Source organism: Manacus candei, unplaced genomic scaffold, assembly GCF_025592945.1.
Source record: "Manacus candei isolate 608988 ecotype Guabito, Panama unplaced genomic scaffold, ASM2559294v1 h1tg000005l, whole genome shotgun sequence".
Lineage (NCBI taxonomy): Eukaryota > Metazoa > Chordata > Aves > Passeriformes > Pipridae > Manacus > Manacus candei.
In genome coordinates, this window is record NW_026138053.1 from 13,110,202 (window position 1) to 13,227,500 (window position 117,299).

A 117,299-nucleotide genomic window follows, 5' to 3' on the forward strand; every position below is an offset into this window, starting at 1 on the left:
CCATATGACCCTATTACACACAGTCTTTTGGACTGCAGTGATAAGTGGTGGGTTATTCTTTTATTGCTGAAAGAACTTATTAAGCATATGCAATATGCAAAAGGAGAAAAGCTGAGCCTTAGAGCATATTACCAGTGTGCACTTACAAGAAAATTATCCCATGAAAAACAAACCCCTCTACTTAAATGCTCCTCATAAACTATAAGGCAACTAATTCTACCTTAATGGGTGAAATTACTACTTGATGGAGAAATAAAACCAATACTATTAAAGTATTGAGCTAGTGCAAATGTTAACAGATTGGAATCTATTAAATGTGTGTTATTGTGGGAGCTAGAGAGGCTCAGTTTGTGTTGGTGGGGTTTTTTTAATTATGGTTTATGAGAATTTCCATTCTTTTTTTCTGAGTCGCTTTGTCAGTGCAGTTCTTTTCATCGATTGGTAAGAAGCAGAAACTTAAATTTTGTATAGGGCAGTGAAGCACAGGAGATAGCCCTTTCCTGAGAAAAAATGATATGAATCAAACATGGTGGTAGACATTTTTCACTACACACTTTGGGATTTTGATACAATGCCATTGAACTCTGTTATCTTGCAGGCTAATTTAAGGTTCAGAATTTAATTCCAAACAGGCTACTTGTATGAAGATGGAGAGTCTCAACAGTGGTGAAACATATCTTTAAAACTTGACATGCAAAATACAAATATCTGACGGAAAGATGCTGGAGATGCGAAGGATTCAGAATACATGGTAATGGCTAAATGCACTGAATTCAGATGCTTATAAAATAGTAGTGGGAAAAAATGGCTAGCAATAATATAACAATGTAAGAATTTCTACTAATGATTCAGACATCTCATTTGACTCCTTTGTCTCGATTGGTGTGCACTTCGGTTATTGAGTTTCTCATTTAGACCATACAAGTGTTTCAGTCTGTGTGTGTTCATTCTGGAAACCATCTGTTCACTAGAGGGCAGCATTTGATAAAATGTTTAAAAGCAGGCTTTTTTCCACAGAAGTGAGGAAAATACATGCAGATCACTTTAATAACACTTTTAACAGTGTTCTCTGACATAAGTTTTCAGATCTCTTTGTTGGGCTGGAACCTGGAACAATGTTGGCTCGATGAGAATTTTTGAAAGAAATTTAAGGATTTATTCCACTAATAAATATGAATTGGTTTGAGATGGTTATATTATTTCAGTTTCGCAGAAATTGCACTCTGTGTCTTCTGTCTTCTATCCTTAGCCTTTTAAATGTACATAAATTAATATTTTAAATTCTATATTATTGCAAAAGAATAAGACATGAATAGGTTCACTTGTCTATTAGCCCTTCCCTTTTATTATTTTTTTTTAATTACTACTGATTTTTAAGCAGTCATCTCAGCATTATTACTTTATTTGGCAAAAATCTCTTGTTACTGCAGAGTCTCAGCAGACCTGCATGGTTGGGCACCTGTGGAGTGCCATCATGGTACTAGAGGCAAAACCTTTTCTTGTGCTGGTGTTGGTTCCTCAATGGTAGGCAGTTTGCAAGGCTTTGCCAGGGCTTCCAGCCATCTAGAGCAGGCTAACAGCTCCATGCAGCCTCCTTGGGGCCAGGGATGCAGATGGCCAGGAGGCAGCCTACCTGGAGTGACTGATCAGACAGGAACCCTTAAAGAAGTGTGATTTGGCATTTAAGGTTAGATAAACAGATATTTTCTGATTCATCACTAGCCAAGAAGTGCCATTTTGCTTCTCTGAACTACGGGCATCAAATGAAAAGTGACTTCTGCCACCAAGCATTAGGGATCTATTTGAGGAGACTACATCACCCTTGGCTTTCTAGTTGTGGGGGAGGGAGAGATTGTTAAAAAGGGCAGTTTAACTGACCTAAGACTTGAAATGCCTTCTGGAGATGTGCATCCTCTAGAGAAAGAAATTGAGTGATAAGACATCTAATTTGTATGTGTCTAAAATGCAGTAGTGCAACCTGGACTCCACAGCCACATATGTGATGCCAATGCATTTCCCTGGTGAACAAGAAGCATTTATGACCAGAGTTTGTACTGGGACCATTATGTGTGCTGGCAAAAGCTCTGGTGGTTTGAGACTTCCCTTTCTTACCAGGTTAAATGGCCTTGGCTTAGGTGAACTCTTTGTAAATGACATCTTTGCTGGGATTCTGTCTGCATGGCCAAGGTGGAAACCTGATCCTGAGGATACATGTATGCAGCCTGCAACAAATGTGCCAAGGACGCTCGTGGCTCAGAAGCTGAGCTGTGGTTAATCACATTGCACCTCTTGTGGTTCAGACACTGGCTGCCAAGTGGGTGAAATTCTTGTTTCCTATTTTAAGCTGTTAGTCTCCAGTACTGACTGTAACTTTATCATTATAGATATTCCTGTGTAGTTAGCAAAACAGAAGAATTAATTTGAATGACAGGAGATATATAAATGGAATATCATTATCGTTATCTTTGGAATTATATCTTTCACATGACAGGTAAATCCAAGAGGCAGTTAAACATTTTTCCCCTATGACATTATCACAAATGTCATTTGATGCTTCAAGACTATTTCAGCAAAATAAATCCACCAGCCAAGCTGGACAGTGGTGTTTGTATCATCATATATATGTTATTTTTTGCTGGAATAGATTGTCAAAAGCTAGACTTTATTCAGCCCTCCAAGACAAACCAATCAGTATGTTTGGGGGTTTTTTTTGGTTGGGTTTTTTTGTTGTTTTTTTTTTTAACTGTTGTTGAATACCTCTCATTGTGTACCTGTTTGTCTTGATGCTTTACAGGTGTATGGGCTGACAACTGATTTAGAGATGTTTGGAGAACTTATTTACATGTAGTGTAACATATCTGCTTCTTCGGTCCTCGTTGCATGGTTCTATCTGGGTAAGTGATGCCTCTGCTCAAGACATGCCACAATAAAGGAAGAGGAAGGAACCATCCAACAGCCCTGATAACTGTAACTTCCTGAGACCATTCAACAGAATCTTCAGTCTACTTTTGTATATCTTGACTGGTTAAACTGTTGCTATCTGGCAAGTGAAACACTGTGTGCCACTGGAGAGTAATGTCAACTGATGCTTGAGTGGTCTTCATCCAGTAGTAGAAAGAAAACAATTTGCTTTACGTTTTAGTCATGGTAAGAGCATACAAGAGATGTCTGTCTCATGGTGCTAGGACAGGGTGCTAGGACAGCACATACACCACAGGTACAGGCACTCAACCCTTTGTCTTCATTTTGTTTTAAATACTTCATCTAGCCAGCTCACTCTGAAGCCTGCAGTTTAGCCTTCAGAAAGGTCATTGCTTACTGATGAGGTATGGGGCAGAGCTATTCCACTAGTAAAGACTGAAGTTTTATGCCATCTTATCATCAGTGGTTCCTGAAGAATACTATGCTTACTCTGTGAACTGTACTAAAATACAGCCAGCTCACAGTACTGATCCTAGTATGGTTGATTGGTGTAACTGAAAGGGGTAGCCAAAGAAAACTCTTCGCAGTGAAAAGAGCCAGAGCCAGATTTCTTGGTACCAAAGGTCACGTGAACTATATAGTAATACTTAGTGGTCCTTCTTGGGCAGAGATCTATTGTACAATAGCTGCATCTGACTAAGGAGAGAAAACACTTCATTTTATTCCCAATAGCATCATCCTGTTTCCAGACCTTTGGTGTCCTAGAAGGGTCTAAATGTAGTTTCTTCTTTCCAGAGCCAACAGAAAAGAGATTCTTCAGGACTGATGCTGTTCTTGTCTGTTCAAGAAAATTCAGCTAGTCCTTTGAGGTGCCTCTGGTGAAAGTAGCTTGTTATCAATTAATTCAGTCCAAGAGCTTCCCATCCTATTGTAAAGTACCCACAGTGATGCACAGTGCTGCAATATGGTCAGCCAGGCAATTGTATCTCATCAACGAAGCAAAGAGAATAGAGTCCTGGTCTGTTCACCAGGGTGAGATACCTGAAAGGAGGTGAGTGCAAGTGTCCTGCTTCTGCTGTATCTACCATTGTCCCTTTACACCAGCCTTGATTAGTGGTGATCCCTGTAACTGATTGCCTCTCTACACTATAAGGCAGGAAGCAGTAGCATTCCCTCAGTCTCAGCCTCATGTGGCATCCTTTATGCCTTTCTTTCACTCTCCTGAACTAAGGGGAAATGAGAGGCTAGGAGTGCAGATCGCCTTGACTTCTAACCAGCAAAACAGGAAGTGTGCAACAGCTCCCAAAAAGTAGAAGTCCCTGCTGTTGATATTCCCACTTGCTTGGATGGAGAGCCGATCTACGTCCCTTCCCATGTAGAGCACTGCTGACACAGCTGGCAAGGACTGGCAGCTTCTGGAGTTACTATCCATGGCATGACTCATGGCAAACTGCTCACTATTGTTATGGTGGAAACTGGAAATGATCTTAAAATGGAAATTGTGGTAGTCACATGCCTTCAGCACAGAGGTCTTTTTGTAGTGGCCCGTACTGTCCATGCCTTAATACATCCATACTGTTCAGTTAAAAAAACCCCAAAAAATGAAAAAAAAAGCTGAAAAAACCCCCAAACCCTTAAATATGAGTGCAGAGGAGCCCCCCAAAACATCAAGTTGAACATCCTGTTTGATGGTGTCTGGTTTTGTTTTTTAGTTTTTGGGCTGAGGTGTTCAGTCTTTTACTTAGATTGCAAACTCAGCTGTGCTAAGAATATATAAGTCATTTCTCTACTTTTTATTGCTTGTCACTCTGTTTTCTGCAATCATGTTCTTCTTGTTGCTGACAAGATGACAATAGGTTTAATAAACCCTCAAACACATGAAAAAGCTCATTTAAATAGATATTGTAATTCTATAATTTCACAGCTTTTTACAGCACATAACCAACTGCTGGGAAGAGATGTGTACAGAAGTAATGCTGTCAAACTTTGGCCTGTTACTGGGAAATTCTTGGTGAGTAAATCTGTGATTATACTGGTATGACAAGGCCTGAACACCTCTTCTGAGGCAGCCTTTTCACTACCAAAGCGGATTAACAAGAGAGGCAGATGCCAGTGACAAAGTGCCAATATTTGTTAACAGATGTGATCCTTGTAATGTAGCATGTGTTCTTAATTTGGCACTGCTTGACACCAGGAGGATCTCTGTAAATAAGGTGTCATTAGCTGCATCCAATAGGCTTTCCTCCTAAACTGATCTTTGGTTAGTATCCATACTCTGGTTGAAACTGGCATTCTACCTTGTGAATGGGCTGTATGCCACTCTGACAGATGGGCATGACAGTAGACCAGTCAGGGAAACATTAAAATCATCCAAGCTGAGTATTAGTGTCCAAATAGTCCATCCACAAATACAACATGGGCAGATTTGTCTTGCTGTAACTGGTGAAATGGATATGCTGTTGCTACCTGAGCTCCTAAATGATTCAATATTTTCATTCTTAGACTTTGCTTTGGTCAGTTCCATATTTTGGTTTTAGAATAATGAAGACTACTGCTTAAAAAAAAAAATCTAGGAAAGAATTTGTTTTTTTGAAAGAAGCTTCTATGTTTAGTGAAGAAAATATTGAGTAAGCCAGTCATGTTCCTTGTTAAGTAGGTTGATGCCAGTCTTCTATTTATGTTGACTTCCAATTAAGTATTTAGGTGAAAATGTTTTGCGCAGTATTTCCTTTCTCCAGTTTAAAAATTAAAAAATGTTGAATAAGATATTTTTCTGTCTCTGAATGTCTGGAGCAAAAATGTAGTCTGTTGCATCAGTGAGAAGTCAACTGAGTTACTTGAGGAATTGCTTGTGCTGATGTTTTTAGGAGAGGAAAACATGGATGCATAAGTAATGTATATTTAAAGATTTAAAAATCTAAAAAGGTAGATGTTATAAGAATGCAGGGGTTTGCTCTGTAAAAACATACTATCCTAATTGCTGCTCATATAATTCCACTTAACTGCTTACCTTTACTTGCTGATAAAATTGGTTTATTGTTTTACTTCAGAAAAAAAGACTGACTTTGACTTAAAACTGAGAAGAGTTCTGAAATATTTTTGGAGAAATTGTAATGCTTTCTATTTGGTGGAAATCATGGTGTGCATGACTGGGACCTTGAACATCTTTCTGCAGCCAAACAGACTTTCTTGTGTTTTGTAGCAGTGCATTATATGAAGAAATTTCCTGTAAATGAGAAGGAGAAGACTGTACTCTCTAACATGGTCAGTGTAGTTCTGATATTTTTGCAATGCTACAATATGGTTTTAGTGCATTTTTGCAATATCAGCAGAGATTGATCAGTCAGATCTGTTTAAGTAAAAAATGCTGAAAAATATCTCTACCTTATTAGAAAACACAGATGCTTGTGCTTACCCTCTGAGACATTAGGGGTGCAGCAGGAACAGTGGTCTATGAAGAACCCCTGGAGGGCTACCTTTGCTAGGTAGCAGAGGTTGTAAGAATAACACATATACAGACTTCTTTTGTCACCCAAACTCTGCAGTATGGGCACGTTTTCTTACCACTGGAGAATTCATGAGCTTCTGTAGCCTTTGATACAGATGCATACGGTAACTTGTTGCCAATTTTGTGCAATTAGGGCATACAAAATGGTTCCCTGTTAGGAATGTTGCATGTGCTACGACACTAATTAGGGGTTTCTCTCCTTTACATGCATGCCTGTCTGCCATTAATATTAATGGCAATTTTGCCCAAGCACAAGGAAAGACAAGACCTGTGTAACTGTGACTTAAACTTTTGTCTTGAAAATTCCCTGTATAGCTGTTCTTGGAACCTGCTGGCCTGCAATTAGCTAAACCTACCTGGTGAAAATGGTGGTGTGTACATGATACAGTTACCTTTTTAAGGGGTAGTTTTATTACCTCTTCTGTGGTCTTTCCCCTCTGAGTCTCTGGTTTGTACTGTGGTTACATTACAAGCATTTGAGCTATTAAAAAAGCCACATTTTATTCAGGTTTGGTTTTTTTTTCCCTATAATGAAGCTTCTATTATAAATTTTAAAAAGCTTCAGTGGTTATACAATTACTCCATGTTCTTGCAAGGAGGTGCATCATGCTATCTCCTAATAGAAAAAAAATCAAAGTAACAAATCTGCTAGTATTTTCAGAGGAGAGATAGACGCTATGGGATTTTAAAACTGCTGAAATCTTGGATTTAGGGCAGATTAAGGTGAAACCACTGCAGGCATGCAGGGCTCTGTGAAGGCACCCTAGCAAGCCAGCTCCAAGGAATGAAAACGAAGGAGAGCTTTGTGCCTCCAGCTCGCTGCCAGGTGATTGCAGTGGTGAGCAGAGTGAAGCAGTAAGGCAGAGGGCGGTGCAAAGCCATTCTTGGGAAGAGACCAGCTTCTCCAGAAAATGGGAAGGCACCCTAGACAGTGGTCACTTCTGCTCAAAAGCCACTTGGAATGGTCATTAAGATGCTGATTAATAGGATAAGTGATGTAGCCTGGGACAAGGTCAGTTTTTATGTCTTGGCAAAGACCACCAACAAAGACATGACATGTATATCAAGGACAGCAGATGAGGATGATTTGCAGCTTGTGCTTTCACCTCGTGAACCTACAGTAAAATAAGATATTTTTTGAACAAGCCATGCTTCTAGTTGCACATACATTCCAATAGCTAGAGCTGATTGTACAGATTTACTTTTAGACATGCTGAACTCCTTGTTTGAATTTATTTTTGAGGGTACTTGAGCAAAATTTTCAGTTCTGTGGATGGCTGAGGATATTGTTCCATCTTGACAAGTCCTTTTCATGTACAGATGATATAAAGGACCTGAGAGGAGAACAACCAATACAAACTAAAAACCAGGGCCATGGATGTCAATAACAGACTGAAGAAGCGAGTGCTGTCAAATCTTTGTTCAGGCGAAAGAGACTTTGCCTTTTATGAAACTTTATGTGAATTACTTTCCTGACTGAGCAAATCATGGATTGATGTATCTAAAAGAGTACACTTTTTTATTATATCAACAAAACTATTTTAAATTTTGGATAGTAAATCCTGCCCCTTCCCTCCCCCCAGTTTCTGGCATAAAGAGGGAGCGCAACTGTGCCAGTGGTTGGCTCTACCTGGATGACAAGATCTACTGCAACAAAATAACAGTAGAAATAATTGTCCTTGCAATTAAACCCTTGCAAGGGTTTAAAATTATTAACATTGAGATATTCTCTGAAATTTCTCAGTGCTTCATTAATTTTTGAGGCTGTGAAAGTTGAAAAATGAAAGAATATCTGCATTAAATGAGCGTTTGTATAAATTGCCTTCTAAAATGCACCAAATATGTACTTGAAGGCATAAATCCCAAGGCCAGTTTGCTTTCCTCTTAATTTCTCTTCAGTTATTTTTTCTCAGACCTGTGAAAAATTGAGTTGGACCACTAAATGTCTCTTATCAATATATTTGGGGCATAGGGGAACAGAACATGAAAAAAGTGTGTGTGAGTGCATACATATCTGAGCGTGACAGAGAGGAGTGTATGTGCTGTGGAACCCCAGAAAAGCAGCAGACAGAATAGTGGTGGTGTCCCAGAAATGCCATCAGAAAAGGGCACAGATGGGAGATTCTGAGGGAAGAGGTTTATAACAGTGTGAAATGGCTTGAGTGGCTTCTCATCACAAATCTCATGACCACAAATCTTAACTGTGGATCATTGCTATTTTTTTTCTTGTGAATGATGCGTGGAAATGACTCGGTTTTGGTCTTAGGCCAAAGACTCTGGTCAACTTGTGTCCCAGTGTAAAAGAAGAGATCAGGATATTTACATTTGCTCATTTGCCCCAAAGAAATGGTAGTTTTCAATGTATATAAGCCTTTCTTATACTGGTGTTTCTCATAAAGCTCTTACTGAACTATGTGTCATAACCTGTGGAGGAGTGAAGTTTTATGGGAAGTTTTGCAGGTGAAGTTGCAAGAAGCTTGAGTATCTTGCCTCAGCCACCCCCAGGGAGAATTTCAAAACCAAGACTGTTTTCTAACACTGCTGGCAGCAGTGCCAAGAAAGCAAGATAGATCTTTGTCCTGTTCCAAACATTAGTGAAAGTTCATTATCTGCTTCAGGCATTCATTTAGAAAATAAAAGCTTGATTCTGCATGCCTTTGGTCCTCGCATTTACACTAACATGAAGTGGGCTATGAAACTATGTGAAAAGCTTTCTCCTTACTTTTACTGTACTGACTTAGAGAAGATTCAGGACAGTATAGAACCAGGGATGCTGTGTGTCCCTCCACAAAAGCTGTTTCTTGTTAATTTTTTTCCCCACTGCACTGGGTGTGTCTACACAGTTGATGATGGCAGTGCAGTGGGTGGTTGGTGTGCCTAACAGCTGCAATGAAGATGAAGTGCCACTGTGTTTCAGTGTGAATCAGAAAAGCCCACAGGGATCCTGGATTGCTCTTGGTTTGCTCATTGAGGCTTGTGCCACAATTAAAAAGTGTAGCTTTTTTTCAGTTGGCAATTATCTTTGTCTTGGTTTGGGAGTGTTTTTGCTAACGATTGCTCTTCCCAGGGAAGGAGCAGAGCAGTTAGCAGGAAGAGAAGACTGAGGGCTTGGGATACTAAGAAGCAAGTCTCTTAATGGTGGTGTGAGTTTCTAAACAAATGCTATGGAGAAGATAAATTGAGCTCAACAAAACATTAGATTAAATTCATTAGTAATTAAAAACAACAACAGCTGCAGTCTAAAGAAAAATGCTGGAGATCTGTAAAGCTTTGCCATTAAAATGTATAGACACTGACCCTCTTTAAATTCACAGGGAATGCTCTTTACTTAGCTATAAAGGTTTAATGTAACTTAGCAGATCTGAGTTACTTCAGGAGAGCTTTAATGCTTGGCAGGTCTGTACATTTTATTTATGATATCAAAGCTGCAACTCGGATTTTTACTCAGTGGAAGACATAAAAGAGATTCAGAAGTCATCCAAATCATCTTGTAATTAATGTTACCATGCACGCCCAAGACATTAAAATGTTAACAGTGTTAGAATCGTGTGCTTTGGAATACAGAGTGAGGGCTTTATTAGAGAGAAATACACTGCAGATGTCATCCACCCTAATTGAGGACATTGGGTTGCCTGCTGCTTGTTCTTATCAGTGGTTCAGATTTTTTTTTTAATTAATTCATTTTCCTTACTGCTAGAATCTGCTCTCATTATTAGTCTATCTTGTCACTCATTTGCATTTCAAGTGCTGGGACTGTGGGGTACCAGCTAGCTGCCTTAGAAGAACACTTCAAGGGGTTACTCTATCAAATAGCAGCACAGTATCACAGTGAATTTGACATCTGGGTTATCTTATTCCCAGATGCTCCATGGTGTCATTAGCAGGATTAATCTTAGCTTTAATTTCATAATGATTCTTATTCTAATATATGTGAATGAACACAAAGTCTCTTGACTCATTATCACCAATTTACCCAAGATATGTAATCAGGCTCTTACATTCACCAACATTTATTTTTGCTAATACATCTAAAATTGTAGATTAAGCAAATACAGTTAGTTCCAGCTGACTGAATGCCTAGTGAGGTAGCAATGTAGTATTTATGTTTTAATTAAAGTATATTAATGATAGTGTCTTTTAAATACATACTGACCAATTCCTTCTGCTGAAAACAATGCATTTATCATTCAAGTGATACCAACTTGTAAATTTAATCACAGCACCTTTCTCTGACTATTTATTATTTGCAACCATTTAGAAATTACTCCAAATCTTATTTATAGTATAATTTTAATCTTTAAAGATCAGGGCAGAACACTTTATTCTTAAGAAAAATCCCTTGACTTCCCAAAGCAGACAGAATTAAATTTTTCAAGTTAAATTAAAAATTAAACCCAAATACATTATATGCTGAAATTTTGATTTTTAATTCCTGTTCTAGATTGAACTGTAATACAGAATGCAGTTTTTACAGCCAAGCAGACACACAAGATTCACCTCCACATCATACAGAGTTTCAAAATCTAGTGCATTTTTAAATTGCAAGGAGAAAGCAAAATGTGAAATTCCTGTGTACTTTCTTACAGTGTTGGACTAAGTTTTTCATTTACCAGCTGTTGTAGCACAGCAGTAAGTAGTGGTTCATTATTGATGGATAAAATGTTCAAACATTTAAAGAAATGAAAGTCAGCTTTGAATTTTTAATTAATTAATTAAAAGTACTGCAAATGCCAGCTTGTTAATTGCTTTGCACCTGCAAGCCAACACAGGTTTTATGCACTCTTTCTTTGAATATTAATTTTTTTGCATGTCTTCATAATGCTTGGAAAGTCTCCCCTGCAAACATATTAGTAAAGAGTAAATATTGAATCTAAGACAAAACTCACGGCTTCATCTTTCACTGTACACAGAATAGGATTTAAAGGAGGATTTAGATTTCCAAGGCTTCTAATTAAGTAGTGATAATCAGGCTTTCTGCTGAGGGTCACTTCCTGGGAGTAATTTGAGTTATTAAAATGCATGTTTTTATTTGTTCTGCTTTGCGAGCTAAAACTGATCCCTTTTAATATAGCAGCAAATATGCAAATTGGTGTTTCATTATATTATGCAATTTATGGCAATCTTCTCTAATTTACTGAAAGGGCAAGAGCCTGACCTTGTCATTCAACTTTTTTTTTTCCTGGTAAGCTAAACTAATTATGTGGATCTTTTTATGAAACTCTGGAAGTATGCAGCATGGTAAAAAATGTGACAAATTTACCTTGATTATTCATCAAGATGGCCTTCGATTTTGCTTGAATCCTCCTGTGGGTGATGGATAATTTAAACTTACATATAGGAGCCAATTTGTTTCAAGGTTTGAAAATGGCTTCTTTTTCTCACAGAAATCCTGGAAAGAGCATCTGAAAGCATTGAAATAATAAATGTCAGGATTTGAGCTATGGACTAAAAAAAGTTCATTAAAAATACTTTCATGATGTATTATGAGTTGATATCATGATTTTTCGTTGTGCTATCCTTCAATACAACTTTTCAGCTAGGTTTTTATTAGTGATAAGACGTTCTACATTTTCACTTTTCCTTTAATAACTTTTCTTTTTAGATTTAAAAAACTCACCATTCTTTAGGCTCCTTTTTGCCTCCTTTACCAAGAAGTATTAAGGAAGTTTTCTTCCATCCAAGCCAGGAAAGCATGGCTTAGTCTTCAGAGACTCTCTTGGGAAGGTTCTGCAATTGCTTCTACAGTGCAAAATTGAAGGCCTGTCACTAGTGGTGTCCCCCAGGGTTGAAAACTGGGCCCAGTATTGTTGAACTGATTCATGAATTACTTGGATGAAGGGGCAGAAGCCTCCTTAGCAAGTTCACTGATGACACAAAGCTGTAGGAGTGGCTGATACCCCAGAGGGCTGTGCAGCCCTTTGGAAGGACCTCGACATGTTGGAGACATGCACAGAGAAGAACTGTCTGAAAAAAAGGCAAATTCAGGGTCCTGCACATGGGGAAGAATAACCTCCTGCACCAGTACAGGCTGGGGGTGACCTGCTGGAAAGCAGCTCTGTGGAGAAGGACCTGGGTGTCTTGGTGTGCAAAAAGCTTTCCATGAGCCAGCAGGGTGTCCTTGTGGCCAAGAAGGCCAATAGTATCCTGGGGTGCATTAAGAAGAGCATTGCCAACAGGTTGAGGGAGGCGATCCTGCCCCTCTACTTCACCCCTAGTGAGGTCGCATCTGGAGTACTGTGTCCAGGTCTGGGCTCTTCAGGACAAGAGAGACATGGAGCTCCTGCAGCAGGTCTGGTGGAGGGCAACAAAGATGATGAGACCCTCTTATGGGGAGAGGATGAGAGAGTTGGGCCTGGTCAGTGTTGAGAAGAGACAATTGAGAGGGGACCCCATCAATGTCTATAAGTATTTGGAGGAAGGGTGTCAGGAGGATGGATCAGGTTCTTCTCAGTGGTTTCAAGCAATAAAGCAAGAGGCAACTGTCAGAAACTGATGCACAGGAATTCCACCTGAACACGAGGCAGAACTTCTTTACTGTGTGAGTGACTTTGCACTGGAACAGATTGCCCAGAGGGGTTGTGGAGTTTCCCTCCCTGGAGATATTCCAGACCTGTCTGAACAAAATCCTCTGCAATATGTTCTAGGACGACTCTGCCTGAGCAGGGAAGATGGACCAGATGACCCATTGTGGTCTCTTCCAGTCCTACCAGAATTCTGTGATTTTTTTTTTGGTAAATACACCTTCCTCACCACCCTGCAGGCTGCTCAGCCCTCTCAGTCCCAACAGTTTTCTTTTGGCTGTTTCTTCTGCTCTGTAATAACCTGGAGTCATGGGATCATTTTATAATGTTTTATACTTTGGCCGATGAGACTGGAGTGATGTAACTGGATCAGAAGGGATGCAGGAACAACTTTGCAAGTATTAAAATCCTGAAAATATCCTAGCTGGAGCAGTCTTGAGAGAACAGTTGATTAGTAACCCTGAACTGAGAAAGGAATTGCAATACCTTGATTATTTCCAACAGGTATTTATTCTTAAAAAATCTTCAGTAAAGGAGATTTGACATCTCTAATACACATTCTTTATTTCCTAATCTTAGTTGGATTTTTTTTCTTTTCTACATTGCAAATCTGGCTGATTCCTTCCTTCAGATTCTGCAAAGACTTCCTCTGTGCTGGAAGAAAAGACCTAGAGCACAGAAGAGAACAACAGAAAGTTGTTCTCCACTAGTGTTTAAACCATGAAGTTGAACACAATTTCCCCTTGACCATGATGACTACTATAACATTGTAGTCATCAGTTCCACTAATGTAACCTCTCCTACTTGTGTTTAAACACAACATGTATTTGTAATGCAGGTGAAGCCTTAATACTGTGTATCAGCTAGAAAACAGATTATAATTCTGTGCTTAAACACTCATCTCTTGGCTATGGCTTTCACTGTAAGCTAAAGCAGAAACGTTCATTGCCATCAGTAGTTAAAGGTTGTCCTTTATATCAATGACCTGGCTTCCATAGGCAAAATGTTCTAGGCCATGCCATGCAGTCCACACAATGGTTAAAAACAGTCATCCTTTACTTTGCAGAGTGAGGAACATCAATGTATCCACAACCTACTTGAATTATAGCTTTGGCTTCTCCAGGTCTTGTCAGTTTAGGACTCCCTTTATTTAAGCCATGTGTGTTTGTATTGGAGGACAGTACTCAAATTGTGACAGTGATTTCTTTTATGGTTTGGGTTGATTTTTTTATCAAAGCAAACTTGAGCTATGAAGCAATGTTTTCATAGATTTCTTTCTCTTCTGGAAATGAGTGAAGAATTGACATGTTCTGATGTGGTGGTGAATTCTGATGATGTCAAACCTGACTAGAGAGAGAAGTCCTTTATAGTGAACAATAAATTAGTCTGTTAATTACTTAATTCCCAGGCACATAAAAGAGTCCTGCAAGGGTTGGCAGAGCAACTGAATAACTCCCAGGTTCAGGCTTTTTAGTACCATTATCTTATAATTGCTGATTGGCACAGGGTTCTGCTCACTGTTCCCAAGGGAGGTCAGCAGTATGTGTGGCTGAGTGGTGAGGCAGCGATTTATGCAGTGGTTTTGATAGATAGGAAAAAGCAGTAAGAGTTTATTAGCAGAGTATCATTGTTGGGAGGAAGGAGGGGAGCTGAAGCATATGAATTCCCTTGCCGACAAATGAAAAGAATAAAACTGGAATAAGAAGAGTGGCAATTCAGAGGCAATCATTTACTCTAGGAAAAAGGTGAAAATATTTGCTCGTGTTTGGCAGGTTTCTCATTTTGCTCTTTTTTTGCTAGTGACTGTGTCAGGAGAAAGGCAAGTATCACTAACTGGAGTAGAAAATTAGCAATGTATTTAAATGTTTCATTGTAATATCCCTTCCTAAGTGAACCTCCATTTAATGTTTAAAAGGCTAAAAATGCTAAGTACACATCAATAAAACAACATAGTTTTAACTCCTAATTAAGTTTTAACTTTGAATACACACAGTTGTCTAAACCACTACTCTAATTACTCTAATTAGGTCTTTTTTTTTTTTTTGTTATTTAGCAATTAGCTAACTTATTTGTAATGACTAGTAAAGAGACTGAAAAAAATATACAATGTACTTCCAGTACGAATCTTCTTGCTGCCCTTCTACCATACTTTTTAAAAAAAAAATATATATTTATTTCAGTTTAATCTTGCTCCCCCAGTTCATTAGGATGCTCCCGGAGGTTACAGAGTACAATGTTTTGAGTGCTCAGTACTCTCAGGCAGGCATGTTAAATCAGATTAGTACAGAACTTGACTCCTACTCTGGGTAACCTGTATTAGGAAATTCAGGTTTATATTAAAACTGAACTCTCTATTGCCTAGTGTTTTTATAATTCTGAAACAGTCTGTTTTCCTGTTTGTGTTACTCTTTCTCGTCCTGAACTTATTTATTTTAATAATATTTTGGAAGCTACAAAAGTACTGGCAGAATTCATATTAATATGTTATTAAGAGACAGACCTTTAATTGCAGGCAGTTAACACAAAATCTGTTGGCAATGTCTTGAACAGAATGATAGCATTTAATCATTTTTATCGTCATAGTGATGATGTTTGCACTGTGTGTTCCGAGAGAGTTGTGTATTTTTATGATAAATTCTTAATTTAAAGGTTTATATCTTAATGGTAAAAATATGCTCCAGACTGAAACACGACATACAAATTCTGAATGTGGAACTGAATCTTGTTTCTAGTTTTAACATAAACAAACGATACACTCAGTTCCATGTGAGCATTTAATAAGTATGAACTGAAACTGCTGCCAGAAAATGACCTTTTCAGGAGAGGAACTTTTGTTATTTTCCTTGCTTAACAACCCTGCCCCAAAATGCACACTCCAGAACAAAAGAAAAAAAGTTTAACTTAATGTTATGCTTTCTCAGTGCTCTGCCTCTAAAACAGTGTTTTGGAACTTTGTGAAGAGAACTTTACAAAAGTTGAAGAATAGAGGTGTTGTTGCAAAGGAAGCCTCTTCTACTCTGAATATTCCTTTGCAAATCAAGGATTCTCTGTAGTATTAAAAAATTTAATGTAGACCCCTAGAAGATGGAGCTATTTTATGGAACTGTTGGGGGAAAAAAAAAGCAAAACAGTGTTTCTTGCCTTTAAATATAGTAGACTATCAGGAAAAGGAAATCCCATGAATCCCATTAAATCCATCAGACTGATCTGGTGCAACAGAGAAAAGAAGTTAGGCTTAGCAAGGAAGAAATTGTGACCTTAAAGCCAAGAGCCACATATTCATCTGAGACCCTGGCACTCTAATTTCACAGGGCAAAATGGCTGCTTAGTGAAATGACACATGTCATGTGGAACCTTTTAACGCACCAGTTACTAAGGACTAGAGAGTACTGATGTGTCTTCCAGCTAACTTCTGTTCTTTATCAGTTAGCTTTGGTGAAAGCACAATTACACACATGATCCTAGTACTATACTGATGGGTGTTCTGAGTGCCCACTCCGTGGTCATGCAAGACAGAATGCTGTTTTTCTGTTTAATTTTGAGAGTTTTCTCCGCTTGTTAGCCAGCAGATGAGAGGACAGGATCTGGCTACCTGTGTAATGTTAGAAGGTACAGGTGAAATGCAAAGAACCTCTTCACTGAAGAGTTTGATGCATTTCACAGAGCAACAAATAGCAGTGAGGAATGTGGGCTGACATGGCTGCAGTTGGTTCTCTACCCAGCCTTAGGGAAGCCTCAGCTGTGTTAGGCCATGGGGACAATCAGCATGATTTGCAAGGCCCACGGATCCTTCCTTCCCTCCCTGGGAAATTGCCAAGTTTCAATGTGGGAAGTGATACTCATCTTGTTGTGCAACCTCTGGTCTGAATGTAGACAGGCACAGACACGTGGTCACAACCACATCGCGTAACTATAGTGTGGTGTTCAAACAAGCTGATTATGTCTCCCATATTACCTTCCTCTTCCCTCTTGTGTGTAGGCATTTGATCCATACCTAGGTCCTCTTGGCAGTATTAGCCATGGTTATTAAAGTAAAAAAGTGTTTGGTTTTTTTTATTCTGTTTTTAATTTTTTTTAGCATGTATATCTTCAAGATTAAGTCATAGCCTTTCCTTGTTCCTGGGCATGCATGAACTCATACATGAGTTCTTCCATGTTGCAACCAGTTAGTAAGAAAGGTATAGAAACATGTTGAAATCATAGACCAAGAATTGCAAGATGCCACTTGTGCCATACTATGAAATGTATTCTTCTGTATTTTTTCCATCATGCTGAAGAAGTCTGGTAAAGTTGAATGTTGTAAAGTCACTGTTGTGTGTGCTTTAAGCACATGAATTCTGAAAGGGGGAACTGCTGAACTATTCTGCAGTTGAAGCTTATCATTCACACAAGGATAGCAAAGTAAAAGTGATAAATTTGAACTTTTTAATCCAGATGTGAGTTCACCGAGAAATGTGTCTTTTCCTTCCCTTGTTGATAGTTGCACTGTGCTCTTTGTTACTGCTTGTAGGCTGTTGGCCCTCTGTGGCAGGGACCACCAGCTTCTGTGTGTTTCATTAATCCAGACTGGGAAATTATGGCACTTAGAAACAGAAGGAGAAAGATCAAAGCCAAAAATGTATTTTTAAGTTCATGGGAACAATAGAGAAGACTGAGATCCAGTTCCAGGAACATAGACTTCAGATGGTGGAAACTAGTTTAGTTGCTTCCCTGGCATCAGCAGTGCTTGACAGACCTTGGATATATATGTTCTTAGGAAATTGCTTTTGTATTTGAACTAGCAGTATGTCCTGGATTGGTATATACTTTGACTTATTGTCTTAAAAAGAATTAAAAATACAGAACATAAACTTTGCTGTATATATTTGTGTTCACAACTTTGGACTATTTTCCCGCTAAGCAATGAGAAGAGGAAGCTTGTTTTTCTGGAGGAAAACAAGGACCTTTACCACAATTATAGCAAAAATTTCCCATGATCATTTAATTCTCTAACATTGTTCAGTACTTGTTTTGCCCGTTACCTCTCCCAGTTACTATCCTTATCTCAAAATCATCATGACTTCCCCATACAGGCCACCAAAAAGACTGTAGTGGGTTGACCTTAGCCAGATACCAGGTACGCACTAAAGCCACTCTCTCACTCTCCCTCTGCAACTGGACAGAGGAGAAAAAAAAAACAACTAAGGATTCATGAGTTAAGAGCTGGGAGAGGTCACTTACTGATTACCTTCATGGGCAAAACAGACTCAAAGTGGGGATATTACTTAAATTTATTACTAACAGGATAAGATCCAAAGAGTGAGAAATAAAACAATCTTAAAAACACCTTTCCCCCCCCTCCTTCCTTCCATGTTCTCCCTCTGCAGCGTGAGTCCATCCCTTGGGCAGCAGTTCTTCCCAAACTGCTGTCCTGTGGGTCACTCCTCCATGGGGTGCAGTCCTTCATGAATGAGCTGCTCCAGCGTGGGCTTCCCTCTCCATGGGCTGCAGGTCTCTGGCAGGACCCTGCTCCATCTTGGGCCTCCCACCCCTTTAATTCTTGCTTCCCTGATTTTATTTAGGTAATGAAAAAAGACCTGGGGGTCTGTTATGAAGTGACAAAGGCTTCAAAACACAAAGTACCTCAAATTAAAACAAATCTGGAAAGACTTTAAAAACAAAGGAATAAAAAATCAAGAAGGAAAAATGTAAGAAAGGACTCATCCTAATTACACTTAGGGTTCATATTCTTATTTTTCTCACTTTATATCTTGTTGTCTTGGGGTGTAGGGGGGGAAAGGTATATGACGTCTAGCATGCAAAGTGACAGTCCTGTAGCAAAGCAAATCAATACTGGAAAATTTGCAGACAGAATTCAATAGCACAAAGGTTTTTAGAAACTATTTTTCTTTCCCTTTTTTTTTCTACAGCAATGATTTCTAGCCATTCATCATAAAGCACTAAAAATCAAAGAGCAATATTCACGAGCCTCCTAGTACAGTATGTTAAACCCCGATAACTGTCAAGAAGAGCCTGTCTGAAAAGGAAGAGCCAGGTAGCAGCACAGAAAACAAAAAACATGTTGGGAGAAAAAGTTCTGAAGAATAAAAGGAGAGAAAATGTGCTAAGCAAAGGGGGTCTAGCAGTGCTCTTGTGTTATATTTGTCATGCTGCCATTTTGTTAACAAGAGAGATATATTTACAACAGTGAAAAATGTTGTGGGTTCTGGAGTTCTGTCTGCTTTCACAGAATCCTGGAGTGACCATGTATGCCAGTGGTAGATAATGTTCTTACAAATTGCTCTACTGGATCCAGAAATATGTTAGTTCGAATTTATTCAACTAATGTTTTATGCGAACATCTTTCAGCCTAGGGCTTGCCTATGAACAGTTTGCTGTGAAGATTTGATATTCAGAATATGAACTGTTTCCAGTAGATGCATATTAGGAAAAATTTCTTCAAAGAAGGGCTGTTGAGCATTGGAACAGGCTGCCCAGGGAAGTGGTGGAATCACCATCCTGGAAGGTATTTAAACGATGTGAACTTAGGGACATGTTTTAGTGGTGAACTTGGCAGTGCTGGGTTAATGGTTGGACTCAATGTCCTTGAAGGTCTTTTCCAACCTAAACAATGCTATGATTCTACAGGTAGTTCATAATATGTCTCTATTCTCTGTCTGGAATCTTGTAAATGTTGGCATTGGATATTGAGACACACTCTCAGTTCTAAAATTAAAACTCCTATTCAATGGATGTTCTATTGTATTCTTTCAACACTACCCTTTGGTGACATACTGTCATAATACAGGTCTAGAATATTTCTAAATATAATAATAAATAATATTTTCTCAGTATATTTCTCAGTTTAAGCAGGAAGTTGTCTTCTGCAGAATACTCCTGACTCCAACTTTGGTATTGTTGAGGCTTGATGGCTGCTAGCATGTTAATGAGAACAGGGCTTCCCCATAGACCTTCCAGAAGAGCACATTTCTGATCTACTTGATGGACTCCCAACATGTCTTCATGTAGAGGTAAGTCTCCCTATGCTTTTCCTTTTCGATGTCCATTCCAACCTGGAGCTATTTTTAGCCATTTTCTCTGTTTCAGGGGAATATTATGAACAAACAAAATGCATGCATGCAAGAAAAACAGAGCTATCTTGACAAGTGCAAAATAAAAAATGACCATAGCATAGTGCTTTGATAGCAAGCAGACATTTCTGTGAAAAATAAAAATTGCACCCATTGTTATAGACAGTAAGTTCTGCTGGTTTATTTTGGATGTTCAGTTAGTCACTAAAATTAGATAGCAAGGAACCATTTGATCTCTAGAATGCTTTCACCTTTACACCTCTCTCTCTAATTACAAACATGTTAGAGTATCCTCTGTATATCAGTATTACTTGTGGGAGTTGCTGTAATGGTGAAGAGTTGTAGCCATTCCAGAAATCTTGCTTGCCCCTTCAAAGAGGATGTTCAGAGAATTTGCAATAGTAAGCCAGTTTCGATACCCTCTTGTCAGTCTAGATTATTTCTAAGAGTCTAAGACAAATATTGTGTAGTGGTCATGTTTTTGACTTATGCCTGTTTTGATGCTTAGCTTCTCCTCCCATGTCTCCAGTCATTGTATGTGTTAATGTCTAGGTAGTTAAGAGAACACGTGAAAAGTTTCTTTCCAACCTAGGATCATTTTATTTCTTAAAACAGCTAGTAGGAATTATCCTCTGCTTTTCAGGGAGATAATATTGCTTTTAAAACAAGCTCATCATCCACTAATCCATTTTCAAACCCTGTTAGGCAATCTGGGTTAAGTAGAGTATAACAGTTATCCTGCTGGATTGATTGTGTAGAGTTAGATCTTTTACATGCAGGGAGCCCAAGACCCCAGGGTCTAATAGTAATATTGCCTTCTCCATGAATAATTTATTGAATCTGTAAAGGCTGTGTTCTATTATAAAATGTAGATTGGAGAGAGGGTGATGTGGTTTGTTTTGTTGGGTTTTTTTAAGGTTCTGCAAAACTTCCACAGCCAAACCTGAAACATAACTAAACAGATGTCAGGAATGATTCTATAAAAGTCTCTTTAAATCTGAAGTAAGCTGGGCTTAGCTTTTCCATGGTTATTGTTCTCCAGAAGCTTCATGTAGAGACCATTTATTCTGAAGCAAGCAAGTTTCTATTCTTTTGCAAAGTTGTGCTTACTTAGATTTTCTTGGTACCAAGCCTGTAATTTGAATACCTTTTCTGTTTGGTGACATATCTAATACTCAAACCTTGCCTAACCACTGTCCCCAGGACTTCCTGCATATACAGTTACTTGTAATTGTATGTGTCTGTTGTAGCTCTTAAAGAATATCTAGTGTTCTTGTTTCTAAGTAAAAAAATTCAGTTCATGTAGGTACTGACAGTGTTTGAAAAAACCATTCTGTAAATCTGTAGTAATTTTATATTGTGATAAAAATTATAAAAACAAACAAAATAGGATATACTTATAAACACCAAAATTATGTATATCACTCTAGTGTTCAGAAAGTCAATTTACATGGACTTCAGGCAAACCTCTCTGCTCTGGAAAGAAGCTAATATTGTTTCAGCAGTGTCCTCAGCAGTTCTGAGCATAACAGTGGTTATGCACAGTAATGCACAGTGATCAGGAAAAACAAGGGGCAGATATCCTCTCAAAAGAGCTGAGTTTTCTCAGCTCACACTGACAGTCATGCAAATAAGAATGAATGCTCATGTTTGGTTTGATTTTCCTCTCTATCTAAACAGTTGCAACTGGATAAATCAAAGAAAGAAAAGAACATTTCAATTTCTGTATTCAGAGTATTTTAAATAACACAGAAAACATGTTGTTACTCTTTATGTTGCTTTGCTTGTATTCCCCTGTTTCTGAGGGTGGGGGGGGTGAAAATTGTAAAATGAATGTAAGTATCCTTTCTTTTTTTCTCCAACCATTTTTCTCCAAAGGCTGTCTGCAGCTTTTTCCTTCTCTCCAAGGCACCTCCGTTAGGTGTTTCTACAGCTCTTGCTCTCTTAATCCTGGTAGTGTGAAGAGCTGAATAGCAAATGCATTTCCTGATTTCCCTTCAGATGTCCCAGAACCTTAAAAAATGAAGAGGAGGAAAAAAGCTATTTTACCAGATCAACATCAGGGCCTCTTCCATGTCTCATGTTAGTTTTTTAATCTCCAGTCTATTGGTTACTTTGGAATGAATCTCTCTGCCAGTCTTCATCACTGAGTTGCTTGGCTTTATGTAGTTAAATCTATATGAAAACACAAGCTTCAACTTTATTCTTGTGCTTTCTGAGCAACTTGGAAAGAGGGCATTCTCAGATGGCTGTTCTGTCTGGATTTATCCAGAATCTCCTTTTTTGCCTCTGGTCCTGATTAGTTTATTTCTAAGAGATCCTGTTATGACCAGTGTGTAAGTTTTAAGCAGGTGCAGATGTGCTTCTGAGCGTCAGATACGTGACCTCTTCAATTTCCTAACTTCTGGTGGTATATCCCAACTATGTCACAAAGAAATATTGACTTCTTGTTTTAAATTTAGGTTTCCACTTCTGCACTCTGAATAAGAGAACTGCTTAGTCTGAGTCTGGGTATGCGAACAGAAACAAGATTTGTCCCTCAAAAATGCTTTTCTTTATATGTCCTTTTTAAAATACAATCTGCAAATAGTCTTGCATGAGCATCATTAGATCAGTAAATGAAGCAGCTCTGCCTTTATCAAAGACAGAAATTTCAATGACTCCTGAAGAAAAAAAGAATTCCGAGACAACAGTAGAGCCTTCAAATCTCAACATTTTTATCCTTCTTTAATGAACCAATTCCTTAGTTTAGGAATTTCTTTTAAAATTTAATTGCAGATTTTATATATCAGAGCGTGTGCAAGTATTCCATCCGTGAGTAACGTTACAGCCACTTTAGCTGTAGCTTACCTCCATTTACACTTAGTTTTCTGTCTTTTCCTGGTAGCATTTCTTATTCATCTTATTCCTTCTCATTTTTGTTCTCAGAAGATGCAAGTGGTTTTTACTTAGGCTTTGCAATATACATGAAATGATAAAACCTCAGCATTATTTCTAGGACTGTGTAGATGAAAAAGTGAGGTTCTGGGCTTTTCTCCTTTGAACAAGTAGAGGATTATTTTCTCCTTAATTCAACAGTAACTTATAGGTATTTTCTTAAACTTCCCAAAAGAAACAGATGAAAAAATTAAAAAAAAAATCATGCCTGGGCAAGAATGTAAAAACAGAGCATTCTTAATGTGAATTGCTTTACAAACATAATAGTGGATGAGACATCCAGGAAACAAGTTTAATGTAACTGTCGTTTACCCAGGAGATTCAGAGCACAAAATATCTTTTACTCAGTTAACTGGTAAACTATTAGCAACAGGATTAAAAACCTGCACAGTGCAAATATCAACATACTGCAGTGCTAAAATTAAAATATGTTATAATCATGACTAGGGCCAGAGAAGATAATTCTTCATCCCGGGCTCGATGTCAGGAGGAGGCAGAAGCTGTGTCATGAATTCAAGACATGGCTGATTGTAATTCAAAAGAAGTTTAGGTCCTGTTTGCCTGCAAGGCACAGCTGATGATCTGACTTTGTGTCTTGCCTCTGGAGAAAGCAAGTTGCTCCAAATCCATCTGCACTTGTCCTAAAGTGAAAATGTAGACATTGATTCCTAAGCTCAGAAGGAGCTAGGAGCCAGTCTCCCTCAAATATTTAACTCAACTTGGGGAAAAATTAGTTTAATTTATCGCTAGTTAAAATAAACATTTAATAATTAACTTGGGTAGTGAGAAACAGAAAACCAAATGTTTAAACACCTTTCCTTCCCCCTTACCCAGGTTCAGTTTCACTCCAGGTTCCTCTACACCCACCCCGAATGGTGCAGCAGGGCTGGGGGTTGCTATCAGTCCATCACAGTTCTCTGCTTCTCCTTCTTCTATGCACCTTTCCTCTGCTTCAGAGCAGGCTCTAGGAGCTGCAACACTAGCAGGAGTGTCTGCGCTAGTGTGGGGTCCACCATGGGCTGCAGTGTCTACTCTGCTGTGGAACACCTCTTCCTCTGACCTTGCTGTTCCTTCCTCTTTTCTCCACCTGGCATTTTCTGCCCTTCCTTTTGATATGTTTTCCCAGAGTTGCCCCATGCATGTCTGAGGGGCTCAGCAGAGCGTTGATTGGTGCCAGCTGGGACCATCTCTGCCTGGCATGGGGCAGCCCTAGCCATTCCTCCCCGTGGCCACCCCAAAGTTCCACCGGCTCTGCAGGCCCAGGCTGGTTATGGGAGGCGGTTTCCACTGTTCATTTGTGACTAGCGAGCTTTGGTTTCTTCAGAAGAACCCCCTGCAAGCCAAATGTAAAGTCCTAATACCTTTTTCCAAAGAAGACCAAGATTCCTGCTGTAAGAACTGTTCCAGCAGAGGCAGGTAGCTCATGATAAATTTAACTGTAACCTCCTAAATATATGCTAATGCTTTACTTTCGATGGATGAGTATTCATGCCTCTTACCCATTGGTGCTAATTATCTAACATACATTACCATATAGCTGGAATTGTGTGAGGTATGTTAGTGCTTCCTGAACTTTATTTCAGACAACTTTCCAGCTTATTCATCAGTAGGTAATTTTATAGCTCCCAGACACGGCTCACACAGAGTAACGTGGCTCGTTCGGTTTTCTCTGCAAAAATGACAAGACACAGGCCAGCTGGTTCCCCACTGCTCACTCTGGTGAAATGATATTCCCATCACAACTCCCGCTGTAATCACTTCTACTAATCTTGTTCTCTTTCCTTCCCACATAGATTCTCCAAATCATTACACAGGTTAACTCTCCCCCACCTGCCCACCAGTCACAGAATTCAAACAATGAGCCTCAAATTATGCTAAGAATAAATGGAGATAAACAGCAAACCCAAGGAGACAAATAAGACGAACACCTTGAAAAGGAACCAGTAAGTGAAATAGGATGTGACAGGCTCAGGAAGATGAGAGGGAATGATTTCCTGGAATGCAGCAGCAATTTCGTGCCAGCAGCAATGCGCCAGCTGTACTTGACCTTCAGTAACCTTTATCCCTATCTCCTACTGCTGCTCCTACAGCTTCTCAGCCTAGTTCTCCTCCTTTGCTGCTGCTGTTGTGGTTTTCCTGGTCAGATGTCTAAGTGGTGCAGGTGCTGTTTTCTGAAATCGGGCTTTTCCTGTGAAGGTGCTGCAATCTGTGTGTTCCCTCACACCTTCCTGGGGTGGGATGCAGTCTGGGGGTTCCATGGTGGTGGTGTGTGGAGGGAAGTCAACTGTGTGTCTTCTTGATGGGTTTGACCTGACTTTGTCACACATGGAAATTAATGTCCACCATTAACAGCACAATCCCTCAGGGAAAACCACTCCAAACTTTTTCTTGAGACCTTGCAGAAGGATGTTCTTTGTTGGGTTTGGCTAGGAATTTTCTGGGAAAGTTTTTTTCCCCTGGAAGATGTCAGTTCCTTGAAACTAAAGCAGTTAATAGGAATAAATAAATGCCAGTAAATTCTTGGAAGATGCTTCCTGGGCGTTTTAAGCATACTGATTTGATGAGTCTGAAACAGAACACAATCACTTGTCTAGTTTTAAATATCTCATGAATAGGACTACAAAATGCCTTTTAAAAATTGAAATAAAAATGAAATATTTTGAAATTATCAAAGTGGAGAGTTTCTACTGACATAATTCACTTTGGTGTGCCTGACTCTTGTGTCCTTTTTTGCAGTTTTGCCTCTTTGTGTCAGGTCATACAAAGGAAGGGGGAAATCCTGAAAATATTGACAGGACATGGCTTTGGGGACGCGTCCCCGTTCTGGTCTTGTTCTTCCTCATTTGAAGAGAAATAGTCAAAAGCAAAGGATCTGCCATGTTATATGAAGCTATTGTCAAACAAAACTTGTAAGCAGAGACCACCAGCCACTTTGGAAGGAAGTGAGTATCCCCAGTCTGATGATGCTCAAAGTATTTTAAGAAAGAATGTTGCTTTTGTGTTTAAGCTGTGTATCAGGATACCAGTTGCTTTTGGCAACGCATAGAGGTCAACAGCAAGAACATCAAATATCTGTGTGAGTACTTAATTACATATTTCATTCAGTGTGGTACATCTCCTAATCCTATTTCTGAAATATCACTGTAGCTGTGTTGTTTGGTCTCAGTATGCTCTTGTGTACCCTCATGCAGTGTAATATCAAAATACTTTGTTACTAAGAGCAGTGTGTGTTTGTGTGTGTGTGTGAATGCATCTTTGTGTATGAAGCACTCCCCTCTGTCTCTTCTCAGCCTGTCAGGAAAAGAGTTTGATTATTCTATAGAATTTTGCTTTGTTTGAAGAAATTATTGAGGGATGTTCAGCTGGAAGAATGAGGTTTACAACGAAGTTTGCAAGTGAGTTTATTTTTCTCTCCTCAGGGAAGAAGGTCCATAGTCCACATCCAGCTCCTCCAAAAGTCATCTCCTCCTCTCAGGAGCATCTTGCCTGTTTGGCTGGCGGATTCACTGTCTGAAGGAACCCAGCTGTCATGGGAGGTCATGATCAGAGAAGGGGAAGGAGGTCTCACAGGTAGCTGGAGCCAGTCCTGCAGTGCACTTCAAATTTCAGGGTAGTAACCTTGAACTCATCTGCACTCTGCGGGGAGCCCGCACAGTAAGCTGAGCACTGGGGTGAAGTGTTTGCTGTGACCTGCATTGCTGATCAGATGAACTGCTATGTATAGCAACACTTGGTATGTTTTTCAGGATACATACTTCACTCCTAGATCTGAGTCAAAGTGATGTAAATGCCACGCAGGTCACTATTTCATCAGATCTATTCATTTACCAAAGGTAAGTGAATTTCGTGGCTTTTTTCCCCCCTAATTTATTTTGTCTTCACTTAGGCCCAAGAATTTTTTGTATGGCCTGTAATGGATTAATTTCCTAGAGCTGTTGGAAAATAGTTCATTTCCACCAGATAAGTCCAAAATACTTAAGTTTTTATGTATCTTACAGTTGAGTAAACCTATATTCTAGGGAAACATCATATTAGGAGTATACCAATGTCTGTCTCTCTTAAAATGAAATTATTTTAGAAATACTAATGGTGTGAAACTCTCTTTTTAGTTTTGTTGTGAAACTCCAGCATGCTCTATCCATAAAGTATTCTTTATTCTTTTGAGTTCAGATGAGGCCATGTGATACAGTTAGCTTCATGACTCCTGCGAAGGTCCCCAAAAAGCAGCAGCCTCATGATGCAAAGTGCTGATCTGATACAAACTCATTCTGCTGTTCCACTTCCTTCAAGCATCATTGGTGGGTTAACTTTACATTGGCAAGTTTTAGGCTAGAACAGATACCGTCTTTTGTCTCCCAGCTGATCTCAGCTCAAAAATGTGTTACCAACTCTGTATTGCAGGCTTTGGTGAGCTGCATAAGAAAGTTACTTACCTGCCCTAGTCTGGCTTGAATTTTTCCTGCTGGGGGATGTGATAGAGTGATGACATGACATTAATGACCAAGGGTGGCACAACAGCCTAAGTACTGATGTGAGACTCATCGGTTGTGAGTTTGTGGCTTGCCTTACAATATCAACATTTTCCTTAAAGTTTCAGCTGCAGAATTCATAGAAGTATGTCCAAATTCAGCTTCTGCTTAAACATTATAAAATAGCCTGTTCATCCCATGGACTGTGGATTTAGATTGAGAAGAAAATTTGTAATCCTCAGAAGGAGGATAAAAAGTCAAAAATCTCTTACATAGTTTTTTTTGATATCTTAACTAACCTGAATTTTGGATGCTTGGCTTGTGATTTTTGAATTCCTGAGTTTAGAAGTAGTGGGATAGAGAGTGAACAGGAATAAACAGTAGCAAAATTCCACAAAACCTACCAGAGTCACACTTTCACTGATGCCAAATATATTTTATAAAATATTTTTATAGGGAGTCAGCAGCTAATTACTTTACATTCATGTATGCTGCTGTAGAATTAAAAGAAATTTCAACTTTTAAAATTAAAAAAAAAGTATTTGAGAGAGCTCATCAACAACAGAGGAGTTATTTGCAGTATTCTTTGTGTAGAATATATGTATATTATCTTCACCTACTGTGGAACATCTTCTGCCATGCTTGTTATGTGGCTCTAGACTCCCATTAACTGAATCCCTGGTGAAAAGCCGTTTTCCTACATTATATTGTAATGCTCTTGTTAATGATAAATTGATGAAGAGCTGCTTTTTTAGATTAGGTGAGTGGTCCTTTGATAATGGGGTTGGAATCAGGCCAGAGGTTTTATACTCCTTTGCCTGGAGGGTGAGAACCAACTAAAATATTCCTTTCTTGTGTTCTGCTAGAAAATGAGACAGTCAAAGAATTTCAGCTTTTAATTTTAAGAGAGCCATTCAACAGTAGTTTACATGGTGCGTATTTTTAGACTTTATATTGCCCTCCCCATATTTCTAATGAATTATTAAAGAAAGGTACTTCTCATGTAATTAGAGAGCCAAGCACCTTTTAAACAAGATCAACTTCTCTACATTTGAATTGACTGGTTTCATTTCCTATGGCAAAAGATCATAAGGAAATTACTTTTGCATGTTTCAAAGTTAAGATCAATTGTTCTCCTTTTCCAGTTTCAAATGCACTAGATTAGTATTTTTGCTGTATCAGAAAACTGTTAGAATATTTATGATTTTTATTTTTACATAAACCCAAACATTTTCTATTATGTCTTTCTTTGAGCAAGGAATGTGCAGTGGATTCTTACATGCATGGATTTTTTTGTGATTAGCATTAATATAATTGAAATGAAGGGAAAATAAAATATATTTTTGAAGTGACACATATTTTATAGTTTCCAATCTTAGCTCTGATGGTCTTTCTCAGCTCTGTACCATACCCTTTGGGAAAAAATATGGAGTGTGCATGCTCATCTCTTTTGATCAGGATTTGACAAGGTCATGCCTTGGTAGGATTGGACTGCCTATTATTATCTTGATGTTGTTTTAAAATTTAGTGGTATGTGGAAAAAAAGAGAGGGGACAGTGGAGTTTTAATAAACCCAGTTGATGTAGGAATCTCTTTGCTTATTGCTGACCAGAGATGGCTCCATGTTTCTTAAACCTAATGGAGATACAGAGCGTGTAATGTGAACTTCATTAATGGAGAAGAGAATCTTTCAATTACAGTGAAGCAGTTTTAGGTTCAAGTGACAAAACTGGAGTCTTGATTTTGGTTCTGTCTTGTTAAAATTCAGGTATTTGGTTTAGTCCTTTATGAAAAACAAAGATACAAAACAAACAAAAAAAGAATAAACCTAAATAAAAAGTGTAGCTTATTTTACAATTAAAGATTTGACACTTCCAATACCTGGAGTTTTGGTCATAAGAAAATGAGAATTCTTTCTTGTTGGAGAATTTCATCAGCCTTTTAGATGAGAGTGGACCTAATCTTACCATAGGAGAGATTCACAAATCCCTTATTTGCCTTCTGCTTTCCAGCAAGCATTTGTTATGGTCATCAGAAGGAAAATTCGGTTCTACATGAAAATTTCTGTTCCTCAGCTAGGTCTGTGTTCTGCCTTCAGTTCATATCCGTGCTAACTCATTGACATATAGTGTCAAATCCTCTACATAGACTTTCATTTCCAGATCAGAGGGAAGTTCCTGGAATCCCAGCACCACTGGTAAATCCCAGCACTGCCTAGTATATGGAAGTCATTTGCTCCCATGTCCCCATGAAAAGGCAGAGTGTATCAGGCTCCAGCCTTAATCAGAGGACAGTCAGTGACAACAGAATTACGTGATGGCAGCTCTATGGAGGATAGGAATAAATGGTGAAGATTTTGGGGCTGTTGTACTTTTTTCCCAAGGATTCACAAAATTCTTTGTGGTCACTAGCATGGAATGCTGCCTCTTGAGGCCATTTTATCCCATAGCAAAGAGGAGATATGTTGCTAAAAGAGGGATCTACATGTTATAATTGTGCCACCTTTGTTCAGTTTGCCTCTTTTAGGCAGGCTTTGGGTACAACTTTCACCAAATTGTTTTGTCAAGGATGTGATCTCTGTTGCAACTAGGGAGGTAAAAGGCAAAAGATGTGTCTTGAGTTAAAAAAAAACCCAGAAACAATCAACATCAAATCCTATTTGGAATTCATGAGTGTGCAATGTCTGAATATATAAAGACTTTTTTCACCTGAAAGTTTGCCTTATAGGACAAACATTATCCCCAGTGCCCCTGCCCCTGCAGGGGAAAGGGTGCAGAAATCTAAATATTATGTTTAAAATTATCCTGGTTGTAAAGAGCTAGAGCCAAAATACCTAAAGACAGCTTTCGTAAGTTGATATTTGTTTCAACCTGTGAAAAGAACAGTGGCTGACTGCTTGTTAAAGGTATATTTTCTTTTAAGTTATATGGAGAGAGATGTCAACTATTTACCATAAATATATTTATACATTTGAATATATAAATGATACTGTTACTTACCTTTAGTAGGTTTCTCACTGACAGGTATGCTCAGAAAACATCTTTCACTAAACCTGAAATGTTGATATAAATATCTGAAGAAAAATACTAATCACAGAATACATTGAACAGACTTACTGATCTTGTATACCTGGAAAAAGATTTTCAAACAGACTTTGTCAGCTCAGCCTTGGCATTCCTTGTCAAACAAAAGCATGCCTAAAGACACATTTCAAAAGCAGACAATGCAGCACTTGCTAACCTGCAGAAAATCGAAAAGGATCAGGGAGGCAGAGAACAAACAGAATAGGTAAGCAATAAGAAATGGAACACAGCTCTAAAGAGCTGTTTCAGAGAGCCAAATATGTTTAAAGAAGCCTACATTAATAATTAAACATCAGTAAGTAAAATTCTAGTATACTTTTTTTGCCAGTATTGTTTTAAGATTTGTAATATAGAAATGAAATTATTGATTCAGTATCAGTAAGAAAACATAACTAGTGTTAGGGGAGAAAAAAGTAGGAAGGGAGGAAGAGAATGAGACAGGAGTGTTTTTAGTGGAGAGATGTTAGTCTGGAATGTTAACTTTTTGTAATAGAAAGTCCATACTTCAATATTCGTCCACTTCAGTCAGCTGAAAATTTGGGTCAGGCAGCTGTTATCTGAATTGACAGCAGCTATCTGATTAAAAGTAAAATGCTCTTAAAAAAAAAAAAAAGAAAAGAGAAGGAGAGAGGAAAAAAGGCTGTACTGTGTCACATTCACGCCACTCATGTTGCTTACGTTGTGTCACACTGTACAATGATTTGACGCTACATAACACAACATGACATGAGTCACAGTTCACTGCTATCCACATTACACTCAGGTAGTTTGGCATAGCTCTAACTTTTGCTTTACTCTCATTTCCTATTCAGTGCACTCCACTTAGGCTGGTTGGTTAATGCAGACAATTGCTATACACTCAAAACTAGAGTTCCCTACCCAAATACATTTTTCATTGGATATTAAAGTGGAAACTTCAGTGGATATCTTTTGCACATCCATATGCAGCTCCTTTGCTCAACATAGGAAGGGCATTAATGGCAACTTACACCTGAAAGGGAGGAGTTAAGGGGAATTTCCCATAGGAAATACAGCTGTGACAGTGACTTTCTGAGTTGGAGATGTACTCTCTAAATGGAAAATAATTAGACTTTTTTCTGCCACCAGAGACATTCCCAAACAAAAACCTCATATTAACCTCCCAGCCTCCCCTTCAATTTCAATTTGAATTGAATACCTTTCTGTTTTATAAGGATGTGAAATATAATTCCAGATCTGAATTTATAAGCAGTCTGTAGGAGGTTGAACCAGAACTCCACATCTCCAAATGCTTAGGATATGGGCAATTCAACATCTTTTCAGGGCTTTGGGTCTTGCTGTCTTAATTGGATATTTCCCAAAAATAATAGTCTATTTTCTTTGTGGTCACCCACCTCAGACAACAAGCTCAGCCCTGGAGCACAGTTAAATTGCACTGTTGCTTCCTGTAACGAACTTGCCTGCCTGTCAGAGGATCTCACGCATCTTACCTTTGTTCTAAACAGAAGTAGAGAGGAGCACAAATTAACAGGCAGCTTTGAGTTTCTATCGTTTTTGTTGACAGCATCCTGAAGTTCTAGATCCACTTAGCACCTCCAAAGAAGCGCTAAGTGATTTAGCTTTTTGGGGACAAATTGGTTCTATTAACTCTGAGTGCCAAATTTACCAAAGATAGCTCATTAGCTGTGCATTATGATTCACTTGGGTGCTCTGCCCTTGGCTAGATCCCAAAAATCACATTTATGTACAAATGTTCCTATTATGGGGTGTGAGACTTACTAATGGTATACCATATGTACCAGTGCATTTTTCTCTTTCTCTTTGTAACAAAGCAGTTTTCCTACCATACATGAGAAATGACCAGATTTTGAAGGGTTAAACATATTCTAATGTGATAAAACCTGAGAGACCATTGCAGTCAAGCTATCATTCAGTTTCAGCTACTAAATTTTCCCTTTTCTGTGTCTACTACTTGAACATAATATTCCTTCCTCTACGTTTAAGGAAATAAGGAAACCAGCAAAAAAATTTAGTTAAGAACTTGTTTTCTGCTGCTAAGTTAAAGTTTGCTGGAGAACGGAAGTGCTCATTCCCTCTGTTCCTTTTTGAAAAAAAGCTGTAATTCACAAACTGCCCTGCCCCACAACTGGCTTCTCACACTTCCACGGAATGGATTCTTCATGATTGAGAAAAAGTTGTCTGATGCTGTGCTTAAATACTTTCCTGTGTATTTAAGAGCTATTTGTGTTGTTACAGATCCAAATGAAAAAAATGGGTGATGTGAAAAAGGCTTGAGGTTGTTTCTGTCTTCTCATGTCTTGGTGATAAAGGCAAAGCTGTGATTTCCCTTTGTTCTCAGTTCTCTTGATACCTTCTGACTAGAGAGCAGAGGCAGAGCAGCCCCTAAGAAGCATGTCCAGTCACAAGGGACTGAGCAATTGGGAAAGTGTGTCTCCAAGCCAAAATAAAATACCTTTTCCTAATCCAAGGAGCAGTCAGGGAAACCCTCTTTCTGACCTGTCACTGGAGGCAGTGAAGGTCATGACAGTGCTAGTGAGGCAGCTGGGGCACTGACAGTCCTATCCCTGCTCCGCTTCAGGCTTGCCCTATGGCCTTTGGCTGGTCATTTGGGGCCCACCTGCAATGGCATAGTGTGATGCAAGTAATTCCTGAGTCCTGCACCTGGATTTATTTTCTCTTACGACTCATCAACTCCCCTGTGCAAGCATTATTCCTGCCGTGGACTGGCGGGGAGGAACTGTTCCCATTTCCTCTTCAATGTTTCTAATGCTCTGTGTAAAAAGGCTTTTATTTCTGCTTCTTAACTTGGTAGCTGGAGTTTTACCTCCATGCTTCCCCTTCCCTATTCTCTCAGCACTTTGGCTATTAATTGAGTTTCCTAGTGTAGTAAGCTGAAGTTTTTTACCACATAAATGATTCATCCAAATAAAGTGAAGTTATTGAACAAAAGTTAAATTGGGCTTTAATTTGCCTCAGGTCTCTTTTAAGCCATCTCCTTGGTTGCTCCTTTCTGTGGAAATGTTTTCTTCTTTGAAAGTGGTTTTCTTTAAAATACTATTTAAAGAAAAGGAAAGAGAACAAATGTTGTTGTTTGGGCATCCTTACAGCTTGTACCAGGTCCAAGAGATGTCTATTATGTGAGGAAGTTAGTTGCTCTATGAGCATCCCTTCTGTTTTTATTCAGGTCTGATGGCTGAAGGGTCATGTGGGAAGAGCCTGAATGAACAAATGTGACAAAATCCTGGTTCCATGATTTTCTCCAGTACTCCTGCTTCAGGTCTGTGGCCAAAGCAATGAACAGTGTCTCTTCCATTTTACAGATAATAGTGGTTTCATGCTTTTGTCGTTGGCCTTCCAAAAGGGCAGGTGTTCTTTAACCTGTCCTCTAAATCCTGAACCTGCAAGTAAGGACCCTCTAGTTGCAGTATGAAATGTGCTGAAAAATGAGATACAGTAGCAAGAGGAATATAGTTACAGGTACAGGGATCAGTCACATCCTAATTTTGACAGGCTTGTATGAGCAAAGGCTGTTTCAATACTGTGAGGCAGCTGCTTCTCGTGATGTGGCATGTCATTACAGAGATTCACACACAGACTGATGTTTCAATACCCTGTCACCTTTGCCTGAAAAATAAGGTCATATTATATGCAAGATAATACTGTATTCATCACTTAATATTTTATAAATTAAAATATTAAGCTAAGTAACTGTGTTGGGGTGGGTGTGTTTGCATATATGTGGATATAAATAAGTATAAATAAACAAGTATTAGTGGTGCAATAGCACTGAATAATTTATCCAGAGCAAATGAATTATTTTCAGCATCTTAATCTTGAAAATTTCAAACTGAACTCCTCAAATTCATTTAAAATTTTCTTTTTTTTCAGTAGGCATGTTGCAGTAACGGTAGCTGTGGTGTGTCAGGGTATCCTAACTAGCTAAAGGGTATGATGGCTGGAGAGCCTCCCCATTTTCCCCACTTAGATCAGGTAGTCTGATGAGAGATTATACTCCTGTTTGCAAAACATGCTGCTTTACTAACCAATAAATTTAGTTTCTGTAGGTCCTAATTTCTGATGGAAGTGGTATAAATGTTTAAGAGCAAATTAATACAGAGCCCAGAGGATCAGTGAATACTAATAACCCTCCCAAGTACCAAAGTGAGACCAAGTGGAAAACGAAGGATGGACTGATCAGAGACAAGCTGACATGAGCAGCAATAATAGTAGCAATATAAAAAGACTTAGAATGTCACTGCAGAACAAGATTTGCCCAACACACTGCAGTAGGATCAGAGCAGAGATAAGAGCTTGCAGTATACATAGTTTGCCTATGTAGTGTCACTATAATCAGAGACTCCCATCGTGGTATAGTTACCCTTTGATTCGAATTCACCCCTTTGCTCCAGTGCTTGCCTTGGGCTGCACCAGATCCATCTGGCTACCTGTCTTGCTTTTCCCACCCCTGTCATAAGGACTCCTGCCAACTGCTTGTCTCTCAACATGCTGCATTTACTACCCCTGAAAGCAGTGCCTTCTGCTAGTCAGGGAAGAGAGCACTGAGGAGCAGTGAACTGGCAGATTGACAAATAAGCTGAGACTGACCCAGGGCTGGCACCCTCCAGAACTCGCTTATATTTTTGTGTTGGGCATGATTATCTCTAAGTGTGGCCCTGATTCCAGCTGTCATTTTAGGTCAGATGCATAATATCAGTTTACAGAACAAGTGTAGCTAAAGGACCCTCATCCATCATAGCCAGATGGAGGAAAAAAACTATAAACAAACAAAGTAGGTATCAGCAATGCTTGGGACATACTATGATGCTCTGGCACTCCTTCAGCAGAGGAAGCTGGGCAGTGGCACCAATTAAGATGGTAACCTACTCTACAACACTCTTCTGTGAAACTGCTGTATGCTGGAGAAATTAATATGAATACCTTGTCAACACAAAGATAGAGAATTTTCTTCGTTGGTACTACTTGTGATATATTTGCAAGGTAAAGAGTAGAACCCAAAGTAATTGTACCAAAAGTCAAAATATCACACTGAGCAACCCTTCCATATAGACTGTTTGAGAGCCTTCTCTTTATCAGAAATTAGGACTGATATTGTAAACAAGATGTCCTTTCTTTGAGGAGACTGTTGCCACATAAGGCAAAAACTAAATAATTTATTCCTTGTTGATGTCAACTTAAAACAAGTTGCAATTACACTCTTTACAAAGGAAGCAGAAATTCTTTTTTTTCCTCTTCCATGTATTTTTCATCCAGTTTTTGTTTTTGTAGAACTTCCCCAGAGCGGTGATCTCATGCTTAACAGGTCTGTGCTTCCCTGGCAAGAGGAAGTGGATATTACAGCCTCTCTACTTGGACCAGTCCCTCTTTTCGCCAGCTTTTATGTCACTGGCCACATGCTGCTGGAGTACTCTCCAAACACATCCTGCCCCACTTACCTGGCAAGTGCTATGTTTATATTCTGAGATACCCTGAGAAAGCTTCTGCTGGACCTTTCGTGAATGAGGACACGGAGAGGTAAGATAACTCCCTTCACCTCTCCAGTTCAATGTGTATTCTCATTGGAAAATGGAATTAAGACTTTGGCCTGTGGCTACACAATTCCTTCCTATGGGCTTCTGCAGTCAGCTGTGTGTGTGGGTATCTCAGGCTGGAACTGGGTGGTGGTTACTTAGCAGATTCCTTAGGCTGTATGTCTTGTCATATTGTGTCAATAGTGAGTAGTTAAATCCCCAAAAAATAAGGCTATTTTGAAAGACAGTAATTACATATTTCTTCTAAGGCTCATAAGGATTGGTTCCTACCCTTGGGTTTTAGACCATTCTCCTGCTGTCTTTTCTCTTTTCCCTGGGAAGCTATTTCAATGCCTGCAGCTCTGCTACAGTCAGGTAGTGGTTAGAATATATTGTCAAATCTTTTAGCTTTTTTTTTATTGTTGTGTCACACAGCTCACCTGCCAACTTGTTTCTTGTTAATTCAACTCATCTGCTTCTGTTTCTACACTTACTTGTGGGGAGATGAGGTGACTGAGATTGAATAGGAGATAGCAGCGGTAGTTGAAGCAAGATGAAAATGAATGATATTTTCAAATCCTAAGCAGGGCTGCAGAGGCTAATAATTACATTAAAAAGGCCCTCTGCAGGTAGGTGCAAATAGGCTAGTCTAAACAAGTGCCGCTATTTTAATGTGGGCTGTTCAAGACGATGTCATTACCTGACTAGACTGCCACCTTTCACCTCCAGCCATTGTGCTCTGTTAGATCTCACTAACAGGGAGAGTGAGGAACTTGTTTGCAGGGGATTTGTTGTCTCACGCTCAGAGGCAGCTGAGAGACTTGCCAAATGACAGGAAGACGCTTACATTCACAAGGTGTGATTGCCTAAGTGTTTGACTGTGTCTAATTAGTTTGCCTTTGCTGGTTGGTAGCTCCACAGTCAGAAGCAGATTGACTCTGCAGGCTTTAAGCAAAGAGGTCTGATTGGTGTTATTATCATTTGTTTACTTAACCCTCCCACTAGCCATGAGATATTCCCTACAGTATCTCATGGCCTTTCCTCCGTCTTTAAAAAAGGCATTTTAATGGCTTGTATTATGATGACTGTTTTCTGCCATAATCTCTCCTCAACTTCTAGTTGTAATTGGATTTCCTTTAAAAATCTTCAGAATAGGCATTAGTATTAACTTTTTGAGCTTTGAAATATGAGCAATATCTGATTACCTTCAGAAGCAGGTGATGTTAGCTTATTTGTATCATAAATAATAAAAATGCTGTCTGCTTCTGTGTGTGAGTACCTGTTTGGTCAAGCATCTCTGGGAATGAAGAATCACTATGCTATTTTGTTTCCTTACCAAGTGATTCCTATAATGGGAAAAGACTGTTAAAAAAACAACGAACACAATAGGCCTTGAAAATTCATATAAAATAATAGGTAACCCAAAGAAGGTTTTCTGAGTGTGAGTGAACACAAAAGCACCTTTCTTTCTCAATTCTATTCCACTTGGCTGTACCTCAGGGCTGCAATTCTACTGTGCAGGTTTTAGGGAACTCTCCATGCTACAATTTTCAGATTTATAGAGCATGAGACCCATTTTTCAGCCAAAAAAGGTTCAAAAAGGTGATTCCAAGAGAAGAAATGAATTTTCTCTCTAGTGGAATTCCATTGCCTTCTTCCTGGAGTGTACTTACAGTTAACCTTTTAACTCTGCCCAAAAAAACCCTGGGTTTGTAAGGATTTGGTGTTCTTGTCAGATATTCCTCCCAAAGATACCACTCCTAATCTGAAAAGGAAAGAAAAGATTAATATCCATAGTCTCTGGGGTGACTTGGTTGACTTTACCTAACATCTGTTCTGTTTTGGTTCTTTGGATGTTACCACTTTGAGATGTGTGAAACTTGAAGATACCAATGCATGTCTCCTCGTTTGAAGGGCAGCTTACATTTTTAGCTATTCTACTTCTTCCCTTCTGAATTCTATTCAGGCTCCATAGTGAGGATTTCTACACTGTCTTGAAACTTGCTTGGGTTATCAGTACCTTTTTTTTTCCTTTTAAACATCGAATAGACTGGCTTCTTCAGCATTTCCTAAAGGCAACTTAAATTATCCTCAGGACTGTGTCAAATTATAGAAGCAATCCAAAGCATATAACTGAAAGAATAGGTCACTATCCTATCAGTGAACGAATAATCAGATTAAATATGCCTATTTAGATACATCTTTCTCTACTACATTATTCTTAGAAGTTCCAAAGTAATAAACTCTGTCTTAGCATCTCATAATATGATGCAAATTTTGTGTGCAATTGACATTATTATATCCACAAGCGTTATTCTGAATCAGTTAAAACACAGTGGAGCACAGAATATAAATTCTGTCTCAGATTTTTAGACTGCATTTCAGGGCAGGCCTCCTTTTGGCCTTTTTTTTTCCAGGAGTGTGAGATGCAAAAGGAAGCTGCTTAGTGCCATGGTCTTGTAATCACAGCGGTGTTGGATCGAGGGTTGGACTTGATGATCTCGGAGGTCTTTTCCAGCGCGGTCAATTCTATGATTGTATGATCTTTCAGGGATGGTGTGTGGGTTCGTGATTCAGCTGAGAGTGTCATCACATCTCTAGCCATATGCTCTCAATTGGCTGATGATCTCAACAGGTCCAAAAGATCTGTAGCATCAAAGGTCAGGTATCTTAATTACCCTAATATTACAGATGAATTATTTCAGAAAACTGAAAACAATCCCAAATCTTCATTTTAATCAGGAAGTTAAAGATTCATTAATGCTGTAAGCTGACCAAGTCTTCTTCCTTAACTAGGCCTTTCCTCAAACCTCTGTCAGACTTTTGCCTGCTTCAGACATCCTTAAAATTTTCTGCGTTTCAGGACTACTTTGCAGCAATAGGGAGCAGTTTTCATTTCTGGTTCAAGACCCCTCTCGAGCTTGCATAGGCTGGGGCAGGAGGGTGCAGAAAAGAAACCAGCCACTGTCCTGAGTTTTGCTGTCACCATGGAATGGCTTTCGGCTAGCTCATTCTGGGAAACAGAAATCACAGTTGCCCCTTGAATTCCCATGTGTTAACACAGCGTGTTGCTGTGTACCACTGGGCCAGACTTGACTAAACTTGTATAATTGTAGTACCATGTTAGCTTATCCTAAATCTTGAAAGATTTTCTCAACAGCAGAGAGGCCAAGATCTCTAAACCACTATTATAAAATAGCAGCAGAAGAAAATATAACCTATCAAGTTCCCAGATTAAAAATAAAACAAACTGATATTTTCCAGAGCTTTTACTAATTGTCACTTCTCTGCAATGTTACACAACTCCCATCTGCAAATGGACTTACTGACAAGTTCCTGTGTACATACCAGTGCCCTGGCTCTACTAAACCCCCTTATCTTAGCTTCACTAATTTGCCATGTCAAATTAGTGTGATGAAACAAATTCTAATTACACTGGAAGATCACTTAGAGCATTAGCACTGCTGCTGTGGTCCTGTTCTTGTGCTGTCTTATTTGCATACTAGTCCAGTGTGCCTAGGTAGACGACAAAATGGAATGTCTTCTAACATGTTTATGAGTTTTTCCTGGGAAGGCGCTGACTCAGCGTTGGCAGGTGCTCCCATAGGCAGAAAGCTGGAAGGAGGAAACATGAATCACATTGCTCAACCACAGGGAGGATGTTATTGTTCTCCTTTGACTTCCCCACTTGTTTGTTTGATCCATTGGGAAAACAGTAATAATTTTTTCATTTTAAATAGAAGCCAAATAATGGCATCAAGAATCAAAAAATATAATCTTGACCCCTGTTTGATAGCAAACTTTATAGCTTATAAACACCAAAACCATAGAATAAAGTACAATCTAAAAGGGAGAATTAAAAAATTTCTTTAAATATGTCCTGCAAAAGAATAGTTGAGTGAAATTCCTAATGGTAGGAGTTATGGAATAAGAGCATGGGTTAATGTATTTGTAACTTTTTCCTTCTGTCTCAATGTGTTTGATGAGTTTATGCTTATAAATTGATAAGTCACTTGTTTTCTTCTTGATCAAAAATATTGGTTTGTAAATATGCCTGGCTGCAGAATTTGCATCCATCTGCTCTAAATGTGGATTTGCTCACCACAGAAGAAAAAAAGGAAAAACTGTTTCACAGTTTAGGCTCAGAATATGGAACAACCCCAAAATATGACTCTTGGAATTTGTTTTCCTGCTGGTATTACAACTCCTGTTCCATCGGAAACACAAACCACATATTAATAGGTTTTGCTTTAAGATTTTGAAGCCATGAGACTGAGATACTGAATCCTGAAAAGAAGGGAAATGCAATGTCTTATCATTTGTGGGCGGGACTGCTAAAATCATTTCCCACTTGTCTTAACATGTGAGTGATTTCTTGCCCTTTTATATCACACTACCAAGCATGGGCCATGTCTGGAGATTTTTGTGGGAGTCTGCAGGGCTATTCCTTGCTCTATTCCAAATTGCAGTGGGCAGATTCATAGGGAAGTTTTGGCTTAGGTGAGATCTTCAGGATCGTGTTCCGAAAGAAACAAGCTGCAATCCTTGCTCCACCAAGGTTCATGGCAGAACTCTGAATGATTTAAATGCAGCCAGGTTTAGTGTAAGAGTACAGCTAAAATGGCTGGCAATTGCTGCGTATCTTGGTCACCATGGAAAGCAGACTACGAGGTAAAAATGTTTGATGTCATGAATAGGTGTATATTTACTTAGTATCCTATACACAGTCTGCAGTGTGCATGCTTAATAACCTAGGCTTATAGCTTTTTCCATATGAATGTTTATTGAAATAGAATAGGGAAGAATTTCTTATATTTGTACCTACAGAGAAACCATTCTTTATTTGTGTATAAGCATGTCACATAACATATACAGAAAAACAAACACTTCATAGTAGAAAAGTTATGGTGTTTATTACAATTCAATAAAAAGAAATTCACAGAAATATTCATACAACAAAAAATTAACCCAATGCCACAGTGCTCTCGTAGAATATGGGTGCTTTTACTTTCCTAATGCCATAGAGGACATTGGTCATAGGTGAGTAGGTGAGTTTGCAAATAACTGAGAAAATTTTTGATGTGATTATGTAGTAGATGTACAAGAGATGACCTGTGTGTTGAATCACACAATGTACTGGCAAACTGGGACATATAAAATAGAAATTGTGTTATATTTTCATTCTGGTTTTTCAAATTTTTCATGAAATGCTAATTTTGCTACAGATCCATTATTTATGAAACTGAAAAGATTTTTTTCTCTCTCAGTGCCGGAGGGATTTTGCATGTGTAAGCCCCATTTAGTGTTAATGGCAGATACCAGTATACAAGCTCCATTCACTGGGAGGAAAATAGTCTAGTGCACCTAATTAACTAATACCAAATCACTTGCATAGAAGTATTTCCTATACACTGGGATTTAGTATTCTGGTTAAAAGCACAGTCCAGCAAACAGACTCCAAGACTGCACATCTAGCTGAAATATGACATAGTAAAATAGAGTTCATTTGATTGTTTAAATGTAGATTGTTTGATTCCTTCCTTCAAGTACAGTATAGCTTGTATGGTTCAAGAGCTTAAACCTATTTGTGTGTTAAATTTTCAGAGTAAAGCAGCAGCTCAGGCATGGGACCCTGTTGCTCTACAGGAAGGTCCAGGGTCTATACCTGGGCTTTCAGTAAGGGAAGGAGCAGCACCTCAGTGGTCCAGTGTCAGAATTTCTCTGCTGCCCTCACTGAGCACTGGAGTGGTTTTATGTCCTCTGAAGACTATAAAAATCTACCTGTTTTAGTGGAAGGGTGTGGCTCTTGTTTCTACCAGCTTCTAAATTAGTGGTATATCTTACCACTAAACACTAGTTAGATACCTACAGCAATGTTGTACTTCTGTATTAAATCCTGTAAGATTTTCTCTCAAGGATTAAGGCACAGCCTTGCTTTTTTCCTTTAAGGCAGCTTCCCTGAATCCATCATATCTGTTTTTTTCCTCTTTTGAGGGCTAGATACTAGCCTAATCAAGAGTGGGCTAGCGAAGAGCTGTCACTGTAGCTACAGCACTGTAGATCAGCCAGGGAAAGAGCTGGCATCAAATACAGCAATGGAAGACAGTTAGGATGTGGATCCAGGACAACATTCAACTTCCCTTTGCCCAGACTATGAACACAGTCACAGGGAGTGCAGACTTTCCTTATTAGGGGTAAAGAAAATTATGCATTAGCTACTAAGGTAGGAAAGTGATAGATGAGAAAGAAAAAAGAAGTGTAAGACGTTTCAGTGTATTACATTAAAAACATAATGTGTTTATTTCCAAGGCATTGTAGGTCCCAGGATATTGAATATGGGCTTGTATAAGAAGAGAAAATTGAAGTATTTTTGAACTTTGCTTGAAGTTTGGGCTACTACAAAACTTCTTGGCTCAGCCCTCTCTCAATAGATTTACAATATCAGAGTTATGCTGTAATTGGTACCATACTGACACATAATGTAAAGTGTTACCTACATTTAAAACTTGAAAATAGTATTTGAATTCCATATTCACAGGTAATAAGGGTTCATCTTCATGGTGGGGAAAATGAGTTTCAGAATGACATCTTGTAACCTGATTTTTTTTTCTTTCCAGTTCAATTCATATGCTTTTCTCAATATGGGCATTATTCTGCAGTCCTTATTCAGACAAAATCCTCCCTGAAGTCATGAATTGCAACATGATAGCCCATGCAAAACGCTTAACATTATAAGTATATATTTACCTTCTAGTTTCTACATTTCCAGCGCAAGTTTTATCAAAAATGCTGGGATGGTCCACATTAATACCAACAGCATTATGATAAGTCTGTAGTTCCATGTAAAACATTTAATTTAAAAATAACAATAAATAATCAGCATTTTGATCTTCTCCTTCCTGAGGATTTTAGAGCACTTCCCACAAGTAGGTTTAGTTTAGTAATTCTTACAGTAGCAAATACTGTCAAGACAAGTATATCTGGACAATGTTCAAAGCCCTTTGGAGAACTCTCTGTCATAGTACCATTGTGATTTTGCCAGAGAAAAAACATACATGTTCCAATTTCTTTGGTGAATTTACAACAAAAAGTTTCACAACCCCCTGAAAAAGAGACTTTTTTCAGCCAGCTCTTCTCTTACCCTTAGGTCATGTTATCTCTCAGCAACACGGCAAATCACAGGAATTTGCGCTTGCAGTGTCTTGATTTGACATTTAAATTATTCTCTGGATTCAGATCTTCTGACAGTCTGGCAATAAGGTTGACAGTTGAGACCAAATTTGCTTATTCTGTGGCATTTGTGACAATCGCTGCATGAGTCCTGCTCTTTTAAAAACCAGATTTCCTCATGATCCTTGCCTGGCAGTTTGTATGGTAGGAATCTGTTTAAAGCTGGAGAAAGCTCCCAAAAGAGGAATGGGTAATTTTTCCACAGTGTCTGCAGTGAAGCTTGGAAAGATAACCACATGTATTCTCTCAAGCTTTATTCTTTCCTTAGAAACAAGCATCTAAAGATGATGGACCACAATCTGATGTCCGTAGACAGAGGGAAGGAGGAGATGCACCTCTGATCATCCTCGTGCTAGAGAGGTGGGAAGGTATCAGCTTCTCCACAGATTACATGGCTTCAGAAAATGTGAAAAGGCCGTTGTTGGGGAAGAGCAGAGATGAGAACTTTTCCCTTCCTTCCCCTTGAGAGTTACCATTCTGGGCAGCTGGCAAGCAGCTGAGCTGTGTCCCTTCACAATTAGCCCATCAGGCATGGTAAGTTTCTGACAATCTCAACTTCTTATTCATTGCATGAGTGAGTGATTAATGAATGGATGTGGGTTTTTGCAGAGTAATTCAAAGCTGCAGTATAATCACTTTGATAGGATTAAGATCCTGTTTGACATTTTAATAAGAATAAAACAAGCATTTGCTTGTTAGTACATGATCAGGAAATACTGTGGTTGCAGATAAATCAATACATAATATGATATAAGCTGCTCGTTAGAAACTTTTGAAAATGTTACTTGTATTTGAAATACTGCATACTTTGTGAACTGTCTCTGGCAGTTATATTGCAAGGTTTTCTATCCGTTTTCATGCGTTGAAGAAAGATAAGACAAGGTAAAAAACCATGCACAAAGCTGAGAGTCTCAGAAAATCCCTTAAAAGAACCCCCATTAAAGCCATTGGCTGCATATATTATTATTTTGGCAGCATTGTCTCTTTCACGTGATAAGCACCAAACCTAACATCAACAACTAACCAGGATAACCAGGAAAAGGTACACTATTCCTTTTGAGTGGTGCAATTTGGACCACTGTCATATAGGGAGTGCTTACATATTTCTCACAAAGTATTGATGACAAAAATGAGTTAGACATAGCTGGGAAAGAATAGTTTAATTAAATTCATATTAACTAAAACTTTGTCATTTGGCATAAAAAATTGCATTTAAAATATTGCTTAGCGTTGTTTTTGTCATTATTCACCTTCTGTCATTTTTAGATTCAGTGCCTACTTCTCTTCTACCAGTGAATATTGACTGATGACAAAGCAGGGTCTGGGCTGCATGAGGAGTTCAGCTTAGAAATGCTTGCTTTAATTAAAAAATATTGCATAGATGATGATGAGGAGGTTGTGGATGCGCCATCACAGACTTTCTGCTTGTTCTTAGGCGCATATTTTTTTCTAGGAGCAATAATAATGTGAGCCTTTGGACTTTCCTTGTTAATTATGGATGGGGAAGTAACTTGATGGCTGACAAAAAGCACTGAAAGGCCTGTGTTCATGTCCACTAGCAAGCCAGGTGATTTCATTGATCTAAATGCCTGAATTTTTACAAAAAAATTACACCTCTGTGTCTTGAGGTAACTGTTAAAACAGGAAGGACCCGGGGTTTCTGCAATGAGTGATTTTTTTACTAGATTCTCCATCCATGAATGTCCATATGTGAAAGGGCAATTGGTTTCCAATACTGCTGCACATTTTTTACTGTTAAATATTATTTGCAAAAGCCATGGGGAAAGTATTTGCATGGATTGTCCCAGCACCCCAAATGACACTTGTGTCTGTGGGAACAGAAGTGAGAGTAAAGATGAGTAATGATTTGATCTAAATAGGGACACAGCTGTATTTCTAACAGGATTCAGGCCTTCCAACGGCCAACTTCTTTCAGTCTGCCTTGGAGGAGCTGTGAACTTATCATTCAGGCATGTGCACATAAATGCAGCAGCTGCCATTGCTGATGGCTTTGAAGCATTTTGCAGGCAACTGCCGGAGCTGGTGGCTCCATGCCAAATCATCATGTGATTCTGATCCTGAGAGATTTTTATGCAAGACTGGGGACAGAGGTCATGGATCAAATGTAATGGGCTGACATGTATTAAGAAAGATTAATGAGTCTGGGCACAAATTAATTGTGTTCTTATCAGATAATCAGCAGGTCTTGCTAACACTTACTTTCGATGTTACGAAAGAAAAATATGTTCTGGGGTCTCTTGTGGTCAGCTATAACACAACAGAGGATTTTTTTATCATTATTTAAATGAAATAAATATCAGTTTTGTCTGGTATAAAATCTTAACAAGGGATTATTCCAGAACAGTCAAGGCTGTTTTTCCATATGCCACATTAAGAATGAAAGAAGCTGCCACAACTGTCTAGATTTGCTGTAGTATCAGGAAGAAAACCAGGGTAGAGCAGAATAAGCCAAAGATTGTTGTTTCCAACCGCAATCTGAGAAAAGTGAAGCAACATAAGGGTAGTGGTGAAGTACAGAAGATGCTGCCAAAAAAAATCATGTTATAATCCACGAACTTGAAATTATTTTATATTTTTCTTAAGTTAAATGAGAGGGCTTCTGTTCTGTAGGATAGTTTCCTTTTGATTAAACAATCAGAACTAAGGATGCTTACTTCGTTCCAAAACCCAAGAGTTGGGAGTCCAAAGGCAGCACGGATGTTATGTTGCAAGGTAAGTTACAGAACAGCTTCCCTAAAACCTTCTGCCTTTTGGTAGTAGATGGTTCCCTTCAGTGAGTATTTGTGCATGTCACTTGTGAAAAATTCAGCTCCCACTCTTTCTTGTAAATGTCATACCTTCAGATGTCTTGTATTTGTCATACCTGTTTCTCCATTGTTTTTCGTCTTGTCTGGATTGAATGATTTTTATTTTTGTTTAGTGAGTTATACTAGAACATTAAGCCTGCTGACTTAAGCAGTTCCAAGTCAGCAGATAATAGAAGCAGTAGATTATTATGTATCAAAGAGCCTGCAAGTAGACAATTAATGTGTAGAATTTGAATGAGGGCATTTTCTCCTTTTTTCATTGCTTTTTGTGTGGAAAGATTCCATACCCTGGGATGAGTGAGCTTGAATTCTTGTGTCAAATTGCATACATCTGGGAGAGAATTTCATTATAGTCCATGAGGTTACTTTGGGTTTACTGAATCAGACTTGAACTTTTTGGCAGTAATTGGTATTTTTTCAGATCTTTATGCAGGCGTTTGTGGAAAGTCTTTCATCAAATATTCCAAATTCAAGCTATTTATAAACCAAAGTTCTCACGTACCAAAACCAGATGTTTTAAATAAATAGATGACAGTGGCAACAAGCAAAGACATACAATATATATGCATAATAGCAAGATTTCCACTTTTGAATTTCACCTCAGCTAGTCATATAAGTGGGCCAAAAGACATACCTCAGTAGAGCCCACTGAGTGCACATGTCCACCACAAGTTTTAGGATAATTCAGTGAGAAAAGAACAAGGCCAATTTCCAATCCTTCCTGTGGGAATACTCCCAGGATTGTCAAGAACGCTTCCAAGAGAAGAATATGAACAATATTCACAATAAAAGAGAGTGGACATAGTAGTTCTTTTTTCATATGTGAGTTTAAGTCACGTGTCAAGGAGAAAGCTATTTTTCTCTCTCCCTTAGGTTTCTCAAAGAGTGCTTTACATGTAGAGAAAATGCAATCCTCCCTTACTGAAAGAAATCCCATGTATTTGAGCTGAAGCATCACTTGGCTGAAGTGAATGAAGGTGTATTTTTTTATCTGAAAGAGCAATGACGTTAGAATACTCAAAGTCAAATGCCTGTAATGGTTTAGTGCTTCTGTGTTTAAAAAAAAAAAAAAGGCCATAAGCTGGAATTCTGAAATTTTTCAAGTACCATTTAGTCAAATGCTCCCTAAGTGTTACAAAGCTTCCCTTTCTCTTCTTTCTCTAAGACTGAGAAGTAAATTATACCTCTGCAGTTTCTTAATCCAGTGATTGGGTTTTGGAGGGACCAGTCCTGTGTCTGGGTGTTACTGTTTAACACCATTGTTCTGGAGTCTTAGATAAAATGTGGGATAAAATGGCAAATCCTAGGGTGACTCCTGCCTTCTCAGAACCTAGTGTAATGAACAACACATACAATATCTGGTAGATATGAATTTGTGGGGAACATAGGAAATGGCAGAAAAATGAATGAATAAACCAGCAACAGAGTATACAAAATACTATGTGACCAGTGAAACATCTGTGACAAAGACTGATTTCTAATTTTCCCAAGTATTCTCATTTCTGTTTTCTACCTGCAGAAATTCACTAGCTAGAATGAGAACGCAAAGCCTGTATGGCAAATACAAATTAACACAGTGCCACTGGAGCCAGTAAAGCCTGGATGCTTTACACTTGTCGTGGATCTGGCCCATGTTGTTTCAGTTCTCATTGTATACAGACGTGAACCATGGCTTAAATATAAAGGGAATTTCTTCAGTTGTAATGACTCCTTGTTTTTGAAATACATGTAGTACAGTGCATTGAAGTATTTTACCAACCTATCTCCCCTTCAAGAGAATGACACTGTGTGGGTTTGATACAACCAATAAGCTAGTTTTTCTCTTTTGTAACATTGCCCACTTTGGGGTTTCATCACATTCACAGCAATGTTTTGAATTTTTATTCCTAACCACATGTAAGACCTTAGCTTCTCACTGCTGCTTGTTAGTGTACATTTTGGACAATGTTAACATCATCTCAAATATTCAGGACAAGGGATGAACTTGCTTTAAGTCCTTAGGAGAAGCTAAAAAGACTATTAACAAGCTGAGTCCATAAAAAACATCTGTTCCAGTCATGCTGCTGATTTTTTATTAGTCCTTCAAATCCATAGCAAAGATCTCTAGAGCAAGAAAAATGCTCTAGTGTGGAGTGCAATTTCCAATTTCTTAGCTAACCTTATTTTGTTGATTCATACATATGCATGATTCAGTGCTGTTACGGAATACAAACAAAAAAAACCCTTTTGGGTTGTACTTTATTTATTTTCCTTGAAATGCCCTTGAAATTTCATTTGCTCAGTGAAACCAAACAAATAATTGCATACTAAAAGGAAAATGAAGAGTAGCAAGCTAAATAATTTGTAACATCAAATATTGCTCTGCTGTGGTTAACATTCTCAGTTAGGGGAAACAGTCAGCAATAAACAGCCCAATGTATCTTAAGTGCAATAACTAATATCAATGTCAAATGCATGAAGTGAAAATACCTTAGGATATGCTTTCACAGTTCTGCTATATCACTGCTAAATGGAGTATGCTATATAACTATAATAGCAGTCATACTTGTCATATTTTTCCTGATCTCTAAGGAAAAATACCCATGTAGGCATTATGCAGCTTACATCTTTTTCTAGTCAAAGTCATATTTTTATGGGGTCTTTATGGTGGTTTTTAAAAGTTTACACTCTGAAAACAAACTTGTCACCATTTGTATATCATGCAGACTATATACCAACTCACATTCCTGATAATTAGGGACATGCCTGTACTCAGTTGTGTACATCACTGCTATCTAGCTTGTTATAAATAACAAAATATTACTTCTGATGTGGACTGTGTAATATTTATCTGTATGAAAAAAAGCAAATAAGCAAGTTCTTGAAGCAGAATTTTTAACAATGACCCCATTACTCAGACAATACCAGTGGAGTAATAATAGGGATGAATTAGATGCTTTTTAAGTAAAATTGCACTCATTTCCCCCAACATCCCAGGCACAGACTTCATATGGCAATGAGCTCTTTTCACCATGTTCCATGTGTGAAATGTTGCTGAACATGAAGTTTGTAAATTCAAATTGGCATTTGTGAGTCAGTAGTCAGTGAACATCCCACTGAGAAAACAATATAATTTGTGATTCCAGAACTTGTGTGGAAACCCCTTGCTAAAGAAGACTGTCAGATCCTTTCCTGCTGGAAATGTCTTATTTTGTGAAGAGAAGACTGAGTCTGTGGGTGCTGTTGCTACAGACTGTGGTGTGCCATACTCTGGTCCAGAGGAACATCCCTGGTAGAAGACAAGGTGCCGATTTCATCACAGCCTGCCTTTCTCTTGCTCTCTGATCTCAGTGTTGAAATAGCAGCCCCTGCTCTTTTCTATGCCCTTTTGTACAGTGTGGTGGTGATATCTGCTCTGGTACAAGGTGAAGAATTGCCTTGATGGACAATGTGTTTTAATGGAGCTCTGCAAGGGCAGCAAAAACCTAGACTGCATCATTTTCCTTCTACCTTTCCAAAAAGCTATGGCAGCCGTGGGTCAGAATGTGACTTTCACATATTCAGTTATGTAAATCATTCTCTCTGCTTGCTGTGCTCATTTCTATTTTTTTTCTTGTAGAAAGTCTTCTCTAACATTCTTGAAAAACTGTTTCTAAGCAGAGAACTAGAAGTAGACACTTGTAAATTATTTTCTCTAATGGATGCAGAGAGGGCCAAGAAATTGTAGAGTAGCTGTGTACACAGGTGCAGATAGCATGTTTATTTTTCCCCTTGAGTATATTTAAAATTCTCAGCTGTTTGTGCATTGTATGATTCGGTTAATTATGAAAAAAATTGTGTTTAGAAATGCCTCCTAACAACATAAGCAAGTTAAGAACAGAAGCAGATGTGGGAAAGACAAACAATGATCACTTGTAACTATAGATGTCTGTAAAGCATAGGGGATTGATGCAATTAGTGGAATATTAAAAATAATGGTGAAGGATAAACTGACATTTATGTATCATTAGACATGAAGGTCAGTGAAATATACATCCAGAAGAAAATGCTGAATGTTCTGCCCTGTTGGAACTGACTACAGGATGCTCTGATGAACACTTCTGTTGGCTGCTTCTATTGTGGGTACGGTTTGGAAGGTAGCTGGGAAAGGAGGTCACCAAGTCAGAAGTTATTTAAGCTAATGAAATGTTTGAGAGATAATTGAGACCTTTAGGGACCTCTTTTTGTCTTTCTGAAAAGGCAAGGTTGGGAAAGGACATAACAAACCATTCTAGTCAACTTTGCAATGGAGTGTTTATAAATTTCTGCATCTCCACATCCCACCAACCCAGCTCTCCAGTCCCTGTAAGCCTCTTGCACACCATGACTGTATAGTAGGGTGCATAAAGAGGACTCTGGTGAACAATGTAATGGTATACTGGTAACCTCACTTTTTCAGGTAATCACCTACTTATGCCTCATTAAGGAGCATGCTTCATTTTCTGCCCAGTGCTGCTGTTCTTGGAAACCTGCTCGATGTAGTTGAAGGCCACATTCATTACATCTGGCTAAAATGTACCAAATAGACCCAACTGTTTCTTCAGCTGGAGATCTGTGAACTGCTTCCTGGCGGTGGTATCAGCCTGTGGAGTCCCTACACACAACGTGGAGGCATCTGGAGAAATCACATTTTCATAATGTAACAGCAATAAGTCATCATTTGTTCCACTTATATCGGATCCACTCTGCAAATCTGATAGGAAGATTTCTCCCTGGGGATCTCATCCTACTTCCTTTACTTGTTCACTGAAGACCATGAGAACCACACAAGTGGGGTGAGCACTGTTTGACCCTTGGTAATTAAGATCACTTACCTTAATATGTTTGCTAGTTTGAACAGAAGAACCAAGCACAATGACTTAGGACATTTACAGGGTTGGCTTACTTCATGCATGAAATATTGGAAGACAATATGAAACAACCTTTTAACGATGATTCTGCTCTGGAGCCCATCCCATTACTTTATTAACAAATGACTGTTTTTCTTTTCTCTAAGGTGCTCAATGGGAAGAATACACAGCAGTCAGGGAGAGAGAGATGAATTGGTAAACTAATACAGCTTTGGAAAACTTCTGTACAGAGATTGAGGTGCACCGCCAACACCAACATCGTTATACTTGAGTTCTGCCTAAATGAAGTAAGTTATACCCAAAAGAGTAATCAATCTTTAGTTCCTAAAAAGTAAATACGAAGTTCAGAAAAAGCTAATATGTAGATCAATCTGAACTTTAAATTTTTGTGGAAAAAAAAAAGATTGGACTCAGAGCTTCAGAAAATAAATATTTTTGCCACGTGGCAGTGGTTGTGAAGTAAATATGTCCCGCTGCTCTGATCTTACATCCTGTCACATTAATGTTTCAGAGCACTCAATATAAATATTAAAACTAATAGCTTCACTCTTCAGCTATTACTCCATCATTCCCTGAAATCATCATAAAACATTCAAAGCCTTTTAGAACATTTACACACTTGAATCTGATGGTGGGGAAAGGAGACTAACAGAGCACAGCTCGCAAGCTTAAATAATAGTGGAAAGCTGTTTATGGAGTATGCTTTATTTATTCATTATTTCAAGTAAAGTTTCAATTTTGATGGAGAGGAGAAAAATCAAAGTATAGCTGTCAAGGGAGAAGACTGAAGTATTGCTTTTCTGTACTGTGGGCTTATGTAAAAAATATGGAAAAAAAGAGTTTTTTTTAAAAAAAAGCAGAGTCCATGAGAATCTCAGTCCAAGGTCAATCAATCTTAGGACTGTGGGTACGTAAACAGCTAATGGATTGTAAAGACACATACCAGTGTTATGAATTTTTAATGAGTAACTCTTCAGCACAGACCCCTATAAATCAATGATGACTTATTGGCTGGATCAATTATGCAAACTTTAAAACATTTAATGACAGGTAATGAACAAGTCTCTGGAGTCCACCAGTCAACAGTGTTTTGCAGTTGTAGTTACAACTACTTAAGTGAAAAGTCTGCAGGAAGCCTTTCCTCAGAAATCATTTAAAGCTAAACTCTAAGGTTGCAGTGAAGTGAAAAAGCATGATTGTGTTTCTCTTTGTGTATACCCTTAAATGGGTTGGCAAGTGGGCACAGCTGTTAATGTACTCATAGGCAGGTATACTATTTTTTTAACCAATGGTATGTTGTGATCTTGGAAAACTTGCTTTCCCAAACTTTATACTTTAGGTTTTCTGCAAGGTATGTGGATACAAATGGTGCCATTTTCAAAGGAAAAAGGTTATTTTTGTATTAGTAGACTAAATAGTTCTTTCTGATAATACTTTATTTTGGAAGTTAAGATATATGTTAAAAAAAAAAGAAGATTAAAAAAGGATTAGATGAGGGGAATGACAGGCTGTATTACCATTAACCAGCACAAAAGGACTGAAAGAAGAGTATAGGCTGAATAATACAAGAGAATAATTATGGTGGCATTATGGTGGTTTAATTACTTGTTAAAATTATTATCCAATGAACGATGAAGGATTTTTTTTTTGTGGATTTTTGAATTTAATAGTTACTTTAATTTTTAAACATTAACCTTTCTAATGGGCAATTTAAGATAATTCTGAAGATTACAGGAAAGTTGCAGATTAAACATACCATTTAAGAACAAGAGCAGGTGTATAAGCCCCTGATCCAAGATTTCTCTGTTAACTTAGTTGAGGCTTTACTCAGATTGACCAAGGCCTGCTGGCTGAATCACTGAATTGAGTAAGTGCTTTTTATTGCCATTTGCTCTACTTTCCTAAAGGCAACAAATACAAAGAAAAGCTTGGAAGAGAGATTAATCTTTGGCCTGAAGAATCAAAGTTTAAGTGTTTTGTAAAAGTGGTAGAACTACTATATTTGAAAAAAAGTTGTCCTCAGCTGTATTCTTTACAGGGAAGCTGTTTCCAGGGAGCCTCCCAGTATCCTGTGACAATATATCTGAATCCCAGCTGTTTAAACTCACCAGTAAGGTCTTACCTGTTTCGTGCTTGCTGCCAGTAGCAATTCATGAGAACTCCTGTCCCACCACAAGTCCAGCATCCCCCACCTTCCTCTGAAAGTTGCTCTGACAATTGCAAGTGAGGTTTGATGTGAATAGGTGGATACTAGACCCAGCAAGAAGAGCACGTTTGTCTTTATTTTTTCGTGTTGTGCTTGAAGTTTTGGATGTGAGACATACAAGGAAAGTGCACGCATGAGAGACTGTAAATAAACTTAAGAGTCACCCAGGGATCTGTAGTAGTTAAAAGCAACTGCTATTTTTTGTCTGTTGATATGAACACAGATGAGCATTCTTTGATGAGGATTTATTACTGTTTCACTGTGGATGAAGTACAGTACAAGAATTGAAAAGTTGTCTCATTTCACCAAGTTTCCCTGAGTACCTCTCTGTCCTCGTATGAAAATACTTTTTGGAACAGTGAGATCAGTACATGATGACAAATAAAGTTTCCTTCTTTCCTGAACCCAAGAGAAAATGCACATCAGGAAAGCTTTCCTAAAATGTTCTTTCTATACTGATACGGATGAAACTAGCTTTTTAAGCACAGAATCTAATTAGGTGGTGGCAGGAAATATTAATAAACTCCGGAGTGTTTTGCTGAAATGAGGAGTGGCCTAAATGTTGGTTATCATTTCCTTTTATAAGTGGGAAATAGACAGATTGCTCCTGGTGGTTATGGAGCTTGGTAGGACTACTGGGAAATATGGTTACTGGGGTTAACCTTTTGTTCTATTATCTGACATGTTGCAGAACAGAGCATTTAAACAAGAAATGAAGTTCTTGCTGTTATTTCTTTAGACTTTTAGCTTTTTATTGAGACTGTTGTCATTATTCTAAGTGCCATGAATTGTATCAGTATCTCCACCAGCTTCATCATATCCTGTGTGGAAGCTCTCCATTTTTATCTGTCAAAACTATCATTCTCCATTTTCTGTGCTTAGGGTCTCTCATTTGCTGTAAGCATTATTTGTACCTGCACAGTAAATATGATGCCAGCTCACACCAGGAGGAAAAGATGTAAATGTTACTACAAATGAAACTGCTTACTGCAGAGGAATGATACACCTTTTAAATGTTGATACCTTGGCTGGATGGCTCTTTTATGAGCATGCTCAGGAGAGAGAAGTAAAAGTTAGGTTGACAAGTGTGATGCTTGCTGGTGAAAGGAGCATCCTTTCATCCCTACCTCCTTCCTACTTTGTCCAAGAGAAGGAAGTTACCCTTCTGATGCTCTTTTTTTACTTAATTGGTTTCTGTGTGGACACAGCCGGACTGTATGTTTCTGAAATGATCTGAAAGTCAACAGTGATTTTTTTTTTTTTACTTGTCAAATTAGAACCACCAGTTTTGAGGAAGAGCTGCAGTAGGTGATGGGAGAAGAAAGAAAAAGCCAATTTGATGTGTTGATCCTTCTGGTTGCTTTCATTTGACTTTGCCTGATAGAACTTCTGAGTTTTTATCAGGTCTTTTTATATTGTTTTCTTCAGGTTATTCTAAAACCTTGGATCAAGTAAAGTAGCTAAGATGTAGCTAAGATGTAGTAAGCGGATTCTTTCATGTTGGAAATTCATTGTCAGATTTGCTACATAAAACAACCCCTCATTTCACAGAAGAAGTAACACCATCTCTTTCAACATCTTGTTTTAGGCTTCTCAGTGTATTTCCTAAAAGACTGATGAACAAGATAATTTGACTGACACAAACCCAGTTTTTCCTGACATCCCACGCACATAAAAAAATCTGACAGCTGCCTTCCAAATGTCTTTATGTCTCTGAAGTTCCAGTAAATGCTTCTTCTGGACCCATCTATTCTGTGTGTTGCACCAGTGGTTGCCAAAATGCACAGAGCTGGCATACCCTGTCTGAAAGTGAGTTTTATCTTGCATGCGTGGCCATGACTGAGCTATGGAAAGTGAGCTGCACAGAAAAGTCTGTGAGTGTAAGTCAGTAAGTGTTATATGTCTGTCTGTTAATTGTTTTCCATTGGACTATGTGGTAAAATAACCAAAATACCTTAGTTTTGTGTTTCTGTAGCAATTCTGAGATTCTCTGTTGCCACTATGGGCTAAAAAGCCAAATACTGATTATGTGAGACACAATTTCACAGAAAAGTCAGTGTCATTATGAGGACAAAAGTGGCTCCTGTCACTGTCAGAAAAAACAAGTCACAATTACCTGTGAGATTCTTAGGCATTACCAAGCTCATGTGTATGTGTGTATTTTGGTTATTCACTCATTTTTTTGTCTTGCCAAAGTAGCCTATTTAATCATGGAAAGTTTTCTAAAATGTAGGATAAATAGGGACAGATAAAGTTACATAACATTGGGCTTACAGTCTAAATATAAACCACTTTCCAATCCAGTTGCTGGTTTGAGAAACTGGAGTTTAGGTTTTAAATTAAAAAATTGTTAATGATTCTTACTTGCTTTTAGGTTTTTTTGGTTTGTTGTTCTTTTGGCTGTAGAGGTTTTTTTGGGGTTTTTTGGGGGGTTTTTTGTGATATCCACACCTTGTGATTTCAGCAGAGAAGGGAAAGAGAAAGTAGGAAAAAAAAAAAGAAAAAGTGTATGTACCCTCTCTAGCAATATTTTTTCCTGAGTTCAATCAAAGAATTGGAAATCTTGTGACAGAAATATGGAAAGCAAATGTTCTTGAGTGATTTACAGCTTGATATTCAAAGCAGTGAGCCATGGATAAGATTATTTTGCTCACTGTCACATGTTTAGCTGAACTGAAGTGGAATGCCATGCAAATATAAAGATGTTGATTTGCATATGCACATACTTTTTTCTGGTTTTAAGAAAACTTTTCTCTGGGAGTTCATTTCTGGTGTTATCGACTTCCTGGTAAATCATATTCTTTCCTTGCACTAAGCTAGGAAGCAATCAAGTCTCCAGTGCTCAATTTGGCAGTGTGTTTATTTTGCCTTTTTGAAAGCACATCTTTGTATTTTTTATCTACTTCAAAAATAAATTTGTTAAAGAAAGGGTCAGGAGATGATGACTATACTTCACAAAAGAAACAGTCATGTTGAATTGCAAGAATTTATTGAGGTCAGTGCTGATGTGAAATGGATAGAGTACACTTAACAGTCTACTTGTTTTTCAGTATATTTTTTCCAGTGCTCTAATGAAATTACTGTCACTCTTTTGTGAATGTTATATGACCTCTCTATCTTTCTGTTCATCAGGACACTCTTAATCTTACTCCTTCCCTCATTTAGCAGGTTTAAATGTATGTAACTAGACAATTCATCAAATTTTTTGCCCTTGACACAACCTTTTCTTGATATGCACATGTACCTCCTGATCTCACTGGACATTACAAAACTGAGGAAACCAAGCTGAGGGAGGAAAAAACGGAAATAGCAGAAGTTCTTTTCCCTAGCTTTCCCCCCAAGATTGCACTTTCCCCCCCCATTTTTTGGGACGTGGACATTACAGTTGAATGAAATAAACATAGAAAGTCCCCAGAACTCAAAGCTTACATTACAAAACTGACATTCTGGTATCACTTTGCTAATGGTGCACCTTCTTTCATTTGCAGCAGTCTTAGCCTTGCAGACAACTTCTCTCCCACTTCCTTCGCAGTGCCAAGGGTTGCAAGTCTCATATTAGATATTACGAAGTTTCTACACTTCTTCTCCAGCCCATATTAGTCTTTCTGTCATTTCTCCTCTGTGTCGGAATTGGCTCTGGTGTGTCTGTGAGCACTACTTGTATGCAGGCTTACACTGCTTTTCTCTCAACTCCACAGTACAGCTCTACCACTTGGGTGAACTGATGCTTCAGAACTAACTGTTCTCCAGCCAGCACAGGGACACATATTGAGGGACAGTTTGTCTGAGAACTCCCTAGAGCATTACAAAGGTTCATAGATTTTCAGTCCCGTAGTCAGGCACTGACCTGCACTGTTCTTTTGCCATTAGTGGCGCTTGCACAGACGCGTTGGCCATTGCAAGACATGACCCTCACTTTCAGCTGCTGAGTAGACCATCCAGGGTAACCCTATTCCCCTGCTTGTGTCCTGTATTACTGCATCCCCAAAAACATCTCTCTTGGAGGTGACTATGTGGTATAAGGTATGTGAGACAAAACACATGCTGTGCTTGCTGTCACTCAGAACAGTGGTGCTATAACCATTACCTCTTCTGATATGGAGCATGGTAAATACATGGCTGCCATTGCTGGGGGATTCTGGCATTCCTGTTAATGGTGACTCCTGTGTTTGGGCTGGAATTTCATAGTTGCATAAACATAAGTGTTCTCCATGGCTCCTGACTCACATAAGGACACTTCATCCCAGCTTAGGAACAGGTTAAAGTGAAAGAATAATACCATGGAAAAGGCGGTACTGGAAAAAAAGGTGTGTACAAACACATTTACTGTAAGGTTAAAATAATCTTCTGCAAATGAAACTTCAGTCCTTTATTACTCACTGTGGAATTTTGCCTGTTTTTCTTGGATTCTGTAATTTATTGTGTCTCATTAAACAACTTAAATCAGGAAAATTAATCCTTGAATAACCTAATGTCTGAGAGGTGAATAGATAGTGTGACCCTTATCTCATGCTGGACTTTTGTATTTAGAAGTGTCTATAGAATTTTTTGGTTCCCAGTAGTGCCTTGACTCACTGTGCCTGAGAGACTGATCTTGAGACAGAGCTATAAAGACCAATCAGTCCAGTCACAAAGGGTGACACTGTGGTCTGGCCCTTTCCCAGAAAAATAGCCATTACAGTCAGTCCATGCAAAGATCAACTGCAGTGTGAATGCACAGTGGACACAGAGTTTATCAGAAGACCTGGTTTATCTGTAGGTAGCACAACTGCATAAAAAAGTGTATCCTTGGAAAAAGAAGGCCACCAAAATGACTTGTGGGTTGGATGCCTGTCTGCTGAGCTACCCCGTTGGAAAAAAGGAAAAAAAAGATTCGTTTTTGACAAAAAAATGGCTTAGTGACAAAGACATCATAACATAGAACACCATGGTAAACTATTGTTCTTCAATGTTTAAAATATGCACCTTTTTCAAAACAGAATTCATCTATCTCTTTCTGGATACTTGATTTAGTTATAACTTCCACCATCAGAGAGCTATATTTTGAATATATGTATTTTTCTAGATCGTTACTAGCTCCTGATGCATTTTTAATATACACATATACACAGTATGATCCAAAAGTGTGTCAGTAGAAGCTATATTTTCCTCCTTTAAGGAAGGAGAAAAATTTCAAACTTTTTGATACTCCTCTTGAAAAGTATTTATCAGAACTAGGCAGTGCATATGACCAGTGACTTCATCAAAGCCTTAGCTACTTTTGAGCATAATTAAATAATCCTTATCCCTTAAGACTTTTGCAATCAGAATAACTGTAACACAAACATGCCACTGAAATATGGCAGTGTAACAAACCTCACAGAGAAATGCGCTGGAGCATTTTTGTGACCTGTGCTCCCATCAGTCACTTCCATATACTGCATATACAGTCTGGAGTCCTCCCAGTGCAGGTGGCTAGATAAGCATGCCTTCTCAGAAAATGGATTTAGGAGAGAGTAAAAGTGGTGTTCATTTCTTGTATAGCAGTCAAGAGAAATGGCAGCGGCCATCCCCTTAGATGTGAGTTTGCTGGAATAGAAAAGACATGGAGTCAGAAGGAAAGCAAGTGAAGGATTGTCACTGCCTCAGAAGTTAGTCTACTTAGTGGGACTGGAAAGAAAGCAGGGCAAGTTTTGATATCCAGTGACTTCTCAGTGAAAAGATTCCCCAGTGAAACTCTTGATTAAGTTTCACTGTTTCAAAAATGTACCCAAAGTAGTAATTCAAATTTCCCAGCTTGTAACCAAAGATACAATAGTTTCAGTGGAACAGGTCACATGCTGGAGTTGTGTAGCATAAGCATTGCAAGACAGTTATATACTTACGTTATTATTTATTTATATTATTTTATATTATTATCTGCAAGGCAGAAGTGAGAAAAACATTGTTCATTTAGTGGTTTTGTGCTATGACTTTTACTTTCAAAGCATTGAATGAGAAGGACACTTGTTAATGATGAAATGTTGATACATATGTTCGGTTAACAACCTGGTAAGGTGAAGCATGAAACTTTTCTCCTTGTTTATTCTTATTAATGCATAAACCCATCAGGATGTACTGTGCCTGAGGAAGAACGCAGAGTCTGCTCTGAGGGGTTTGCAGTGCTGAGACCTATTCCTTCAGTAGTTCATATTTGTTCATCAAATGGGGAAACACTCCCTGTATTTAGAGATATTATCTGCATTAGTCATCAGTACATGCAGTAAGTGTTGGTACAGTCAGACTATCAGTAGAAGATCTTTACTGGAGATTTCGGGGAGAGCTAGTTTCTTTACATTGGCTCTGTGAGGTGAGTGTTAACTTCCTCTGAATTCAAATTTAACAATGATAATCTCATCTCTAATAATATGTTGATCTCAGCCTCATTTTCATTTATGCTTTGTTTTTCTCTTCTGTACATCAGCCCAGTGATGACAGGACTCACAAACTGTAGAATACCACCCAAAGAATTACTGGTTATTTCTGCTGGAAAGGTCTGGACAGCAAAACATCTTCCTGTGCAGAGACCCACCAGCTATCTCTGAATGGCTTTTGCTGCAGGTCTGCAGTCTCTGGATGGCTCTTGCTCTGCCTAGCTGAATAAGGCTGCCCCTGGTCAGCTGAGAGATTTAGCCGGTACCGTCCCAGTCCTGGGTCAGTGCTCTTGCGGTATCTCTGTCCAGCCTGCACTGTGCTGTGCAGACATACTCCTGGTGATCCAGCTGTCAATGCTGATGCTGATTTAGGGACAAGGGATCAACTCTTGCATATTAAGCCCAGAGGCTCACTTCTACATTTGTGGCTCTGACTGACTTGCATGAACCTGACTGAGTTACCCATGCTCTGCCCGGAGAAACTGGTCTGATTCTATCTAGGTTGAAATGTCCTTTCTTCTTTTTAAATTGATATTGTTTGCCATGTTTCCAGGTTTGGTCACTCTTCCAGCAGGTAATTTATGCAGTTCAGAGAGACATATTTTTTATTTTTGCTGAATCAAAATTTCCTAAGAAAACCTTTCATTTGAGGTTGAATGAAAAATTCTGTCTGACTTCAGATATTTTTCCTTTGTTTTTATAGGGTTTGAAACATTTTTCTTTTTTATTATAATTTAACTACATCCTATTACAGCATAATTTATTTCTAGAAATGTTACTTTTGGTAAGCTTCCGCCCCCCTAAAAATAATTCACTGAAATGGGATTGTTTTTCTTCATTGCTGTAATTTTGTAATACTATAGGCAAATCACTTCCATCACCTTGTTCGTCCTTATGCCAAACAAGGGTAATATCCCACAGCTGAAGAATGTGATGAGCCTTAATTCATTGATAGCTGTAGCATGTTTCAGAAATGTGTCATATTCCCAAGAATATTCTCAATTGCACAGATCTGCGGGGGAATATTCAGAGTTAACACTAAAAGACACTAAAGAAGAGCATAATTTTGTGTTGACAAAAAAGGCTAAGTGCATGGCACTGCCTGCCGATGCTTTAATTTCACAAATCCTTGTCTGGAGACCTTTCTAGTTCTAAATTTCTGAAGAATGACTAGGATTTTAGCTGACTGACTTCTATTTGACTTTAAAGGGAGATCTGCATTTTAAAACCATGCAATTTTCTGAAAAGTTCCTCATAATGTCCAGACTAGCATTATATTAAATCTGTCCGTGGCAATGGCAAATGATGTTATTAATATTCAGTTGTTGCAAGATGGATTCAAACAAGGGGAGAGTGGGGAGTGCTCTTTAGCATGGCTCTTGGTTGTTAAGAAATTAATAAACCCACCTTGTCTCTGATTTTATAATGGACAATAACCGTTAACTGATCAACAGAAGGAATGTCAGGTGTGGAATCAATGCTGATAGAGAAATATTTCATCTGTTTACATTTACGAAGGATCACTGATAAAACCTTTGATCCCATTAAGGATATAAACTCTTCACATATAGTCGATGACAAGTCTGATGAGCTAGCTGAGCTCCACCAGCCTCGCTGTGCTTAGTGAATGTTCAGCTAAAAAGGGATCAAATTGACTCATGAATTTCAAGATTCCTAGGAAATTACCATTGTGAGGTGACCCAGTTTTTTGATTAGTGTCATGAAAAGACAGGTCTCACTGAGAAATAAACGTAATAATGTCAACCATGTGCTTAAGTTCTTCTCTCCGTTATACACATTCGCCTTCAAATTGTTTTGTCATTTTAGCATAAACTGTACCACTTGCTTTCATCTGAGAAACACAAGCTTAGCATAGTTCTGTGCAGAAATCAAAGATGAGCATGGGAAAAAAGGCCCCTCTTTGCCTATTGAATCATTGATCAGACAAGCACAGGAGATATTTGCATGGATCCTTAGTAGTTAGGTCTCAGTAGCTGCCTTAGATAATTGTTGGAAGGGAAAGAAGAAAAGAGCATCAACTCAGATATTTCATCCATCTGTTTTTTCCCAACAATGGCAGACCTTCTTATAGGTTGCCCTCTGACATCTATGCTGTTCAAGCATAGAGGAATCAACCACTGATAATGGTGTTGTTACTGTTATCCCCTTGGTACTACTGAGTTTAAATCAGGAACAAGAAGTCATGAAATCGACTGCCTTTCCTTGTTAACAGATATTGAGGGGGAATTGTCTTACTGGACCAGGAGGATATTGAGGAAGAGAGGGAGAAGGAAAGCAAAGATTCAGAAGTGCCATCAAAATTGAATTGCAGTGAGACTGATTTCACACTATTATTCTCTCCTCAAAAAGCCATTTGACTGAATTTGAAAATACACGTGCAAATACTATGAACTCTAAAAGTTTTAGAAAGTTTTCATAGGGATCAGGCTATGGTCAGTCACTGTCTGTTAGTTGGAACGATAGTGTTCTCACCTTCCTATGTCACTGAGGGCTCATCAGTCCCATTCAGTTTTTGGGATGCATCCATCCCTATCTCTATTTCTTAGCCTATATCTCTGACATTTTTGCTCATCTCTTTCAGTGTTTCCAGCTCATTCAGTTCTCTTTTCTCTGTTCCTGTTTTCCTGTACAGGTGCAGGGAACTTTCTGTGCAGCAGAGGCCCACATCACAACCGAAGCATGTGAGGATAACTGCCTCTACAAGAACATGAGTTCTTTTCCCTCCTCACTGAACAAGCTTTGTGCTCCCCTCAGGACTCATGACAGTTTAGTGGAGAAGAGCTGGTGAGTATGGCCAGATAAAGCAAAGGAGATTTACCTGAGAAAGAGCTAGGTGAGAAAGTTGTCCTTGGCTTATAGGCTTATGATCCTCACAGATAGCTTGAGTACAAAAGCAGAAGCAACACAGTTTTCTGTTAAGATGTCTAAATGGTCAGATGAGTTTAAAAAAGAGGAAGGAAATCTCTCCATGTTGGGTAAGTGAAAGCAAAGGGGGAACATAGTAATGTACAATCATAGCTCTTCCTCAGTGTGGCAGCAGCATCTGTTAAAAAATGCTGGACACTTAAAACTGTCAAGGAACTCTGAAACCCAGGTTGAGCTGCAAACCTGGGCTGTATCAAAGAGATGAGGGCTTCAGTCAGCTGAGATAAAGTTTCCTACTAAGTGCTGAAGTACCAGTGGCTCTGGTTTCCTTCCCTTCTCTCTTTCCTCTGCTTTTTCTGCAGTGCTTCCCAGTTATGTTAAAAACTAATGCTTGGTTCTCTGGGGTACCTGTTGACTTTGATCGGTGTTATAAGCCCCCTGGTGATGGGCTGCAGTAGAAAAAGCAGTTGCCACTGGAGGTGAACACAAGGTGAGAAAAAAACTGAACAAAAATATGGCATTGTTCTTTTTAAACTGCAAATTCAAGTCAAAGGTGTGAACACCATAACCTTCAAATAATAAATGTGCAGACAAATCTTTCAGATGCACTCTGAGAGCTATTTTGGAAGACATAACCACAAACCTCTTGAGTTAGATGTAGTGATTGCATAGATGTAGACTACCCTGGCAAAATGTCTTTTCATAACCAAGGCAGAGGATTTCATTAAGAGTGCATTCATTAAGTTATCTTTTCTCTGCCTCTCTTAGTTAATTTGCTTTCTGAGGCTCTCCCAATGTCTCAGCTCAAAGGAGAGTATGTCAAAAAGAATTTTCAGTTCTTCCAGAAGCTCATTTCTGTCTGGTGTAAGTTGGGAGGGAAGGAACTCCAAAAGAAACAACACCCTCTTCATAATAACCATTAGCCAAAGAGGCTCAGCTATTACTGGTACAAAGAATCTCAGCTGGTTAAACTGCCTACATTTCTCTCTGAAGTTAACAGTAGAATAGCCAAGTAGAATTCATTCCCCATATGTTACAAGTGCTCTGAAATATGTTTGAAACTATCTAAATACTTTACACTTCTTATAAATTCATAACTTGATCCCAGAAGAGGATCCAGTGCGCTCACCATGGACTAATAAACATTTAGAAAAGTTAAATTACTTAGAGATATTTAAGTATCATACAAATATGTGTAAAGTGTAGACACTCTTCAGCATAAAACCCAACCTGCAAAGATCTTTGTCTATTTAATTGCATTTTGGTTCACCCATTTAATAAAGAGGATTATTTTTTAACCTCTCCAGTTCCAAACAGAACTTCAGATTCTATTACAACAGAGTGGAGGAAGAGAAATCTTAAACCAAGGGCATTTAGTCACCTGCAGAGTGAGAGAGATTGAAAAGGAAAATGGATTTACTGCCTTCCACATCATTTTGCAGGCAATTTGTGTTTGAATTCCTCTTAAATCAATTTCTGCATAATATTAGTGGTCTGAAATGATGCAAAATGGTATTGGAACACAGCCTCCTTTTGCAGCACAGATAAATTCTCTCCTTGAGCCCTTGTTATTCTTCTAGTCATCTGTTTTCCTTTCATTTATTCTTTCATGATGTGCTGTGCCTTCTGACGAGTGAAACGTGAATAGGAAGTGGAAAGGAGCAAGCTTTGTCTCTACTACCAGTGTGCCTCATACATTTGTGAAGAAGCAGACCTGCATCATAAAACCAACCGAAAGCCACGGAGTTACCTCTCTAAAAAATGTAATGGACTGTACTGAAAGCCTAACTTTGACTGATGTGAGGTTTGGGACTTTATCCAGGTAAGAATTCATGCAGCAATGAGCACAGATAAGGCAGATGACCCAGAGTAGGGCCAAACTGTTTACCAGCAGATGTGTTTTTGAAAATCTTCCTTAACTGGTCATGGCAGCGGAAAATACCCTGCTGTTAAACGCATCTGCAATCCACTGCACTCCCAATCCACCTACAAAAATTCTGACCTTTAAAGAAATGATGGAGAAGCTGGTGATTTTTTCCATGGCATTGAAGCTCAGTCTATTTTAGGCTCCAAGGCAATTGCAGCCCTTTTTGCTCCCTATTTCACATCACTTTTAAGTCTTGTTCTGGCCACTATGAACCCTTCAGCACTTCTCCCTGCGCAATCACTCGAGTCAAGATCTGTGATTTGTGATTTGCAGATGACATGTACATTTCTTGGCTGATGGCTGTTAAAGCAGTTTGCAAACCTAAGGCAATAAAGTGCAGGGATGCAGTTGGAGCTTTCTATTGCCACACTAAATTGCCATTCTCATGCAAATGAATAACAAGCTTCTCTCAGATTGAAAATGAAGCATTGTAAATTTCTGCATTAATATTTTAAGGAAATAATTTTGTCAATTACCATTATAAACCTTCAATAGAATGTCATATTTAACTAGTCTGGGTATCAAAAACAGTGATGCAACTTGATGTATAAGAAAAGAAAAAACAAGCAGTTTCTGCATTCATCAAATCTAGGTCCTTTAATCCCCTCAGTGTGGAAATCAATTTATTACTGAGCTGTAGAACAGAGTAACAGTATGTAAAGTGTTAACGCAATTATTTATACATTTCTGATCATCTTTCATTTAAATATTTATAAAATACATACTGGGAAGTTTATACCTTTTAGAAAACTCAGTTTCTATGTCATTTTCTTAAAACATTCACTTCTCCTAAAAGATATCTAAAAAGAAAACCTCCTGAATTTTGTTTTAAGTGACACTAAAAATGTACAAACAAAATGTAATCTTAAACAGAAAATAATATGATTACCATCAGAAGGATTACTGTGGTTTGTTGTTCAGAGAGCAGGAAACACAAAATGATTGTTTCAAACACTCGGTCCTGGCTTGCAAAAAACCAAATGTATTGAAGTGCCTCAGTCTTAATGTGCATCCTAAAGTCTACATATTGTATAAATTCCTAATCCTGTCAAAATGTAAGTCTGAAGATTAGCAGAATGTATAATAAATGATTTCATGTCATTACACATAAAAATAGTATTGCTAAATCAAGTGTGGCCCTTTATAAATGTAAAAAAGCCTAACTTAAGCAGATTTGTGCTTTATAATTCTGCAGATCGGAGGAGAAAAAAGCAAGGTCGACTAAAACAGATTCCTCATTTCTCTGATATAAATCAGTTTGTCTTCACGCACATGCAAAAAGACACTGGCATAGATTTCTTTAGCAAATAACTTAATATTTATTGAGATTTCTTGTACATTTAATTATTAATGTCAACAGTGTTACAGTATTTCTATGAGGTTGCTATTACTGACCCCGTACCTGTTGGGTTTTTTTCCCCTTCATATTATTTCTTCTACAAGCATGAAGGCATAACACTTACCAATTATTTTGTGTGACAGAGTCAAAAAGACTTATGGTCACTAGATCTCTTATTTGTCAAAATTTCAGGCCTTGACTGACTGTTGTCTACAAAATATCGTTTAGTTTAGTTGTTTTATAGTAAATTCATTTGGTACATTAATGATAAACATTTACGGAACTGCCATTTCTCAGTGTATTAAAATGAATCTTGTAGAAATGTTCAGTGAAGCCAGAAGAAAATGTAAACCACGTGTACAGTTCTTTGTTCAGCAGTAGATGTAACCTAGACACAGTAATGCTACTGTTACAAGGTGTGGTGATTTGGGCTGTTAGGTAGAATATTACAGGCACATTCCTGTACAAAAGATCTTTTATTATGTTTATCCTTACCCCTTAATGAGATAAAATCACTAGAATATCAGAGAAAGGTCAAATTGCAAACCTGTTCTGTTGTATATATATTATAAATATGAAGAATGTTAGAAATAATGCATGAACACACTCCTTTTACTGAGTTGTGACACTTTTGCATGGTTTACAATGGAAAATAAGTCAGTAATCATCTTGTTGGTGGAAAAATTGTTTTTAGACAGTCTTTTTCCTCCTGCACCTTTTAAATAAGCCAGCCAACCAGAGAACTCAGTGACTGAAGTCAGTAGACAGCTGCAAGATGCAGCACAATTGAGCTCAGTAGTAAAACTCTCACTGACTTCAATAGAGGCAAATTTCTCCCCAACATTTTCAAAGGTGCCTGGAGGGTGTGCATCACCAACTTAAGGAATTTTAAGGAAGTATTTCACACTGATTGAAAATCATATTTTTCAGATATTTCTTATCCAGACTCTGACATGTAAAAATAGCTCTTATAACAAACACTAAAATAGGGCAGCTCCGGTTCCTTAATGACGAAAATAGCTCTGATCCACCTTTTCTGATCAACTGGCATGTTGTACCAGTTTTGCACATTCTTAAGTGTACTGATCCAGATTCTGAGGGTCTTACATGCACAGCAACCCTCCAGTCATCAAGGACAGCAGGAGCTCTGCTAGAGTCAAACCCTCAGGACTAGACATAAAATCTACTCACAGGCTCATTATTTCTTTCACTTGAAGAACTAAAAATGACCAAAAGTCATTTAGTCATATAGTCATAACTATCATTTATAGAAGGAAATTAAATGTCCTGGTACTCTAAGTCTTCAATTAAATCAGGAGCATATCTGGCATTGACTGTCTTGAACAGAGACTATTAACACATTTATTGAGCAAGACTGTCTCTGGGTCTGACACATATAGGCACTGGGAGAGGGAGTACTGAAGACTGAGTTTAAAAGCACAACACTGTAATCTGTCATTATTTTCTCTCTTTTTAAATTCACTAGTAGACTCTCAAGAGTCAGATCTCTGCCTTTGTGCAAGCCAAGGAGCTTCTTCCTAATGTTCGTTGTTTGGGGAAGGAACACATCTGCTTCTCATCTGCTGTCTGGGAACAAAGGCACCAACCAGCCCAATACCATCCCTCACACGCACCTCTCCAAAGATCCCCAGACTCTCCATGCACAGAACAGCACTACTCCAGCAATTCAGCAGACAGAAGTTGTTGAATCCTGAACTCGTAGAAATCCATTTTCAGCCCTTCTTCCACACTGCTGGCAGTGGGTATTATATGCTATTTCTTACAGTGCAAAGGGAGGCAAAGAGTAGGGTTTAGGACTGGTATGGTTGGTGTAGGTAACACAATACTACTCCATAATTTGTTATCCCAGGATCTCCTTGTGTTTCAAATTGTAGTGTGGCTGTGGGAGCTGTATGGTGCTCATGAACAGGTGCTCAGCAAGAAAAGAAAGACAAGTGTTTATCAACCTATACTCTGGGTCAGCTTCAGGCAGTTCATTCTTTTTGTACCTCCAGTGAGCAAGCTGTGAGGGAGCTTAAATGACCTTATGAGAGGGATCCAGATCTTAAAATAAATATGTCACCTATGCTTTATCGGGGAAATAGGCAGGAGAATCCCCAGTGCCCCAGTTTCTGTTCCTCTAAGAACGCCAACCTCCTTGAAAAAAGATCCAATGGCATGCTGAGGTCTGTACTAAATCAGGGCACAATTTTTTCCCCCTGCTATTTCTTTGGAAAATGGCAGCCAAATCAAAATCTTATATGGGAAAGAAAGAATGTGAATAGTATTCAACGTTGGTAAGGGCAATAATCAAAAATTTTTGTTCCAATATTCTCAAAACTAAAAATTCCAGTGTTGGAGAGCATTTTTAAAACAAATTTTCAAATACAGGCTTAAAAAATACTAAACTTAAAAAAACCCAAAACAACTGAAAAAAAAAGAAAATGCAAGAACCATTTCAGAGATAACCATTCCAGATACTCCAAACAGAAGATTTCTTGATCTGGATAAAACTCCTTCAGGGTTTTGTTTTTGGTGTTTTGTGGTGGTTTTTTTTTCAGAACAGAAACCAGACAATCTCTAAATACCACTGACTGTTCAAAACAAGTGCTTGCCTGCCACTTACAGTAGGACCAGTGCCCTTGACCCTATACTTACCAGCATAAGATTCAGGGCTTTAACATAAGAGTACATGTATATAATAAGCAAAGAAAACAGTTAAATCATTTAAAAGTGACAAATACTTTGGCTTTATACAGTCCAAGTGTCTTCATTAATGACCACTGAAGCCAACAAAGATATTCCCTCTTTGGGTGAATTTTGGATATGACTATATTTTTCCTTTGTTATAGGAAATGCTACCATGTCACTAGTACCTCTGATGAGCAGAGTATAACAAGCAACAGATTCCCCAGGAAAACACTTCCTATCTGTTAGAAAAAGATGACAGTTTTCAAATAGATGATACATGATTTAGGTTTGTTGGTGAGTTATGTTCACTGGCTTTCACATTAAATCTATCACTGAATACACATTTATCATGGTAACAAGAGAGCATCACTTAATAGAGCTGCTAATATTCCCTCTCAGGATATATCATGGTAAGCATAATTTAAAAAAAAAATATCTGCAGTGCATCTTTAAGTGTGTTGTATTAATTACAATATTCATTAAATAAGGAAATGAATAGCAATCAGAGAAAGCATGATGGATGAAGAAGGAACTATAGAACTGAACAGTGATCTGGGGAATAGCTCTGATATGGTGATTGTTTTCTTCCAGCATGCTCTTTAGTGTTGCCTTTTACCCCAGAAAAGCTTTCAGATCACAGCTGCTTCTATATTGATGAGTATGGGGAAAAGAACAAACTCTAGCTGTGAATGTTCGATCAATCTTTATATAGGTAATATTGTCATTCTCCAGCTGATTTATGTAATGATTTTAGTTTCTGCCAGGAAAGCCGTAACAGAAATCCACTCCCATGCAATTAATTGTTTAAATCAAATACACATGCTTCCTGCACAGGATGTTTATGCCTAAATGTAGGAGACAAGACTATACTTCTTGAATAAACGATGCAGAAACTGGTTGAAGTTTACTTTCTGCTATCCAGGGACCATAGTTGCTTCTTGCCTTCTTCAAATGTAGTCTATTTAATCTCCTGGAGTGTAGGAAATTATGTTCAAAATCTCTGTGATTCTCTATCCATAGTAAGTTATGCAAGTAGTGACAAGTATACACCATAAATCTTGAGATTCTGTCTTTAATGTGTGGCTACAGACTGTTGATCAAGAGAGCCTGAAAGAAAAACATTATTTTCAGGTGTGAAAAACCATCACCTTTATCAAATAATTTCTCTTGCATCTCTCCCAAGGCATTGTACCCTATTTAAACTTGGGAGGTTAAATTTGTAGCATTCATTATGACTGAAAATTTAGTTCACACAATCATGATGTTCCCCTTATTAAGTGTTACTGTTAAACAATATTAAAATAAGGACAATGTGATTGGCCTTTTGAAAGGTTCACAAGGTATTTATTTTTTATCCTGCCTCTTAATTGTGTCTGCTTTTTAAGATTCTGATATGCAAGCTAATATTGCTGCTGTATGCCTTCTTTGCCACATATTATCTGATTTATCTATGCATATCTTACAATTTACAGTTCTGCCTGGTGTGTATAATTGAAATGCTTATGGGTAATGTAAATGTCTTTTGACAGAGCTATGTCTTGAATCTTTGGTTGGTAGGTTTTCTTGAACCTCATAACAAATCAGAAATAAATTCTGGCAGATAGTCTGACAGTTTTACCGTACTTAGAAAAATACATTCTGTAAGAATCTTCACCCATGCCATACTATGACTTATTAGATAGAATAAAGACAAGCTTCAGAAACTATAGCAAGAGTTACCCATACTAAAAGTGGCTGCTTCACCCACTAGTTCTCTCCCAACCCAATTCAACCCTAGTTCATCACTACCCCTTGATAAATAGTCTCCAGCCTCCAAAATAACTGTTCTTTTGTTAGTAATTTTCAGTAGCCACTGTCATGACATGTAAAGCACTGGACAGGGTATTGATCCAGCTGTGCTTGCTGCTGAGGTGGGTTCAGAGACCTGAAGGGTTCCTTCAGTTAAACTTTGGGGAGATTGCACATTCAATCCTGAGTGCAGGACTCTTGATACACATAGTAAATGTGTGCAATATGGAGTGCTTTCCTACTACCCATGGCCACAGAGCAAGGAGCACTTCAGGAGCTTTGGAATGTGCCAAGATTTTTGCTAGATGTAGTCAAGTTCCTGCTGCATCCATGCAGCATTGCTGACCAGCAGAACTGGCAGATACAAGAAAGTTGTTTCTGCATCTGTCCAAAATGGGTAATGGTGAATGCATACTCAGAAATGTTTTTCCATCCTCTTGCTAGGGGTGAGTTATCTCCATATTACCTCTTACTGTGGGATGAACCTACTTGGCCCGGTGCAGTCCTGAATTATCATCAAACATTTGTTATTAGTGCAAGTTCATTTACTTGGATGAAAAATCTTTCCAAAGCACCATGTTCATTGTACTAATTGTGTTCTTCTCTCTAACCAGATAGGAAATAAACTGGACAGGAGCTGGGCAGCAGTTCAAGCAGGCACCAATACTCCATTTTTGGGTGAGAGTTCCTACGTTTAGAAGGCAGTTTGTTAATCATTATTCCTTTCCTCTCTGCATGCAGGTCCTTTTCAAGACACTGAGATATCAAGGCTCAGATTTTCAGTCATTGACTTCAGCAAGAGCTGCACTTCTCTTTACAATTCTTCTCAGACTAATTGAAGGGAAAAAATCCAAATCTGTAGGATGTGGGAGTCTGATCTTACTATGGAAAAAGGAAGAGACATTGATTCCTCTACTCCATTGGCCACAAAGCCTATTCTGGATAGAGGAATTGAGATGTTGCTGAGCTTTCATTTTAATAGACATGGGAGCATCAAAAGGTACTTTTTTTTTTAATTTTAAGATTTTTAAGTGCTTGGGGGAGCAACACCAAAACCTGATGTAATTCCCCTGGAAGTCACTCTGATGCACTGGAAATGCCACATCTCCACTCCTGGGACCCAGGGCAATTATCTGGGGAAAACAGAATAATTTCCAAACTACTGACTTACCTGTAGGTCTAGGTCAATGTGTCATGATGGTTTTCAGCAAAAGGCTCGCAGTGGTCTTTAAAAACTGACAAATTATAAAGCTGTTTGTTGCAACTTGCGAACCAGGAGGGTATGGGACGTCAGCAGCCATGGAGGAAAGGTGTTGTAAAAGTGAGTGGAAGTAGACTCTTCTTGCAGGACTTCTCTGCTGAGATATGACAGCTATGGCAAAACCATTTACTGCCATCAAGAGGCAGCTATGAGACGAGTATGAAATATGCTGTTCTTTATCCAGGAAACATAGTGTTTCCCAATGACCAATTTATTATTTTCACCATGTCCAGCACTATGGAAGGGTGCATCAGGGATCTGCCTTTCTCTCCTCTGAATAACTAAAGTCAGGCTGCAACACGTGAAATAATTAGGCTGACTAGAATTTACGGCTCTAGGTGGAGTTTCTTCTTTTTGTTGGGTTTGTGAGTCATGACAATGAGAGTTACCACATGAGCATGATGCAAAATGTACACACTCATTTCTTTTTCATTTTTCATTTTCATCCTGCTTTATGACTCAGATCAGTTCTAGCATAGTCCAGCTCTCTTAGGCACGAGTTTCTACAATGATTAGGTATCATCTTTAAAAATTAGAGCAACAGACAGATCATGCGAGCCATGCTCTTTCATTTTTTACTCTGATCTTCAGATAGTAAGTCCCGCATGGCTTTCAGAGAGGCCTGTCTTGTTTAATGTGGACTTTGTTGGGCTGTAATTTATTTTACTTAATTATTTATGGCTACATTATGTATATTAGCTACACTTGTCTAAATAACAAGGGTTGCAATGGAAGACTGCCTGTTCAGCTGATTAATTCCTGTTACTTTCTGCATTTCTTAAGGTGATTTTGTGATGAGTTTAGATTACCGTTTATTGTTTCTGGATTTGTGTCTAGCAGGAACACTCTGGGACAGCAGGAAGAATAGACACAAGCAGAACTTAAGTAAATGGACACATAATATTGGATCTGTTTTGCACTTGAAGATGATTTCAGAAGAACAGGGAAATGTTTGAGAATTCAGTTAATAAAAGATCATTCTAAACTAATTTTTTTTAGTTAAAAGTGCACTTAAATCAAGAGCTCATTTTATTTCTTACAGTTATAAATTTGAGACTCTTGCCAATTTTTTTATTCTATCTTTCATTCATGAAAATAAGACAGTGAGTAAATGGAAACTTACCCAGAAAAAAGAAATAGATTGGAAGATTGGTTTCTTTTCTGACAGATTCTTTTGTCTGCTTTTTACTGCTTGCTAACAGCTTGCAACCATGGCAGGTAGCTAGCAGACCAAGTGCAGATTAACCATTTTAATATTTATTGATAGGAAAATACCCTGAGCACACTTCTAATGTGGGTTCCTTGGACATAAAGGCATCAATGGCTCTATAAAATGTAAATACATTCTTAATTACCTCAAGTGCCCCTCCTGCCCAAGTGGCTCTTTCAGTGAAACACATCTCACTGGTAATGAGCACAAATATTGCTAATGGACTATCGAGGGCATATCGTATAATCTTTTTTTCTTGGGTGCTATGCTGGTAGTGTGTAGGGTTTGCTTCTTGTTCAGTTTAGGAAAGTTGGGGGGGCTACAGTAAGGAAGCTCCTTCCTACAGTAAGGAAGCTCTTCCTAAATGAAGACCACCACAGTCTTATTCTGACTGTCCTTGTGTTTCTTACAGTCTGGTTTGGGCTCTCAGTGTCAGTAAGAGGAGACAAAAGCACTTTGAAATGTGTTATAGCTTTTGGGTTTTTTTCCCAAAGGAAATGCTTCCCCAGAAATTCCTTTCATTTTTCTGCTCCCTATTTCTGTTTCAGGAACAAGCTCCACTCCTGCTTTTTAGCCTCTCTTAGAATTATCATCTCACATTACTCCGTGGTCTGAGTTTATTCCTTCAATTCTCACACTTTGAGGTGGATGTTACATTCTGAAAATTTCTAGTAGGAGAAGCCCAAACTCTTAGGGAGGAAATTTCTGGATTTGGAACACCACCTGAATGAGGCCCTGTGGTGGGGATATTACCATGAAAGGAGTTGTAAGGTGTGAGAAATGGAGTTTGCAAATTTTTTTTCAGAACAACAGAAGGCTGCTTAGAGGCTGCAGAGTGAAAGGTATAATTTAATGGGCAGAGAAAAGGGCCACAGTGCCTTTTTTGAGAGTTGTAGATGGAGAGAAACTGGTAAAAAGAAATTACCCCACACTGCTGCACACTGACTTAGAAACTGTGTACTGACATTTGAGAGTTGTATGTGGCTTTCTTGAAAACCTGCATGAGGGCAGATGATAAAAAGCTCTGAAACCTGCTGCTTCTTGAGAGGCTGAGATTCAGGCCTGGCTCTGCTGCGTTGCTGCCTGGAAAAATAAGCTGTATGATTCTAAGTCTTGTTGCCTTTGACTAAAGAAAGCATGGATAAATGTAGGCTTGGAATGGGCAGGGTTCATCTGGGATATCAAGGGCAAGCAGTTAATATATTTAAGGTGCAGTTTCAGTTCTTTGAGAGGGATTTTATGGTGACTGCAATGCAATTCACTCACCCAGAAAGGTCTTTGTAGCCTTCTGTTTATTTGTAAAATAGGCCTACTGCTACTACCAGGAATTGTGAGAAGATGCACTCACTAGCTGTGAAAACCACAAATGGTGCAACCACAAGTAGCATAGAAATGTCCATGTGTAAGGGAAAATTCTTCATGCTGCTACCAAGAGTTTGAGGGGAGTTGAAGATGTGGAGGTGTCTGAGCCTCATTCACTGCTGCTGACATAGCTTAAATGTCCTCCGTACACTATGTGCTCTATGAGAAGGATGCGGCTTTTGATAAAGCAGTATCTGATTCTCCATTTGCATTTCTTGTTCAAAAATCAAAGAACTATTTGGAAAGTGGGCAGAGCAGGAAGGAGAAATGAGTGTGTCACAGAGTAATTTGGTGAAGACTTTGTACGCAGCTCTTCTGATGCTTTCTCTGATCCTCAAGAAGTGGATTATCATGGGAGAAATCAGTTTATTCTATCATAGTCTTACAATGACCCTTTTAATAGAGAGGATTATGTCACTGTAGACTATGTTAGCCTAGACAGTGACCTTGAGCTCTCCTGTTATGGTTTCTTTTGTTTGTGGCAGAGATGCTGTGGTTCGAAGTTGTGCAGTGTTTCTCCTGGGGTTTCTTGGGTGTGACAGCAGGTCACACTGCTGCAGCCGTGGCACTAAATGGGGATAGATGACTGTGAGAGTACAAAAGATTCAAGACAAAGAAAAAAGACCTGAGGAGAGAAAAACAGTAAAAACTGGAGCAGAAAGGGAACTGATCTAGAGAGCTTGCCTAGTCCTTTGGTGGAGACTGCATCCAGTGCTGGAGAATACAAAGTGTTTCAGAAAGGAAGTAGATTTACTCTTTCTGCTCCTGTGCTATAATCAGATATGTGTCTCATTTACTTTTCCCTCTTCTTCCCCTCTCTGCAGATATATAGACTTGGTAGTAGGAAGTTCATCATGCTGCACAAAATTAGCACATCTGTAATTTATATGCCTTTTAAATTCTAGTTACTTTTCATAATAGAAGAGCTGAGGTTCCCAGCAAATCATTTATGGTACCAGAAAGCTGTGGAAGAAGATTGCTTACTTCCTAATTCAGTGTGACCCAAAGAAGTGAGAGAAATAACTCAGGGCTACGTTGTTTCCTCTGGAGTGTTTTATACTGGAGTGGCCCACAGCAATAAGTGCTTAAGTGGCATAAGGGAATAGAGGAAGAGTATATAACCAGAGATGATATCTTTTCTAATAGCATTTTTAAGAATTAAAGAATATGACTTAGAAAATAGGATAACTGAAGCACAATGAGCTAGAAAAGGAGCTTTTTCATTAGGGGACAGACTAATGAAAGACTAGAGTTCTCAGACATGAGTTTGACTTCGGAGTGATTTTTTTTTCCTCAAACTTGTTTGGAGGAGATTTGCCAGCCTCTTCTGTGCTTCCCATAAGCTCAGAAACAGTCCTTTTGTCATATTTGATGTGGATATATAGTATTCTGAGTTGTTTGGGTTTTTTAAATAAGATAGTATAGGATGTAATGAACATCTAGCAAAACCATATGGGGCAATTATCTCCCCTCAGATTATGAATCTTGAGAAAGCATAAAGCAGTTCTTCAAGGCTCTGTGTATCTGGAGGTATCATGTAAAATACCTGGAGGAACATTTGTGTTGTTACACAAATTCATTTTCCTAAACATAGTGAAATTTCTATAACAATTTTGGAAATGTGCATTAGCAGGTAGAATCACTGCTGTAAGAACACTTGATCTGTTGATTTTACTTTCATGGTGGACTCTTTACAGTCTGTATCATTTCCACTCCACTTCACTGATGGTGGAAAAGCTTTTTTCATGGTTTATTTAGCAGAAAGTCATTTTGATTAGCAAGATGAGTAATACTTTACAGCTGTTTGCAATTACTGCATCTGTTCTATCAGTGGATTCAAATATTGGAGGCTCTATTGACAGAAATGTGAAATGCAGTAGAAATGGGTACAAGAGGGACACACCGACATGCATGCACACTTCATGGGTCCAGTCGTGTTAAGAGAAATCAAACAGCATGTTAGTTTAAAATCTGTGCCACAAACTAAAGAGCTGGATTTTATGAATTTGAAAAGCAGGATTTCCTGTTTGCAGGCATAGAGATTTAGTAGAGGTTTTGTCAAAAGCAGAGTTGGCAGCTGGTCAAGGGAGGAGATTCTGTCTCTGTGCTCTGCTCTGGTGAGAGCCCACCTGGAGTACTACATCCAAGTCTGGGGCCCCCATCACAGGAAGGACATCAACCAGTCAGAGCAACTCCAGAGGAGGGGCCACTAAGTTGATTAGAGGGATGGAGTACCTCTCCTACAAGGAAGGGCTGAGAGAATTGGGATTGTTCAGCCTGGAAAAGAGAAGGCTTCAGGGTGACTTAATTGCAGCCTTCCAGTACCTGAAGGGAGCATACAAGAAAGATGGAGAGGGATTTTTTATGAGAGCGTGTAGTGACAGGACCAGGAGGAATGGCTTCAAATTGAAAGAGAGTAGGTCTAGATTAGATATTAGGAAGAAATTCTTTATTGCGAGGGTGGCGAGGCAGTGGAACGAGTTTCCCAGAGAAGTTGTAGATGCCTCCTCCCTGGAAGTGTTCCAAGCCAGGTTTGAAGGGGCACTGAGCAACCAGGTCTCGTGAAAGGTGCCCCTGCCCATAGCATGAGGATTGGAACTAGATGATCTTTCAGGTCCCTTCCAACCCAAGCTATTATATGATTCTGTGATTTCAGGGCAGAACCTAAGCTTCTTGGTTCTGTGAAAGCTCTGTGCTTTTATGATGCAGATGAGTAGGTGATCTGGTCTAGTAGTTTTGTACCATCTTTCAGGATGAATTTCTGAGTCCTTTGGATTTATCCATGTTCAGGATGTTCTCAGGAACATGGTGACTGAAGTGAGAGAGTTAGTACCTCTGTAGCATGGAGTGCCTCTTGAGCGCCGATTTCACTGCACCATTCCCCATGATTTGGTCCTTCTTTTCAGACCTCATGGTTATTTGTGTTGTCGTTTGTTTCAATGTCAATTTCTATGGTTCTGAAGTATTCAGAGTCGCCTGTGATTGCAGGAGCAGTGTCTGTGCCTGATCAGATTTGCTTGTTACTTCTTCAATAACTAAGAAATGAGGCATTACTAGGTGTTCTGAACTGGTGTTTTATTTATTCAGATAAATAATAGCCGTGACACAAAGAGAATGGAGAATCTGAAGTTTGCCACTGGTGGTGGGTGGGGACTTTGCCCTGGGCATGGCCGAGGTGTTCAAGCTCTGAGAGGCACTGGTCATGTGCAGCTGCTTCTCAGGCCAGCTGCCATCCCAAACTGTCTTCTTTTTCTCTAGATTGCCAGCACACTCTCTCTTGCCAAATACTGTTTGGGTGTATAAATGATGTTTTATTTCCTTTAGAGACCCTGGAAAAAAAAGGTTTAAGGAAGTTTTGATTCCCCAGTAAAATTGGTTTGGGATGGCACACAAACTGTCTCCATCCTTGGATATGGTAATAGTATTTTTGTCTCAGCCTTGCCTTTAGAAAGATTGATGTTGTTTACAGTGCTTTCTATGAGTTTGCATTGTATCAGAGTCCTGACATTCATCAGTAAAATTTATGTGATATATTAGCTTGTCCATTTCTTTAGGTTAGGCAGAAATGAACTGAGCAGATTTTGATGTCTCTATGTATGAGACATCTTAATGCCACATTTCTTTCCCCCATTACACACTACTGAAGTAAGTACATTCTTATAGCAAATATTAACACCAATCTATGTAAGTGATCTTACTGAAATTTGGTCTTTCTCATTTGTAGGCAGAACTGTCTTTCTAGAATACTATTCCCATATCTGAAACAGCAGCTACAGCCTATAAAGTAATGAACCTCCATTGCTTACAAAGTGAAAAACTGTATGTGAGTGGTCTCTCAAATACCTTGTGAAATTATTAGTGTACCAGGACTTTGTGTCAATGTCTCATTGCATATTTACAAATGATGGAGGAAACTTATTTTTGTGAATGAGAACTGAATGACTCATGAATGTTAGCTGAAGAGTTAAACTAATCCACCTTACTTCCCCCAAACAGAATGAACTCTACTTATTGTGTTCCAGCCTTTATTATGTAGCTGTAATTGCTTGAGTATTTTGAAAGCCACATAAATGAGAGTAGATAAGAAAAAAAATATGATTATTCATGTTTATCAAATAAAATAAAAGTAATGTCTGGGAGAGTCAGACTTACTAATTAAAAGAACTTAGAAGAAAGGACTAAAAATATATTGAAATGTGGCAAACTAATCTGAAAGTCTGTCTGAAAATAAAAACCTCTTGCAAAGCAAGAGGCCCCTATAGCTGCAAAATTTAGATTCAGGTGCATTTGCAATCACAAACAGCAGCACCTATGCTGTGCTGTTAAAGAGTGTTTTCCAGCTCAGCTTGATGGGCATGTTGATGCAAGTTTGACAAAGAAAACATAATTCATTTTGCCAGTGATGGAGATTTTAACACTTGCTTGAAATAACTGATAATCTGGCAAAAGAGAGTTAAAGTATTACTGCACAGTATTTCGTTTGACTAATAACAAAAGCTGTTTATAAACTCTGAGAACCATGTTTGAAGGACAGTGAAGAAACATTGTTTTAATGAATTTTACAACAACTATAAAAATTGTTTTTTCACTCATTTTCTGTTCTCCACAAAGAAAAACAGGAAAAATGATCAGATAAGTAATTTGTCATTGCTGGTACACTTCACACACAGGATGGGGGACAGGTGGTGAGAAAGATCTGCATACAATTGAGAAGGCTGTAACGGAGATGATCAGAAATCTCCCAAGGAGGGAAGTCTATGAACATATAGATAGAATACAGGGCAATACTTTTTCTTTCATGCCCTTCAATGTGTTTTTTGCTTTTATTTAAATTCCTTCTTTCTTGCTGCTTTGTGATAGTAAAGGGATCCAACTGCCCTTTACTCACTATCTCATGTTGTGTCACATTATCACCTTGCTTAGAAGCAAACGTTATGTAGGAGCACTGTCCAGTGCATGTTTTCCTGTGCTACCTCCATCCAGCATTTTAGCTGCATTTGCAGTGCCAGGGTCCCTAGGAGGGTGAAGTTGTTTCCTGCTTCAGAGAGGAGATGGGATGTTAAAACTCTCTGAGTTCAGACTGGGCTCAGGCTGCCCTTAGGGTTCTGCAGGGATGCCAGGGCTGTCCCACTGGAGTGATATATAGGCACCCACAGAGCACATTGGAAGGCTTCTTGCAACATATATGGCCTCCCCAGCTGAGATAATGCGGTTGGAGGAGTTGCACCTTTTGCCTCATATCAAGACAAGATGATGTGTCACCAGTACAATTTCTACTGGTGGTAACTACTACTGTTGCAAGGACTTGGTAAACTGCAAACTCTGTGCTTTTGGCTGCCCCAACAATTTCAGCTGCTTGGCCTAGCTGTGGAGAACACGAGGGAGTAATCTCTGTGTTCCCCAGACAACTGGCAGTATGGAGATTTACAAAAGTGCATTGGCCTTCAGCAGCAGCTGCAAAGAGATGGGGATCACCCAAGTGGTAGAGCAAGGGTACCGCACATGGACTCACTCTCAAGCATGCCAGTTGCATGGTGGAGAATCCCTTAATGTCATATATTACTGAAGGAATGTAAATAGATCTGGGAAAGTCAAAATGCAGGGGAACCTAAGCTGCACTCAACATCCCTCCGTTCCAAATTCAGCGCTGCAGTGAAGGCTGGGGCTCTGTTAGGAAGTGAGTAGAAAGGGTTTCACACTTGCCCTGTCTAGATACATGCATAGGGTGAGAACAGACCTTGTGCAAGACAAAATTTCCCCACCCTGGATTAAGAAGTAATATCTCACATTACATCTAGATTTTCTCCCTCTGCTTTCTACTTTGATTTTTATTTTCTTTCCTGCTGTTCTTGAAGATCTGGATGTCTGTGAATTAATATTCCAGTGAGTCTGGGGAGCTGTAAATGTTGGCTCATTAGTTCACAGGTTGTGCTCTAAGAATAACGAAGTTTTATCAGTGTCAGGCAATGCGACTTTTACCATTCTGGGGATGGGGAAGTCATATCTATCTGCTCTGGTACATTTTCTGTGCCATGTTGAACAGCTACAAAGGCACACTTTTTTACTGGAATCATGATACTAGATTATGATTAAAACTGAAACACATCAGGAATCATCAGATTTTGTTGCATAAATATTAAATAAGATTTTTTTAAAAGTAACCAAACCAGTCACATCTTAAGTGCTTAAAATGGGACATGTGATTTCAAAGTGGTGAATGTTGACTAAAAAAAGAAAGGGGAAAACATTTTTACACTGAAAAGTGGATTGTGTACCATCTCTAACATTAATTTTCAATTTTAAATGCAAAGCAGATTAATATTTATTTATGAGTGGGGTCTGCTGTATCATGCAAATTCTTTGTGCAATATTGAGATAATTATTGTAGTTCAGTATTTTCCATTCTGTCACACATTCATTCTTTACATTTCTTGGGATTTTTTTTTTACCAGTACATAAGTGAAGACTTCTGAGCTGCACACCACAGGGGACATACAATTCCAAAAGGGGCAGAGATGGAAAAAGTGGAGTTTCAACCTTTACAGATGAGAATGTTTGTCCATTTAACAATAATAAAAAACCTACCCAACTCAAAAAATATTTTCAGAAAATTGAAGTCCCAACAATAGCTTGCAGGAGCTATGGGGCTGCAAAGAATTATTCTGTGACCAGCAACAAAAGTAACGGTCCAAGAATCAAGCTACCACTTGGTAACTGCATACACACAAAGGGCTAGTGCAAGGTTTCTTTGATCCGGTTCTTTACAATAAAAGAAATTGTTGTTTAATGGTAAAAAACTATGAACTCAAATAAAACAGAGAAAAGGGTAAAAGAGAAGAAGGATGGAAAAAGAAAGGCTAGGGAATTTAGGGAAGCTCACTGTCTCTTCCAGTAGAAGGATGTCCGGACAAATAAGGATGACATTTCTGCTGTCCCACTTATCCTTTTACATTTCTCCCCTCCCTTTGCACAGTAAACATGTGTAAATACCTGAAGAGCAGTGCCCTAACTTTGGTGTCTGTTCCCTTCTCATGCTGGGGAAGGCTCTGGATGAGGCTGTACTGTACCTGCTCCCAGCAATTAAAATAGCATTGCCTTGAACTGAATGTGTTAGCTTAAAACATGAGAAAGTGTGAATGGAAGAAAGGAGTCACTTTTCTCTCTCTTGGCTTCTTCACGGTTGCCCCCTTCTTCTTCTCTGTCCTCAGTGGCATGAAAGACTCACCCAGCCTCAGTGACCTCCACTGACAGTCTGCAGGCTGCAGTGGTTTCCCACTGCTGGGGAGTTTTTCAAACCAGTGGCCCTCCAGACATACAGTCCTACTTCAAGAAGCTGCGTAATGCTCACTGTCAAAACCTCTAGAAGCAGAGCCAACCCTGGAGCCCCAGTGTTTGCTGGGACTGTGCTGTGTCATGTGAATCATTGGAGTGGGCTTGCTGGCCAGCAGCTTCTGCTGTTGTTTCTAGAGAGAGCTGTAAGATATCAGAGCTTCAGAGAGAATCAGCGCTGCTCTGGCCTGAGCCTTAAGGTCAAACCTGCAGCAAACTGCTACAAATTCACCCACAGAAGACAGGGCATTTCTGGTTTCCCATGTGAACCCAGCCTTCACACGAGTCCACGCTGGTCCTGCCATGGTGCTGTGAGCCCAGAAAGCTTGTGAGATCAAGTTGAGGGTTTTGTAAGTATAGGCATCTCTGTGGGAACTGCTAGAAAATTTTGTGCTTGTGTGTCTGGGTCTTCCTACAAATATGTCTCTTAAGAAGACGGTAGAAAAGACCTATCCAGAACTATTTCTAGTCCACTAAACCAAAGGTGAGAATGTATTTTCCTCTTCCTTATTGTTTCCCATCTCTCAGTAGAGTTTTCCGTTACAGTCTTCCAGTAGATCTCCTTTCTCTTACTGTGGCCTTTCCAGTAGGATCCCTTACAGTTTATCACCTAGAAAGTGTCCTTCCTTCCACAAATCTCAGCTTGCTCTTTTCCTTTGCTACAATTCACCTGAACTCTACTTATTAATGTAAAATAAAAAAGATGTAACTCTCATTGCATAGTCACAGGAAGGCCTGTAAATTCTATAAAAAAGACAAAGTTGGAAAAAGGATGGGAAACAAAGAAAAGAATTGAAATAAGTCACTTTAAAGGTTTGTGAAAGTGTGAAAATATTTACTTTGGTTGTCCAATATTTGTCATTCATTTAATCAATTAATTTACTTCTCACAGCCAAAACACTGCCATTAAAAAGGCTTACTCAGATGCTTTACCGTGTTCATATTGATTCATTTTCAGTGAAAATATCAATATCTTTGTATAGATCTAGACCTTAAAGTTACTTAATTATTGATTGAGAAACAGTTGCTCAGACTGAGGAGGCAGATTTCTGCTGTGTTCAACAATAATAAGAAACCAAGCTTTTGCATGAACAGACATTGTGTAGGACCATCCTTATTCAGTGTATTAGTTGTCAGAGGGGAGCAGAAGTCTACCAAAATGACTTTTCTGTGACCTAGTGTTGTCAACGCTTCCCATTTCATTCATCAACTATTGAAAACTAAATTAGAGAACTATGTACCCTTTTCAGTAATTGTTTCTTATTGTCACTGTGAAGACAGAATGAACTTTCACGGTGAAAACGGTAATAGTAAATAAAACATTCAAATAATGTTGCTTTTCTGGCAGCTTCTGAGCATAGTTTTGAAGCATGAGGACTGTTATATGTTGAGATATAATTGATTTAAACATTTGGTGGTTTTGGTGGCCGGTGGTTTTGGTGGCCTGTGGTTTCTGCTGAAACAACTGGTGGTGAAACAACGTTGGAATTTCATCTCAGATTCTATAGCTAATTTATTGGTTTGTAAGAAAACTTAGTGTTTTGAAATTTTTCAGAGAAAAAAAAAAGGAAAAAGAAAAAAGTTTTCTAATTACGATGATTGTAAGTGAGGAGCACAAAGCCGGACCCTTAGATTTCCTTGGGGTAAAAGGAAAACCTGCTGCTGTGAATGCAAATGAGGTAGTTCTGTGGAGATCCTGAAAAAAGGTATAGCAGAATAACTAGATATAACCTAAGTCACCTAGTGCCTCTGTAGAGTCTTTAAATCTTAGACTCTTGCACTTCACAGCCATGGGCTAAATGACGAGTTGCAGACACTGTGACAGCCAAAGCTGGCTCAAGGCTCCTCATCAAGGCTAGCAAACTTGAATATTGTCACCCCAAGAATGAGGGCTTGGGGAAAGGTGGAAGCCCAGCCCTGCATTCCATAGGAAGTGGAGGAAGCCAAAGGAGCAGAGTTGGGCTCTTCCCTCCAGAAGTATCTCCAATACAATACAGCATTTTTCTCTAGTGTCAGTGGCAGCACAATCCTGTATATCCAAGTGTCTGCTGTAGGGTAATCCAGGTACTGGCAAGGGTCAGTTTTAATGTGTGACCCTGGGTGTGCCAGTGTGGTGCCACAGGCAGTTGCCGTTTCTGTCCATGCCAGGATGCGACCTTCTGGCCAAAGCCTAGAAATACAGAAGCAATCATCCTACATCAGCCATGTGTTGACTCTGACCTGGGGCAAGAGCAAATGTTTCAAAGGAGGTAAGAGATCATAGCATGAAAAACACAAAAGAGTCTGCTCAATAGAAATCTGCAATTTGCAAGTACTAAGATATAGAATGGCTTGTGTTGGTAGGGACATTAAAGATCATCTAGTTCCAAATCCCCCCAACACAAGCAGGGATGCCACCTAATGGATCAGGTTGCTCAGGAGCCCATCAGTTGTCAGTTGTGGAATGATTTCAATGTGAAAAAAACTATCTGGTTGTTTTGTTTGTTTGTTAGTTTGTTTTATTTTTTGTTTTAGTTTTCCAAATAGTTTGTAAAAGACCACAGTTGAAGGACTCAAAATGCACAAATACGCTTATTGGTAACGATGCCTCATTTACTAAATGCTGCATCTGACATTAACCAGACCTTGTCTGTCTGTCTGTCTGTCTGTCAAGGTATTATTTTCAGTAATTCTCTAGGTGAGATAGACCAGTTTGAAAATGCTGACAGCTCTACAAGACTTTACTGCATCCAGGACAAACAGCAATGGAACATTGGTCTGGAAGAATGCAGGGAGTTGAATTGGAAGTCAGTTGTTTTGGTGTTGACAATGTCAAGGTCAGTCTATCTATCCTGGCCAACTGAGTCAATGGGATAACCCAGTTGTTGGTAACTAAAGGCTGTATCAGCCTCATATGTTTTAGGTCCTCAATTCTGGGGTAATAAACTGGGTAATAAATGGAAGGCCTTTGATCTCACATGTAAATGAGAGTTGTCCAGTGTACAGCTGGGTCAGATGAAATTGTGAGCTGATGTTCAGAAGGAAAAAACAGCCCTATTAGGATGGCTTTTCCCTGGATGAATTTAGATAAGAAAAATATAGTTTAATAACATTTAAAATAATTTTTTTGTCCTGCAGCATATATAACTACTACAAACAATAGCATATCAAAAATAGAAAAATATGAGAATAGAATAGATTTATTCTGCTTTTGCATATTCTACATCTCTTACAAAAAACGAAACCTTTAAAATGGAAAGTTGCAGAGTTCTGAGCCTCATTGTGTCCATGGGACCTGATCTTGCATGAAATCATGCTGTTTACTGTTCAATTGTTAGGACACTGATAAAGAATAAATGCCACTATGATAAAGTAAAAGTGTCTGTGTAAAACTGGCCTGTGATCAGAGTCAGGACAGGTTACTCTATGCTGCAAATCAGCCAAGAAGATGGTAGATCAACTCTTTTCCCATATAACGAATGATAATTGTACTACATTAAGAAAGATTCCTTAAGACATACCCAGTATGTATCAGCCTACTTATAGTATAGTTTTAGAGCAAATCTTCCATTAAAAATGCCAGAATGAGAAACAGAGATTAAATTTATGCTTTAATTTGTTTTGGTTTTGTAATGTTGATTTTTTATTGATTTTAATTACAGGTCATTGAATTCTGTGTTGCAAATCGCTCACTCTGTATGTGTGAAGGGTGCAAAACATTCTTTTAGAAAGATCATCCACTTTTGCCTGCATGTGCCTCCTTTCCCCATGGCGTTCATATGCAGAGTGATGTGGCACTCTGGTTACCCTTTGTTAAGCAAAAACGCTATAAATATGACCTGTATGTTGGCATTTACATGGGTTTGGGGCAAATATCATTGGCAGGGCACACGTCAGAGTTTCTTTTTAATCATGCCAGGGAGTAACACTCATTTTAATGAAGACTGTGCACTTTATTTTACCCTATACCATGCATCAAAGAGGAAGCTTCCATGAGCATGTTGAGCACAGGAAGTAATTGGGTTTACATCAGTATGTGGAAACTGCCTCAGCAAAATTTTCTTAGTCATGATGACTTCTTCTTGCTATTGCTGGTGTCTCTGGAGAGTATGTAATTTTTTATCTTTGCATGCAAAGATCAGAAAAACTGATTGGAGACTTTAAAAAAGGAACTAACCTCTAATGCCTATATTCAATGAATTCTCAGTTATTCAGAGCTGGGAGGTAGATTCAGAGCACAAAGACAACTTCCTGCACGGGCTCATTTTTTCTATAATGCTCTAGGAGCAGCAGAACAGAGATGAATGGAAAGTGTAAATTGACTCACATTTTTCAACACTGACCAGTGTGATAGAGATGGTCTGTTTCTGAAAGGAAATTTTCTTCATCATTATCTGAAAAATCAGTTCAGCTTCTCCTTGTTGTGTAACATCTGTGTACTTTGTTACCGTGCCTTGGTTACCTGAAAAATAATTTGTTAGGGAAAATCTATGCAGGGAACAATCAATTCAATTTATTTATTTTTGCTTGGTCTTTATTTTGAAAATTCACAGACATTATTAATTTCCCATGTGGTTCTTTTCCTTTCACTGTCGGTATGTTGGTGACCCTGTGTCTTTGTTGGCTCTGCTCAACAGGTGAAGCAGCAGTGTCCATGTCCGGACATTCTTTCAATAGTGATCCAGAAGTAAGAAGGCTCTGCACAAGCCACTGTACTCTCCTAAAATCCTTCAGCAAGTTGAGTGTTTTAAAAAAATCACAGGTGTCTAAACACAGATTTCACATATGGTGAAATGGCTGTGTTCCATGTATCTGGAAGGCAGTGGCCGTTTGCAAGCAGGATATTCTTATAGGGCCTGATTTCCAGATAACCTATGCGTGGAAAACGTGAGTCTATTGAACACCTAAGTTTTATGTGACTTAGAATGGTTATCTGTGTCTATAGGTACTTTATTTTGCACCTGATAGTGTTCTAAGGCCGTGTATAAATTACGAGCAAAGTTTTGCATCTATACATAAGCCTTTAACATGGCTGCTATTCATTGCTATGATGAACATGTTTCAACTACTGTGATGATTTTTGCCTCAGATATCCATGTTATTGTTTTGGATATTTTAAAGCTCACTATTAAATCTTAAGGACCGAATAACTGAACTGAGTAAAACAGCACAGCTCTCTGACTTCAGCAGAGAGAGCCTGATTTACACCAGCTGAGAATCTGATTGTCGCTTTTGAGCTGTTGTAATTGCTTAAGTGAAACAGACAAAGTAATTGGTGCAAACTAATAGAACTGATGGAAAAAGATTCAGTGTTTGTCAATACCAACTATGCTATGGAGAACCTGATCAATGAATTAGTCTATCAATTAATTAGCCTAGTCAGAAAATGACTCCCTGTTCCGTTAGTCCATGAAAAGATCAATAAAGTCAAATGTCTAGTTTAGTGTTTCTCACGTAATGATTATATTATGAGAAGAAGAAGAAAAACAATGTTTATACTGTTTCAATTACAGTTTTCAAGTGTTCAATTAACAAAAAGATACTCAGATAGTCCTGTTAGAAAGATTAAAAGCAGAAACTTTAGGATTTTAATGCTGTAAAGTTACTTGTCGTCCTGTCTATTTAAACTGCATCTTCAAGGGACTGATATTTCTATAAAGAAATGATTCTCTGGTATAAGGATTCACATATGCTGAGCAACCATTTTGTCAGTTCCTCTACGTGGGAAATTGTGGCAAGAACATCAGGCTTTTAGGGCAAATCCTTCATTTTGGCAGGGGCTAGACTGAGCCACCTCTCTGGGATGACTTTGGCAGTTCACAGCTGTTGTTGTGTCATCATCAGAAACATACTGGGCAGAAAACTGAGAACTCAACCTTTTTCTGTTTTAATTGGCTGCAGTCTTATTATTTCTGCTAAGTGTGGCCTGGTCACTCACACTTTGAATTTTGCATATTCATAATTGACTTTACAGCAAAAATAAGCAAATACATCTTCTGTTACAATCTGCTAAAGTCCCTAATTATAAAGCCTTTAATGTCTGGCTGTTTGCCCTGTAGTATGAAAGAGAGGCAAGCGTTCTTGCTTTCATGCACACACATTTGGTGGTTACAAACTTTAAAAGTATGCTTTGCACTACAGAGTTTTAGATATCATTTGTATAAAATGTGAGAAGGGAAAATCATGTGAAAACCGAAGTAGCTGGCTATTAGTCAGGCTTGGAAGCTGATGAAAGGAGATTTTGTGAAGGGAGACAAAAAAAAAGTCCAGATTACCTGAAAATAAGATTTTACTGAAAGGAAAAATTTGTTGCAGTAATGCTGTGATAATCTGCTGTGATGAATAATAAACGTACGGCAAATATCAAAATAAGGCTACCTACAGTCAGTGAATAATTACAGCTTTGAGATCATCTAGGCTTTGGTGAACATGTAGATTACTCTTAATGTCAGTCATAACCTTTTACCTTTTTCAGTCTGTTTACAGACTACAATACTGTCTTTAAAAGCTTAGTCTTTTGCAGAAAAATTATGTGTTACTTCATGTTTCATATTCCAGTAGCAGTTTTTCTATTAAAAACAGATTCAATTTTAAGTAACTAGTGATGATATGTTCAATGTGAGTTAGCTGGATGAAAAACTGTTGGCAGTCCTCCTGTTTTGCAGGGATTAGCTGAACTAGTCAGAATAAAATTTAAATGTGCCTACTTTTCTCAGTTTCAGCATATTCTACCTAAAATTTGCACTTGGTACATGCTCAAAGATATAAAAAATAAGATAATGTCTCACTTTGATGTAGGGAATGGTAACTTCCAAGCTGTTGCACAGGGAATCATAGGAGATACATATCCACCCCACTTTGTGTCCTCCTGAATGCCTAGTTTTGAAGCAGAGGATCCCATGCATCTCACCACTGTGTGAATATGGTGGTTGTGTTACCTCTTTGCAGGAGGTGTTTGAGGCCTGCAGAACAGCAGATGAAAAATTGGTGACAGAGGGAGTAAATGTATTTAACCTGTTTTCATATGGACAACTATTCTGGGACAAAGGAGATAAACACAGACTGTCACACTGACAGTCCTTTCTTCCAAAATTCACAGCGTGATGCCAATGTCATATTCCTAAAATACAACCTTGCCTCAAGGATTGACTGAGTCAGAATAAGGCAGTAAACTTCTACTTACCTGGCACACTTCCCAGATGAATGTCCCAAAAAGGGCTTTTCTCAATCCAAACTCAACAGAGCATGGGCATGTGTTTCCTGACAGTGAATATCTGTAGGTTAGGAAAAATCCTTTATGGATTTACGTAGCCTCAATATCCCTAAACAGTTCCTATAAGAATATATTAAGGCTGAAACTTTCTTTGGAGCATGCAGGAATTGCACAACATTGTCAGCAGGACATTTTTAATGAAGATGTGGCAGATGTGCAGGTCTAGGGATCAGTCTCTTATAATGGTCCTCTATGAGAGTAACCCATATTCATCACTGCCAAATCCTTAATTCATGATGTCACTAACCCTGATGTGGATTATCTAGGTAAAAATTGCTATTAAACCCCCTGATGAGGGCACTACATTTTCATAACAACCATTATGTTCTAATGCACCTACAGATAGATGAAGTAAAGATACAACTTCACTTACCATTTCTGCAGCTGGTCGTAGGTGACAGCAATCTTTTCACAGACACTTCTGGAGACACCAACTTGCATGTCTAAAGATAAGAGACTTTTTAAAAAAAAAAATTATCAGCAATCAAGTGAGAAATATATGTTTTTTTTCTGGGTATGAATAAGAGTAAGAATCTAACCAAATATGCCTTAAAGCCAGCCAGGAGGGCAGGAAATCTGACTGCAATCCTTGATCACCCCCAGCACATACACACATCTATTTGGCTTTTCAGAGGAAAGAGATACCCCTCATCTGTTGGTAAATAGGTACCTTGAGGACTCATGCAGCACATTAATAGAAATCTAGTTTCTTCTATTATTCGTCTTTTGCTTGACTGTGGGACTTTCTCTGCATAAAACAGCGGAGTGCTGCTTCACTGGATCTGAGCAATCATGGAGGTGGTTTTAGTAGCAGTGCAAAAAAGTTCAGCTTCTTCAGGCTTTTGCATTTAAAGTCAGCCTTCAGGCTTTTGCATTTACAGGGTTGGTAGCTGCAGGCCAATGTATGCGATACAAACATTGCCATCAGGAAACATTGGCCCAACTCCTTACCTGGTTCAGGATGACTTGCAAGTGTCACTGTGATGAGGTTGCAGTGGAAGAGACAAGGATCCCACACTTGGTTCACCAAACATTTCCAGTCACTCTTCATATTAACATAGCACTCATGTCTCATTTATGGACAGGGACCAACTTGTGCTTGGCACTTACCATGAAACTCTGGGCCCCAAAGAGCTTACACCCATCTGCCAGCACATGAAGAGGGCAAGGGGGCAAGGAAACTTGCTCAGCTCTGATGGGACAGGAGAGAGAGCCCCATAGCCTGCAGTCTTAAGCATGCCAGCTCTCTAAACATCTCTACCTCTTTTTTTCTAATAGGCAAAGTAGAGTTTCTTAAGGAGGAGTTTGAAGATCAGTGAAGTAACTTTACTGTTCTTTACAAGGAACCTTTCTGCAGCCTGAGCTACCAGCTGGTAGATACCATGAGTGAGTAATAATACCACAGATGGAGTAATTCCTTTGATTTTTATTTTTTTTTTAGGTGGGGGGGGAAGAATACTGTATTCTTTTGCTTTAATTAATATGCTTATTCAAGCTAAATATGGGGACAAATGCCTGGTGCTATTAGCCAATCTCACGTAACATTGTTATAATAAGGAACTAGAAAAAGATAAGTATGACAAAAGCTTAACATAGCCAGCTATGGAGTCATGTTAATTTTAGACTCCAAGATCCTTTTGAAAAATGTCTGATGGCCTGTTGGGTCCCATGTGGTTACCCCAGGTGGCACCAAACCCCATGGAGTTTGCAGCCAGGTCCCCACCAACAGGGGATCTCAGTGCAGTAGAGTCCACCTGGAAGCTGGCAAGGAGGCAGAGCTGGCTGTTGTCTGAGTAGTGTCATGCTGCCTCTGCCTGGCTGTGACATGTCTGGCCCAGCAGGAGTAGGGGGTGAATGGTGCCTTCCAGATCCAATTGGGAGCAAAGAGGACTAGTGCACATCAGCTGATAAGGCTGGCACAGCTTTTCTTACTAATGTTGAGTAAATCCCCAAAGGCTGTGGAAGCCAGTAAGCAACTAAAAGTTCTAGTGCTTGTCAGAGTAATCTTATCCCAATGATCCACGTCTGTTGGTTCAGCAAAATGAGGGCTAGAAATGTCATGAGAATAGGATCTCTCCACAGAGCCCCATAATTCTGCTTCCAGTCTCCTGGGGCAGCAGCAAGAACTTAGGTGAATAAAAATGGTAAATAGTATTCACAGGAGGAAAAATTTCTCTGTAATCACAGGAGCTTTGCATAGAGTTTCATTCTTGACTTTGAAATTGTGAAACATTTGCCTTACATTTGCCTTGGTTCTGGTTTGTATTTTTTACTGAAACATACATCAGATATTTTCCCCAGTGTAGTTCTTGCAAAAATAACAAGCTCTAAAGCTTGTCCAGTATGCTTCAGCAAACCAAGCAGTAACACTCACTGCACTGGACCATGACCATATGTACATGCAGGGCTGTCTTTTTATTTTCCATTCCCATGTTCAGACAGTGTCACAATGTCTTTGATACAAATGATTTCATTGACTTAATAGTTGATTGTGTACCACAGAAGTTTGCAATAGCCTCGGAGGTCATGTTTAATGACACTGTTTTGCAGAGCCCAGCCAGTGCCTTCAACATGCACAGCTCAGCTCTCCATGTGCTTTGAGCTGTACCATAATCCTCTTCATGCCCTAGATTGCCCATAGCCTTCTAAGCAGGAGAAGCTTCATGCGGGAGTGTCCTCACATCCCCACTGGAGACATGGGATCTTTCAGGCAGGACAGTGGGTACCTTTGCATTGCTTTGTGCCACTGGAGTTGGTAGAGATTTTACATACCACATTTCAACTTTTTTTTTTCTGCTCCCACTGCCCAGATAATTCAAGCAGGATCTAACAGCTGACGCAGAAGCAATCCTCATGGCCTATCTAGATAGACAAAAAGGTGAACCTGTTTTGTCCAGGGGCCTACATTTTCTAAATATAATATCTAATCTACTAAATCAGCTTCTTGGGTAGCCTATTGCTGTAGGAAAAAATAGGTGATTTAATTGCTGATTTTTCATGCATTTCCTGCATTGAACTCTGTCTAGAACTTGACAGTACTCATTCGGGAGACCTGGAAAGGAAATTTCTGTAAGGTGGAGACATTTGCTTATAACTGGTATAAAAATAATCTGGTTAAAACTGTGTTTAGTGTCTCATGCAAAAGAGTCTTGAAGAGTCAATTAGACATGCACAAACTAACGAACTGCAAAAAAAGGCTTTCCCTCCATTAAATGCCTCTCCGTAATCATCAATATTCTTAAAAAGTGTAATGATTTCTTATCAGTGCTTGAATGAACCGTAAAACTACCTTTTGAAATATTGATATTTCCACAATTTTGAACACAAGAATGTTTTCCCTTCTATATAGAAGCTGACGGGCCATTGACTTGCAGTATATTTTATTCCTGCTGAAGAACATACTGTATAATGCAAATAAGTACTCAGCCTGCATTTTTCTTCTAACAGGTCTATGAGGCTCCTTTGTTTCACATGCTTTAGCTTTTGATTTAAGGCTTAATCAAGGCATTCTCTGCGTGGGGTGTTTTGTATGAATAAGGGAGATAGCTATCTTCATCTTTGAAACTGAAAGCAGAAACATTTCACAAATGGTTTATGCTCACATTTGTGAGGATGCTTTATCAACATCAGATCTAAGGGATGATTTTCATCTGGGCAAATCATGGTAGCTCAGTTGGTGTCCGTGAGCTGCAGTGATTTACATGGCTGAATGTCTGGATCCTGCAACACTCAACATCACAAAGGAGAATACAGCCATAGATGAGAATTGTGGAACATATGTTATACTGAACTTTCTTGTTCTACAGTGGATTGTAAGCACAGTTGATCTCAGAACTAGTATCTACAGGTAAATATCTAGCTAACAAAAAGTCAATGGGACATTATTTTCTTCAGAAAATGCACTTCCATCATCTCTGAAAGAATACCAGACTGACTTCCCCAACAACCCATATCAGTCAGAAAGAGATATAGGGGTGTCAGAAAATCAATATTTGGCAGACAGATCGATATTTATGAAATACAGTATTTCCATTTTTGCTTTTCAAATTTCTCATGTGTGTGGTTTATTTAATGCTGTTATACTCTAGATGACAAGACAATTTAAACATGTAATACATCAAAAGAAAGCATTAAGTGATTTAAGATTTCTTCTATTTCTAAAGAAAAATTTACTTTCATTTTGGAAGAAAAGTAGGTTTTGAAGACTCCAGGTCCTGTATTTCTCCCTCTCCAGTCTGCTCTGCTAATGACATCAAGTTGGCTCCCCCTGTGTTTTTTTTAAGGGGTTTTGTGGGGGTTTGTGGGGTTTTTTTTTAAGGAAGAAAGCATAAGTAACATTGACTGAAAATCCTTAATGATGGAAGCAAAGGAAATGATAGGCTGGGCGAAGAGCCATCCGTCCCTGGTGTCTCATGGTGGCTGTCTGTGAGTGGCCATGCCCTAGGAGTTCCCTCTTCCGTGCTGCACACGCCTGCCCCTGTGCTGTAGTCCGTAGTCCGTGAGTCCTGGAAGATGCCGCTGCAGCTGTCTCTGGAGCCATCTTGCAAAGTGAGTAACCAAAATTTTGGATTTAAAGCTACTTCTTAATTTGTGTTCTGGCACAGACAGTGCTGCACCTCACTATAACTCTCTCAGTGCTACAGTAGAGTTTCTGCTGTTGCCACTTTTGGTGAACTTGCCCTAATATTAAAAACGTGTTTGTGGAAAAAAAGCTGGTGCAGAAACATATGTGTTTCTTATCCCAATCTGGACTGAAGAAATCTGCCAGTTGCCTAGAATACTCATATAATTGTAGACATACCTTTATCTCTAGTCTTATAACTACATGACAGGAAAATGCAAATCCTTCACTATGCTACAATTTAACAGCAGGACTCACTGAAGCCTTACAATATTTATTAGGTCTTTTATTTATTGTCAGTTGCCTCCTTTTAAATATGGCATGGACACACACCGACACCAACACTGTATTTTACTTATGTCAGTAGGTGTGGATCATTTTCCAAAACAAGTAAAAAGAGTTTTAAAAGGTGTCTGTCATCTGTGAAGCTTTTTATTAACCAGTGTCAGCCACTGGAAATTATGTACAAACTAAAGCCAATGGAACAAAAGTTAATTATCTAGTACAGCTATTGTTATTATGTAGAGGAGCCAGCCCCTATTGATTAATGAGTCAGTGCTATGTTTGCTCACAGGAATATTAATATCTCATGCACAAGAGAAGTCATTAAAATGAGCAAGGAAGACCTTGACTTTAAACTTAAAGTGCACAGTGCTCTAGTTATCTGAATCATTTTGTCAGGTATAGCATCACAGTTATAAATTATTGAAACAAGTAGTTATTGTAAAGATAGTTCACATACCCTGTTTTAAATTAAACAAGTCGATACGCTTTTCCCATTATGTTCTTCACGGTTACAATTAGGAGACTTTAGGTGGACAGAAAAAGAGTAAGGAGATAGAATAAGACTCTGGTGTGTGAGCCTTTGCCTCACCTATCCCCTCACAGCATGAAAAAACTGAGTAATACTGGGTCCACGCTGAGCTGATGGAAAGGGTGGGTGTAGTGGACAAACGCAGGATAGGTCAAGAGAGATCTCTCATAAAGTGACTGCAGAGCTTTGCAGATGGCCTGATAATAATTAGCAAGTAGGTATTAAGGCATATTTCAGAATCCAGATTCAACACAGTCCCTCTTCTAATATTCCCAAAGCTACCAAATTATGCACTGGAAAACCTACATTATTATTTTATGAAAATGTATGTTATGGCATTAAGAATATGATAATACTTTACTGAAAATACAATTGCACCTGCTTTTACATCATACTAAGACCTCAAACTTAAAAAAGTCAACATAGATCTACAAAGTTGAGGTCTAGGATTCATTTACACTAATGCTATGTTACATCACTCTGACAGAGTAGAGGGACATTTAGGTGGGTGTATATTTTGTTGTATCTAATCTACATGCTATTATCAAGAGCAAGCCAAAAGCAGTCCTGGTATAAATGAGAATCAGGTGTCATGTAACCTAAGAGGAGAAGATATCAAAAGGGAATATAATTTAATTATATTAACATATAAGTACAATAGGAAAAAAAAGTTAAAACTTTAAGTTATTGAAAATATTAAGCAGTATTTTGGGGATTTTTTTGTAGGTATATTGTAGGTGATGCAAATTTGTTTCTGTAAAGATGCAGACGTAATTTTGAATTACACATTGTGTCTCCTCAAGCTTAACAGATTACTCCTGTAAATCATGGTGAGCATATGTCTTGGGGTCTTAATCCACCCAGAATTAAACTCCATTCTTGGTAAAATGGATTTGTGGGACCAAACCTGTATCTCTAGAGACCTGTGAGTCTCTACCAAGCTGAGTGAGCAGTAAATGTTTCTCTTTCTTCAACATAACTAATTTCCAGGACCAACTGTTACCTTATTTGGCTTGCTGTCATGGCAGAACAAGAAACAAATCTCCAGAAGTGGATGATCAATAAGAAACTGTCCAGAGGATAAGAACAGAAACAGCTAGTGGTCTGGAAAACATGATCTACTAGGGAAGATTGAGTGAGTGGTGTAATTTAACCTGGAGAAAGAGACTGAGGGAGTGTAACAGACTTCCAACAAATATGAAAAAAGTTATGGAAAGGAAGGAGGGAATTATTGTGCCGTGTGTTCAATTCATATAAATAATTGATTTTCAAGGGTAGATAGATCAAAGTGTAATCTGTTTAAACTGTAGCAAGGAAGATGTCAATTAAGAATGATTGGAGGTAGACTGCGTGGTGAGGTCAAGGCAATTCATCCCCTTTTTCCTTTTGTGTTCCATTGTTTTGAAGCCTTTTTCTCGTGCTGGTCCTGCAACAGAGGATGTGAATGGGTTGTAGGAGGAATACAGGCTGTCTAGAGAGTTGCAAGGTGGAGGGAATTTGGCCTCTTCATCCTACTTCCCTCTCTGTTCCAGCAACCTCTTTTGCAGGGCCCGAGGCAATGTGCAATATTGCTGTGCCATGAGTCTGGATGTGGCTGACCCAGAGAGCCTCACAGGATACAAGAATTCAACAGGGGGGACACACAGGGGAGAGCAGGAATGATTTTTTTAACTGGAACCTCAGCCAAATGTCAACAGAATTTTGGGTAAGGTAGCAAAGCTGCTTCTGGTCAAGAGGATACCTCAGTGCAAGAGAATTCCCAGCTGCAAGCAGTGGGAAGATGAGAGCATCTTAAAGTAGAAATTACAGAAATCTTATATAATGGAGCCTAAATCCAGAGTACTTGTAATTCTTTTGTTGTGGATTGTGCCAGCATGGAGAACTAGCACTTCATCCTGAGTCTGGGATATGAGACCAGGTGTGTGTGTACACAGCAGCCAGGAGAACTCTTCTCCTGGGCCCCAGGACATGCACCGGTATGGGCTGGGCTGGCACTGAGTGCGCTAAATGAGACAGTAGTCTCAAGAGACAAATTCTGCTCTTAATTAGTCCAATCCACCTTATTGATGTCAATTTGTCCGAGCATTTTCCTGGCTGTTGATGAGCTACTATCCAAAGAATTTGAAATCAAATGTTTCAATGCCAGACACAGAGCCATAAAAAATGACACCTTCTCAGAGGACACCTTTAAGGTTCTTGAGCTATATTACAGATACATTTCTGGTAATCTGATGAGTAAATATTTTGGGCTGAGTTAAGTCTGAGTTTAGCTTTCTTAGTCATGGGTGGATTTTTGTTCCCACTCTGATAACTTGCAAGGAGTAAAGAAATCAAAATAGACCTCATGATTTCAATTAAACATCTTATATTTTTGTATTTTTTTAAAAAAACTATGACATTTGCACTGAGATGTTTTAAGGTTAATAGATTACCTCTGAATCCCAAGGAAATCAAGCTTCCTGTGCCTGCCTGTCATTTACTGGAGTGGTTACTTATCTGTCAATATTTCTTCCTTTTTTTCAAGTCCCAGGCCTACTTGATCTTGTCCATTTGGCACTGCTGGAGGAATAACAAGTTTCTTCCCATCATGCACCTTTCTGGGATACATCATGACAGAGAAATCTCAAAGCCCAGGTCAATTATAACAGAAGATGTGTAGCACCTCTGCCCCCACAGCGTCTTCTGGGGATCCACTCAGCAAAATGATATAAAACTATTTCCGAAGACTTCCCATGGTCTGGCACTACTTAGAACTAAGTAACTGGCACAATGTAAGGAAATATGCATATGCACCTCAGCTCACCTCCTGCTTTGCCAAGGAGTAAACTAACGTTATGTGCGGGGAGGAGCCTGAGGCTGGCAGATTCCTCACCGTACAGTAATTACTTTTTAATTAGAATTCATTGAATAAGGGATAGATACCTTCCGTACCTTCTCCCACTGATGATTTTAATATTCCCCTGTCAGGTATTATGAGGCAGTAGCTGACAGTGAGTTACATGAAGTAATCCTGTAGCTGGTAGCGACTTACATAAAGTACCCAACTTAACCATTTGTCTTAGATAAAATATGATCCCCATCCTTACTTCTTTCCATGGAGTCTGTCACTGGCGTGTTGATGTAGTGTTTGTTTACTCTCATTCCTGCAAGAGGAAATATCATAGTTCATGTATCAAATTACTGTAACTGACTGGAGCATTTTTATTTAAAATAATGTATAGTGATATATTTTCATAGTGTCATTGATGTATTTTCAGGACTTCTAATTTTTGCAAGCATATAATCTGAATATCATTTATCTGGGTGTGCAGTTGTAAAATCTATGGTAATATCTGATCTCATTATAAAAATCAGCACTTAAGAATGGACTAGAGTAACTAAATCTGAAACTGACTGGATATTTGCGGTATTTTGATAGAAATAAGAAAAAAATTCAGGGTTTTTTTCTTTTTGCTGCAGGGCCTCTAAACACAATCTGACATGTGATGTATTTTTGAAGTCAAAGTTAATAATTCTCTTTACATAAAAAATAAATACCCCCTATTGAATACATGCTCTAAAATTAGAATTGCATATTTCTAAGTAATATACCTAAGGAAAGTGATTTATTCTAATGCAATAATGGCATAGATTTACAAAGCTTGAGTGATACAATGTTTCTCGTTATGGTTGTAAAATATTTGTTGCCACTGTGGGATTTTCTAGATCATTATTTTAAAAAAGGAAAAACCTACTTTGACAGATGAACTGGGGCCATTCTGAGCAAATCACAGATACTTCATATAACAAGGCCTCCAAAGAGGGGAGCACAGACTTATTACTATGGCAACCCAGATCAAAACACTATTTTAGTGGAGAGTTTCCAGTTTTACAATGCAATGATGATTGTTTATAGTACTATTGAAACCAGATTCAGCAAAGGTTCAAGAAATGAGCTGACAAGAGGAAAATCATTATAGATAAACTGGGGATACGTGAATGACATATTGTGGAATCTGCTATTATTTGATCAAATGATGAAATTGTTATACAAACATAGATAAATAGTAGTAGATGATAGAGTGTGATGGACCCTGTTTTGTTCGTTGTGTTATATTGTATAATTATTGGTTCAATGCTGAAAAACACAAAAGCAGATTTAATAATATAAATTACTTAACTTTGGAAAAAAACTAATAATTTATAAGATTTAAATTAAAAAATGCTTTCATTCCCAAATCATTTAGTAACACCTACATAATAACAAACATCACCTACACTTGGTGTTTAAACAGCACCTCTGGTGGGGTGTTTTTCTGAAAGTGCATCAGATGGCACATGGGCTGGATAATACATGCTTAATCCTATATCAGCTAATCAGTGCTTAAAAACTATTAGTCCTACAGCTGTAAACCTCCTCAAACCTCTCTCATATCTGCAGTGGCAGGGAAAGGAGATTTTTTTTTTGTGGCAATAGCCTAGGAGCCACTCTGGGTACCCTCCAGCTAGTTTCTGCCTTGTATCTGCTGGCTCAGAGAAATGAGTTGGTTATTAACCTCCTTCCTCGCTGTAATGGTCCTACTGGTTTCAATATAGGAACCACAGGAGTCTGGGGACAGCGATCTGTTTTCTGCTTAGGATTATTTCTCAACGCAAGAGCCATGGATGAGATTACTTGTTCTGGCTTCCTTCCAAGTTCATGCTATCCTTCACCTCAAGATCTTGAGTAAATCATGACCATTCCCCTCACCAACCTTCTTTCTAGCCCCACTTCTCAACTTTATAACATTAATGCTCAAAATCCTGAGTTCACCTGTCCATATAATTTGGGCAGTGTGGTTAAAGCCTCTGCTCCCACAGCATGAAAAGAAGTTCCTAATGTCTTGTCTAAGGGCTATAGAAGCAGCTCCTGTGCAGGAAAAATGTTGCCAGCCTGAGAAAAAAATCTGGAAAGAAGAAAGGCGAATGAAGACTGATCCCAGCAAATTTCCTATACCTGTAAATAGTCTGATCATGCCTGAGCACGCCTCTGGCACAGGTCTTCCCTCTGCAGGATGAAGCTTGCTTCTTGCTTGATGTTTCTCTCAGGGGGACTCGCTGATGGGACAGCTCTGAGACCAGCAGGGCCCCAGGACCTCCTGAGACAGGGTCTTACTTCTCCATCCCCAGGACAGTTTTCTTCATGGGATCCCCAAGGTGAAAGTGTCTGTAAGCTCAGGGCAGTTTTATTCCCTTAAAGAAATAAGAGATTTACTTACAGAAGCCTTTAATAGTTGGACTGAAGGTACAAAGTGGGTGAAATGTTTTCAGAAAGGTGATTTACTATGTAGTTTGTATATTATTGGGGGTAGAGAGGCTTTAGCTCTTCATGGAAGTTTGAAGCAAAATTTTGCCTTACATTTGGTATTTCAGATGATGCAGGGAAAGCATTTTCTGGCGTAGTCATACTTGGACCAGAATACAAAACACATCCTTTAGTAAACTGTGAAGCTTTAACTTGTTCAAATGACACTTTCCCAGCAAATCATTTTGAACTTGAAAGCATTAGAGGGGTCACATTTTTACACAGCTGATCTACTGCTGAACAATCTTTCTTTAGGCCTTAAGAACATCCAGCCTTTTTTCAACACAAGTTATCATGCCTCATCCCTGAATTACATTTTCCTGAGTTTATGACCATTTCAAGGAAAATTAAGCCACTCCATTAACATCTGAGACCAGAGCACCCTTCAAAAATCCAATCCAGTAGAGCAGTTAATGGTATTTATTGCTCTTTCCTACTGCACTTGTATTTTCTCTGCCATGTGAGGACTATTCAGACATCATCATACAAGTAACAGGAGTGTACTCCTTGTCTCAACTCCTAAGAGATGCCATTGGCACATACTTACTCATGGAGCAATTATAATCTAAAAGACTTCCTAGAATACAGATTGAGTCCCCATGTAAGTATAAGGAAGCAGTGAGTGTTTTCCACTGTTCATACACTCTTGCCTTTTCCATCTAACCTCACAAACATCTGTCTTCAGCCAAGAAACAGCAACAAGGATGTCAACAGCTGTTCTGTTCAGCCAAGAACAGTGCTGATGTTAAAGTTTTCCAAGATCACTGAGTTCCTACATTATTAATCAAGGGCTTCAGAAATAATTCTGCTGACAGACTACTTATGAGGCTTGTCTCCTGTCTTCAAAGTATGGTCAGTTCCCTGTCATGTAGCATGGAGCACAGATGAAGGCTGCTGTTCAGCTGGTGAGGACTGCATTAGTCACTTGGAGGTCATAAGAAACATCTGACAGAAATGGCCAAGGTAACCTTAGGTCCCTCATTGCCCCCTTTTTTTTTTGGCACAGTTACATTTATTCTGGAATGTCTCCATATAATGTGAATCTCCAGGAGTTCTTGTAACAACAATGGCAAAGAACATTTTTGCCTTTATTCATCTTTGCTCCCCAATACTTACTTCTGGTTATCCAGCTTACCTGGTGGATATCCAGCCCTGCATAGTGGATGTCCTGTGTGGCCAATGGTAGGCAGCATCTGAAGACTGTAGTCACTTGTTTACTTGATATTTCTGATAGTGCTTCCCACACAGAGGGTACCAGAGAGATGGTTTCTGTCTTCCTATGAGAGTTCTTGATGGCTGAGATAACCAAGACAGTAAAGATACTAGTCTTCTCATTTAATGAAAAGAAGTATACCAGCACAGACTCTTTTTTTGCCTTAGGCCCTATTCAGTCTGACTTACATTCTCTTGAACTTCAAGCTATCAGGTCATTGTCTGAGGCCTCTGGTAGGTCTGGGATGGTGAAAATGGCCTGAGCCTTGATTTTTCCAAACCAGTTTAAAAAATCTGAAAATACGAAGTGAGCTCATCATTTTGACATTAAATAGAAACAGTCTTCAAGGGGAAAAAAACCTCATCCAACACCCCAGTTATGACCATTGCATGAAACCTCTCATAGGCTGAACAAAGCAGCAATATGAAAATGTTGAATATGAAAAATAAGTCTATGAGACAGAAACAGAACAACCTGCTGGCTCAGAAATGTCTCTGTTCTTCTCTTGGTCATTTTCTTCGGGTCAAACTTTCAACAACTTGTATCAGCCGGAATGTCTTTAGCATTTTATCCCAGCCCACAGAGCAAGTAAGAGCTTTGTTTAATAGCAGCTTCTTGATACAAAATATCTCATGAATTTGAAATGCAAAATGGCTCCCACATTTCAGAAAACTGCCAAGTGAAGATGCCTCTGTAACAGCACAACAGTGGCTCTGGGGAAGACTGTTTCCAAGGAAGAGCAGCACAGAGCCAGGTTTGCATGGGTTTCTGCTCTCTATCATTCATATATATGTTAAAAAATAATTGCATAACCTGATCATCTCCATGCTTAGAAGTCAGCACAGCTTTATTCCTAACCAGCTCCCCTGCCACAGGAAAAATCCTCTCCATCTATCTCATCTATCAGCTTTGTGTAAGTGCTCCATCCAGTTCTCAGTACTGTTTTTATCAACAAGCATTGTCAGGTTAAAAACTGGGTGACTTACGTCCAGTAAGCAATCTGAAGAATTCAGTGCCACAGAAACATGCTTAATGCTGGATAACCATCCACCTTTCCCAAGTGAATTTTTAATGGCTAGGGCTGCATTTCATAATGTGCCGAGCAGAAGGAGCTGTGATTAAGCCCCACACTCTGTGATTTCCATCCAAAATTTTCTGCTCAGCGGTAACAAAATCTTATGTAGTTTTCACTAAACTCTCCTCCAATTTCCCACTGGCTTTTAGTATGTGCAGATAATTCAGAATAAAGCCCCTTGTCACAGTAATATGTGTTCTAGCGTAGCACGGAGGAGCTGTTTCACCATGTAAAAGCCATATTGCCAAGCTGTATTATGCTTTACCTGTCACCATGCCAGGAAACATTTAACAAGAAAGGAATACAAGGAGAGTGAATGTGTTGCCAGCTATTCAATATAGGCCATTTACTGTTAAACTGTGGCAAGGTGCTGGAGTTTAAATGCACCCTGGTTTTCTTCTGATACTGATAGCAAAAAGCTGAAAGGTTTTGCACTGTTGAACCACTGTTCAGTGCTGCTAATTTGGACCTGGACCATCTCACTAGGTCTGTATGGTTCACTGGTCTTTCCTGAGCCTCAAGGGGTTGTTTTGTTTGTTTTCAAAAGGTTTATGCTCCAGAAAGTGAGTGTTTGGCCGAGTGACCAGTTTCTGTTTCTGTGAGAGAGGGTGGCCCAGACTGCTTGAGTCCACTGACTGCCTGGTTATGCAGGTAGAAGGCTCAGTCTCATGCAAAAACTAGGACAACCTCTTAGGTACAAGTGTCTTGCCATTGTAATGCCTTCGTCATCCTGACAGTTCAAAGCCCTGAGGTTCTTGCTGGTGCTCCCCATGCAACAGGTGAACAGTTAGGCCTTTGAACAGCCCTAACACTCACCAACAGAAAGGGTAGCATAACTTTTCCCTCTTGGAGGATGTCCAACAGTGTTACCCTTCAGTTCTGCTTCCTGCTGCAGGCGCTGTCTGTGCTGTTCACGTGAAGCACTAGTTCGGTGACAGCCATGGAGCTGGGACTGTAGGATGTGTCCTCCCTTTAGGTAAGGAAGAAAAACAGCATCTGCAGTGTACGTGGTCCTGGCATCTGGTAAATTGAACTTTGTCTTATTTTCTAGAAAATGGAGTGACTTTGGTGGAAAAACTCAGATGTGCCTTTATGCAGCCCTGCTCTGGACAGCCCACGGTCTGCAGAATGGCAGAGGTCTGCCTTCAAGTTACTGCAGGGAGAAGAGGGGACAGACTCACAAGTCTGGCATTCAGCAAGATGATCTGGCATAAAGCACCACCCAATAAGTCTTAGTAAGTAGCTGTGTAGTTAAGCTGTGACGTTATGGGTATTTGTAGTTTGTATGACTCAATGCTTTTATTGTTTTAATTGTTTGATTTTTCTGTGGTTGCTTTGGGCTGTTTTTGGAGCACACTGGCAAGTACTTACAGTGTGCTTTTGGAGTGAAAATTAAGACTATGGATGCGGAGTAGTGAAAGAGTAGCTCATAGAGAGGGCCTCTGCCAGCCTTTGTCCTCTTGAAGTGTGAAGCTGTGTGCCTCACTTCAAAATATCCCGAAGACTGGTTTAAGTACTGCTCTGAAACCCAGAGAGACCAATGACTGTTGCAAAAACGACGTTGATGAGTGTTTTGCAACAACCTTGTTATAATGTGATCTGCTGCGATCGGGTGTGTTATTCTGTCACTTAAGCACGTGTCACTGTAATACAGTTTGAATCCAGGGCACAAGGGGATTGAGGTGCCCTCCATTTACAGTTGTTTCCATGTAGGAACCTTGAGCTACAGGGAGGAAAACCTGAGCAAGGCAAGATATTATTCTCTGAGTGAGACCCCTTGAGGACCTTGTAGTGCTTAAAATGTGGGTGAACATTGCAAAGTGTGGCTACACAACAACTCTGGGCCTCCACAGAGGCTTCACTGGGTACTGGGGAAGAACAAGGCTGCTCTGAGCCACATGAGCTGTGAGGGAATTGGCAAGGCTGGTGTTGATGGCTGTACCTGGGCTTCTCCTTCCCCTGCTGCCCCTGTAAGGAGTCCTCAAGCCACAGATCTGACTGATCCTCCCATTCTTTTTAAGTGCTTCGAAAAGGCTATTTCAAAGTGGAAACAAAAGGTCCAATTAGATGCAATCAGCAGTTCTATCTCTCCTTCCTCCCCCCAGTTGTGCTGCCTCACTGACCCCGGCAGTCATTTTATTAGTCCCCTCTTGACTGGGCTCTAAGTCTCCCCACCTGGTGCTCCACTGCTAATTGGTACAATTAGCCTCTCCCTCCCTGGGCTAATTGCTTAAGACTGTCTCACCATTCTCATGGGGACCAGAAGAAACTTGTCTGCAACCGCAGAGACACCAAGGGGAAAGTGGGGAGCTGGGATGGGCTGGTTTACTGTTATCCATTCTTCTCACGTTCGCTCACACAAAGCTCATAACTCTTTCTCTGAAAAACATAACATTTCTCTGGTTCATACTACCAATAAAGTAACAGGCTCTGCAGCACCAGGGAACCAGTCGTAGGATCTTGTAGGGCCCTTCGTGGCATTCGAGCACTTGGGCTGCTAATACGCACAAGGTAAAACTCCTTAGCTGTCTGCCCAAGGTCTTTGTAAGACACGTTTCATGCAAACACCTGTCTGGAAAATATTGCTGGAAGTTGCTCAGAGGCTTGCAGTAGTAGAAAAGTTAATATCCAGATTGTTTAAAAGGAGCTGCGAACAAAAGCCCTATTGGCTCTTCAAAAGAATAGTGTGATCTCTATACAAAAAAAATACATGCTCTTGAAACAACTACATGTTTAATATTAATACAAGTATTTGTTTGTGACTATATTTGAAATGGCTTCAGATGACAGTTGTCCTCTGTTGTCCTCAGTAGATAGGGAGCCTTGGTGAGAAGAATCTGCTTAGAATTAGAGAGTACATTTATAAAAGAAAATATTGAAACTGCTTTTTCATACCGGGACCTGACAGTATTTATAATACCTTCACTTTTCTAAAAGTACTTTAATTAGTTCTTTAAATTGCACTACTGCTCATACTGTTCATCACTGGCCATTAATATAACTAGGATGATAGTTGACTGAAGCTGACCACTAGACCTGCAAGGACACAAACAGCATCCCCGACTCTCAGCAGAGGGCTCAGGCCTGTCAACTGAACTCTTGGAATGCAGACAAGATCTGCACGCTGGTGCCAGGGCAGCCGGAGGGGGTTCGTCACTCTGTGCTTCACTTGCATAGAGGTAGTTGTTGGGACCTTACAAGGTACAGTGAGCTACCTCCAAACAGTGCTCATTGCACATGTGGGTTCAAGGTGACAATATCCAAGCAGACCTACCAACAGCAGAACTTGGTTATTTTCTCTCCAGTGTAAGTAACATTTTGTCAGTGAAATGGCAGAGTCCAGATTTAAAGACAGCTCTACAGCCACACTCGGGGGAAGAACAGGAGTCGATAAAAATCGTCTTCTTATGGGTAAATCATGTGTAAGCTATCCTAGCTGAAATTGGTAGGTAAGGATTTAGAGGTGTGCTTAGGGATATGACTTTCCAAATACAGGGATCCAGACAAGCGCTGGGGAGTTTTCCCCCATGTGTGTCTGGAGCTCTTGCCATGTTGATGAGTGAATCCAGCAGAAGACCAGAGTCAGCTCAGTGGAAGATCAAGCTAAACCCGGGTGACACCAGAGCTGGTCTCATGTACTCAAAGAGCTTTCCCTGCATGGAAATGATTTTGTGTAGGTTCGACCTACAGTAAAACACCCTGCCTATCCAGGGAAAGGGAGGAGTAGAGAGGGAGTCCCTGACAGTTTGAACTTGTCAACCTGGAGATCAAACCCCTGTAGATTATGCCATGTAAATAAGTACTCTGTTCTCATGTAGATACTCAACTTGCCAGGCAAATGAAATGGTGTTTAGGGCATAAGCAGTGGGTTTTTTAGTTTAAATTCTCAAAAAATATTGCTGAATGTACACTCTTTGTGTTCGGGTAAGAGAAGCTAAGGGAATTAGACAGAAAAGAGATTGCTGTGCAGTTGGTTTTATGGACATACCCTAAATGAAAGAATACCTGTGGATGAGGTATTTGCTGTTGTTGAGACCACATATGTGAATGGGCAGAAGCTAAGTTTCTGTCAAGCTTGATAATGCGGCTAGTGTTTTCCAAGAGTTACTGCATTTTCCTAATAAAATGACCTCTATGAGATGAGCCAGTGTTTATTTCAAGCTATATGTTTTGCGCTATCCCAGCTTCTTCAACCTTCTTCAGGTTTGACCTCAGTTTTTCAAACTGTGTTCGTCTCATAAAACTATTCATATATCCAGACATGGGGATGTACATCAAGATATAGTTTGTGGATAGACACTGACACTTAGAAAAAAACCATCAGATCAGGAAAACATCTGCCATGAACAAAGGTTTAAGGAACTGTTCTTGTCTCATGGAGAATATGGATGGATGATGCAGGGTGCTTCATTGGCTTTGCTGTGAACTTTACAGTGTACAGCTTGCATGGGGAAGGCTATGCAGTGAGGGGGGCAGAGGTTGGCACAAACAACCTGAAGCTAGTGGGAGGTAGGTTGGGCCACTGAAGCACTCAGTGCCCTTGAGTAAGTGGCTTGACTTGCTCATTCCTTAGGGTGACCTTGGACAAGGCTCTTAAATTCCTTTTCCTCAGTCAACCCAGCTGGTGAATTTGTTTGGGGGTGAAGAAACACCAAAATGACATTGAAAAGCAAGCTGTGCCCCTGCATTGCCCTTTCCAGGGTAAACAAATCATACCCCAACATCCCCCCCAGCCCGCCATCGGGGGTTTTCAGTGTGTCCTTTGTGGAGCCCTGTGGAAAAGCCTGGATGCAACATAAACTACACAAATGGTACACTTGCATATTCAAATATAGCACAATGTTTGTTCATCTCTCAAAACGTGTGTACAGTGCTGATCACTGTATTATCTGTGTGCTTTCTGCTAATTAGCAATGCAAATATAGAGAGATTCTTCTCCTTTCCTCCTTTTCCATAAGCAGAAAAAAAAAGCATTACTTTTTCTCTTCTGTTACCTTTTCCTTGATAAAAAAATAGCTAGATATAATAAACCACTGTATTCAGCATCTAGTGAAAAGATAATATTATAAGTGTGAAAGATGGTTTTCCTGAAAAAGGACAGTTTTATTCATTGGCTAACAGAAAGCATTACTTTTACAGTTCAGGGTAGAAACTGCTATAATTCTGGTCGTATTGTTTCTTCTGGCAGGGAATAAACTCTCTCTCTTTTTTTATACCTAGAGGTGAGTTTTTACTCTTTCTCTTTGAATTATACTGGTGGTCATCAGAGTGGTGGTGGAAAAAGAGTGTGATGTTGCTGGAGTACTTCAGATGTAGTTGCTCAAAGCACTGCCACTATAATTCAAAGTGAAGAGAGTAAAACTTACAGCAGGCGCTCCAAAATGGAGGACACCAAGGTCTTTGTTTACTGTCCTCGTCCTCCTTCCCTTTGGGCAAGAGCCAGCATCTGACATCTGCGTTGCTAGGTGCATGGAGTTACCCAGCCAATTACACACCGCTGCAAAACGCGAACCGGCTGCACACGCCAGGCGAGCACAGGGAATGGGGAGGAGAGGGCCAGGAAAGAAGAGGTGCCCCCAGTGCCATCTGGGGACACTCAGAGTCACTGGGCAGTGCAGGGTGCAGGGACTGCTTCCTGCTGCTGATAGCTCTCATCAGGACCAGCAGACTGATTTAGGAAATAAGGATTTGAATACATCTCTTCTAGATGAAGAGTTGCACACCTGTAATCAGCAGCACTTCACTGCTGAAAACTAGTTGGGGTGAAAAGAAAAAGTGATTGTGTTTCCAAGCTTCTTTCACCCGTAACCTCAATATTTTGCACATTCTGCAAAATATTTAAGCAGATTTGTATTTTTATAAACCTTACAGTAAATCACAAAATTTTACTTTGTCTATATTTCTAGAAGGATGTGTATTTATATGTAATGGATCTGGGTCAAAGTCAGGGATATCAAAATCCAAAGTTTTCAAGACATTTAAACATTTGTGATGCTGTCATGTGCAGCTCCCCTTTGTGTTTGTTTCAAGAAGGGATTCTGGGGAAGAGTCATATGATTTAGTGTGACCATTCCCAAATATATCATTATTACACAAAATTACTCAATCCTTTTTCTTTATCCTTTGGGTAAAGTGTGAATGTTCTCCCCATGGATCTGAATGCATGCACTTGGCACAGATATATCCTAACACATGAAAACAGTGACCTGGACATGCACAGAGCTCTTTTGAACAGCTGAGCACACCTTCTACTAATTTTCTTGAACTGAAACCAGATCCCATCATTGGCGTAAGCCGTGCTGTGGGACACCTGAGTGGAGACGAAAAGTGTTCCTGTGCTTTTTGCTTCACATGGCTCCTGTCTGAGCAATGAACAACACCGGTTCTGCCCTCAGTGTAGATGAATCTAAACCTAAATTAAGAGAACTACCTCTCTGGACACATATTAATATAATGGCCCTTAGCTGCATACCACAGACAGAGTGGGTGCATACGCAGAACTTTTTTCCAGTCAGACATGTTTTTTTAAAGGTAGTTTTTAAGATGGAAAAATGTAAACTTTTCTTTAAGGATTACCTGAATCTCTGTGTAATTTATGGCAGCACCTTGACACTGGAAGAAATTGCATCACATCGCCATGAAAAAACACAACGTAGTGAAAACAGTGAGATTAGACATAAACTTGCAAGGTCTGCTTGTAATATGGAGCAACAATACATGAACATACTGTTCTGCTGCTGCTACTCTGGAGAAAGAATGAAGGTAAAACGTGTGAGAAAGCCACAGTTAAATTACTCACTATTAGCCCCTACAGTGTGCTTCCAACCTGCATTGATATATATATACAGAGAGAGCTAGAATGTCACAGTTAAATTTTTTTTACTAGTATAATGAGGAAAGAGACCAACAGAAGAAGTTCCCTTGGCTAATTTTCTAGCCAGCAGCCACTGCAATGTTCCCACTAGGAGAGACTGAAGAAGTGAGAGAGTGATATAATAAATAATGACTGGTTCTGCTGGTAAGGAGAAATTATCACTGTGCTTGGGGGATCTAAGTATGTGCTCACCCAAGATACGGGGAGGGGGAGGGGGCCAGGAGCACTCTGTTGTGTCTTGAGAAGAACATTCAGCGATGTTTGAATTAAAAAGGATTTCAGCCACTGCTTTGTCTGCTAAAACAGTAATGAGAACAGCTGGATTGAGCGGTTCTGGATGAAATACATGAAAAGATGTGTAAGGAGTTTCCAGTCTAAGCTCTTGTTCTAAATCTCCTCCTGAAAATGGAGGTGTAAAGCAAGGGTAGGTTCACAACCAGGCTGAAAGGTGGGAAGTCCCACTGATTCTCCCAGGTAATGCACTCCTGTGCCATGGGCACAGCCCCGTGATAGGTCCTGCCCTTGGTGGGCTACTTGCCCTCTGGCACAAGGCTAAGTAGGCTGGAGCTATGGAGAAATTCCCTCTCTGAGGGGATCCAAGCAGAGGCCGAGGAGGCTGTGTTCAGCTTGGGATCTCACTGCAGCCACGGCTAAGGCTGCACTGCTGGGATCCATGAGCTGTTCTGGTGGGAAGTAGCACTGAAATGGTCCAACTCTGGCTGTAATGCCTCCTCAGGCATAAAAATTAGCTTCATATTTTAAAATCTGAAAGGCTTTTTTTCTTTAGCATAGATAAAAAAGGAGAGGAAAAAAAAAAGTCACATCAGTAAGCTGAGCACTGTGTGCTTGTGCCTGTGTGTTTCTATGAAAAGCCCTGTCTTGCAATGTGGCACTTGCCCCTGCAGGCAGGCACAGTCCTTAGAAACAAAAAGGTGCAGTTCAGAGAAAAGGTCTCTTACAGGAAAGAAAACAAGTGTTATGGCTTTGCCAAACACCAGTTATTAGGCTTGGTACAGGGCAGCTGGGTACGGTGTGATGGGCTGTGATGCAGATGTCAGTTCAGATGGTCAAATTGTTCTGCCTACCCTTAGGTTCTATTAATTAAACTACATAGAAAAAGTCATAGGAGTTGGGTTTGCTAAAATCTCTTGACCTTCAATGGTGAAAGAGTGAGATCAGCTATTTTTGTGAGACTTGTGTTATTTTAGAAAAAAACCCCAACAAACTCCTTAGAAAGGCTTGAAGAATTTTGGAGCCATCGAATCTGAATTAGATTCTGGGCTCAGGCTTCAATTGCAGACTGTAGTTTAAACCCTATAGCTGAACAGGGCCTCCTTTCCCATTTCCAAAAATAGTATGCTACTTTTTACATTTTGCCACATGTGCTGTTTCATATACAGAAATAAATAATCTGGGATTTAATATGATTTAGTTAATTTAAATGAAAGCAACTTTCACATATAGAGTTGAATATTCTGCTTCCTAGTCTACATTTCAAGCTTTTTTGCAAAAGAAAAGCAGCACCCTTTTTTTTTTTTTTGCTCCGGCATCAGGAAAATCTGCATGGTGAGATGCATTTCTCACCACATGCCAACTGCAAATTGTATTTGAAATGGAAAGTATCAATTAAATCAGCCTTTCTGAACTGCCTGGTGACAGCTGCCATGCTACTGAATGTTGATGACACTTGTAATATCAACAGATTTGGGCCCTTGCACTGGAGAATATGAAACACATTCTAGCCATTTAAATATGGGTTTAGCAAGCAGATTAAGATCATAATTTCCATCATTAAAGACAATAATGTTCACTTTTGTTCATGAATACACTCAGTAACATCTACACTGGTGCTGGTTTTGTCCGATGGTTTCAAACCCCCGCACAAGCTCATGGAGGGGCAAAATGAGATTGGTGCGCTGGGTCAGCGGGAGGCTGGGCCGATTGCTCGGATAAGCAAAACTGCCCTGGGAATCCACAGATCTGAGACTGATAAGGGAGCTCCTTAGCTGGGCTAGTCAGGAATCTTGCCCTGGCTTGGGAGACAGGGCTGCTCCTCACTCACTTAGCCCCACCACAACAGGAATCAGGAGGCAACGCTGGAAACATGGAGAATTTATAAAACACTGATTTGCTTAAGCTGATTATTCTTTGGAATAATTGTTGGGTTTGAGTGAGGCTGCATTTTTTTCCAGGTTGCAGTTCCTGAGCTGAAGTGAAAGATGGCAGACATGCCAGGGGAGAGAATTCCAATGGGACTCTCAGCATCCCTGATAGACAGTGTGCCTGTTTTTTGCCCTGTGGGCTTCTTTATTTTGCTAAGCTCATAAAAATCTTGTATTTAGTCCAAATGAAAATATTTATTTTATTTTAATTCTTTAAAATCTTCCAGGAGCAGGTAGAGGCATCCTTGTTTTCAGAGAAGCTGCAACCTGTGGTGAAGAGGAGGTGTTGCTACAGTGGAAAAATAAGTAATTTAGCAAAACCAAAATTCCTTTGCCATCCTTGCATAAAAAAAAAATCCCCTGTAGACATGAGGCATGGTCTGGTGCCAACACAGAATGTGAGAAATCCAGCTTCTGCAAAGTCTCATGGAAAACATGACCTGGGTATTGCTTTTATGAATAGCAGATGCACTGCATATTTCATACAAGCAGTGTGCCTAATCATGTATAGTGTACACTACTTAGGTTAACAATATAAACTAGACCCTGAGAAATACAGCTATTGTAATCTTTTCATTATTTATCCATTTTAATCTCTATTAGGAGACTATGTATAATTTATTTTTTATTTCTGCAATGAATAATATAACTAAGATCTCTTTATACTTATTATTTGAAAATTCTGTTTTAAAGCACTCTGTTGGATAACATTCACTATATTTTCCTTTTTTTGATAATAAAAGTGAAAATAATATGCTAAGCTTTTGTACTGGAATGCATATTAAAACACCCTTATATGCAGTGATATGCCTGGCACTCCAGAGATTTGACAACTGCTTTAGCTGTGCACTGAGACCTTGGAGTTGTATGGCCCAGCACCAAAGACCTGAATATTCATGTTAAATTGTTGGATTTCTGTGCTTTCAAAATCTTGTTTTAAATTTCTTCTCCTCTTCAATCCTATCCAGATTTTATCCCCCTTAAAGCTGTTGTTGCCAACATCAGAGCCGCTCATTTTGCCGACAGAGTTTTAATGATTACTGGGCACGGACCTTATTGCAGCCTGGAATAGGCAAAATCCCCGGTGGGCAAGGGGTGAGTAAGAGATTTCCTGGTCAGACAAACACAATCCAAAAACCATGGCTTCTGCAAGTATCTCTCTTGGTAGTCTTGAGCCCTTATCTCAAGCTGTAGAAAGCTTCCCAAAATGTCCAATGTTCAGGGATTTTCTCCCTAGTGAGGCTGAAAGAGTCTGGATGCATAGGGCCTTCAAAATGAAAACTCCTCTTCAAAGATGCAAATTGCTAAATATTATTAATCATAGTCTGAGAGTCTCCTCAAACAAAATCCCAACAAATTTTGGGGATGAAAATAAAAAGGGCTGCCTCCATCAGTTTGTTTCTTAAAGGGAAGGGGGTCAAGGGGCAATGCAGAAAGACAAGGACAGAAAAATGTGACCCAGCTCTCAGTTGTGAAAGACATATTCCTTGAGAGGCCTTCTGTCCAGCCTGTGCTAAAATCCTGGCAGCCATAGAGAAGACAGGTCCCTATGCTGCCCACTGCCATCGACCTGCATCCTTCAGCAGAGCTTTGCTCTGATTGTCGGGGACCTGACTCAGCTCCCCACAAGAGGTGGCAAGCAGAAAGTCTGCTCCAAATCTTGTCCATAAGAGTTCCTCCCCTCTTCTAATAGTTGCCATCACTCCCACAGGAGCTCTGGAAAAACAGAGCTGAGGAAAAGGAATGGAGCATTTCTGGTCCCATGGGGTTTATTTACCAAATTAAGGGATTGGTACAACCTATTAAATGAGTCTTGTTGGTCTGCAGACACATGATTGCCAAATTAATTTGGTAGCTCCTTTCAAAATTTCCCATATGACCGTGAAGAGACAGCATTGGTCCATTTTAATTCAGGATTGAAATTCTTCAGGAGGTATCAGTTTAACTCCTCTGTGGTGTCCCTGCTGCCCTCCCTCCCTTGCAATTCGCAGCAGCAGCATCTACAGTAATAGAGATCAGCTGTATAGTTTAAGCGAGAGCCAGGAGTTTTGGACACCAAGAAAGCAGCCCTCCCCACTCCCTGCCTCATGGAAGGAAAGACATTGTGCCCATGGATGTAGGGCCCCAGGGTGGTTTTAAATTAGCTGAAGACTCTTGCATGAAGTTTGACTGCAGGAACAGTGTGGTAAAACACATATTACCACTTTCCTACATTCTAGTTAATCACTATTTTCTAGAATAGTTAAACTGCCATCCCCTTCCAGAGAATAATTACTGCTATTTAATTGTATTTATAATTTAGTATACACCTGAAAAATATGCTATAAAATATCAGGGGGGTTCCCTTTAATACTGGTGTTCCATTTACAAACTGTCACATTTATAATGCGTCTTTAATCTTCTGTGGTCTGCTAGAATTTTATATTAAAGTCTGCTTTGTGCTTTAAATATTAAAGATTCTGCAGTACTTCAAAAGGTGATAATGCCTGATGCTCTGGTGGTGCTTAAATCTCAACAGCTAAATATATTGAGGAATGTTCGGTGGCCCTGGCTTAATTAAACATGTATGTGTATTTTCAAATGCAATCTTTTTCTGCTTGTTAGGTTTTTGACAAACCTCCAAACAGGTCCAGGTGGAACAAAGCATGTAAACAAGCTTGTGAATGCAAGCTTAAAACACTCAAATTAGCACCTTCTTACAATTAATATGCAAACCCTGGGATCTCTGTTATTGATAATGCCATTTAATATTATTTGCAGCTGAGCCTTATATTCTAACCTTTTAATTTTTCTAAGCTGTGTCCACTTTAATTATGTGAAAATGTGCTGTTAGAGACTAGTCATCCAATGAGACCCTATTTACTACAAGAAACTTACTCTACTCTGTGTAACAGTATAAATCACAAGTCTGTGAGAGCATTTCTGTACACCATTTGCTTTACAGTGTTTAATGGTCTAATTTAGCACATACGACTAAACCTGGAGCCATCGAGGTATGCACATAGGTTAAAACATAGTCTTTCATTGTTTTCATTGCTTGTTCCCCACCTCTCATGGGTTAATAAATTCACTTATTGCATTTTCTCCTAGATTGGATTTCAAGTGCTATAGGGGAGCCAAATTCTCTCTGGTAGGAACAGGCATGATACCCACTGATGAGGCTCTGCTCAGAGCCAGGGCAGGATGTGAGCCCCTCTCAGCATCCTGCTACCAAGTGATACGTTTATTAGAAACAGACTTTTTTTATGTGAATAAAATTGCTCTGACTGCAGCATCCACTCTTGCAGGTTTCTAGCAACAGAAAAATGTTTCAGAAGGATTTTGTTCCTTACAAAGTAACAGAACAGCAAAGCTTGACAGCCCCAAAACATGCAGAGATTGTGCCCCACGGCTGGTCCATTCATGCAGCCACTTTCACTGGCAGTCGTGTTGATCCGACCACTCTTGCCCAGTTAGAGTAATTGCTGCAGTCACGGACAGTGTGTGTAACTAAGGTCTTGTGTTAATGACATGCTGCTTCTGCTATCTTAAAATTAGCCTATATCCAAATGACCTGACCTGTCATTTCTTTTTAAATTTTGCACTTCAAACTGTAGGTTTTCTATTATAGTGCTTCATATTTTTAAAAAGAGAAACATGTATGAATACAGACATAGTCATGCATAAGAATATGATATGGTATATATATCAACAAACCAAATAGCTCTGCATGTATGTGGGAACATTGCCTTCCAGTTCTGCATAAATAACAGACTGGCCATCATTTGAACGTGGAAGGAAACATTCCATACATGAAGAGATGTGGGGAATTATTTCATCTGTTTTGGTGCCAATATGCAGCAATTTTCTGAATGCTTTTGAAATATGATGAAAATATCTAGGAATGCACCCAAGAAATGTTCTTTTATTGTACTGTAATAAGTAAGGTGATGGCAGAAACTGGGGAAGCTGAAATAGAGCTACTGCAGTTTTACAGGTGAGGCAATGTTAGCGGGAAATGACAAGCAGGCTATAGTTATTATAATATCCAGGGCAAATCAACAAGCATGCACAGTGATAGACAAATCTAAATTAATCATAGCAAGGCTGTTGTGGCATTTTAATGTAAACTTATTCTACTGTAGGGAAACCTGTAAGAATATTGTAAAATAGGTGAAATATGAGTCATCATATGTTGCTAACAAAATGTTTTGTCTCAAAAATACAAATGCAAGCTGAACTACTGCAGCTGCCTATTGTTAAGAAATCTAACTTTTCTTAATTTTATTTCAGCAACACCTGAAAAGCTTAATGATTGCTTTTGGCAGATGTAGGACTACTATAATTTTAAATCTCTTGAACAAACACTGAGAAACCAGCTCCCCCCATTTTATCTTGCATTTTAATGTTCTCTTGTTCAACAGAAGGGGACTGGTTAGCTAGTTGTCATTAAGTCCTTATAACTGAAAACTGTTTGTTTCCCTGGAGAATTCAGCATGTTTTTTCAGTCTGTAACCATCACCTATAATTAAAATGTCGTCCTAACAACATCAAGGTGCAGAGAGTAAAAGAGTCAGTTCACCTCTGGAACTGCATGCTTTATGGAGCTCCACAGCCCCTCAGAAATGGAAGCTCAGAGAAACTGTCTCTGTGATCTTTAATGGATTTTTAAAGATGACAAGAAAGGAAATGGGAAACTAAAGGCATGGAAGACATAAATTCCCTAAAGGTGCATTCTGAAGTAAATCAGAGCAACTGAAAAAGTGAATTCTTTGAGCCCTGGGATATCTCCAGGTTTTTCAGCTGGACACTTACAGCTTGTCAGGTCCCTGAACACCTCTGCTCTGGGCATGCTTTGACACAGCGAGTCACAGAAAGATGAACAACATCACCTGAAGTGCTGTTTGAGGGGCAGAAAATTGCTCCCATTGCACACTGCTGCCTTTACTCTAAATCACATGACTTATTACAACCTTCCCTCTATAAAAGAAGTGCCATTTAGGTATGTTAACTTCTCCAGCTGCAGTAGGCATCCTTCTCTCCTTATTTCCACAACAGTTAAATGCAGTCAAAGAAAGAGGTGAAGATCAAGTTTTATAAAATCAAACTTGAATTATTCTCAGGGCTACAGCTGCATGAAAGCTAAATAACAACAGGCAAGAACAAGAAGCTTAAAAAAACTCTGTGTTACCCAATATATGTTAGTTAGATATTTCTGTTTCTCTAAACTGGTAGGGGAAAGAAGAAAATCAGTTTGCCTTCCAAAGATATCTGACTACAGTTTTGCTTTGTAGTTCTCAGTGACTAATACAGGCTGAGGCTGAACATCATCAAAGTCTCTGGAAGAAAAAAAAGACTCTATTTTTAAGCAGTTTCATTTATGTCTTCGATGTATGAGATCATGTAATGTGTATTCATCAATCAAATAGAATTTGGATATAGGGTTTACAGGCAAAATTACAATGCCAGTCTCATGTCTTGATGAAAATATTTTAGCACAGGCACAAACACATGAACTGTATATATTTGACTGAGAAGGGATTTAGTGCAGACAACATGATCCTACCACACTGAGGACTCGGCCCTGTTCCCGAGACTTTGCTCAGCATGGAGGACCCAATCCACCATATAGTGCTGGGGAACCAATAGGACCCAAATCTGTCAGAACAGACACTGGTGTCTGTATGGTGACACCAGCCTGCCAGAGCTTTAGGCTGAAACACTGGAGGAGTTACTGCATTGTAGTACTTAATTACTTTGGACTCTTCTGGATGTTCATCTTTACTAAAAAAAAAAGTCCATTTTAAAATTTGACCTCTTACCTCCTATTTGTCTGCAATGTATTGGTAAACAATTTGATTAATTGTGATTCTTGTGTTCTAAGCTAGCTTTAGAGAAACTACAATTCCCACCTTTTATATTTTTTATGTGCAACGCATATGTTGTCCTTATCTCTCCTCCAGAAAAACAAAACAAAACAAAACACCTTCTATAAAGTGAAAAGAGGGACATTGGTAAAGACAGTGGTGAGTATTGAAGAAGGTAATATTCTGATTATATCTATATATATGTATAGTGGAGCAGTACCTGTAGACAGTTTGGGAGGTGTTATTTTGGCTTTCTTCTCTGGTGTGGATGAGTCCATGGAAAATTCAGATTTCAGATTTAAATGTTACACTTTCCCAGGCAATCACAATTTTACTCAACTACCATAAATAACACTAGTTAGATATGAGAAAAGGAAATATTTTCTGTGTTCTCCAGCACTGTGAATCATTGATTCTTCTTTCAAGTGTGAGCTAAACCACTCAAGGAAGATGACTGGCTCAAAACTATTAGTATTATAAACCTAATATTGTGGCCTGGAAATCAGTTGCAAGATTCATGTACCAGCATCATTCCTTCAGCAGAATTTCAGTAAAATTTGTTTTGGGAAGGACAATGTAGGGTTTTTAAAAATATGACTTTATTACCAGTGTGGAGCACAGCTGTGTGAGAGGTTGGAGGAAGCTGCTGAAGGACAGCAATTCACTGTTTGCTTGGGCTGAAGGCAGGATATGTAACTGCAGCTACATATCAACTGCAGGCAAGAGGCACAGCAGTGTCCTCCCCCAACAGGTGAAACACCAAT

At 39.1% G+C, this 117,299-nt stretch overlaps 5 long non-coding RNA genes across 7 annotated transcripts; all 5 read left to right on the forward strand.

Moving 5' to 3' along the window:
• The first annotated feature begins 220 nt into the window (after window positions 1–220).
• On the forward strand, window positions 221–26,076 carry LOC127478010 (uncharacterized). Its single transcript, XR_007907100.1, has 6 exons — window positions 221–751; window positions 2,795–3,147; window positions 3,718–4,933; window positions 19,795–19,961; window positions 24,752–24,901; window positions 25,695–26,076. It is a non-coding gene; the product is annotated as an uncharacterized LOC127478010 (long non-coding RNA).
• Window positions 26,077–26,392: 316 nt separating this feature from the next.
• LOC127478015 (uncharacterized) lies at window positions 26,393–36,036 on the forward strand. Its single transcript, XR_007907101.1, has 3 exons — window positions 26,393–26,791; window positions 33,695–33,787; window positions 35,797–36,036. It is a non-coding gene; the product is annotated as an uncharacterized LOC127478015 (long non-coding RNA).
• A 7,524-nt stretch (window positions 36,037–43,560) lies between these two features.
• LOC127477999 (uncharacterized) lies at window positions 43,561–62,334 on the forward strand. Of its 2 annotated transcripts, XR_007907094.1 has the most exons (6): window positions 43,561–43,802; window positions 49,222–49,379; window positions 50,514–50,889; window positions 51,111–51,251; window positions 54,759–55,050; window positions 62,216–62,325. It is a non-coding gene; the product is annotated as an uncharacterized LOC127477999 (long non-coding RNA). The 2 variants fall into 2 exon arrangements; XR_007907095.1 differs by lacking the exon at window positions 54,759–55,050 and having other exon boundaries at window positions 62,216–62,334.
• Window positions 62,335–62,385: 51 nt separating this feature from the next.
• On the forward strand, window positions 62,386–89,993 carry LOC127477992 (uncharacterized). Of its 2 annotated transcripts, XR_007907093.1 has the most exons (5): window positions 62,386–62,938; window positions 64,097–64,270; window positions 70,935–71,193; window positions 84,009–84,171; window positions 89,886–89,993. It is a non-coding gene; the product is annotated as an uncharacterized LOC127477992 (long non-coding RNA). The 2 variants fall into 2 exon arrangements; XR_007907092.1 differs by having other exon boundaries at window positions 62,386–64,270.
• A 2,194-nt stretch (window positions 89,994–92,187) lies between these two features.
• LOC127478024 (uncharacterized) lies at window positions 92,188–97,115 on the forward strand. The gene is made up of 3 exons (XR_007907108.1): window positions 92,188–93,155; window positions 95,575–95,747; window positions 96,567–97,115. It is a non-coding gene; the product is annotated as an uncharacterized LOC127478024 (long non-coding RNA).
• The last annotated feature ends 20,184 nt before the right edge of the window (window positions 97,116–117,299 follow it).